The following is a 119931-nucleotide window of genomic DNA, read 5'->3' as shown; positions in this document are numbered from 1 at the left end:
TGGGGCGTGGCTTAAGGGCGAAGGGGCGTGACTTAAGGGGGCGTGGCTTGAGGGCGAAGGGGCGTGGCTTAAGGGGGAGTGGCTTTAAGGGGCGTGGCCTATGGGAGTGAAGCACCATTAGGAAGCATTATGGGCAGTGGGGGCACTGCTTAAGTGGAGGGGCGTGGCTTAAGGGCAAAGGGGCGTGACTTAAGGGGGCGTGGCTTAGAGGCGAAGGGCGTGGCTTTAAGGGGCGTGGCTTGATGGCGAAGGGGCGTGGCTTGAAGGGGGAGTGGTCTAAAGGGATGAAGCACCTTTAGGAAGCATTGAATGCAATGGGGGCACTGCTTAAGGGGAGGGGCGTGGCCTAAGGGGAAGGGGCGTGGCTCAAGCGCGAAGGGGCGTGACTTGAAGGGGGCGTGGTCTAAAAGGAAGGGGTGTGGCTTTAAGGGGGCGTGGCCTATGGGAGTGAAGCACCATTAGGAAGAATTATGGGCAGTGGGGACATTGCTTAAGGGGAGGGGCGTGGCCTCTGGGGAAGGGGCGTGGCTTAAAGGCGAAGGGGCGTGGCTTGAAGGGGGCGTGGCCTATGGGCATGAAGCACCATTAGGAAGCATTATGGGCAATGGGGGCACTGCTTAAGGGGAGGGGCGTGGCCTAATGGGAAGGGGCGTGGCTTAAGGGCCAAGGGGCGTGGCTTAAGGGGGCGTGGCCTACCTGGAGGAGGCAGCGCAGCGCCTCCTGCTGGACGGGCGGGTGCCGGCGGCAGGCACCCATGAGGGCCGTGAGGACCCCGTGGTGACCCCGGGCCAAGGGCTCGGCCAATGAGGGCCCGAGTTCCGAGAGCACCGCCTCCACCTGCGACGGGATTGGACGGGCCTGAGCCCCGCCCCTTTGGCCGCTTGGCCAATGAGGGGGGTGCCTGGGGGGGGCTCTATGGGGATCTGTGGGGGATCTATGGGGCTTTATGGGGCTCTATGGGGTCTCTATAGGGCACTTATGGGTCTCTATGGGACTCTATGGGGTCTCTATAGGGCACTTATGGGTCTCTATGGGGTTCCTATGGGTCTCTATAGACATGGACTCCATGGGACATGATGTCAACCCCCATTGGGGTCTCTCTATGGGGCACTTGTGGGTCATGTATGGATCCCTATGGAGCACTTATGGGTCCCTATGGAGCACTTATGGGTCCCTATGGGGCACTTAGGGGTTTCTATGGGTCACCATGAGTCACTTACGGATCTCTGTGGGTCCCTAAGGGTCACCTATGGGTATGTATGAGGCTCTTATGGGTCGCTGTGGGGCACTTATGGGTCTCTATGGGTCATGTATGGATCTCTATGGGTCCCTATGGGGCACTTATGGGTCTCTATGGGACTCTTATGGATCTCTATGGGTCTCTATGAGGCACTTATGGGTCTCTATGAGTGCCTATGGGCTACTTATGGGTCTCTATGGGTACCAATGGGTCCCTATGGGTCCCTATAGGGCACTTATGGGCCTCTATGGGGTCCATATAGGGTCTCTATGGGTCCCTATGGGTCATGTATGGATCTCTATGGGTCCCTACGGGGCACTTATGGGTCTCTATGGGGCACTTATGGGTCTCTATGAGTCCCTATGGGCTACTTATGGGTGTCTATGGGTACCAATGGGTCCCTATAGGGCACTTATGGGTCTCTATGGGTCGCTATAGGGCACTTATGGGCCTCTATGGGGTCCATACAGGCTCTCTATGGGTCGCTATGGGTCTCTATATGCTTCAGCCCCCCCCCCCACCTACCACGTCACCGGGGGCGTGGTCCAGCAGGCGCTGCAAGCCGTGATTGGCCACTCGGTGATTGGCCACGCCCCTCAGGCGGCCCCGCAGCTCCCATTGGAAGAGCTCCCGCAGAAGGGGCGGAGCCAGCACCGTCATGGCCGCCTCCAGCACCCGGCTGCGCTCGGGGTCCTCCAGCGCAGCCACCAGGCCGCTGGCCAATCAGCAACGAGAGGGGGGGGCGGGACCGGCCAATCAGAGGCCAGGCCCCCCCCCCGAGGTAACCAATGAGGAGAGGGGGATGCGAGACAGTGGGAAGGGTGAGTTTTGGGGCTAAAAAGGGCAATTTTGGGGCTGAAAGGGATAATTTTGGGGCTAAAAAGGGCAATTTTGGGGCTAAAAGGGATCATTTTGGGGCTAAAAAGGGCAATTTTGGGTCTAAAAGGGTCAATTTTGGGGCTAAAAGGGCCAATTTTGGGTCTAAAAGGGTCAATTTTGGGCCTAAAAGAGCCAATTTTGGGTCTAAAAGAGCCAATTTTGGGTCTAAAAGGGTCAATTTTGGGTCTAAAAGGGCCAATTTTGGGTCTAAAAGGGCCAATTTTGGGTCTAAAAGGGATCATTTTGGGGTTAAAAAGGGCAATTTTGGGTCTAAAAGGGATCATTTGGGGGCTAAAAAGGGCAATTTTGGGGCTAAAAGGGATCATTTTGGGTCTAAAAGGACCAATTTGGGGGCTAAAAGGGATAATTTAGGGGCTAAAAAGGGCAATTTTGGGTCTAAAAGGGATCATTTTGGGGCTAAAAAGGGCAATTTTGGGTCTAAAAGGGATCATTTTGGGTCTTAAAGGGCCAATTTTGGGGCTAAAAATGGCAATTTTGTGTCTAAAAGGGATCATTTTGGGTCTAAAAAGGGCAATTTTGAGTCTGAAAAGGGCAATTTTGGGTCTAAAAGGGATCATTTTGGGGCTAAAAAGGGCAATTTTGGGTCTAAAAGGGATCATTTGGGGGCTAAAAAGGGCTCATTTTGGGGCTAAAAGGGCCGATTTTAGGTCTTAAATGGCCAATTTTGGGTCTAAAAGGAATCATTTTGGGGCTAAAAGGGATAATTTTGGGGTTAAAAAGGGCAATTTTGGGGCTGAAAGGGATCATTTTGGGGCTAAAAAGGGCAATTTTGGGGTTAAAAGGGATCATTTTGGGGTTAAAAAGGGCAATTTTGGGTCTAAAATGGATCATTTTGGGGCTAAAAGGGATCATTTTGGGTCTAAAAGGGCCAATTTTGGGTCTAAAAAGGGCTCATTTTGGGTCTAAAAGGGCTCATTTTGGGTCTAAAAGGGCTCATTTTGGGGCTAAAAGGGCCGATTTTGGGTCTTAAAGGGCCAATTTTGGGTGTAAAAGGGCCAATTTTGGGCCTAAAAGAGCCAATTTTGGGTCTAAAAGAGCCAATTTTGGGTCTAAAAGGGCCAATTTTGGGTGTAAAAGGGCCAATTTTGGGCCTAAAAGAGCCAATTTTGGGTCTAAAAGAGCCAATTTTGGGTCTAAAAGGGTCAATTTTGGGTCTAAAAGAGCCAATTTTGGGTCTAAAAGTGTCAATTTTGGGTCTAAAAGGGTCAATTTTGGGTCTAAAAGGGCCAATTTTGGGTCTAAAAAGGTCAATTTTGGGTCTAAAAGAGCCAATTTTGGGTCTAAAAGTGTCAATTTTGGGCCTAAAAGAGCCAATTTTGTGTCTAAAAGGGTCAATTTTGGGTCTAAAAGCGCCAATTTTGGGTCTAAAAGAGCCAATTTTGGGTCTAAAAGGGTCAATTTTGGGTCTAAAAGGGCCAATTTTGGGTCTAAAAGGGTCAATTTTGGGTCTAAAATGGCCAATTTTGGGGCTAAAGGGGATCATTTTGGGGCTAAAAGGGCCGATTTTGGGTCTTAAAGAGCCAATTTTGGGGCTAAAAGGGATCATTTTGGGGTTAAAAAGGGCAATTTTGGGTCTAAAATGGATCATTTTGGGGCTAAAAGGGATCATTTTGGGGCTGAAAGGGATCATTTTGGGGCTAAAAAGGGCAATTTTGGGGCTAAAAGGGATCATTTTGGGTCTAAAAGGGCCAATTTTGGGTCTAAAAAGGGCTCATTTTGGGTCTAAAAGGGCTCATTTTGGGGCTAAAAGCGCCGATTTTGGGTCTTAAAGGGCCAATTTTGGGTCTAAAAGGGTCAATTTTGGGGCTAAAAGAGCAATTTTGGGTCTAAAAGGGCCAATTTTGGGCCTAAAAGAGCCAATTTTGGGTCTAAAAGGGTCAATTTTGGGTCTAAAAGGGCCAATTTTGGGGCTAAAAGGGCTCATTTTGGGTCTGAAAAGGGGTGGGAGCGAGGCACCAATGAGAGCGCAGGCGGGAAGCGGGCAGCAGCCAATGAAGGGGGAACTCACCCGGGGCCGGGGGCGAGCTGGCCAATGAGAGCGCGGCAGAGGCGGGCGCAGGCAGGCGATTGGCTGCGGTGCAGCACCTCGAGCGCCACCTGCAGGCAGAGGCTGGCGCAGGGCGGGGACAGGAGGGCTGGGGGGTTAATGAGGGGTAATTAACACTAATTAACATTAATTAACGCTAATTAAGGGTAATAAAGGCTAATTAAGAACTAAATGTAATTTGAGCTAATTAATATGCTAATTAAGCTCTATAAAAGGGGTAAATGAGGGACAATTAAAAGTAATTAAAACCGGAAGATGATTCAAACTAATTAATTAAATAAGATTAATTAGTAATGCTAATTAGCCTCTAAAATTAATAGTAATTAATGGACTAATAACGCTAAGTGAATAAAGTAATTAATAGATATTTTAATTAATATTTTAATTAATTTTGAGTTATTATTGGTGTAATTCAGTTTGTTAGTTGGCATAATTAAGAATAATAAACAGTAATTAAGAACTAAAGGTAATCAGGCATAATTAAAGGAGTAATTAAGCTAATTAGATGGGATAATAAAGGGAAATGGAATGGTAATTAAGAGACAAAGGTGATTAGCACTCATTAACACAATTTAATTAATTAATTAACTAATTATTACAATTAAATTAATTAAATCATGAGTAATTAAGTAGTAACTAATGGTAATTAAGGCCTAAAAGTAATTGAAAGGAAATAATAAAGTAATTAAGTTAATTAAACGGGTGATTAAGGGACTATTAACAGTTACTAAGAATTAAAAACAATTACAAGTAATTAATGGAGTATTAAGCTAATTAAATGGACTAATTATGAAGTAATTAAGAGCCAATAAAAATAATAGTAATTAATGGGGTAATTAAGTTATTAAATGGGATAACTAAGGAGAAATCAATGGTAATTAGGAGTTAAAGGCAATTAGAAGGTATTAATAAGGTGTAATTAAGTTAATTAAACAGGGTCATTAAGGGGTAGGGGTAATGAAGGGTGTACTTGGAGCACTTAAGGGCAATTAAGGGGGTAATTAGGGGTAAAAGTAATTAAGTGGACATAATTAAGAGCAATCAAAGAGAATAATATCTGAGAGCAATTAGGGACAATTAGAACACAATTAATTAGTGCTATAATTAAGACAATGAAAAATAATTAGCAAGGTAATAATGAGAAGTTTGGTAATTAGATGATTAATGTTATGCTAATTAGGGTCAATTCATCTAGGTAATTAAAATTAAGCAGGTGGGTAATTAAGGTTTTGGGGGCTAATTAATAGACATAATTAAGAATTAATTAAAGACTAAGAATTAAAGGTATTATGGGGTAATTAACAACACAATTAGCAGTAATTAAAGGTAATTAACAGTTAATTAAAGGCTTAACGTGATTAATTAAGGTTACAGATAATTAAGGGGTTAATTAAGAGCACTCAAAGACAACAACTAAGACTAATTAACACTAATTAAAACCTGAATAATTAAAGATGTAATGACATCTAATTAGGAATATAAAAATTAATTAACAACCTAATAATGAAAAGCTTGTTAATTAGATAATAATATGCTAATTAGGGTCAATTCATCTAGCTGATTAACTGCAATTAAAGCTGTAATTACACCTGATTAAGAAGATAAAAAATAATTAACAACCTAATAATAAAGAGTTTGTTAATTAGATAATAATACGCTAATTAGGGTCAATTCATCTAGATAATTAACTGCAATTAAGCAGTTGGGTAATTAGATTGGGGGGCTAATTAATAGAATTAAGTGCAATTAAAAACTATTTAAGAATTAATTAAAGGCATTGTGGGGTAATTAAGGACATAATTAGCACTAATTAAGAGTGATTAACAAGTAAAGGCTTAATTAGCATGTAATTAATTAGGGGTAATTAAGGGGTTAATTAAAAGCATTCAAAGACAACAACTAAGATCTGAGAATAGTTAACACTAATTCTAAGTAATTAAATCTATACATCTAATTAAGCCAATAATAATTAAACAACCTAATAATGAGGAGTTTGTTAATTAGATGATTAATAATATGCTCATTAGGGTCAATTCATCTAGGTAATTAACTGCAATTGAGCAGTTGGGTAATTAGGGTGTAATTTGGGCTAATCAAGATGAGTAATTAGGGGGTAATTAACAGTAATTCCACATTAATTAAAGGCATTATTTGGGATAATTAATGGGCTAATTAGGAGCAATTAATAGCCAATTAAAGGCTTAATTAGGTGGTAACTAATTAAACGACCTAGTAATGAGGAGTTTGTTAATTAGATGATTAATAATACGCTAATTAGGGTCAATTCATCTAGGTAATTAACTGCAATTAAGCAGTTGGGTAATTAGGTGTAATTCCGGATAATCAAGATGAATAATTAGGAGATAATTAACAATAATTCCACATTAATTAAAGGCATTATTTGGGATAATTAATGGGCTAATTAGGAGCAATTAATAGCTAATTAAAGGCTTAATTAGGAGGTAATTAATTAGTGTTAATTAAGAGCACACTCACAGTGCAGGTGCTTCTCAAAGGCCTCCGCCAGCTGCTCCAGCAGGGGGGGGAAGGAGGGCGGAAGCTCCGCCCCCCTTGCCTCTGGCCCCGCCCCATTGGCTGCAGGCTCCGCCCCTTTCTCCTTTGGCTCCGCCTCCTGGGCTGCAGGCCACGCCCCTCCAGGGGGGCGCGCTGGGGGGGGAGGGAGCCCCTTTAGCACCCCCATAGCCCCCTATAGCGCCCCATAGCCCCCTATAACCACCCCATAGCCCCCCTATAACCGCCCCATAGCCCCCTTATAACCACCCCATAGCCCCCTATAGCACCCCATAGCCCCCTATAACCGCCCCATAGCCCCCTTTAACTGCCCCATAGCCCCCTATAACCCCCCATAGCCCCCCTATAACTGCCCCATAGCCCCCCTATAACCGCCCCATAGCCCCCTATAGCACCCCATAGCCCCCTTTAACTGCCCCATAGCCCCCTATAACCACCCCATAGCCCCCCTTTAACCCCCCATAGCCCCCTATAGCACCCCCATAGCCCCCTATACCCCCCCCATAGCCCCCTATAGCACCCCCATAGCCCCCTATAACTGCCCCATAGCCCCCGTTTAACCGCCCCATAGCCCCCTATAGCACCCCCATAGCCCCCTATAACTGCCCCATAGCCCCCTTATAACCCCCCCATAGCCCCCTTTAACCGCCCCATAGCCCCCTATAGCACCCCCATAGCCCCCTATAGCACCCCCATAGCCCCCTATAACCCCCCCACAGACCCCCTTTAACCCCCCCATAGCCCCCTATAGCACCCCCATAGCCCCCTATAACCCCCCCATAGCCCCCTATAGCACCCCCATAGCCCCCTATAACCCCCCCATAGCCCCCCTTTAACCCCCCCATAGCCCCCTATAGCGCCCCATAGCCCCCCTTCAACCCCCCCATAGCCCCCTTTAACCCCCCTTGAACCCCCCATAGACCCCCTTTAACCCCCCCATAGCCCCCTTTAACCGCCCCATAGCCCCCTATAGCCCCCTATAGCACCCTATAGCCCCCTATAGCACCCTATAGCCCCCCCCATGCCTTTACCTGCCTCGGGGGCCCCCCCCAGCACCCGGAGCAGCGCCCGCAGCACGAAGCTACTTGGGGGGTGCCTGGCGATCGTCACCAGCTCCCCCCCCACGGCGCCCCCCAAGTGCCCTATAGCGGCCTCCACCTGCCCCATAGCGGCCTCCCCCTGCCCCATAGCGGCCTCCCCCTGCCCCATAGCGGCCAGCACACGGAGCAAGGCTGCTTCCAGCACCCGAGCACCCAAAGGGTGCCCCATAGGGCCCTGAAGCCCCCCTTGGATGAGGTGGGGCAGGAGCTGCCCCATAAGCGGCAATGGGGCCGTGGGGAGAAGGGCCTGGAGCAGGCGGGAGCCCCATGGGTCCAGGGCGAGGGCGGGGATGCTCCTGGAGGCCTCGTGGAGGACGTTTGGGGCGAAAAGAGCTGCGGAGAGAAGGGAAATGAGGCAAAAAAGGGGGAATTTCCCCCAAAAATGAGGGGGGAAAGGGGGGGAAGGGGTTCAAAAGGGGGAAGGAAGAGGGGAAAAGGGGGGGGATGGGGGAAAATGGGGACAAAAAGGGGGAAAATGGGGACAAAAAGAGGGAAAATGGGGCGAAAATGGGGCAAAATGGGGCCAAAAAGGGTGAAAATGGGGCCAAAATGGGGCAAAATGGGGCCAAAAAGGGTGAAAATGGGGCCAAAATTGGTCAAAATGGGGCCAAAAAGGTTGAAAATGGGGCCAAATGGGGCCAAATGGGGCCAAAAAGGGTGAAAATGGGGACAAATGGGGCCAAAAAGAGTGAAAATGGGGCCAAAATGGGGCAAAATGGGGCCAAAAAGGGTGAAAATGGGGCCAAATGGGGCCAAAAAGGGTGAAAATGGGGCGAAAATGGGGACAAAAAGGGTGAAAATGGGGCCAAATGGGACCAAGAAGCGTGAAAATGGGGCCAAAATGGGGCAAAATGGGGCCAAAATGGGGACAAAAAGGGTGAAAAAGGGGCCAAAATGGGGCAAAATGGGACCAAAAAGGGTGAAAATGGGGCTAAATGGGACCAAAAAGGGTGAAAATGGGGCCAAGAAGGGTGAAAAAGGGGCCAAAATTGGTCAAAATGGGGCCAAATAGGGCGAAAATGGGGCCAAAATGGGGCAAAATGGGGCCAAAAAGGGTGAAGATGGGGCCAAATGGGGACAAAAAGGGGGAAAATGGGGCGAAAATGGGGACAAAAAGGGTGAAAATGGGGCAAAAATGGGGACAAAAAGGGTGAAAATGGGGCCAAATGGGGCCAAAATGGGTGAACATGGGTCCAAAATGGGTCAAAATGGGGCAAAAAAGGGTGAAAATGGGGCCAAAATGGGGCAAAATGGGGCCAAAAAGGGTGAAAATGGGGCCAAAATGGGGCCAAAAAGGGTGAAAATGGGGCCAAATGGGGCAAATGGGGCAAAAAGGGGAGAAAATGGGACAGAAATGGGTCCAAATGGGGCCAAAAAGGGTGAAAATGGGGCCAAAATGGGTTGAAAAAGGGCTAAATGGGGCCAAAAAGGGTGAAAATGGGTCAAAAATGGGGCAAATGGGGCCAAGAAGGGTGAAAATGGGTCCAAAATGGACCCAAATGGGTGAAAATGGGGCCAAAATTGGTCAAAATGGGTCCAAAAAGGGTGAAAATGAGTCCAAATGGGGCCAAAAAGGGTGAAAATGAGTCCAAAATGGACACAAATGGATGAAAATGGGGCCAAATAGGGTGAAAATGGGGCCAAATGGGGCCAAAATGGGTGAATATGGGTAAAAAATGGGACAAAAAGGGTGAAAATGGGGCCAAAAAGGGTGAAAATGGGTCCAAATGGGGCCAAAAAGGGTGAAAATGGGGCCAAAAAGGGTGAAAATGGGGCCAAAGTGGGTCTAAATAAGAACCCCCAAACCCCATTAAGAACCCCCCAAACCGCCTTAAGAAACCCCAAAACCCCCTTAAGAAGCCCCAAAACCCCCTTAAGAACCCCAAAACCCCCTTAAGAACCCCCAAAACCCCCTTAAGAACCCCAAAACCCCCTTAAGAACCCCCAAAACCCCCTTAAGAACCCCCCAAAACCCCTTAAGAACCCCCAAAACCCCCTTAAGAACCCCCAAAACCCCCTTAAGAACCCCCAAACCCCCTTAAGAACCCCCAAAACCCCCTTAAGAACCCCAAAACCCTTTTAAGAACCCCCCAAAACCCCTTTAAGAACCCCAAAACCCCCTTAAGAACCCCCAAGCCCCCTTAAGAACCCCCAAAACCCCTTTAAGAACCCCCAAAACACCCTTAAGAACCCCAAAACCCCTTTAAGAAGCCCCAAAACCCCCTTAAGAACCCCAAAACCCCCTTAAGAACCCCAAAACCCCTTTAAGAACGCCCCAAAACCCACTTAAGAACCCCCCAAAACCCCCTTAAGAACCCCAAAACCCCCTTAAGAACCCCCAAAACCCCCTTAAGAACCCCCAAAACCCCCTTAAGAACCCCAAAACCCCCTTAAGAACCCCCCAAACCCCTTTAAGAACCACCAAAACCCCCTTAAGAACCCCAAAACCCCTTTAAGAACCCCCAAACCCTCTTAAGAACCCCAAACCCCCTTAAGAACCCCCCAAAACCCCTTTAAGAACCCCCAAAACCCCCTTAAGAGCCCCCAAACCCCCTTAAGAACCCCAAAACCCCCTTAAGAACCCCCAAAACCCCCTTTAGAACCCCCCAAACCCCTTTAAGAACCCCCAAAACCCCCTTAAGAAGCCCAAAACCCCCTTAAGAACCCCCAAACCCCCTTAAGAACCCCAAAACCCCCTTAAGAACCCCCAAAACCCCCTTAAGAACCCCCAAAACCCCTTTAAGAACCCCAAAACCCCGTTAAGAACCCCAAAACCCCCTTAAGAACCCCAAAACCCCCATAAGAACCCCCAAAACCCCCTTAAGAACCCCAAAACCCCCTTAAGAACCCCAAAACCCCCTTAAGAACCCCACAAAACCCCTTTAAGAACCCCAAAACCCCTTAAGAACATCCAAAACCCCCTTAAGAACCCCAAAACCCCCTTAAGAACCCCCAAAACCCCCTTAAGAACCCCCCAAAACCCCTTTAAGAACCCCAAAACCCCCTTAAGAACCCCAAAACCACCTTAAGAACCCCCCAAACCCCTTTAAGAACCCCAAAACCCCTTTAAGAACCCCCCAAAACCCCCTTAAGAACCCCCAAACCCCCTTAAGAACCCCAAAACCCCCTTAAGAACCCCCAAAACCCCCTTAAGAACCCAAAACCCCCTTAAGAACCCCCCAAACCCCCTTAAGAACCCCCAAAACCCCCTTAAGAACCCCCCAAACCCCCTTAAGAACCCCCAAAACCCCCTTAAGAACCCCAAAACCCCCTTAAGAACCCCCAAATCCCCTTAAGAACCCCACAAACCCCCTTAAGAACCCCCCAAACCCCGTTAAGAACCACCAAACCCCCTTAAGAACCCCCCAAACCCCCTTAAGAACCCCAAAACCCCTTTAAGAACCCCCCAAACCCCCTTAAGGACCCCCAAACCCTCTTAAGAACCCCCAAAAACCCTTTAAGAACCCCAAAACCCCATTAAGAACCCCCCAAACCCCCTTAAGAACCCCCCAAACCCCCTTAAGAACCCCCAAACCCCCTTAAGAACCCCCAAAACCCCGTTAAGAACCCCCAAAACCCCCTTAAGAACCCCAAAACCCCCTTAAGAACCCCCCAAACCGCCTTAAGAAGCCCCCAAACTCCGTTAAGAACCCCCAAAACCCCCTTAAGAACCCCCCAAAACCCCGTTAAGAACCCCCAAAACCCCGTTAAGAACCCCCAAAACCCCCTTAAGAACCCCCAAAACCCCTTTAAGAACCCCCCAAACCCCCTTAAGAACCCCCAAAACCCCGTTAAGAACCCCCAAAACCCCCTTAAGAACCCCAAAACCCCCTTAAGAACCCCAAAACCCCCTTAAGAACGCCCAAAACCCCCTTAAGAAGCCCCAAACCCCCTTAAGAACCCCCAAAACCCCCTTAAGAACCCCCCAAACCCTCTTAAGAACCCCAAAACCCCCTTAAGAACCCCAAAACCAACCCCCAAAACCCCCTTAAGAACCCCCCAAAACCCCCTTTAAGAACCCCAAAACCCCCTTTAGAACCCCCCAAACCCTTTAAGAACCCCCAAAACCCCCTTAAGAACCCCAAAAACCCCTTAAGAACCCCCCAAACCCCCTTAAGAACCCCCCAAACCCCCTTAAGAACCCCAAAACCCCTTTAAGAACCCCCAAAACCCCCTTAAGAACCCCCCAAACCCCGTTAACAACCCCAAAACCCCCTTAAGACCCCCCAAAACCCCCTTAAGAACCCCCCAAAACCCCTTTAAGAACCCCAAAACCCCGTTAAGAACCCCAAAACCCCCTTAAGAACCCCCAAACCCCCTTAAGAACCCCAAAACCCCCTTAAGAACCCCCAAAACCCCTTTAAGAACCCCAAAACCCCCTTAAGAACCCCAAAACCCCCTTAAGAACCCCCAAATCCCCTCAGGCTCCCCCCTCTCACCGAACTCCTCCGGACTCAGCCCCTCGTGCAGCGTCTCCAGGGCCCTTCGGAAGTAACCGGAGGTTTCGGGGTCCAAGCGGGCCCGAACCGGGGCTTTTAACCGGGTTTTCCCCCCGGTACCGAGCTCGGAGCGGCGGCTCCGCTTCACCGCCATGCTCTGAGGTAAAGCCCGCCTTTTTCCCACAATGCACCGCGGAAAGGGGGAAAATGGCGGCGGCGAGAAGGCCTCGGTGTATCCCAGCATGCACCGCGTTTCAATGCATTCCAATGGACGCCGTGCCTCGGTGTATCCCAGCATGCACCGCGCTCCCAAGTGATTCCAATGGAAGCCATACCTCGGTGTATCCCAGCATGCACCGCGCTCCAATGCATTGCAATGGAAGCCGTGCCTCGGTGTATCCCAGCATGCACCGCGCTCCAATGCATTGCAATGGAAGCCGTGCCCCGGTGTATCCCAGCATGCATCGCGTTTACATGTCTTCCAATGGAAGCCGTGCCTCGGTGTATCCCATCATGCACCGCGCTCAAGTCAATCCAATAGGGTTAAACCTCGGTGTATCCCATCATGCACCGCGCTCCCAATTGATTCCAATGAAAGCCATACCTCGGTGTATCCCAGCATGCACCGCGCTCCCAAGTGATTCCAATGGAAGCCATACCTCGGTGTATCCCAGCATGCACCGCGCTCCCCATTGATTCCAATGGAAGCCATACCTCGGTGTATCCCAACATGCACCGCGCTCCAATGCATTGCAATGGAAGCCGTGCCTCGGTGTATCCCAGCATGCATCGCGTTTACATGTATTCCAATGGAAGCCGTGCCTCGGTGTATCCCATCATGCACCGCGCTCAAGTCAATCCAATAGGGTTAAACCTCGGTGTATCCCATCATGCACCGCGCTCCCCATTGATCCCAATGGAAGCCGTGCCTCGGTGTATCCCATCATGCACCGCGCTCAGCGCATTCCAACGTGCTTAAACCTCTGTGTATCCCATCATGCACCGCGCTCCCATTGACTCCAATAGACCTATGCCTCGCTATATCCCATCACACCCCGCGCTCCCCATTGATTCCAATGAAAGCCATACCTCGGTTTATCCCATCATGCACCGTGCTCCCAATTGATTCCAATGGAAGCCATACCTCGGTGTATCCCATCATGCACCGCGCTCAATTCATTCCAACGTGCTTAAACCTCGGTGTATCCCATCACGCCCCGCGCTCCCCATTCACCCCAATGGAAGCCATACCTCGGTGTATCCCATCATGCCCCGCGCTCCCCATTGACCACAATGGAAGCCATACCTCAGTGTATCCCATCATGCACCGCGCTCAATTTATTCCAACGTGCTTAAACCTCGCTATATCCCATCACACCCCGCGCTCCCATTCACCCCAATGGAAGCCATACCACGGTGTATCCCATCATGCACCGCGCTCCCTATTGATCCCAATGTACGCCATACCTCGGTGTATCCCATCACGCCCCGCGCTCCCCATTCACCCCAATGGAAGCCATACCTCAGTGTATCCCATCACGCCCCGCGCTCCCCATTGATCCCAATGGAAGCCATACCTCGGTGTATCCCATCATGCACCGCGCTCCCTAGTGATTCCAATGGAAGTCGTACCTCAGTGTATCCCATCATGCACCGCGCTCAATTCATTCCAACGTGCTTAAACCTCGCTGTATCCCATCATGCACCGCGCTCTCTATTGATCCCAATGGAAGCCATACCTCGGTGTATCCCATCATGCACCACACTCCCTATTGATCCCAATGGAAGCCATACCTCGGTGTATCCCATCATGCACCACACTCCCCATTGATCCCAATGGAAGCCATACCTCGGTGTATCCCATCACGCCCCGCGCTCCCATTCACCCCAATGGAAGCCATACCTCGGTGTATCCCACAATACCCCGCGCTCCCATTAATCCCAATGAAAGCCATACCTCAGTGTATCCCATCATGCACCGCGCTCAATTCATTCCAACGTGCTTAAACCTCGCTGTATCCCATCATGCACCGCGCTCCTATGCATTCCAATACGGTTATACCTCGGTGTATCCCATAATGCACCGCGCTCAATTCATTCCAACGTGCTTAAACCTCGGTGTATCCCATCATGCACCGCGCTCCCATTCACCCCAATGGAAGCCATACCTCGGTGTATCCCACAATACCCCGCGCTCCCATTCACCCCAATGGCCCTCCCTACCTCTCTATATCCCATCCTGCCCCGCGCTCCCCCTCCCAGAAGCCTTTGCGGCCCCTCCCGGTTCTCTCGGACGCCTCCGGTCGCTCCCGTAAGAACCCGGAGGGGGGGGGGGGGGGGGGGGGGGGGAAAGGGGGGGAGGGGGGGGGTGGGGGAGGGGCCTCGGATGCTTCCCCTCCCCCCACCTCCTTCTCGTTCTTTCCAGCAGGATCTCGGGGCCCCCAACGGGAGCCATGGTGAGGGAGAAACCCCGCCCCCCAGCGCGGCCCCATAGAGACCCATAGGGACCCATAGGGAGCCATAGGGAGCCATTGAGACCCCATTGAGACCCATTGAGACCCATAGGGACACATAGGGACCCATAGAGACCCATAGGGACACATAGAGACCCATAGAGAACCCATAGAGACCCCATTGAGACCCATAGGGAGCCATTGAGACCCATAGAGACCCATAGGGACCCCATTGAGACCCATAGAGACCCATAGAGAGCCCATTGAGACCCATAGAGAGCCATAGAGACCCCATTGAGACCCATAGGGAGCCATTGAGAGCCATTGAGACCAATAGGGACACCATAGAGACCCATTGAACCCCATAGAGACCCATAAAGACCCATAGAGACCCATAGAGACCCATTGCCCCCCATTGTCCCCCCATTGCCCCCCATTGCCCCCATTGAACCCCATAGAGACCCATAGAGACCCATTGCCCCCCATTGTCCCCCCATTGCCCCCCATTGCCCCCATTGAACCCCATAGAGACCCATAGAGACCCATTGCCCCCCATTGTCCCCCCATTGACCCCCATTGCCCCCATTGAACCCCATAGGGACCCATAGAGACCCATTGACCCCCATTCCCCCCCATTGCCCCCATTGAACCCCATTGCCCCCACTGACCCCATAGAGCCCCATAGAGACCCATTGAGCCCCATTGCCCCCCCATTGAGCCCCATTGAGACCCATTGCCCCCATTGAACCCCATAGAGACCCATAGGGACCCATTGAACCCCACTGAGCCCCACTGAGACCCATTGCCCCCCATTGAGCCCCATTGAACCCCATAGACACCCATAGAGACCCATAGAGACCCATTGCCCCCCATTGAGACCCATAGAGACCCATAGAGCCCCATAGAGCCCCATAGAGCCCCCATAGAGCCCCATAGAGACCCCATAGAGACCCATAGAGACCCATAGAGACCCATAGACACCCATAGAGACCCCATACAGCCCCATAGAGAGCCCATAGAGACACATAGAGACCCCATAGAGACCCCATAGAGACCCATAGAGACCCATAGAGACCCATAGAGCCCCATAGAGACCCATGGAGACCCATAGAGACCCATAGAGACCCCATAGAGACCCCATAGAGCCCCATAGAGCCCCATAGAGACCCCATAGAGCCCCATAGAGCCCCATAGAGCCCCATAGACACCCATAGAGACCCATAGAGCCCCATAGAGACCCCATAGAACCCAATAGAGCCCCCATAGAGACCCATAGAGACCCATAGAGCCCCCATAGAGCCCCCATAGAGCCCCATAGAGACCCCATAGAGACCCCATAGAGCCCCATAGAGACCCCATAGAGACCCATAGAGACCCCATAGAGCCCCATAGAGCCCCCATAGAGACCCATAGAGCCCCATAGAGACCCCATAGAGCCCCATAGAGCCCCATAGAGCCCCATTGATCCCCATTGCCCCCCAGCACGGGCGCCTCAAGTCCCGCCCCCCGGATGTGGGGCGGCTCCGGCAGCGGGAGGAGCGGCTCCGCCAATACCGGGAGAGCATGCGGGAGCTGCGGGAAGGCGTGAGTCACGTGACCCCCAGCCCTGCCCCATAGATCCCTGTGACCCCCAACCCTGCCCCATAGATCCCTGTGAACCCCTGCCCCATAGATCCCTGTGACCCCCAGCCCTGCCCCATAGATCCCTGTGAACCCCTGCCCCATAGATCACAGTGACCCCCAGCCCTGCCCCATAGATCCCTGTGACCCCCACCCCTGCCCCATAGATCCCTATGAACCCCAGCCCCATAGATCACAGTGACCCCCAACTCTGCCCCATAGATCCCTATGAACCCCAGCCCCATAGATCACAGTGACCCCCAACCCTGCCCCATAGATCCCTATGAACCCCTGCCCCATAGATCCCTGTGACCCCCAACCCTGCCCCATAGATCCCTGTGACCCCCAGCCCTGCCCCATAGATCCCTGTGACCCCCAACCCTGCCCCATAGATCCCTGTGACCCCCAAACCTGCCCCATAGATCCCTGTGACCCCCAACCCTGCCCCATAGATCCCTGTGAACCCCTGCCCCATAGATCCCTGTGACCCCCAACCCTGCCCCATAGATCCCTGTGACCCCCAACCCTGCCCCATAGATCCCTGTGACCCCCAGCCCTGCCCCATAGATCCCTGTGACCCCCAACCCTGCCCCATAGATCCCTGTGACCCCCACCCCTGCCCCATAGATCCCTGTGAACCCCAACCCTGCCCCATAGATCCCTGTGACCCCCACCCCTGCCCCATAGATCCCTATGAACCCCAGCCCCATAGATCCCTGTGACCCCCAACCCTGCCCCATAGATCCCTGTGACCCCCAACCCTGCCCCATAGATCCCTGTGACCCCCAGCCCCATAGATCCCTATGAGCCCCAGCCCCATAGATCCCTGTGACCCCCAACCCTGCCCCATAGAGCCCTGTGAACCCCAACCCTGCCCCATAGATCCCTATGAACCCCAGCCCCATAGATCCTTGTGACCCCCAACCCTGCCCCATAGATCCCTGTGACCCCCAGCCCTGCCCCATAGATCCCTGTGACCCCCAACCCTGCCCCATAGATCCCTATGAACCCCAACCCTGCCCCATAGATCCCTGTGACCCCCAACCCAGCCCCATAGATCCCTGTGACCCCCAACCCTGCCCCATAGATCCCTGTGAACCCCAACCCTGCCCCATAGATCCCTGTGACCCCCACCCCTGCCCCATAGATCCCTATGAACCCCAGCCCCATAGATCACAGTGACCCCCAACTCTGCCCCATAGATCCCTATGAACCCCAGCCCCATAGCTCCCAATGCTCCCCAGCCCCATAGATCCCATTGACCCCTAAGCCCAGCCCCACGGCTCCCCATAGACGGGGGGCTCGGTGCTGGCCCTGACGGCCTCGGTGCTGGCGGCCAATCCGGACGTGGCCACGTGCTGGGGGTGGCGCCGGGAAGCGCTGCTATTGGAGCCCCCGGGGCAGTGGTGAGTAACGAGGCCTCCCATTGGCTGCGGAGGGCAATGGGGGGCAATGGGTTTATGGGTCCCTATGGGGCTCTGTGGGTCTCTATGGGGTCTCTATGGGTCCTTATAGGTCTGTATGGGCTCTCTATGGGTCTCAATGGGGTGTCTATGGGGTGTCTATGGGTCTCTATGGGTCCCTATGGGTCTGTATGGGGTCTCTATGGGTCTCTATGGGTCTCTATGGGGTCTCTGTGGGTCTCTATGGGGTCTCTATGGGTCTCTATGGGTCCTTATAGGTCTGTATGGGCTCTTTATGGGTCTCAGTGGGGTGTCTATGGGTCCCTATGGGTCTCTATGGGGTGTCTATGGGGTCTCTATGGGTCTCTATGAGGTCTCTATGGGTCTCTATGGGTCCCTATGGGTCTCTATGGGTCTCTATGGGGTCTCTATGGGTCCCTATGTGTCTCTATGGGTCCCTATGGGTCTGTATGGGGTCTCTATGGGTCCCTATGGGTCTCTATGGGTCTCTATGTGTCTCTATGGGTCCCTATGGGTCTGTATGGGGTCTCTATGGGTCCCTATGGGTCTCTATGGGGTCTCTATGGGTCCCTATGGGTCTCTATGGGGTGTCTATGGGTCTCTATGGGTCTCTATGGGTCTCTATGGGGTCCCTACGTGTCCCTATGTGTCTCTATGGGTCTCTATGGGGTCTCTATGTGTCTCTATGGGTCTCTATGGGGTGTCTATGGGGTCTCTATGTGTCCCTATGTGTCTCTATGTGTCTCTATGTGTCTCTATGGGTCTCTATGTGTCCCTATGTGTCTCTATGGGTCTCTATGGGGTGTCTATGGGGTCTCTATGTGTCTCTATGTGTCTCTATGTGTCTCTATGTGTCTCTATGTGTCTCTATGGGTCTCTATGTGTCTCTATGTGTCTCTATGGGTCTCTATGGGTCTCTATGGGGCAGGCTGGAGTCGGAGCTGACGTTCGTTGCGAGCTGCCTGGGGGTGAACCCCAAATCCTATGGGGCCTGGCACCACCGGGCCTGGGTCCTCCGCTGGGTCCTAGCGCCCGCCGGTCCCATTGAATCCAATGGGGAGCTCCGCTGGGTCCCTGCGCCCGCCGGTCCCATTGAATCCAATGGGGAGCTCCGCTGGGTCCCTGCGCCCGCCGGTCCCATTGAATCCAATGGGGAGCTCCGCTGGGTCCCTGCGCCCGCCGGTCCCATTGAAGGCAATGGGGAGCTCCGCTGGGTCCCTGCGCCCGCCGGTCCCATTGAATCCAATGGGGAGCTCCGCTGGGTCCCTGCGCCCGCCGGTCCCATTGAAGGCAATGGGGAGCTCCGCTGGGTCCCTGCGCCCGCCGGTCTCGATGCTGTTGCTGTAGCCGAGGGGGAGCGGCGCCTCTGCGAGCGCCTCCTGGAGGCCGATCCGAGGAACTGTGAGCTATGGGGGGGCTATGGGGTGGGAATGGGGTCCTATGGGGTGCAATGGGGTGGGAATGGGGTTCTATGGGGTGCAATGGGGTGGGAATGGGGTTCTATGGGGTGGGAATGGGGTTCTATGGGGTGCAATGGGGTGCAATGGGGTGGGAATGGGGTGGGAATGGGGTTCTATGGGGTGCTATGGGGTGGGAATGGGGTTCTATGGGGTAGGAATGGGGTTCTATGGGGTGGGAATGGGGTTCTATGGGGTGGGAATGGGGTTCTATGGGGTGGGAATGGGAGGCAATGGGGTGGGAATGGGGTTCTATGGGGTGGGAATTGGGTTCAATGGGGTGGGAATGGGGTGCAATGGGGTGGGAATGGGGTTCTATGGGGTGCAATGGGGTGGGAATGGGGTTCTATGGGGTGGGAATGGGGTGGGAATGGGGTTCTATGGGGTGGGAATGGGGTTCTATGGGGTGGGAATGGGGTCCTATGGGGTGCAATGGGGTGGGAATGGGGTTCTATGGGGTGGGAATGGGGTGGGAATGGGGTTCTATGGGGTGGGAATGGGGTTCTATGGGGTGGGAATGGGGTCCTATGGGGTGCAATGGGGTGCAATAGGGTGGGAATGGGGTTCTATGGGGTGCTATGGGGTGGGAATGGGGTCCTATGCGGTGCAATGGGGTGCAATGGGGTGGGAATGGGGTTCTATGGGGTGCTATGGGGTGGGAATGGGGTCCTATGGGGTGGGAATGGGGTCCTATGGGGTGCAATGGGGTGCAATGGGGTGGGAATGGGGTTCTATGGGGTGGGAATGGGGTGCAATGGGGTGGGAATGGGGTCCTATGGCGTGGGAATGGGGTTCTATGGGGTGGGAATGGGAGCCAATGGGGTCCTATGGGGTGCAATGGGGTGCAATGGGGTGGGTATGGGGTTCTATGGGGTGGGAATGGGGTTCTATGGGGTGAGAATGGGGTGCAATGGGGTGGGAATGGGGGTCTATGGGGTGGGAATGGAGGCAATGGGGTGGGAATGGGGTTCCATGGGGTGGGGAATGGGGTGCAATGGGGTGGGAATAGGGTTCTATGGGGTGCAATGGCCGGCTATGGGGTGGGAATGGGGTCCTATGGGGTGGGAATGGGATGGGAATGGGGTTCTATGGGGTGAGAATGGGAGGCAATGGGGTGGGAATGGGGTTCTATGGGGTGGGAATGGGGTTCTATGGGGTGGGAATGGGGTGCAATGGGGTGGGAATGGGGTTCTATGGGGTGGGAATGGGGTTCTATGGGGTGGGAATGGGGTGCAATGGGGTGGGAATGGGGTGCAATGGGGTGGGAATGGGGTGCAATGGGGTGGGAATGGGGTGGGAATGGGGTTCTATGGGGTGGGAATGGGGTGGGAATGGGGTTCTATGGGGTGGGAATGGGGTGCAATGGGGTGGGAATAGGGTTCTATGATGTGCAATGGCCGGCTATGGGGTGGGAATGGGATGGGAATGGGGTCCTATGGGGTGGGAATGGGGTTCTATGGGGTGCAATGGGGTGCAATGGGGTGGGAATGGGGTTCTATGGGGTGGGAATGGGGTTCTATGGGGTGGGAATGGGAGGCAATGGGGTGGGAATGGGGTTCTATGGGGTAGGAATGGGGTTCTATGGGGTGGGAATGGGAGGCAATGGGGTCCTATGGGGTGCAATGGGGTGCAATGGGGTGGGTATGGGGTTCTATGGGGTGGGAATGGGGTTCTATGGGGTGAGAATGGGGTGCAATGGGGTGGGAATGGGGGTCTATGGGGTGGGAATGGAGGCAATGGGGTGGGAATGGGGTTCAATGGGGTGGGAATGGGGTTCTATGGGGTGGGAATGGGGTTCTATGGGGTGTAATGGGGTGGGAATGGGGTTCTATGGGGTGCAATGGGGTGGGAATGGGGTCCAGTGGGATCCAATGGGATGCACTGGGATGGAGTGGGGTGAATTGGGCTCCATTGACCCCCATTGACCCCCATTGACCCCATTGCCCCCCATTGATCCCCATTGCCCCCCATTGACCCCCATTGACCCCCATTGCCCCCCATTGCCCCCCATTGATTCCATTGACCCCCATTGACTCCCATTGACCCCCATTGACCCCCATTGCCCCCCATTGACTCCCATTGACCCCCATTGACCCCCATTGACCCCCATTGACTCCCATTGACTCCCATTGACCCCCATTGACCCCCATTGCCCCCCATTGACTCCCATTGACCCCCATTGACCCCCATTGCCCCCCATTGACTCCCATTGACCCCCATTGACCCCCATTGCCCCCCATTGACCCCCATTGACCCCCATTGACCCCCATTGCCCCCATTGACTCCCATTGCCCCCCATTGCCCCCCATTGACCCCCATTGACCCCCATTGACCCCCATTGACTCCCATGCAGTCCACGCCTGGGAGCACCGTCGGGGGCTGCCCCACGGCGCTCTGGGCCCCGAGCTGGAGTTCAGCGAGCGCCTCCTGCGCCGCGACTTCTCCAACTTCTCGGCCTGGCACCAACGCCTGCGGCTCCTGCGCGGCGCCGGCGGCATCGACCCGGAGCGTCTGCGCCGCGGTGGGCACCCGTTGGCACCCGTTGGCACCCATTGACACCCATTGACTGCCATTGACTCCCATTGACGCCCATTGACTGCCATTGACTTCCATTGGCACCCATTGGCACCCATTGGCACCCATTGACTGCTATTGACTCCCATTGACATCCATTGACTGCCATTGGCACCCATTGAGTGCTGTTGACGCCCATTGACTGCCATTGGCACCCATTGACTGCCATTGACACCCGTTGACACCCATTGGCACCCATTGACTCCCACTGACACCCATTGAGTGCCATTGACTTCCATTGATACCCATTGACTGCCATTGGCACCCATTGACTCCCATTGAGTGCCGTTGACACCCATTGACTGCCATTGGCACCCGTTGGCACCCATTGACACCCATTGACTGCCATTGACGCCCATTGACGCCCATTGAGTGCCATTGATACCCATTGACACCCATTGACACCCATTGGCTCCCATTGACACCCATTGAGTGCCATTGACTTCCATTGATACCCATTGACTGCCATTGGCACCCATTGACTCCCATTGAGTGCCGTTGGCACCCATTGACTCCCATTGACTGCCATTGACACCCATTGACTCCCATTGACTGCCATTGACACCCATTGACTGCCGTTGGCACCCATTGGCACCCATTGACTTCCATTGGCACCCATTGACTCCCATTGAGTGCCGTTGACACCCATTTGCACCCATTGACTGCCGTTGACGCCCATTGAGTGCCATTGATTTCCATTGATATCCATTGAGTGCCATTGACTTCCATTGATACCCATTGACTGCCATTGGCACCCATTGATGCCCATTGAGTGCCGTTGACACCCATTGAGTGCCATTGACACCCATTGACTGCCATTGGCACCCATTGACTGCCATTGACACCCATTGAGTGCCATTGACACCCATTGACTTCCATTTGGCACCCATTGACTCCCATTGACACTCATTGACGCCCATTGACACCCATTGAGTGCCGTTGACGCCCGTTGACACCCATTGTTGCCCATTGCACCCATTGACTGCCATTGGCACCCGTTGACATCCATTGACTTCCATTGGTACCCATCAGCACCCATTGACTGCCGTTGACACCCATTGACTCCATTGACACCCCTTGACACCCATTGACACCCATTGACTGCCATTGGCACCCATTGAGTGCCATTGATTCCCATTGGCACCCATTGACATTTCCCCCTTTTTCCCCCTTTTTTCCCCATTTCCCCCTATTTTCCCCCCTATTTTCCCCCTATTTCCCCCCTTTTCCCCATTTCCCCCCTTTTCCCCCTTTCCCCCCATTTTTTGACCCATTTCCCCCATTTTTCCTATTTTCCCTATTTTCCCCCCTTTCCCCCACTTTTTCCCCATTTCCCCCACTATTTCCCCCCTTTTTCCCCCATTTCTCCCCTATTTCCCCAAAATTTTCCCCATTTCCCCCATTTTTCCTCATTTCCACATTTTTGCCCCATTTCCCCCATTTTTGCCCCATTTCCCCCCATTTCCCCATTTTTGCCCTATTTTTCCCCATTTCCTCCATTTTTTGACCCATTTCCCCCATTTTTCCCCCATTTTTCCCCCATTCCCCCATTTTTCCCCCATTTCCCCCCATTTTTCCCAATATTTTTCCCCATTTCCCCATTTTTGCCCCATTCCCCATTTTTTCCCCATTTCCCCCATTTTTTGACCCATTTTTTCTGATTTCCCCATTTGTTGCCCCATTTCCCCCATTTTGACCCTTTTCCCCATTTCCCCCCCATTTTTCGACCCATTTTTTCTCATTTCCCTCCCATTCTTCCCCCATTTCCGACCCATTTTTTACCCATTTTCCCCATTTTTTGCCCCATTTCCCCCATTTTTTCCCCATTTTTCCCCCATTTCCCCATTTTTCCACATTTCCCCCATTTTTTCCCCATTTTTCCCAATTTCCCCATTTTTTCCCCATTTTCCCATTTTTTCTTATTTCCCCATTTTCCCCCATTTCTCCCATTTTTTATTTCTTTGACCCGTTTTTCCCCATTTTTTTTCCCCATTTTTCCCCATTTTCCCCATTTCCCCCCATTTTTTCCCATTTTCCCCATTTTCCCCAATTTCCCCCATTTTTCCCCCATTTTTTCCCCATTTTCCCCCATTTTCCCCCATTTCCCCCAATTTCCCCATTTTCCCCATTCCCCCATTTTTTCCCCTATTTCCCACATTTCCCCCGTATTTTCCCCATTTTCCCCTAATTTTCCCATTTTTCCCCTATTTCTCCCCCCAATTTTCCCCATTTTTCTCCCCCATTTTCCCCCCCATTTTCCCCCCAATTTTCCCCATTTTTCCCCCATTTCTCCCCCCATTTCCCCCCATTTTCCCCCCATTTCCCCCCCCATCTCCCCCCCACCCATTTCCCCATTTTCCCCCATTTTCCCCCTTTTTTCCCGTTTTTCCCCATTTTCCCCCAATTTTTCCCCCATTTTTCCCCCATTTTCCCCATTTTGTACCCATTTTTCCCCCATTTTTTTTCCCTTCCTTTCCCCATTCCCATTTCCCCATTTCCCATTTCCCCATTTCCCCCATTTTTTCCCCATTTTTCCCATTTTTCCCCATTTCCCATTTCCATTTTCCCTCCATTTTTCCCCCATTTTCCCCATTTTCCCCATTTTTCCCCCATTTTTTCCCCCATTTTTCCCCCATTTTTCCCCCATTTTTCCCCCCATTTTCCCCCATTTTTCCCCATTTTCCTTTTCCCCATTTTTCCCCCATTTTTCCCCCATTTTTCCCCCATTTTCCCCCATTTCCCCATTTTTCCCCCATTTTCCCCCATTTTTCCCCCATTTTTCCCCCATTTTCCCCCATTTTCCCCCATTTTTCCCCCATTTTCCCCCATTTTCCCCCCATTTTTCCCCCATTTTTCCCCCATTTTTCCCCATTTTCCCCCATTTCCCCATTTTCCCCATTTTCCCCCATTTTCCCCCCATTTTCCCCCATTTTCCCCCCTTTTCCCCCATTTTCCCCCATTTCCCCCATTTTTCCCCATTTTTCCCCATTTTCCCCCCATTTCCCCCATTTTCCCCCATTCCAGAGCTGGAGCTGGTCCGGAACGCCGCCTTCACCGACCCCCATGACCAGAGCGCCTGGATCTACCTGCGCTGTGCCCTGTCCCAGGGTGAGCCCGCCCCCAAAACCCCATTGGTCCAGCCCAGACCCACCCCAAACCCCATTGGTCCAGCCCAGACCCACCCCAAACCCCATTGGTCCAGCCCAGACCCACCCCAAACCCCATTGGTCCAGCCCAGACCCACCCCAAACCCCATTGGTCCAGCCCAGACCCACCCCAAACCCCATTGGTCCAGCCCAGACCCACCCCAAACCCCATTGGTCCAGCCCAAACCCACCCCAAACCCCATTGGTCCACCCCAAACCGCCATTAAACCCCATTGGTCCAGCCCAAACCCACCCCAAACCCCATTGGTCCAGCCCAAACCCACCCCAAACCCCATTGGTGCAGCCCAAACCCCATTGGTCCAGCCCAAACCCACCCCAAACCCCATTGGTCCAGCCCAGACCCACCCCAAACCCCATTGGTCCAGCCCAAACCCACCCCAAACCCCATTGGTCCACCCCAAACCGCCATTAAACCCCATTGGTCCAGCCCAAACCCACCCCAAACCCCATTGGTCCAGCCCAAACCCACCCCAAACCCCATTGGTGCAGCCCAAACCCCATTGGTCCAGCCCAAACCCACCCCAAACCCCATTGGTCCAGCCCAGACCCACCCCAAACCCCATTGGTCCAGCCCAAACCCACCCCAAACCCCATTGGTCCACCCCAAACCGCCATTAAACCCCATTGGTCCAGCCCAAACCCACCCCAAACCCCATTGGTCCAGCCCAAACCCACCCCAAACCCCATTGGTGCAGCCCAAACCCCATTGGTCCAGCCCAAACCCACCCCAAACCCCATTGGTCCAGCCCAGACCCACCCCAAACCCCATTGGTCCAGCCCAAACCCACCCCAAACCCCATTGGTCCACCCCAAACCGCCATTAAACCCCATTGGTCCAGCCCAAACCCACCCCAAACCCCATTGGTCCAGCCCAAACTGCCATTAAACCCCATTGGGACCCCATTAACCCCCATTAGCACCCCATAGAACCCCATAGCCCCCCATTCCCACCCCATAGCACCCCTTTACCCCCCATTAAACCCCATTGGGACCCCATTAAACCCAATTAAGCCCCATTAGCACCCCATAGAAGCCCATTAAACCCCATAGAACCCCATTAAACCCCATTGGGACCCCATTATCACCCCATAGAACCCCCTTTTTAACCCCCCATCCCACCCCACAGCCTTGCCCCCCCCCCGCCTCCTCTCCCTATACCTCCATAGGGACGAGCCCACCTTGGCCATCACCTTCTCCAGCCCCATTGTGGTGAGTGGGGGGCCTCTGCCCCATAACCAACCCCCCCCCCCATTAAACCCCATAGGGACCCCATTAACCCCCATTAGCACCCCATAGAACCCCATTGGGACCCCATTGAACCCCATTGGGACCCCATTAAACCCCATTGGGAGCCCATTGAACCCCATTGGGACCCCATAGAACCCCCTTAGCACCCCATAGAACCCCATTGGGACCCCATTAAACCCCATTGGGACCCCATAGAACCCCCTTAGCACCCCATAGAACCCCATTGGGACCCCATCAACCCCCATTAGCACCCCATAGAACCCCATAGAACCCCATTAAACCCCATTGGGACCCCATTAACCCCCATTAGCAACCCATAGAACCCCATTGGGACCCCATTGAACCCCATTGGGACCCCATTAACCCCCATTCCCACCCCATAGAACCCCCTTTCCCCCCATTAAACCCCACTGGGACCCCATTAAACCCCATTGGGACCCCATTAAACCCCATTGGGACCCCATTAACCCCCATTAGCACCCCATAGAACCCCATTAAACCCCATTGGGACCCCATAGAACCCCCTTAGCACCCCATAGAACCCCATTGAGACCCCATTAAACCCCATTGGGACCCCATTAAACCCCTTTGGGACCCCATAGAACCCCCTTAGCACCCTATAGAACCCCATTGGGACCCCATTAAACCCCATTGGGACCCCATTAAACCCCATTGGGACCCCATAGCCCCCCTCAGCACCCCAGTAACCCCCATTAGCACCCCATAGAACCCCATTAGCACCCCATTAAACCCCATTGGGATTTCATAGAACCCCATTAGCACCCCATTAAACCCCATTAAACCCCATTGGGACCCCATAGAACCCCATTACCACCCCATAGAACCCTCTCAGCGCCCCATTAACCCCCATTAGCACCCCATAGAACCCCATAGAACCCCATTGGGACCCCATTAAACCCCATTGGGACCCCATAGAACCCCCTTAGCACCCCATAGAACCCCATTGGGACCCCATTAAACCCCATTCCCACCCCATAGAACCCCATTGGGACCCCATTAAACCCCATTGGGACCCCATTAAACCCCATTCCCACCCCATAGAACCCCATTGGGACCCCATTAAACCCCATTGGGACCCCATTAAACCCCATTCCCACCCCATAGAACCCCATTGGGACCCCATTAAACCCCATTGGGACCCCATTAAACCCCATTGGAACCCCATAGAACCCCCTTAGCACCCCATAGAACCCCATAGAACCCCATTAAACCCCATTGGGACCCCATTAAACCCCTTTGGGACCCCATAGAACCCCCTTAGCACCCCATAGAACCCCATTGGGACCCCATTAAACCCCATTGGGACCCCATAGAACCCCCTTAACACCCCATAGAACCCCATTGGGACCCCATAGAACCCCATTGGGACCCCATTAAACCCCATTGGGACCCCATTAAACGCCATTCCCACCCCATAAAACCCCATTGGGACCCCATTAAACCCCCTTGGGACCCCATTAAACCCCATTCCCACCCCATAGAACCCCATTGGGACCCCATTAAACCCCATTGGGACCCCATAGAACCCCATAGAACCCCATTGGGACCCCATTAAACCCCATTGGGACCCCATCAACCCCCATTAGCACCCCATAGAACCCCATAGAACCCTGTTGGGACCCCATTAAACCCCATTGGGACCCCATTAAACCCCATTCCCACCCCATAGAACCCCATTGGGACCCCATTAAACCCCATTGGGACCCCATTAAACCCCATTCCCACCCCATAGAACCCCCTTTCCCCCCATTAAACCCCACTGGGACCCCATTAAACCCCATTGGGACCCCATTAAACCCCATTGGGACCCCATTAACCCCCATTAGCACCCCATAGAACCCCATTAAACCCCATTGGGACCCCATAGAACCCCCTTAGCACCCCATAGAACCCCATTGAGACCCCATTAAACCCCATTGGGACCCCATTAAACCCCTTTGGGACCCCATAGAACCCCCTTAGCACCCTATAGAACCCCATTGGGACCCCATTAAACCCCATTGGGACCCCATTAAACCCCATTGGGACCCCATAGCCCCCCTCAGCACCCCAGTAACCCCCATTAGCACCCCATAGAACCCCATTAGCACCCCATTAAACCCCATTGGGATTTCATAGAACCCCATTAGCACCCCATTAAACCCCATTAAACCCCATTGGGACCCCATAGAACCCCATTACCACCCCATAGAACCCTCTCAGCGCCCCATTAACCCCCATTAGCACCCCATAGAACCCCATAGAACCCCATTGGGACCCCATTAAACCCCATTGGGACCCCATAGAACCCCCTTAGCACCCCATAGAACCCCATAGAACCCCATTAAACCCCATTGGGACCCCATTAAACCCCATTCCCACCCCATAGAACCCCATTGGGACCCCATTAAACCCCATTGGGACCCCATTGAACCCCATTGGGACCCCATTAACCGCCATTGGGACCCCATTAAACCCCATTGGGACCCCATTAACCCCCATTAGCACCCTATAGAACCCCATAGAACCCCATTGGGACCCCATTAAACCCCATTGGGACCCCATTAAACCCCATTGGGACCCCCTTAAACCCCATTCCCACCCCATAGAACCCCATTGGGACCCCATAAAACCCCATTCCCACCCCATAGAACCCCCTTAACACCCCATAGAACCCCATTGGGACCCCATAGAACCCCATTGGGACCCCATTAAACCCCATTGGGACCCCATAGGACCCCCTTAACACCCCATAGAACCCCATTGGGACCCCATTAAACCCCCTTGGGACCCCATTAACCCCCATTAGCACCCCATAGAACCCCATTGGGACCCCATTAACCCCCCTTAACACCCCATAGAACCCCATTGTGGTGAGTGGGGGGGTCCCCCTGCCCCATAACCCACCCCTATAGCCCCCATAGAGAGGTTAGGGGGTGTGCCCCACACATCCCTGCCCCATAGGCAGGTCCGGAGCTGGAAGTGAGCTTGGATGGAGCCCCCCCGATGGAAGGGAGCTGGCGTTCGGCTGAGGGGGGGGCGAGGAGCAGTAGGACCTGGGTATTATGGGATGGGAAAGGGGGGGGAATGGGGGTTTAATGGGGTTTAATGGGGTTTAATGGGGTTTAATGGGGTTAGAATGGGGTTTAATGGGGGGTAATGGGGTTTAATGGGGGGTAATGGGGTTTAATGGGGTTAGAATGGGGGGTAATGGGGTTTAATGGGGTTAGAATGGGGTTTAATGGGGGGTAATGGGGTTTAATGGGGTTAGAATGGGGTTTAATGGGGGGTAATGGGGTTTAATGGGGGTTTAATGGGGTTTAATGGGGTTAGAATGGGGGGTAATGGGGTTTAATGGGGTTATAATGGGGTTTAATGGGGTTATAATGGGGTTTAATGGGGTTAGAATGGGGTTTAATGGGGGGTAATGGGGTTTAATGGGGTTAGAATGGGGTTTAATGGGGGGTAATGGGGTTTAATGGGGGGTAATGGGGTTTAATGGGGTTAGAATGGGGTTTAATGGGGTCCCAATGGGGTTTAATGGGGGGTAAAGTGGTTATAATGGGGTTATAATGGGGTTTAATGGGGTTAGAATGGGGTTTAATGGGGTTATAATGTGGTTTAATGGGGTTTAATGGGGTTCCAATGGGGTTTAATGGGGGGTAAAGGGGTTATAATGGGGTTATAATGGGGTTTAATGCGGTTATAATGGGGTTTAATGGGGTTTAATGGGGTTAGAATGGGGGTAATGGGGTTTAATGGGGGGAAATGGGAGGTAATGGGGTTATAATGGGGTTTAATGGGGTTGTAATGGGGGATAATGGGGGGTAATGGGGTTATAATGGGGGGTAATGGGGTTTAATGGTGTTGTAATGGGGGGTAATGGGGTATAATGGGGTTCTAATGGGGGATAATGGGGTTATAATGGGGTTGTAATGGGGTTTAATGGGGTTATAATGGGGTTATAATGGGGATAATGGGGGGTAATGGGGTTATAATGGGGTTTAATGGGGTTGTAATGGGGGGCAATGGGGTTTAATGGGGGATAATGGGGGGTAATGGGGTTAGAATGGGGCTTAATAGGGTTATAATGGGGGTAATGGGGTTTAATGGGGTTATAATGGGGGTAATGGGGTTTAATGGGGTTATAATGGGTAATGGGGTTTAATGGGGTTATAATGGGGGTAATGGGGTTTAATGGGGTTATAATGGGGGTAATGGGGTTTAATGGGGGTTATTGAGGTTATAATGAGGGGTAATGGGGTTATAATGGGAGATAATGGGGGGTAATGGGGGGTAATGGGTTTATAATGGGGTTATAATGGGGGATAATGGGGGGTAATGGGGTTATAATGGGGTTAAATGGGGGATAATGGGGGGTAATGGGGTTTTAATGGGGTTATAATTGGGGTTAATGAGGTTATAATTGGGGATAATGGGGATAATGGGGTTTAATGGGGTAATGGGTTATAATGGGGTTTAATGGGTTATAATGGGGTTGAATGGGGTTCAATGGGGTCAGAATGGGGGGTAATGGGGGGTAATGGGGTTATAATGGGGTTCAATGGGGTTATGATGGGAGATAATGGGGTTATAATGGGGTTTAATGGGGGTTTTATGGTGTTATGGGGTGTAATGGGGGATAATGCGGTTTTAATAAGGTTTAATGGGGTTATACTGGGGTAGAATGGGGTTATATTGGGGTTCAATGGGGTTTAATGGGTTTATAATGGGGGATAATGGGGTTAGTATGGGGTTAGAATGGAGGATAATGGGGGGTAATGGGGTGTAATGGGGTTAGAATGGGGGTAATGGGGATAATGGGGGTTAATGAGGTTATAATGAGGGGTAATGCGGTTATAATGGGGGATAATGGGGGGTAATGGGGTTATAATGGGGGGTAATGGGGGATAATGGGGGATAATGGGGGGTAATGGGGGATAATGGGGGGTAATGGGGGATAGTGGGGGTTAATGGGGGTAATAGGGTTTAATGGGGTTTAATGGGGGGTAATGGGGTTATAATGGGGCTTAATGGGGTTGTAATGGGGGGTAATGGGGTTATGATGGGGGTTATGGGGTTATAATGGGGTGTAATGGGGTTAGAATGGGGGGTAATGAGGGGTAATGGGGGATAATGGGGTTATAATGGGGTTTAATGTGGGTTAATGAGGTTATATTGCGGGGTAATGGGGTTATAATGGGGGGTAATGGGGTTATAATGGGGTTTAATGAGGGTAATGGGGTTTAATGGGGTTATTATGGGGTTATAATTGGGGATAATGGGGAGTAATGGGGTTCAATGGGGTTATAATGGGGGTAATGGGGGATAATCGGGGGTAATGTGGTATAATGGGGTTATGGGGGATAATGGGGTTATAATTGGAAGTAAGGGGGGATAATGAGGGATAATGGGGTTTAATAGGGAGTAATGGTGTTATAATGGGGTTAAATGGGGGTTTAATGGGGTTTAATGGGGTTTAATGGGTGTTTTATGGGGTTATAATGGGGGTTAATGGGGTTATAATGGGGGTTCATAGGATTTAATGGGCATTAACAGGGTTTTAATGGGGGTTAATGGGGTCCTAATGGGGTTTAAAGGGGTTTATTGGGAGCTAATGGAGTTCTAATGGGGTTCAATGGGGGTTTAATGGGGTTTTAATGGTGTTTATTGGGGTCATAATGGAGTTAATGGGGTTCTATGGGGTTTCAATGGTGTTTCAATGGGGTTTCATTGGGTTTAATGGGGTTCAATGGGGTTTCAATGGGGTTCAATGGGGTTATAATGGGGTTCAATGGGGCTCAATGGGGCTATAATGGAGTTCAGTGTGGTTCAATGGGGTTTAATGGGGTTATAATGGGGTTCTATGGGGTTTCAATGGGGTTCAGTGGGGTTATAATGGGGTTCAATGGGGTTCAATGGGGCTCAATGGGGCTATAATGGAGTTCAACGGGGTTCAATGGGGTTTAATGGGGTTATAATGGGATTCTATGGGGTTTCAATGGGGTTCAATGGGGTTTAATGGGGTTATAATGGGGTTCAATGGGGTTCAATAGGGTTCAAAGGGGTTCAATGGGGTTATAATGGGGTTCAATGGGTTTCTATGGGGTTTCAATGGGGTTATAATGGGGTTCAATGGGTTTCAATGGGGTTTAATGGGGTTTCAATGGGGTTCAATGGGGTTTAATGGTGTTATAATGGGATTCAATGGGGTTCAATGGGGTTTAATGGGGTTTCAATGGGGTTCAATGGGGTTATAATGGGGTTCTATGGGGTTTCAATGGGGTTATAATGGGGCTCTATGGGGTTCAATGGGGTTCAATGGGGTTCAATGGGGTTATAATGGGGTTCAATGGGTTTCAATGGGGTTTAATGGGGTTTAATGGGGTTATAATGGGGTTCAATGGGGTTCAATGGGGTTATAATGGGGTTCAGTGGGTTTCAATGGGGTTTAATGGGTTATAATGGGGTTCAATGGGGTTCAGTGGGGTTCAATGGGGCTCAATGGGGGCATCCAAGGGGTCACGTGGCCTCCCCGAGGGGGCGGGGCTTCGGGGGGGGGGGCGGGGCTGACCACGTCCTCCCCTCTCATTGGCAGCTCCTGGACCTGCCCCCGGCCCCGCCCACCTCCGCCCTCCACGTCCGGGTCACGTGGGCGCCGGGCCCCGCCTCCGCCGAGCTCACCCTCCAATCAGGTGCGAGGCCACGCCCCCTTCCCCCCTTGTCCAATCACGTTAAGCTCCGCCCCCTTTAGGCTCCGCCCCCCATCACTTTAAGCTCCACCCCCTTCCCCTTCATCCAATCACGTTAAGCCCCGCCCCCTTTACGCTCCGCCCATTCCCCGACTTCGTCCAATCACTTTAAGCTCCGCCCCGTTGAAGCTCCGCCCCCTCCAATCCCGTTAAACCCCGCCCCTTCCCCTCTTCATCCAATCGCTTTAAGCCCCGCCCCTTTAAGCCCCGCCCCCTCCCCCGTCCTATCGCTTTAAGTCCCACCCCCTTTAAGCTCCGCCCATTCCCCACTTCATCCAATCGTTTTAAACTCCGCCCCCTTTAAGCTCCGCCCCTCCAATCCCGTTAACCCCCGCCCCTTTAAGCTCCGCCCCCTCCCCCCTTCGTCCAATCACGTTAAGCCCCGCCCCCTTTAAGCCCCGCCCCCTCGTCCAATCGTTTTAAGCCCCGCCCCCTTTAAGCTCCACCCCTTCTCCCTCATCCAATCGCGTTAAGCCCCGCCCCGTTTAAACCCCGCCTCTTCCCCTCTTTGTCCAATCGCTTTAAGCCCCACCCCCTTTAAGCTCCGCCCCATTCCCCCCTCGTCCAATCATTTTAAACCCCGCCCCATTAAGCTCCGCCCCTTCTCGCTCGTCCATTCACTTTAAACCCCACCCCTTACCCTCATCGTCCAATCGCTTTAAGCCCCGCCCCCTTTAAGCTCCCCCCATTACTTTAAGCCACGCCCCTTTAAGCCACACCCCCCTCATCCAATCGTTTTAAGACCCACCCCCTTTAAGCTCCACCCCTTCTCATCCAATCGCGTTAAGCCCCGCCCCCTTTAAACCCCGCCCCTTCCCCTCTTCGTCCAATCGCTTTACGCTCCGCCCCTTTAAGCTCCGCCCCCTCCTTCCATCCAATCACCTTAAGCCCCGCCTCCTTTAAGCTCCACCCCGTCCCCCTTCCCATCCAATCACGTTAAGCCCCGCCCCCTTTAAGCTCCGCCCCCTCTGCCCTAGGCGAGAAAGAGGCCTGGTGGCAGCAGCCAATCGCAGCGCGGGAGCTGTTCTGGTAAGCCCCGCCCCCCCTTACAACACCATATAAGGCAAAAAGGGGACGTGGTTTGAAGAGGCCACGCCCCCTTGTTCATGCCCATATATGGCAGGCCGGAAGTGGGCGTGGCCGAGGCGGGGCTGCTGCAGGAGCAGGCTCAATGGTGCCGGGAGCTGCGGGAGCTGGAGCCCCACAGCAGGGGTGAGGCCTATGGGGCGCCCCATAGATCCCTATGGGAGCCCCATTGATCCCTATGGGCGCCCCATAGATCCCTATGGGCGCCCCATTGATCCCTATGGGTGCCCCATTGATCCCTATGGGCGCCCCATAGATCCCTATGGGTGCCCCATTGATCCCTATGGGTGCCCCATTGATTCCTATGGGTGCCCCATAGATCCCTATGGGTGCCCCATTGATTCCTATGGGTGCCCCATTGATACCTATGGGAGACCCATAGATCCCTATGGGCGCCCCATTGATTCCTATGGGTGCCCCATAGATCCCTATGGGGGCCCCATTGATCCCTATGGGTGCCCCATTGATTCCTATGGGTGCCCCATTGATTCCTATGGGCGCCCCATAGATCCCTATGGGTGCCTCATTGATCCCTATGGGTGCCCCATTGATCCCTATGGGAGCCCCATTGATCCCTATGGGAGCCCCATTGATCCCTATGGGTGCCCCATTGATCCCTATGGGCGCCCCATTGATCCCTATGGGCGCCCCATTGATTCCTATGGGCGCCCCATAGATCCCTATGGGCGCCCCATAGATCCCTATGGGAGCCCCATTGATCCCTATGGGCGCCCCATTGATCCCTATGGGTGCCCCATTGACCCCTATGGGAGCCCTATAGATCCCTATGGGTGCCCCATTGATTCCTATGGGTGCCCCATTGATCCCTGTGGGTGCCCTGTAGATCCCTATGGGTGCCCCATTGATTCCTATGGGTGCCCCATTGATCCCTATGGGTGCCCCATTGATCCCTATGGGCGCCCCATTGATCCCTGTGGGCGCCCCATTGATCCCTATGGGAGCCCCATTGATCCCTATGGGTGCCCCATTGATCCCTATGGGTGCCCCATTGATTCCTATGGGTGCCCCATTGATCCCTATGGGCGCCCCATAGATCCCTATGGGAGCCCCATTGATTCCTATGGGTGCCCCATTGATCCCTATGGGTGCCCCATAGATCCCTATGGGAGCCCTATTGATCCCTATGGGTGCCCCATTGATCCCTATGGGTGCCCCATAGATCCCTATGGGAGCCCTATTGATCCCTATGGGTGCCCCATTGATCCCTATGGGAGCCCCATTGATCCCTATGGGTGCCCCATAGATCCCTATGGGTGCCCCATTGATCCCTATGGGTGCCCCATTGATCCCTATGGGAGCCCCATTGATCCCTATGGGTGCCCCATTGATCCCTATCGGCGCCCCATTGTTCCCTATGGGTGCCCCATAGATCCCTATGGGTGCCCCATTGATTCCTATGGGTGCCCCATAGATCCCTATGGGAGCCCCATTGATCCCTATGGGCGCCCCATAGATCCCTATGGGAGCCCCATTGATTCCTATGGGTGCCCCATTGATCCCTATGGGTGCCCCATAGATCCCTATGGGAGCCCTATTGATCCCTATGGATGCCCCATTGATCCCTATGGGTGCCCCATTGATCCCTATGGGCGCCCCATTGATCCCTATGGGAGCCCCATTGATCCCTATGGGCACCCCATTGATTCCTATGGGCGCCCCATTGATCCCTATGGGAGCCCCATTGATCCCTATGGGCGCCCCATAGATCCCTATGGGCGCCCCATAGATCCCTATGGGCGCCCCATAGATCCCTATGGGTGCCCCATTGATCCCTATGGGAGCCCCATTGATCCCTATGGGTGCCCTATAGATCCCTATGGGCGCCCCATAGATCCCTATGGGTGCCCCATTGATCCCTATGGGAGCCCCATTGATCCCTATGGGTGCCCCATTGATCCCTATGGGTGCCCCATTGATCCCTATGGGCGCCCCATTGATCCCTATGGGTGCCCCATAGATCCCTATGGGTGCCCTATAGATCCCTATGGATGCCCCATTGATCCCTATGGGAGCCCCATTGATCCCTATGGGTGCCCCATTGGTCCCTATCGGCGCCCCATTGTTCCCTATGGGTGCCCCATAGATTCCTATGGGTGCCCCATTGATTCCTATGGGTGCCCCATAGATCCCTATGGGTGCCCCATTGATCCCTATGGGAGCCCTATAGATCCCTATGGGTGCCCCATTGATTCCTATGGGTGCCCCATTGATCCCTGTGGGTGCCCTATAGATCCCTATGGGAGCCCCATTGATCCCTATGGGAGCCCTATAGATCCCTATGGGTGCCCCATTGATCCCTATGGGTGCCCCATTGATCCCTATGGGTGCCCTATAGATCCCTATGGGTGCCCCATAGATCCCTGTGGGTGCCCCATTGATTCCTATGGGTGCCCCATTGATCCCTATGGCGTGCCCCACTGATCCTATGGGGCACCCCACTGATCCTATGGGGCGCCCCACTGATTCTATGGGGACCCCATTGACCCCTATGGGGTGCCCCACTGATTCTATGGGGCGCCCCACTGATTCTATGGGGTGCCCCACTGGTTCTATGGGGCACCCGACTGATTCTATGGGGCGCCCCACTGATTCTATGGGGCACCCGACTGATTCTATGGGGCGCCCCACTGATTCTATGGGGACCCCATTGACCCCTATGGGGTGCCCCACTGATCCTATGGGGCGCCCCACTGATTCTATGGGGTGCCCCACTGGTTCTATGGGGCACCCGACTGATTCTATGGGGCGCCCCACTGATTCTATGGGGCACCCCACTGATTCTATGGGGCCCCCCACTGATCCTATGGGGCGCCCCACTGATTCTATGGGGCGCCCCACTGATCCTATGGGGCACCCCACTGATCCTATGGGGCGCCCCACTGATCCTATGGGGCGCCCCACTGATTCTATGGGGCGCCCCACTGATTCTATGGGGCGCCGCACTGATTCTATGGGGCGCCCCACTGATTCTATGGGGCACCCCACTGATCCTATGGGGCACCCCACTGATCCTATGGGGCCCCCCTCTAACCCCTATAGGGCACCCCACTGATTCTATGGGGCTCCCCACTGACCCCTATGGGGCACCCCACTGATCCTATGGGGCGCCCCACTGATCCTACGGGGCGCCCCACTGATCCTACGGGGCGCCCCACTGATCCTACGGGGCGCCCCACTGATCCTACGGGGCGCCCCACTGATTCTATGGGGCGCCCCACTGATTCTATGGGGCGCCCCACTGATCCTATGGGGCGCCCCACTGATCCTATGGGGCCCCCCTCTAACCCCTATAGGGCACCCCACTGATTCTATGGGGCTCCCCACTGACCCCTATGGCGCACCCCACTGATCCTATGGGGCGCCCCACTGATCCTATGGGGCACCCCACTGATTCTATGGGGCACCCCACTGATTCTATGGGGCCCCCCACTGATCCTATGGGGCGCCCCACTGATTCTATGGGGCACCCCACTGATCCTATGGGGCCCCCCACTGATTCTATGGGGCGCCCCACTGATTCTATGGGGCGCCCCACTGTTCCTATGGGGCCCCCCTCTAACCCCTATAGGGCACCCCACTGATTCTATGGGGCTCCCCACTGACCCCTATGGCGCACCCCACTGATCCTATGGGGCGCCCCACTGATCCTATGGGGCACCCCACTGATTCTATGGGGCACCCCACTGATTCTATGGGGCCCCCCACTGATCCTATGGGGCGCCCCACTGATCCTATGGGGCCCCCCACTGATCCTATGGGGTGCCCCACTGATCCTATGGGGCGCCCCACTGATTCTATGGGGCGCCCCACTGATTCTATGGGGCGCCCCACTGATTCTATGGGGCGCCCCACTGATCCTATGGGGCACCCGACTGATTCTATGGGGCACCCCACTGATCCTATGGGGCCCCCCACTGATTCTATGGGGCGCCCCACTGATTCTATGGGGCGCCCCACTGATTCTATGGGGCGCCCCACTGATCCTATGGGGCTCCCCACTGACCCCTATGGTGCACCCCACTGATCCTATGGGGCACCCCACTGATCCTATGGGGCGCCCCACTGATCCTATGGGGCACCCGACTGATTCTATGGGGCACCCCACTGATCCTATGGGGCGCCCCACTGATTCTATGGGGCGCCCCATAGGCTGCCTTCTGGCCCTGGCGCTGCTGCTCTGGGCCCTGGAGCCGCTGGAGCACGAGGAGGAGGCGCGGAGCTGCCTGAAGGAGCTGCAGGTGGGACCAGTATAAACCAGTATGGACCAGTATAGACCAGTATGGACCAGTATGGACCAGTATAGACCAGTATGGACCAGTATGGACCAGTATAGACCAGTATAGACCAGTATGGACCAGTATGGACCAGTATAGACCAGTATGGACCAGTATGGACCAGTATAGACCAGTATAGACCAGTATAGACCAGTATAAACCAGTATAGACCAGTATGGACCAGTATGGACCAGTATAGACCAGTATAGACCAGTATAGACCAGTATAAACCAGTATAGACCAGTATGGACCAGTATGGACCAGTATAGACCAGTATAGACCAGTATGGACCAGTATGGACCAGTATAGACCAGTATAGACCAGTATGGACCAGTATGGACCAGTATAGACCAGTATGGACCAGTATGGACCAGTATGGACCAGTATAGACCAGTATAGACCAGTATGGACCAGTATGGATCAGTATAGACCAGTATGGACCAGTATGGACCAGTATGGACCAGTATAAACCAGTATGGACCAGTATGGACCAGTATGGACCAGTATAGACCAGTATGGACCAGTATAGACCAGTATGGACCAGTATGGACCAGTATGGACCAGTATAGACCAGTATGGACCAGTATAGACCAGTATAGACCAGTATGGACCAGTATGGACCAGTATGGACCAGTATGGACCAGTATAGACCAGTATGGACCAGTATGGACCAGTATGGACCAGTATAGACCAGTATGGACCAGTATAGACCAGTATAGACCAGTATGGACCAGTATGGACCAGTATGGACCAGTATAGACCAGTATGGACCAGTATGGACCAGTATGGACCAGTATGGACCAGTATAAACCAGTATAGACCAGTATGGACCAGTATGGACCAGTATGGACCAGTATAGACCAGTATAACCCAGTCCACCCCGGTCCATAGAGCCCTATGGCCCCCATTACCCCCCCCATAGTCTCTAACGGGAGGAGGAGGAGGGGGGGCGTGGCCTGACGTGGCTCCGCCCCCCCCATTGCCCTTATAAGGCAGCGGACCCGCTGAGGCGGGGCTTCGTCAGCGATGCCGCGTCCCGATTGGAGGTGGCGGCGGCGCTGCTGCGCAGGGGGGCGGGGCCTGACGGGGAGCTCCGCCTCCGAGGGAAGGTGGGCGGGGCTTAAGGGGTGGGAGGGGCTTAAAGGGGGGGAGTGGGAGGGGCTTAAAGGGGTTAAAGGGGACCGGGCTTAAGGCATGGGATGGGGGTGAAGGGGAGGGGCTTAAAGGGGTGGGAGGGGCTTAAAGGGGTGGGAGGGGCTTGAAGGGGTGGGAGGGGCTTAAAGGGAGAGGGGTTTAAAGGGGGCGGGGCTTAGGTGGGAGGGATTTGAAGGGGAGGGGCTTCAAGGGGCGGGGCTTGGGGTGGGAGGGGGTTAAAAGGGGAGGGGCTTGAAGGGGTGGGAGGGGCTTAAAGGGTGGGAGGGGTTTGAAGGGGTGGGAGGGGCTTTAAGGGGCGGGGTTTGGGGTGGGAGGGGCCTAAAGGGAGAGGGGTTTAAAGGGGGCGGGGCTTAGGTGGGAGGGAATTGAAGGGGCGGGGCTTGGGGTGGGAGTGGCTTAAAGGGGGCGGACCTTGGGTGGGAGGGGGTTAAAAGGGGAGGGGCTTGAAGGGGTGGGAGGGGCTTAAAGGGTGGGAGGGGTTTAAAAGGGGAGGGGATTAAAGGAGATGGGAGGGGCTTGAAGGGGTGGGAGGGGCTTAAAGGGAGTTGGATTTAAAGGGGCGGGGCTTAGGTGGGAGGGGATTTGAAGGGGAGGGGCTTAAAGGGTGGGAGGGGCTTAGATGGGGAGTGGCTTAGAGGGGAGGGGTTGGGGTGGGAGGGGCTTAAAGGGGGCAGGGCTTAATGCATGGGTAGAGCTTAAAGGGGGCGGAGCTTGGGGTGGGCGGGGCTTAGAGGGTGGGAGGGGCTTAAATGGGGCGGAGCTTGGGGTGGGGGCTTAAAGGGGGCGGGGCTTAGTGTATGAATGGAGATTTGAGGGGCGGAGCTTGGGGTGGGAGGGGCTTAAAGGGGGCGGGGCTTAATGCATGGATAGAGCTTAAAGGGGCGGAGCTTGCGGTGGGCGGGGCTTAAATGGGGCGGAGCTTGGGGTGGGCGGGGCTTAAAGGGGGCAGGGCTTAATGCATGGGTAGAGCTTAAAGGGGCGGAGCTTGCGGTGGGCGGGGCTTAAAGGGGGCGGAGCTTGGGGTGGGCGGGGCTTAGAGGTGGGAGGGGCTTAAAGGGGGCGGGGCTTAATGCATGGGTAGAGCTTAAAGGGGGCGGAGCTTGGGGTAGGCGGGGCTTAAAGGGTGGGAGGGGCTTAAATGGGGCGGAGCTTGAGGTGGGGGCTTAAAGGGGGCGGGGCTTAATGCGTGGGTAGAGGTTAAAGGGGCGGGGCTTGAGGTGGGAGGGCTTGAAGGGGGTGGGGCTTGGGGTGGGAGGGGCTTAAAGGGGGCAGGGCTTAATGCATGGATAGAGCTTAAAGGGGGCGGAGCTTGGGGGTGGGCGGGGCTTAGAGGTGGGAGGGGCTTAAAGGGGGCGGTGCTTAATGCATGGAGAGAGCTTTAAGGGGCGGAGCTTGGGGTAGGCGGGGCTTAAAGGGTGGGAGGGGCTTAAATGGGGCGGAGCTTGGGGTGGGAGGGGCTTAAAGGGGGCAGGGCTTAATGCATGGATAGAGCTTAAAGGGGGCGGAGCTTGGGGTGGGCGGGGCTTAGAGATGGGAGGGGCTTAAAGGGGGTGGGGCTTAATGCATGGGTAGAGCTTAAAGGGGCGGAGCTTGGGGGTGGGAGGGGCCTAAAGGGGCGGGGCTTAGTGTATGGGAGGGGCTTATGGGGTGGGAGGGCTTAAAGGGGCGGAGCTTGGGGTGGGAGGGGCTTTAAAAGAGGGGGTGAAGGGGATAAAGGGGGGGGGGGGCGTGGCTTGAGTTGGCTCCGCCCCCTGCAGGCGCTGACGTCACTTCCGCTGCTGGAGCACCTGACCCTGGTGCCCCACCTGGACCTGGCCCACAACGGCCTCGGGGGGCTCCCGGCAGCCATGGGGGCCCTGCGGCGCCTCAAGGTGGGGATCTATGGGGTGGCTATGGGGCGCTATGGGGCGCTATGGGGTGGCTATGGGGCTCTATGGGGTGTCTATGGGGCGCTATGGGGTGGCTATGGGGTGCTATGGGGTGGCTATGGGGCTCTATGGAGCGCTATGGGGGTCTATGGGGCTCTATAGGGGTCTATGGGGTGTCTATGGGGGGATATGGGGTGGCTATGGGGGTCTATGGGGCTCTATGGGGGTCTATGGGGCTCTATAGAGGTCTAGGGGGGGGTCTATGGGGTGCTATGCGGTGGCTATGGGGGTCTATGGGGCTCTATAGGGGTCTATGGGGCGCTATGGGGGGATATGGGGTGTCTATGGGGCGCTATGGGGTGGCTATGGGGGTCTATGGGGCTCTATAGGGGTCTATGGGGTGTCTATGGGGCGCTATGGGGTGCTATGGGGGGTCTATGGGGCGCTATGGGGGGATATGGGGTGGCTATGGGGGTCTGTAGGGGTCTATGGGGTGTCTATGGGGCACTATGGGGTGGCTATGGGGTGGCTATGGAGGTCTATGGGGCTCTATAGGGGTCTATGGGGTGTCTATGGGGCACTATGGGGGGATATGGGGTGGCTATGGGGGGTCTATGGGGCGCTATGGGGGGATATGGGGTGGCTATGGGGGTCTATAGGGGTCTATGGGGTGTCTATGGGGTGCTATGGGGTGGCTATGGGGGTCTATGGGGCTCTATAGGGGTCTATGGGGTGGCTATGGGGGGATATGGGGTGGCTATGGGGGGTCTATGGGGCGCTATGGGGGGATATGGGGTGGCTATGGGGGTCTATAGGGGTCTATGGGGTGTCTATGGGGTGCTATGGGGTGGCTATGGGGGTCTATGGGGCTCTATAGGGGTCTATGGGGTGGCTATGGGGCTCTATAGGGGTCTATGGGGTGGCTATGGGGCTCTATAGGGGTCTATGGGGTGGCTATGGGGGTCTATGGGTGGCTATGGGGTGCTATGGGGGGGATATGGGGTGGCTATGGGGCTCTATGGGGTGGCTGTGGGTTGCTATGGGGGTCTATGGGGGGGATATGGGGGGCTATGGGGCGCTATGGGGTGTCTATGGGGGTCTATGGGGTGTCTATGGGGTCGCTGTGGGGTGCTATGGGGGGTCTATGGGGGTCTATGGGGGGATATGGGGGGTCTATGGGGTGGCTATGGGGCGCTATGGGGGGTCTATGGGGGGATATGGGGTGGCTATGGGGCACTATGGCGGTCTATGGGGGGATATGGGGTGGCTATGGGGCACTATGGGGCTCTATGGGGTGGCTGTGGGGCACTATGGGGCTCTATGGGGTGGCTGTGGGGTGCTATGGGGGGTCTATGGGGTGGCTATGGGGTGTCTATGGGGCGCTATGGGGTGGCTATGGGGGGTCTATGCGGCGCTATGGGGGTCTATGGGGCTCTATAGGGGTCTATGGGGTGTCTATGGGGCGCTATGGGGTGCTATGGGGGGTCTATGGAGGGATATAGGGTGGCTATGGAGCTCTATGGGGCACTATGGGGTGGCTGTGGGGTGCTATGGGGGGCCTATGGGGGGGATATGGGGTGGCTATGGGGCACTTTGGGGGTCTATGGGGTGTCTATGGGGTCGCTGTGGGGTGCTATGGGGGGTCTATGGGGGTATATGGGGTGGCTATGGGGGTCTATGGGGTGCCTATAGAGTGGCTATGGGGGGCTATGGGGCTCTGGGGCTCTATGGGGTGGCTGTGGGGTGCTATGGGGTGTCTATGGGGGTATATTGGGGGATATGGGGGGTTATAGGGCTCTATAGGGGTCTATGGGGTGCTATGGGGTGGCTATGGGGGGTCTGTGGGGGGCTATGGGGCGCTATGGGGGGATATGGGGGGATATGGCGTGTCTATGGGGGTATATGGGGGTTCTATGGGGCGCTATGGGGTGGCTGTGGGGGGATATGGGGTGGCTATGGGGGGATATGGGGGGCTCCCGGTATCCATGGGGGCCCTGAGGCGCCTCAAGGTGGGGATCTGTGGGGCGCTATGGGGGGATATGGGGATCTATGGGGTGTCTATGGGGGTCTTTGGGGGTCTATGGGGGGGCTGTGTGGTGTCTATGGGGATCTATAGGGATCTATGGGGGGGTCTATGGGACTCTATGGGGGGCTATGGGGGGATATGGGGGCTCTATGGGGGTGCTATGGGGGGTCTGTGAGGGGCTATGGGGCTCTATGGGGTCTCTCTGGGGGTCTGTGGGGAGCTATGGGCTCTCTATGGGTCTCTGTGGGGTTTCTATGGGGGTCTATGGGGTCTCTATGGGGTTTCTATGGGGTCTCTGTGGGTCCCTATGGGTCTCTATGGGGTCTCTATGGGTCTCTATGGGGTCTCTATGGGGTCTCTATGAGGTCCCTATGAGTCCCTATGGATCCCCATGGGTCTCTATGGGTCCCTATGGGTCTCTATGGGTCTCTATGGGTCTCTATGGGGTCTCTATGAGTCCCCATGGGTCTCTATGGATCCCTATGGGTCTCTATGGCTCTCAATGTGTCTCTATGGGTCCCTATGGGTCCCTATGGGTCTCTATGTGTCCCTATGGATCCCTATGGGTCTCTATGGGTCCCTGGCCCCATTGCAGGTGCTGGACCTGGCCCACAACCGGCTCCGGAGCCTTCAGGGCTTCCCCCCCCTGCCTTGGCTGGAGGAGCTGGGGCTGGAGGGGAACCGTAGGTTATGGGGCAGCTATGGGGTGGTTATGGGGTGGTTATGGGTCGCTATGAGGTGTCTATGGGGCGCTATGGGGTGGTTATGGGGCGCTATGGGGGGGCTAGGGGTCGCTATGGGGTGGTTATGGGGCGCTATGGGGTGGTTATGGGGCGCTATGGGGGGGCTAGGGGTCGCTATGGGGTGGTTATGGGGCGCTATGGGGGGGCTAGGGGTCGCTATGGGGTGGTTATGGGGCGCTATGGGGTGGTTATGGGGCGCTATGGGGTGGTTATGGGGCGCTATGGGGGGGCTAGGGGTCGCTATGGGGTGGTTATGGGGCGCTATGGGGTGGTTATGGGGCGCTATGGGGGGCTAGGGGGCGCTATGGGGGTGCTAGGGGGCGCTATGGGGTGGTTATGGGGTGGTTATGGGGCGCTATGGGGGGGCTAGGGGGCGCTATGGGGTGGTTATGGGGCGCTATGGGGGGGCTAGGGGGCGCTATGGGGTGGTTATGGGGTGGTTATGGGGCGCTATGGGGGGGCTAGGGGGCGCTATGGGGTGCTATGGGGTGGCTATGGGGTGCTATGGGGTGGATATGGGGCGCTATGTGGTGCTATGGGGCGCTATGGGGCACTATGGGGTGGATATGGGGCGGCTATGGGGAGGCTATGGGGCGGCTATGGGGTGCTATGGGGGGGCTATGGGGCGCTATGGGGCTCTATGGGGCGCTATGTGGTGCTATGGAGCACTATGGGGTGGATATGGGGCAGCTATGGGGTGCTATGGGGGGGCTATGGGGCGGCTATGGGGCGCTATGTGGTGCTATGGGGTGGTTATGGGGCGCTATGTGGCGCTATGGGGTGGATATGGGGCGGCTGTGGGGCTCTATGGGGTGGATATGGGGTGGCTATGGGGCGGCTATGGGGCGGGTATGGGGCGCTATGTGGTGCTATGGGGTGGCTATGGGGCGCTATGGGGCACTATGGGGTGGCTATGGGGCGCTATGGGGCGGCTATGGGGCGCTATGGGGCGCTATGGGGCGCTATGGGGTTTAATGGGGTTCCAATGGCTCTCAATGGCGCCCTCCGAAGGGGGCGTGTCCTTTCCCCGCTGACCCCGCCCCTTTCCCCCCCCCAGCCCTCGGCCACGCCTCCGCCCTCTCGCCATTGGCCGCCTGCCCGCGCCTCGCTCGCCTCCGATTGGCCGGCACCCCGCTCGCCTCCGCCCCCGGCGCCGCCCACCACGTGGGGCTCCTCCTGCCCGCCGTTGACGTCAGCTGGGGCTGAGCTTGGCCACGCCCCCTCCACCCTTTGGCCACGCCCCCTCCCCTTGTCTTAAAGGGGCCGCAGCGAATTAAAGTGGTGGCCAATGGGGCCCAATGCATCTCAATGGGGCTCAATGGGGTTCAATGGGGCTCAATGGGGCTCAGTGGGGTTCAATGGGGCTCTATGGGTCGCAATGGGTCGCAGTGGGGCTCAATGGGGCTCAATGGGTCGCAATGGGGCTCAATGGGTCTCTATGGGTCTCAATGGGGCCCAATGCATCTCAATGGGGCTCAATGGGTCGCAATGGGGCTCAATGGGGCTCAATGGGTCGCAATGGGGCTCAATGCGTCTCAATGGGGCCCAGTGCATCTCAATGGGGCTCAATGGGTCGCAATGGGGTTCAATGCATCTCAATGGGGCTCAGTGGGTCGCAATGGGGCTCAATGGGTCGCAATGGGGCCCAATGCATCTCAATGGGGCTCAATGGGGCTCAATGGGTCGCAATGGGGCTCAATGGGTCTCTATGGGGCTCAATGGGGTTCAATGCATCTCAATGGGTCGCAATGGGGCTCAGTGGGTCGCAATGGGGCTCAATGGGGCTCAATGGGTTGCAATGGGTCGCAATGGGGCTCAATGGGTCGCAATGGGGCTCAGTGGGTTGCAATGGGGCTCAGTGGGTCGCAATGGGGCCCAATGCATCTCAGTGGGGTTCAATGGGTCTCAATGGGTCTCTATGGGTCTCAGTGGGTCTCAATGGGTCGCAATGGGGCTCAGTGGGTCGCAATGGGTCTCAGTGGGTCGCAATGAGGCTCAATGGGGCTCAATGGGTCCCTATGGGTCTCAGTGGGTCCCAGTGGGTCCCAATGGGTCCACATGGGTCTGAGTGGGTCCAAATGGGGCTCAATGGGTCGCAATGGGGCTCAATGGGTCGCAATGGGGCTCAGTGGGTCACAATGGGTCGCAATGGGTCTCTATGGGGCTCAATGGGGTTCAATGCATCTCAATGGGGCTGAATGGGGCTCAGTGGGTCGCAATGGGGCTCAATGGGGCTCAATGGGTTGCAATGGGTCGCAATGGGGCTCAATGGGTCGCAATGGGGCTCAGTGGGTTGCAATGGGGCTCAGTGGGTCGCAATGGGGCCCAATGCATCTCAGTGGGGTTCAATGGGTCTCAATGGGTCTCTATGGGTCTCAGTGGGTCTCAATGGGTTGCAGTGGGGCTCAGTGGGTCGCAATGGGTCTCAGTGGGTCGCAATGAGGCTCAATGGGGCTCAATGGGTCCCTATGGGTCTCAGTGGGTCCCAGTGGGTCCCAATGGGTCCACATGGGTCTGAGTGGGTCCAAATGGGTCTCAGTGGGTCGCAATGGGGCTCAATGGGGCTCAATGGGTCCCTATGGGTCTCAGTGGGTCCCAATGGGTCCAAATGGGTCTCAATGGGTCTCAATGGGGTTCAATGGGGCTCAATGGGGTTCAATGGGGCTCAATGGGTCCCAGTGCATCCCAATGGATCCCAGTTCATCCCAGTGCTCCCAGTTCCCATTCACCCCAATGGGTCCCATTCATCCCAATGGGTCCCATTCATCCCAATGGATCCCATTCATCCCAATGGATCCCAGTGCATCCCAGTGCTCCCAGTTCCCATTCATCCCAATGGATCCCATTCATCCCAATGGATCCCATTCATCCCAGTGCTCCCAGTTCCCATTCATCCCAATGGGTCCCATTCACCCCAATGGGTCCCATTCATCCCAATGGATCCCATTCATCCCAATGGGTCCCAGTTCATCCCAGTGCTCCCAGTTCCCATTCATCCCAATGGATCCCATTCATCCCAATGGATCCCATTCATCCCAATGGGTCCCAGTGCTCCCAGTTCCCATTCATCCCAATGGGTCCCATTCACCCCAATGGGTCCCATTCATCCCAATGGATCCCATTCATCCCAATGGGTCCCAGTTCATCCCAGTGCTCCCAGTTCCCATTCATCCCAATGGGTCCCATTCATCCCAATGGATCCCATTCATCCCAGTGCTCCCAGTTCCCATTCATCCCAATGGATCCCATTCATCCCAGTGCTCCCAGTTCATCCCAGTGCTCCCAGTTCCCATTCATCCCAATGGATCCCATTCATCCCAATGGATCCCAGTTCATCCCAGTGCTCCCAGTTCCCATTCATCCCAATGGGTCCCATTCATCCCAATGGATCCCAGTTCATCCCAGTGCTCCCAGTTCCCATTCATCCCAATGGGTCCCATTCATCCCAATGGATCCCATTCATCCCAGTGCTCCCAGTTCATCCCAGTGCTCCCAGTTCCCATTCATCCCAATGGATCCCAGTTCATCCCAGTGCTCCCAGTTCCCATTCATCCCAATGGATCCCAGTTCATCCCAGTGCTCCCAGTTCCCATTCATCCCAATGGATCCCAGTTCATCCCAGTGCTCCCAGTTCCCATTCATCCCAATGGATCCCATTCATCCCAATGGATCCCATTCATCCCAGTGCTCCCAGTTCATCCCAGTGCTCCCAGTTCCCATTCATCCCAATGGATCCCATTCATCCCAATGGATCCCAGTTCATCCCAATGGATCCCAGTTCATCCCAGTGCTCCCAGTTCCCATTCACCCCAATGGATCCCATTCATCCCAATGGATCCCAGTTCATCCCAGTGCTCCCAGTTCCCATTCATCCCAATGGGTCCCATTCATCCCAATGGATCCCAGTTCATCCCAGTGCTCCCAGTTCCCATTCATCCCAATGGATCCCATTCATCCCAATGGATCCCAGTGCATCCCAGTGCTCCCAGTTCCCATTCATCCCAATGGATCCCATTCATCCCAATGGATCCCAGTGCTCCCAGTTCCCATTCATCCCAATGGATCCCATTCATCCCAATGGATCCCATTCATCCCAATGGATCCCAGTGCATCCCAGTGCTCCCAGTTCCCATTCATCCCAATGGATCCCATTCATCCCAATGGATTCCATTCATCCCAATGGATCCCATTCATCCCAATGGGTCCCATTCATCCCAATGGATCCCATTCATCCCAGTGCTCCCAGTTCATCCCAGTGCTCCCAGTTCCCATTCATCCCAATGGATCCCATTCATCCCAATGGGTCCCAGTTCATCCCAGTGCTCCCAGTTCCCATTCATCCCAATGGATCCCATTCATCCCAATGGGTCCCATTCATCCCAATGGATCCCATTCATCCCAGTGCTCCCAGTTCATCCCAGTGCTCCCAGTTCCCATTCATCCCAATGGATCCCATTCATCCCAATGGGTCCCAGTTCATCCCAGTGCTCCCAGTTCCCATTCATCCCAATGGGTCCCATTCATCCCAATGGGTCCCAGTGCATCCCAGTGCTCCCAATTCATCCCAGTGCTCCCAGTTCCCATTCATCCCAATGGATCCCATTCATCCCAATGGGTCCCAGTGCATCCCAGTGCTCCCAATTCATCCCAGTGCTCCCAGTTCCCATTCATCCCAATGGGTCCCATTCATCCCAATGGATCCCAGTTCATCCCAGTGCTCCCAGTTCATCCCAGTGCTCCCAGTTCCCATTCATCCCAATGGATCCCATTCATCCCAATGGGTCCCATTCATCCCAATGGATCCCAGTTCATCTCAGTGCTCCCAGTTCATCCCAGTGCTCCCAGTTCCCATTCATCCCAATGGATCCCATTCATCCCAATGGATCCCAGTTCATCCCAGTGCTCCCAGTTCCCATTCATCCCAATGGATCCCATTCATCCCAATGGGTCCCATTCATCCCAGTGCTCCCAGTTCATCCCAGTGCTCCCAGTTCCCATTCATCCCAATGGATCCCATTCATCCCAGTGCTCCCAGTTCATCCCAGTGCTCCCAGTTCCCATTCATCCCAATGGATCCCATTCATCCCAATGGATTCCATTCATCCCAATGGATCCCATTCATCCCAATGGGTCCCATTCATCCCAATGGATCCCATTCATCCCAGTGCTCCCAGTTCATCCCAGTGCTCCCAGTTCCCATTCATCCCAATGGATCCCATTCATCCCAATGGATCCCAGTTCATCCCAGTGCTCCCAGTTCCCATTCATCCCAATGGATCCCATTCATCCCAATGGATCCCATTCATCCCAATGGGTCCCATTCATCCCAATGGATCCCATTCATCCCAATGGATCCCAGTGCATCCCAGTGCTCCCAGTTCATCCCAGTGCTCCCAGTTCCCATTCATCCCAATGGGTCCCATTCATCCCAATGGGTCCCAGTTCATCCCAGTGCTCCCAGTTCCCATTCATCCCAATGGGTCCCATTCATCCCAATGGATCCCAGTTCATCCCAGTGCTCCCAGTTCCCATTCATCCCAATGGATCCCATTCATCCCAATGGATCCCAGTTCCCATTCATCCCAATGGATCCCATTCATCCCAATGGATCCCATTCATCCCAATGGGTCCCATTCATCCCAATGGATCCCAGTTCATCCCAATGGATCCCATTCATCCCAATGGATCCCATTCATCCCAATGGATCCCAGTTCCCATTCATCCCAATGGATCCCATTCATCCCAATGGATCCCATTCATCCCAATGGATCCCATTCATCCCAATGGATCCCATTCATCCCATTCCCCCCTCCCCTTCCCTCTTGCATCATCCGGACGCATCCATTTCAACACCGTGGGGCGGGACCTATGGGGCTGGATTGCGCCATCTGCCCCACTGCCAAATAGTGAGCCATAGCCCGCAATGGGGCTCGCCCCGCCGTGCCCTCCCTTGCCAAATAGGGAGCCATAGCCCGCAATGGGGCTCGCCCCGCCGTGCCCTCCCTTGCCAAATAGGGAGCCATAGCCCGCAATGGGGCTCGCCCCGCCGTGCCCTCCCTTGCCAAATAGGGAGCCATAGCCCGCAATGGGGCTCGCCCCGCCGTGCCCTCCCTTGCCAAATAGTGAGCCATAGCCCGCAATGGGGCTCGCCCCGCCGTGCCCTCCCTTGCCAAATAGTGAGCCATTGACCGCAATGGGGCTTGCCCGGCCCTGCCCTCTCTTGCCAAATAGGGAGCCGCCCTGGGAGTGCCGCCGCTGCTTAATAGGGAGCCAGGGCCAAGCCCCATTCCCCGGCCCCCTTGCTAAATAGGGAGCCGCCCTTGACCCGGGTTTGCTGCCTTGGGGGGGGGGGGGTGCCACATAGTGAGCCATGGGGCTAGGCATTAGGACCCCTCTGCCACATAGTGAGCCATGGGGCTAGGCATTAGGACCCCCTTGCCACATAGTGAGCCATGGGGCTAGGCATTAGGACCCCTCTGCCACATAGTGAGCCATGGGGCTAGGCACTAGGACCCCTCTGCCACATAGTGAGCCATGGGGCTAGGCATTGAGACCCCTCTGCCACATAGTGAGCCATGGGGCTAGGCATTAGGACCCCCTTGCCACATAGTGAGCCATGGGGCTAGGCATTGAGACCCCCCTGCCACATAGTGAGCCATGGGGCTAGGCATTGAGACCCCTCTGCCACATAGTGAGCCATGGGGCTAGGCATTAGGACCCCCTTGCCACATAGTGAGCCATGGGGCTAGGCATTGAGACCCCCCTGCCACATAGTGAGCCATAGGGCTAGGCATTAGGACCCCTCTGCCACATAGTGAGCCATGGGGCTAGGCATTAGGACCCCCCTGCCACATAGTGAGCCATGGGGCTAGGCATTGAGACCCCCCTGCCACATAGTGAGCCATGGGGCTAGGCATTAGGACCCCCTTGCCACATAGTGAGCCATGGGGCTAGGCATTAGGACCCCTCTGCCACATAGTGAGCCATGGGGCTAGGCATTGAGACCCCTCTGCCACATAGTGAGCCATAGGGCTAGGCATTGAGACCCCCCTGCCACATTGTGAGCCAATCACCTAAAGCATAGAACACCCCTGCCATATAGTGAGCCATCACCTTAAGCATACGACCCTCCTGCCACATAGTGAGCCAATCACCTTAAGCATAGGACCCCCCCCTGCCACATAGTGAGCCAATCACCTTAAGCATACGACCCCCCCCGCCACATAGTGAGCCATTCACCTTAAGCATAGGACCCCCCTGCCACATAGTGAGCCATTCACCTTAAGCATAGGACCCCCCCCTGCCACATAGTGAGCTAAAGCATAGAACACCCCTGCCACATAGTGAGCCATTCACCTAAAGCATAGGACCCCCCTGCCACATAGTGAGCCATTCACCTTAAGCATAGGACCCCCCTGCCACATAGTGAGCCATCACCTATAGCATCAGACCCCCCTGCCACATAGTGAGCCATCACCTTAAGCATAGGACCCCCCCTGCCACATAGTGAGCCATTGAGCTAAAGCATTGGACACCCCTGCCACATAGTGAGCTATTACCCCCTGCCATATAGTGAGCCATTGCCACACCCCATAGGCTCCCCCCTGCCACATAGTGAGCTATTGCAGCCTCTGACACATGCTGAACCATTGCGCCACCCCATACCCCCGTTGCCACATAGTGAGCCAGGCCGCGCCCCTTACGCCTCCCCTGCCACATAGTGAGCCACAGCCCAGTCATTACCCCCGCTGCCACATAGTGAGCCATTTACTTAAAGCATAGGACCCCTTCTGCCACATAGTGATCCACTAGATCATTCATTACCCCCCCTGCCACATAGTGAGCCATAGCCCGACCTCACCCCCCCGTTGCCACATAGTGATCCATTACCCCATTCATTACCCCTCTTGCCACATAGTGATCCATTGCCCCACCCCATTCCCCCCCCATTGCCACATAGTGAGCTAAGGACCCCCCTGCCACATAGTGAGCCATTACCCCACCCCTTATCCCCCCGTTGCCACATAGTGATCCATTACCCCATTCATTACCCCCCATTGCCACATAGTGATCCATTGTCCCACCCCTTATCCCCCCATTGCCACATAGTGATCTACAGACCCCCTGCCACATAGTGAGCCATTACCCCACCCCTTATCCCCCCATTGCCACATAGTGATCCATCCCCATTCATTCCCCCCATTGCCACATAGTGATCCATTCCCCCCCCATTGCCACATAGTGAGCTAAGGACCCCCTGCCACATAGTGAGCCATTACCCCACCCCTTATCCCCCCCGTTGCCACATAGTGATCCATCCCCATTCATTCCCCCCATTGCCACATAGTGATCCATTCCCCCACCCCATTCCCCCCCCCATTGCCACATAGTGAGCTAAGGACCCCCTGCCACATAGTGAGCCATTACCCCACCCCTTATCCCCCCATTGCCACATAGTGATCCATTACCCCATTCATTCCCCCCCATTGCCACATAGTGATCCATTGCCCCACCCCATTCCCCCCCATTGCCACATAGTGATCTACGGACCCCCTGCCACATAGTGAGCCATTACCCCACCCCTTATCCCCCCCATTGCCACATAGTGATCCATCCCCATTCATTCCCCCCCATTGCCACATAGTGATCCATTACCCCACCCCATTCCCCCCCCATTGCCACATAGTGATCCATTACCCCACCCCATTCCCCCCCCATTGCCACATAGTGATCCATCCCCATTCATTCCCCCCATTGCCACATAGTGATCCATTACCCCACCCCTTATCCCCCCATTGCCACATAGTGATCCATTACCCCATTCATTCCCCCCATTGCCACATAGTGATCCATTACCCCGCCCCATTCCCCCCCCCCCCGTTGCCACATAGTGAGCCAAGGTGGGGCCCGCAGGTGTGGAGCAACCAATGGGGGGCGTGGCCTAAGGAGGAAGGGGGCGTGGTCACCGCTGGCCCCGCCCCCCCCCCCCCCCCCCATCGCTCTGCCCTAGACCCGCGGCTACTGGGAGCAACTGGGAGCAACTGGGAGGTACTGGGAGCAATGGGGCGCTATGGGGGCTCTATGGGGCGCTATGGGGGCTCTATGGGGTCTCTATGGGGCTCTATGGGGTCTCTATGGGGCGCTATGGGGCTGGGAGGACTGGGGGAACTGGTTGTACTGGGAGCGGCGGCGCCGGCCGGGCGGGGACTGGGAGGCGATGGGGGGGGGGAATAGGGGGCAATGGGGGCCATACTGGTCTATACTGGTCCATATGGGTCCATACTGGTCTATACTGGTCCATATGGGTCCATACTGGTCTATACTGGTCTATACTGGTCCATATGGGTCCATACTGGTCTATACTGGTCCATACTGGTCTCCTGTTGGTGCTTATGGGTCCATACTGGTCTATACTGGTCTATATGGGTCCATACTGGTCTATACTGGTCCATATGGGTCCATACTGGTCCATACTGGTCTATACTGGTCCATAAGGGTCCATACTGGTCTATACTGGTCCATACTGGTCCATACTGGTCCATACTGGTCTCCTGTTGGTGCTTATGGGTCCATACTGGTCTATACTGGTCTATATGGGTCCATACTGGTCTATACTGGTCTATATGGGTCCATACTGGTCTATACTGGTCTATATGGGTCCATACTGGTCTATACTGGTCCATATGGGTCCATACTGGTCCATACTGGTCTATATGGGTCCATACTGGTCTCTGATTGGTGCTTATGGGTCCATACTGGTCTATACTGGTCCATATGGGTCCATACTGGTCTATACTGGTCCATATGGGTCCATACTGGTCTCTGATTGGTGCTTATGGGTCCATACTGGTCTATACTGGTCCATACTGGTCTCCTATTGGTGCCTATGGGTCCATATTGGTCCATACTGGTCTCTGATTGGTGCTTATGGGTCCATACTGGTCCATACTGGTCTCTGATTGGTGCTTATGGGTCCATATGGGTCCATACTGGTCTATACTGGTCCATACTGGTCCATACTGGTCCATATGGGTCCATACTGGTCTCCTATTGGTGCTTATGGGTCCATACTGGTCCATACTGGTCTCTGATTGGGTCATATTGGCCTTTATGGCGTCATACAGCCACACAGAGCCCCATAGACACCCCATAGAGCCCCATAGACACCCCATAGAGCCCCATACACCCCCATAGTGACCCCATAGAGCCCCACAGACACCCCATAGACCCCACTAGAGACCCCATAGACACCCCATAGAGACCCCATAGAGCCCCATAGACACCCCATAGAGACCCCATAGAGCCCCATAGAGACCCCATAGAGACCCCACAGACCCCCCACTGACCCCCATAGAGCCACCAGAGCCCCATAGAGCCCCACAGACCCCCATAGAGACCCCACAGACACCCCATAGAGCCCCATAAACCCCCATAGAAACCCCATAGAGAACCCAAAGACCCCCACAAAGACCCCATAGACCCACATAGATCCCCATAGACGTCCATAGAGACCCCATAGACACCCATATCCCCCCCATAGAAACCCCATAGAGCCCCATAGAACCCCCATAGACCCCCACAGAAACCCCACAGACCCCCACAGAGACCCCAAAGACCCCCATAGAGCCCCACAGAGCCCCACGGAAACCCCATAGAGCCCCCATAGAGCCCCATAGCACCCCACAGAGGCCCCATAGCACCCCACAGAGCCCCATAGACCCCCATAGAAACCCCATAGACCCCCATAGAAACCCCATAGACCCCCATAGAGAGCCCATAGATACCCCACAGAGCCCCAAAGAGCCCCACAGAGGCCCCAGAGAGCTCCACAGAGGCCCCATAGCACCCCATAGATCCCCATAGAAACCCCATAGACGTCCATAGAGCCCCACAGACCCCCATAGAGACCCCATAGAAACCCCACAGAGCCCCACAGAGACCCCAAAGACCCCCATAGGCCCCCTTTGAAACCCCATAGAGACCCATAGACCCCCCATAGAGCCCCATAGAAACCGCAAAGACCCCCATAGAGCCCCCATATCCGCCCATAGAGCCCCACAGAGGCCCCATAGCACCCCATAGAGCCCCATAGAAACCCCACAGACCCCCCATAGACCCCCATAAACCCCACAGAGCCACACAGAGACCCCATAGACCCCCTTAGACCCCCATAGAGACCCTATAGAGCCCCATAGAACCCCAACAGACCCCATAGAAACCCCACAGACCTCCATATCCCCCCCATAGAGCCCCAAAGACCCCCATAAAGACCCCCACAGATCCCCATAAGACCCCACAGAGCCGCCATAGAGACCCCATAGAGCCCCACAGAACCCCAACAGGCCCCACAGACCCCCCATAGACCCCCATAGACCCCCACAGATCCCCCATAGACCCCCATAGAGACCCCAGAAACCCCCTATAGCCCCCCCCAGAAACCCCATAGAGCCCCCATGGACCCCTATAGCCCCCCCAAGACCCCCACAGAGCCCCATACACCCCCATAGAGACCCCATAGACCTCCACAGACCCCCCAGACCCCACATATCCCCCCACAGACCCCCATAGAGACCCCAAAGACCCCCATAGAGACCCCATATCCCCCCCATAGCGAACCCATAGACCCCCATATCCCCCATATCCCCCCCAGCCCCCCATAGAGACCCCATATCCCCCCCATAGCCCCCCATAGACTCCCATAGAGACGCCACAGACCCCCACAGACACCCCACAGACCCCCATATCCCCCCCATACACCCCCATAGACCCCCCATAGACCCCCATAGAGCCCCCATAGAGCCCATAGACCCCCATAGAAACCCCACAGACCCCCATAGAGACCCCATAGAGCCCCGCAGACCCCCATATCCCCCCATAGATCCCTATAGACCCCCACAGACACCCCATAGACCCCCATATCCCCCCCATAGACCCCCATAAACACCCCATAGACCCCCACAGACCCCCATAGAGACCCCATAGAGCCCCATAGACCCCCATATCCCCCCCATAGACCCCCACAGCCACCGCATAGACCCCCATAGAGCGCCACAGACCCCCCATAGACCCTCATAGAGACCCCATAGAGCCCCGCAGACCCCCATAGCCCCCCCATAGACCCCCACAGACCCCCCATAGACCCCCACAGCCCCCCATAGACCCCCCACAGACCCCCACAGACCCCCATAGAGACCCCATAGACCCTCATAGACCCCCACAGCCCCCCACAGACCCCCATAGAGCCCCATAGACCCCCATAGAGACCCCATAGAGCCCCGCAGACCCCCATAGCCCCCCCATAGACCCCCATAGAGCCCCACAGACCCCCCATAGACCCCCATATCCCCCCCACAGACCCCCATAGACACCCCGTAGACCCCCATAGACCCCCATAGAGACCCCATAGAGCCCCGCAGACCCCCATAGCCCCCCAGAGACCCCCACAGACCCCCACAGCCCCCCATAGACCCCCACAGACCCCCATATCCCCCCCATAGACCCCCACAGACCCCCATAGAGCCCCACAGACCCCCCATAGAACCCCATATCCCCCCACAGACCCCCATAGACACCCCATAGATCCCCATAGACCCCCATAGAGACCCCATAGACCCCCACAGACCCCCCATATCCCCCATAGAGACCCCATTTCCCCCTTTACCTCTCTCTGTTCCTTCCCTCCCTCAGCTCAATGGCGGCCTCCGACCCCGGCGGGACCCAGGCCGCTGGGCCGCCGCCAGCCTCCGAGCTCGGGAGGCCCCGGAGGCGGGGCCCAGGCCCCGGGGCAGCCTCTGGCGCCGCCTGTGCCGCTGCTGCGGGCCCTGCTGCGGCCGCTCCTCCGCGGGGCCCTGGGAGCCCGACTCACGCGAGGCCCCGGCTCGGCGCGGCCTGCAGGCCCCGCGGCCTGGTCAGTGCGCGTTGGGAGTAGTCAAGCCTCAGGGCCATAGGAGCTGTTGGGGCCTAGGAGGGGGGCGTTGGGAGTAGTGAAGCCTGCGGGACCTTTTCGGGGGGGGGGGGGGGGGGGGGGGCATCCCATAATACCCATCCCAAGTCCCACTTTTAGACATGAATTCTCACTTTTTAGCCCCAAATTCCCAATTTTAAGCCCCAAATTCTCACATTTTAGCCCCAAATTCTCACTTTTTAGCCCCAAATTCCCACTTTTTGGCCCCAAATTCTCACTTTCTAGCCCCAAATTCTCACTTTTAAGCCCCAAATTCTCACTTTTTAGCCCCAAATTCTCACTTTTTAGCCCCAAATTCCCACTTTTTGGCCCCAAATTCACACTTTCTAGCCCCAAATTCTCACTTTTTAGCCCCAAATTCCCCCTTTTTATCCCCAAATTCCCGCTTTCTTGACACAAAATTCACATTTTTGGACCCAAATTTCCCCTTTTTGGACCAAATTCCCACTTTTTGCTCAAAATTCCCATTTTTGGCCCCAAATTCCTCCTTTCCCCCGGAATTTCCACCTTTTTTTGCCCCAAATTCACCCTTTTTGGCCCCAAATTCCTCTTTTTGACCCAATTTCCCCCTTTTTGGCCTCAAATTTCCCCTTTCTGACCCAAATTCCCACTTTTTTTTTCTCAAAATTCCCATTTTTGCAGCCAAATTTCTCCTTTTTGGCCCCAAATTCCCACTTTTTAGCCCCAAATTCCCACTTTTTTTGCCCCAAATTCCCCCTTTTTAGCCCCAAATTCCCACTTTTTGTCCCAAATTCTCCATTTTTGACCCAAATTCCCTCTTTCAGACCCAAAATTCCCACTTTTTGGCCCAAATTTCCCATGTTTTGGAGCCAAATTTCTCCTTTTTGGCCCCAAATTCCCGCTTTCTTGGCCCAAAATTCCCATTTTTGGCCCCCAAATTTCCCCTTTTTCCCCAAATTCCCACTTTTTTTTTTGTCCCAAATTCCTCCCTTTTTGCCCCAAATTCCCACCATTTATTTTGCCCCAAATTCCCATTTCTGGACACAAATTTCTCCTTTTTGGCCCCAAATTCCCCCTTTTTGACCCCAAATTTCCACTTTTTTGCCCAAATTCCCACTTTTTGGACCCAAATTCCCACTTCTGGCCCCAAATTTCCCCTTTTTTGCCCAAATTTCTCCTTTTTAGCCCCAAATTCCCACTTTCTTGACCCAAAATTCCCCTTTTTGGCCCAAAATTTCCCCTTTTTGGACCAAATTTCCACTTTTTTTTGCCCCAAATTCCCATTTCTGGACACAAATTTCTCCTTTTTAGCCCCAAATTCCCCCTTTTTGACCCCAAACTCCCTCTTTCTGACCCAAATTCCCACCTTTTTGGCCCAAATTTCCCATTTTTTGAAGCCAAATTTCTAGTTTTTGGCCCCAAAATTCCATTCCCCCCCCCCCCAATTCCCCTTTCTGGCCCCATATTTCCCCTTTTGGGCTCCAAATACCCACTTTTTGGCCCCAAATTCCCCCTTTTGGCCCCAAATTCCCCCTTTTTTGCCCCAAATTCCCATTTCTGGACACAAATTCCTCCCTTTTGGCCCCAAATTCCCCCTTTTTCCCCAAATTCCCACTTTTTTTGCCCCAAATTCCCCCTTTTGGGCCCAAAATTCCCCCTTTGGACCCAAATTCCCTCTTTGGGCCCCAAATTCCCCCTTTTTTCCCCCAAATTCCTCTTTTTTGCCCCTAATTCCTACCTTTTAACCTGAATTCCCTCTTTTTTGCCCCAAATTCCCCCTCTTTGGACCCAAATTCCCCCTTTTTTGGCTCCAAATTTCCCCTTTTGGGCCCCAAATTCCCACTTTTTGGACCCAAATTCCCACTTTTTGGCCCCAAATTACCCTCTTGCCCCAAATTCCCCTTTTTGACCCCAAATTCCTCCGTTTTGGCCCCAGATTCCTTTTTTTGGCCCCAAATTTCCCCTTTTTATCTCCAAATTCCCCTTTTTGGACCCAAAATTCCCACTTTTTTGCCCCAAATTCCTCCTTTTTCACCCCAAATTCCCACTTTTTTGCCCCAAATTCCTCCTTTTTCACCCCAAATTCCCACTTTTTTGCCCCAAATTCCTCCTTTTTCACCCCAAATTCCCACTTTTTTGCCCAAATTCCCACTTTTTGGCCCCAAATTCCCTCTTTATGGCCCTAAATTCCCACTTTATGGCCCCAAATTCCCTTTTTTTGGCACCAAATTCCTGCCTTTTTGGCACCAAAATTCCATTTTTTTCCCCCAAATTCCCATTTTTGGCCCCATATTTCACCTTTTTGGCTCCAAATTCCCACTTTTTGCCCCAAATTCCCCTTTTTTGGCCCCAAATTCCCTCTTTTGGACCCAAATTCCCCCTTTTTAGCCCCATTTACATTCTTCTTGGACCATTTTTGCCCATTTTGGGCCCATTTATGCGATTTTAGGTCCATTTTGATCCATTTTGAGTCCATTTTTGTCCGTTTTGGGTCCATTCCCCTCCATTTTGGGTCCATTTATGGCCATTTTGGGTCAATTTTCATCCATTTTGGGTCCATTTATGTCCATTTTAGGTCCATTCCCATCCATTTTGGGTCCATTTATGTCCATTTTCCGACCATTTATGTCCATTTTGGGTTCATTCCCATCCATTTTTTTGTCCGTTTCCATCCATTTTGGGTCAATTTTCATCCATTTTGGGTCCATTTATGTCCATTTATGTCCATTTATGTCCATTTTTTGTCCATTTATGTTCATTTTGGGTCCATTCATGTCCATTTTTTGTCCATTTATGTCCATTTTGGGTCCATTCTCATCGATTTTTTGTCCATTTATGTCCATTTTGGGTCCATTTATGTCCATTTTGGGTCCATTCTCATCCATTTTGGGTCCATTCTCATCCATTTTGGGTCTATTCTCATCCATTTTTTGTCCATTTCTGTCCATTTTGGGTCCATTTCCATCCATTTTTCATCCATTTTGGGTCCATTTATGTCCATTTTGGGTCCATTCCCATCCATTTTTTGTCCATTTCCATCCATTTTGGGTCCATTCATGTCCATTTTTCATCCATTTCTGTCCATTTTGGGTCCATTTTCATCCATTTTTTGTCCATTTCCATCCATTTTAGGTCATTTTATGTCCATTTAGGGTCCATTTATGTCCATTTTGGGTCCATTCCCATCCATTTTTCATCCATTTATGTCCATTTTTTGTCCATTTCCATCCATTTTGGGTCCATTTCCATCCATTTTAGGTCATTTTATGTCCATTTAGGGTCCATTTATGTCCATTTTGGGTCCATTCCCATCCATTTTTCATCCATTTTTGTCCATTTTGGGTCCATTTACGTCCATTTAGGGTCCATTTATGTCCATTTTGGGTCCATTTATGTCCATTTTTCGTCCATTTTTCGTCCATTTTGGGTCCATTTATGTCTATTTTGGGTCCATTCCCATCCATTTTGGGTCCATTTTTGTCCATTTTGGGTCCATTTTCATCCATTTTGGGTCCATTTATGTCCATTTTGGGTCCATTCTTATCCGTTTTGGGTCCATTCCCATCCATTTTTCATCCATTTATGTCCATTTTGGGTCCATTTCTGTCCATTTTGGGTTCATTTTTGTCCATTTTGGGTCCATTTCCATCCATTTTTCATCCATTTTGGGTCCATTTCTGTCCATTTCGGGTCCATTTCCATCCATTCTGGGTCCCTTCCCCCCCATCCATTCCCCCCCCCTCTGACCCCTCTGACCCCGCTGACCCCTCCTCCCCCTCCAATCCCCTCAGGGCAGCTGGTGCCGCGGGGCCTCGCCATTGGCTGCCCGCGGGACCCCCTTTTAGGTCCATTTCAGTCCATTTTGGGCACATTTATGTCCATTTTTCGTCCATTTATGTCCATTTTCGGTACATTTATGTCCATTTTGGGTCCATTCCCATCCATTTAGGGTCCATTTATGTCCATTTTGGGTCCATTCCCATCCATTTTTCATCCATTTACGTCCATTTTGGGTCCATTTCCATCCATTTTGGGTCCATTTTTGTCCATTTTGGGTCCATTCCCATCCATTTTGGGTCCATTCCCATCCATTTTAGGTCCTTTTATGTCCATTTCGGGTCCATTCCCATCCATTTTTTGTCCATTTCCATCCATTTTGGGTCCATTCATGTCCATTTTTCATCCATTTCTGTCCATTTTGGGTCCATTTTCATCCATTTTGGGTCCATTTTCATCCATTTTGGGTCCATTTTCATCCATTTTGGGTCCATTTTTGTCCATTTTGGCTCCATTCATGTCCATTTTGGGTCCATTTTTGTCCATTTTGGGTCCATTTTCATCCATTTTGGGTCCATTTTTGTCCATTTTGGCTCCATTCATGTCCATTTTGGGTCCATTTTTGTCCATTTTGGGTCCATTTTCATCCATTTTGGGTCCATTTTCATCCATTTTGGGTCCATTTTTGTCCATTTTGGCTCCATTCATGTCCATTTTGGGTCCATTTTTGTCCATTTTGGGTCCATTTTCATCCATTTTGGGTCCATTTTTGTCCATTTTGGCTCCATTTATGTCCATTTTGGGTCCATTTATGTCCATTTTGGGTCCATTCCCATCCATTTTTCATCCATTTATGTCCATTTTGGGTCCATTTATGTCCATTTTGGGTGCATTTATGTCCATTTTGGGTCCATTCCCATCCATTTTGGGTCCATTTATGTCCATTTCGGGTCCATTCCCATCCATTTTTCGTCCATTTCCATCCATTTTGGGTCCATTCATGTCCATTTTTCATCCATTTCTGTCCATTTTGGGTCCATTTTCATCCATTTTGGGTCCATTTTCATCCATTTTGGGTCCATTTTTGTCCATTTTGGGTCCATTTTCATCCATTTTGGGTCCATTTTTGTCCATTTTGGCTCCATTTATGTCCATTTTGGGTCCATTTATGTCCATTTTGGGTCCATTCCCATCCATTTTTCATCCATTTATGTCCATTTTGGGTCCATTTATGTCCATTTTGGGTGCATTTATGTCCATTTTGGGTCCATTCCCATCCATTTTGGGTCCATTTATGTCCATTTCGGGTCCATTCCCATCCATTTTTCGTCCATTTCCATCCATTTTGGGTCCATTCATGTCCATTTTTCATCCATTTCTGTCCATTTTGGGTCCATTTTCATCCATTTTGGGTCCATTTCTGTCCATTTTGGGTCCATTTCCATCCATTTTTCATCCATTTTGGGTCCATTCATGTCCATTTTGGGTCCATTTCTGTCCATTTCGGGTCCATTCCCATCCATTCTGGGTCCCTTCCCCCCCATCCATCCCCCCGCCCTCTGACCCCGCTGACCCCTCCTCCCCCTCCAATCCCCTCAGGGCAGCTGGTGCCGCGGGGCCTCGCCATTGGCTGCCCGCGGGACCCCCTTTTAGGTCCATTTCAGTCCATTTTGGGCACATTTATGTCCATTTTTCGTCCATTTATGTCCATTTTCGGTACATTTATGTCCATTTTGGGTCCATTCCCATCCATTTAGGGTCCATTTATGTCCATTTTGGGTCCATTCCCATCCATTTTTCATCCATTTATGTCCATTTTGGGTCCATTTCCATCCATTTTGGGTCCATTTTTGTCCATTTTGGGTCCATTCCCATCCATTTTGGGTCCATTCCCATCCATTTTAGGTCCTTTTATGTCCATTTCGGGTCCATTCCCATCCATTTTTCGTCCATTTCCATCCATTTTGGGTCCATTCATGTCCATTTTTCATCCATTTCTGTCCATTTTGGGTCCATTTTCATCCATTTTGGGTCCATTTTCATCCATTTTGGGTCCATTTTTGTCCATTTTGGCTCCATTCATGTCCATTTTGGGTCCATTTCTGTCCATTTTGGGTCCATTTCCATCCATTTTTCATCCATTTTGGGTCCATTTCTGTCCATTTCGGGTCCATTTCCATCCATTCTGGGTCCCTTCCCCCCCATCCATCCCCCCGCCCTCTGACCCCGCTGACCCCTCCTCCCCCTCCAATCCCCTCAGGGCAGCTGGTGCCGCGGGGCCTCGCCATTGGCTGCCCGCGGGACGCCGCCGCCCACCACACGGCCGACTTCCGGGCGCCGGTGCCGGTGCTGCGGCGGGGGCAGGGCTTCGCCGTGCGCCTCCTCCTGCCCCGCCCCCTCGACCGCGACCGCGACGGCCTCTGCCTGGAGCTCACCTTGGGTATGGGGGGGGAAAAGAGGTGGGGGAGGGGGGGAAATGCCTTTTTCCCGGCATTTCCCGGCATTTCCCGGCATTTCCCGGCATTTCCATGCTCTTTTCGAGTTTTCCCGCCTTTTTTGCGTCATTTCCCCGCCTTTTTCACGGTTTCCCGCCTTTTTCCCAGCCGTTTCCCGCCTTTTTTGCCATAAGTTTCCTGCACTTTTTTGCTTTTTCCCGCCTGTTTCCCATCGGTTTCCCGCCCTTTCTTAGCTTTTTCCTGCCTGTTTCCCTTATTTTCCCGCCCTTTTAACGTTTTCCCGCCTGTTTCCCATCATTTTCCCGCCCTTTTAACCTTTTCCCACCGGTTTCCCATATTTTTCCCACCCTTTCTTAGCTTTTTCCCGCCTGTTTCTCATCGTTTTCCCGCCCTTTTAACCTTTTCCCGCCTGTTTCCCATCGTTTTCCCACCCTTTTAACCTTTTCCCGCCTGTTTCCCATATTTTTCCCGCCCTTTTTGACGTTTTCCCATATTTTTTTTCCATCATGTTCCCACCCTTTCTTAGCTTTTCCCCACCTTTTTAACCTTTTCCCGCCTTTTTCCCATAAGTTTCCTGCACTTTTAGCTTTTTCCCGCCTGTTTCCCATCGGTTTCCCGCCCTTTCAACCTTTTCCCGCCTTTTTCCCATAAGTTTCCTGCACTTTTTGCTTTTTCCCGCCTGTTTCCCATCGTTTTCCCGCCCTTTTAACCTGTTCCCGCCCTTTTCCCATCACATTCCCGCCTTTTCTTAGCTTTTTCCTGCCTGTTTCCCATCATTTTCCCGCCTTTTAACCTTTTCCCGCCGGTTTCCCATATTTTTCCCACCCTTTCTTAGCTTTTTCCCGCCTGTTTCCCATATTTTTCCCGCCCTTTTAACGTTTTCCCGCTTTTTTCCATCATGTTCCCACCCTTTCTTAGCTTTTTCCCACCTTTTTCCCATAAGTTTCCTGCACTTTTAGCTTTTTCCCGCCTGTTTCCCATCGTTTTCCCGCCCTTTCAACCTTTTCCCGCCTTTTTGCATTAAGTTTCCTGCACTTTTTGCTTTTTCCCGCCTGTTTCCCATCATTTTCCCGCCCTTTTAACCTTTTCCCGCCTGTTTCCCATATTTTTCCCGCCCTTTCTTAGCTTTTTCCCGCCTCTTTCCCATATTTTTCCCACCATTTTAACGTTTTCCCGCCTTTTTTCCATCATGTTCCCACCCTTTCTTTGCTTTTTCCCGCCCTTTCAACCTTTTCCCGCCTTTTTCCCATAAGTTTCCTGCACTTTTAGCTTTTTCCCGCCTGTTTCCCATCGTTTTCCCACCCTTTCTTACCTTTTTCCCGCCTGTTTCCCATCTTTTTCCCGCCCTTTTAACCTTTTCCCGCCTGTTTCCCATCATTTTCCCACCCTTTTAACCTGTTCCCGCCCTTTTCCCATCGTTTTCCCGCCCTTTCTTAGCTTTTTCCTGCCTGTTTCCCTTATTTTCCCGCTTTTAACCTTTTCCCGCCTGTTTCCCATCGTTTTCCCGCCCTTTTAACGTTTTCCCGCCTGTTTCCCATCATTTTCCCGCCCTTTTAACCTTTTCCCGCCTGTTTCCCATCTTTTTCCCGCCCTTTCTTAGCTTTTTCCCGCCTGTTTCCCATATTTTTCCCACCCTTTTAACGTTTTCCCGCTTTTTTTCCTTCATGTTCCCACCCTTTCTTAGCTTTTCCCCACCTTTTTAACCTTTTCCCAGCTTTTTGCCATAAGTTTCCTGCACTTTTTGCTTTTTCCCGCCTGTTTCCCATCGTTATCCCGCCCTTTTAACGTTTTCCCGCCTGTTTCCCATCTTTTTCCCATCCTTTTAACCTTTTCCCGCCTGTTTCCCATCTTTTTCCCGCCCTTTCTTAGCTTTTTCCTGCCTGTTTCCCATATTTTTCCCACCCTTTTAATGTTTTCCCGCCTTTTTCCCATCATGTTCCCGCCCTTTCTTAACTTTTTCACGCCTGTTTCCCATCATTTTCCCGCCCTTTTAATGTTTTCCCGCCTTTTTCCCATCGTTTTCCCGCCCTTGTAATGTTTTCCCGCCTTTTTGATGTCGTTTTCCCGCCCTTTTAACCTTTTCCCGCCTGTTTCCCATCATTTCCCTGCCCTTTCAACGTTTTCCCGCCTTTTCCCAGCACGTTCCCGCCCTTTCTTAGCTTTTTCTCACCTTTTCCACACCCTTTTAAATTTTTCCCGCCATTTTCGCGTCATTTCCCCACTCTTTTTAATGATTTCCCGCCTTTTTCCCATCACATTCCCGCCCTTTCTTTGCTTTTTCCCACCTGTTTCCCATCATTTTCCCGCCCTTTCTTAGCTTTTTCCCGCCTGTTTTCCATAATTTTCCCGCCCTTTCTTAGCTTTTTCCCGCCTGTTTCCCATCATTTTACCGCTCTTTTAATGCTTTCCCACCTTTTTTCCCATCTTTTCCCCGCCCTTTTCTTCCTTTTCCCCGCCCTTTTTGACGTTTTCCCGCTTCTTTTTTTTACCTTTTTTCCCTCCTTTTTTGCATCATTCCCCGCCTTTTTAACATTTTCCCGCCTTTTCCCCATCATTTTCCCGCTCTTTTAATGCTTCCCCGCCTTCTCCTCACCATTTCCCCGCCTTTTTAACATTTTCCCGCCTTTTCCCCATCATTTTCCCGCTCTTTTAATGCTTTCCCGCCTTCTCCTCACCATTTCCCCGCCTTTTTAACATTTTCCCGCCTTTTCCTCATCATTTTCCCGCTCTTTTAATGCTTTCCCGCCTTCTCCCCATCTTTTCCCCGCCCTTTTGACATTTCCCCGCCCTTTCTGTCATTTCCCCGCCCCTTTTGTCATTTCCCCGCCCTTTTTGTCATTTCCCCGCCCTTTCTGTCGTTTCCCCGCCTTTTTTTGGTCGTTTTCCCGCGTTTTTTCCCTGTTTTTTTTTGACGTTTTTCCCGCCTTTTCCTCCCTCCGTCCCCTCCCCCCCCCTTTTTTTTTTCCCGCCGCCATGACGTCACGCCGCAGGCCCCACCCCCCAGGTGGCCAAGGGCACTCACGTCCTCATCCCATTGGGCGAGAGCTCGGCCACCGGTTGGACGGCGGAGGAGGAGGAGGGGGAGGAGGAGGAGGGGGCGGAGCCAAGCGGAGGCCACGCCCTCCGCCTCCGCGTCACGGCCCCGCCCCACGCCCCCATTGGCCGCTACCGGCTGAGCGTGCGCACGCGCACCCAGGAGGGCGGGGAGTACGCGGCGCCCTTCGACGAGCGCAATGACGTCATCATCCTCTTCAACCCCTGGTGCCCCGGTGAGAGACCGCTTCTTGGGGCGAAAAAGGGCATTTTTGGGCAAAAAAAAGGGGCTTTTTGGGTGAAAAAAGGGCGTTTTTGGGCAAAAAAGGGAGGATTTGGGAAAAAAAAGGGGCATTTTGGGGGGAAAAAGGGCTTTTTTGGGCAAAAAAGGAAAGGGCTTTTTTTGGCAAAAAAGGGCTTTTTGGGTGAAAAAAAAGGGCATTTTTGGGTAAAAAAGGGCATTTTTGGGTAAAAAAGGGCATTTTGGGGCAAAAAAAGGCTTTTTGGGTGAAAAAAGGGCGTTTTGGGGCAAAAAAGGGCCATTTTTGGGGCAAAAAAGGTGTTTTTGGGTGAAAAAAGGGCAGATTTGGGAAAAAAAAGGGGCATTTTGGGGGGAAAAAGGGCTTTTTTGGGCAAAAAAGGAGAGGGCTTTTTTTGGCAAAAAAGGGCTTTTTGGGTGAAAAAAAGGGCATTTTTGGGTAAAAAAGGGCATTTTTGGGCAAAAAAAGGCTTTTTGGGTGAAAAAAGGGCGGTTTTGGGCAAAAAAGGGCCATTTTTGGGGAAAAAAGGTCTTTTTGGGTGAAAAAAGGGCGGATTTGGGAAGAAAAAAAGGGGCATTTTTGGGGAAAAAGGGCTTTTTGGGTGAAAAAAAGGCAGATTTGGGCAAAAAAAGGGGCATTTTGGGGCAAAAAAAGGGCTTTTTGGGTGAAAAAAGGGCAGATTTGGGCAAAAAAGGGGCATTTTTTGGGGAAAAAGGGTGTTTTTGGGCAAAAAAGGGCTTTTGGGGTGAAAAAAAGGGCTTTTTGGGGCAAAAAAGGGCTTTTTGGGTGAAAAAAGGGCAGATTTGGGAAAAAAAGGGGCATTTTTGGAGGGAAAAAGGGCAGATTTGGGCAAAAAGGGGCTTTTTTTGGGGAAAAAGGGCGTTTTTGGGTGAAAAAAAGGGCATTTTTGGGTAAAAAAGGGCATTTTTGGGCAAAAAAAGGCTTTTTGGGTGAAAAAAGGGCGTTTTTGGGCAAAAAAGGGCCATTTTTGGGCAAAAAAGGTCTTTTTGGGTGAAAAAAGGTCGGATTTGGGCAAAAAAAGGGGCATTTTTGGGGGAAAAGGGCTTTTTGGGTGAAAAAAAAGGGCGTTTTGGGGCAAAAAAGGGCCATTTTTGGGCAAAAAAGGTCTTTTTGGTGAAAAAAGGGCGGATTTGGGCAAAAAAAGGGGCATTTTGGGGGGGGAAAGGGGCATTTTTTGGGGGAAAAGGGATTTTTGGGTGATAAAAGGGCAGATTTGGGCAAAAAAAGAGGGCTTTTTTTTTGGGAAAAGGCAGATTTGGGAAAAAAAAGCTTTTTGGGTGAAAAAAGGGCATTTTTGGGTGAAAAAAGGGCATTTTTGAGCAAAAAAGGGCTTTTTGGGTGAAAAAAGGGCAGATTTGGGCAAAAAAGGGGCATTTTGGGGTGAAAAAGGGTTTTTGGGTGAAAAAAGGTCGGATTTGGGAAAAAAAAGGGGCATTTTTGGGGGAAAAGGGCTTTTTGGGTGAAAAAAAGGGCGTTTTTGGGGAAAAAAGGGCTTTTTGGGTGAAAAAAGGCTTTTTGGGTGAAAAAAGGGCGTTTTTGGGCAAAAAAGGGCCATTTTTGGGGAAAAAAGGTCTTTTTGGGTGAAAAAAGGGCGGATTTGGGCAAAAAAAAGGGGCGTTTTTGGGCGAAAAAAGGGCGTTTTTGGGCAAAAAGGGCGTTTTTGGGCAAAAAAAGCATTTTTGGGTAAAAAAGGGCATTTTTGGGCAAAAAAAGGCTTTTTGGGTGAAAAAAGGGAGGATTTGGGAAAAAAAAGTGGCATTTTGGGGGGAAAAAGGGCTTTTTTGGGCAAAAAAGGAAAGGGCTTTTTTTGGCAAAAAAGGGCTTTTTGGGTGAAAAAAAAGGGCATTTTTGGGTAAAAAAGGGCATTTTTGGGTAAAAAAGGGCATTTTTGGGCAAAAAAAGGCTTTTTGGGTGAAAAAAGGGCGTTTTTGGGCAAAAAAGGGCCATTTTTGGGGCAAAAAAGGTCTTTTTGGGTGAAAAAAGGGCAGATTTGGGCAAAAAAAAGGGCATTTTTTGGGGAAAAGGGGCATTTATTTGGGGAAAAGGGGTTTTTGGGTGAAAAAAGGGCAGATTTGGGCAAAAAAAGGGGCATTTTGGGGGGAAAAGGGCGTTTTGGGGCAAAAAAAGGGGCTTTTTGGGTGAAAAAGGGCAGATTTGGGCAAAAAAGGGGCATTTTGGGGGGGAAAAGGGCAGATTTGGGCAAAAAAAGGGGCATTTTGGGTGAAAAAGGGCATTTTTGGGCAAAAAAGGGCTTTTTGGGTGAAAAAAGGGCAGATTTGGGAAAAAAAAGCTTTTTGGGTGAGAAAAGGGCATTTTTGAGCAAAAAAGGGCTTTTGGGGTGAAAAAAGGGCAGATTTGGGCAAAAAAAGGGGCATTTTGGGGCAAAAAAAGGGCTTTTTGGGTGAAAAAGGGGCAGATTTGGGCAAAAAAGGGGCATTTTTTGGGGAAAAAGGGTGTTTTTGGGCAAAAAAGGGCTTTTGGGGTGAAAAAAAGGCAGATTTGGGGAAAAAAGGGGCATTTTTGGAGGGAAAAAAGGGCAGATTTGGGCAAAAAAGGGGCATTTTTGGGGGAAAAGGGCATTTTTGGGGTGAAAAAGGGCAGTTTGGAGCAAAAAGGAGGCTTTGGGGTCTCTATGACTCTCTATGGGCTTTCTATGGGCCTCTATAGGTCTCTATAGGTCTCTATGGGTGTCTATGGGTCTCTATGGGGTGTCTATGGGTCTCTATGGGTTCCTATAGAGTCTCTATGGGTCCCTATGGGGTCTCTATGGGGTCTCTGTGGGTCTCTATGGATCTCTTGTGGTCCCTATGGGTCTCTATGGAGTCCCTCTAGGTCTCTATGTGTCCCTATAGGTCCCTATGGGTCTCTATGGGTCCCTATGGGTCTCTATGGGTCCCTATGGGGTCTCTGTCTGTTGATATAGGTCCCTATGAGACCCTATGGGGTCTCTATGGGGTCCCTATAGGTCCCTATTGGTCTCTATGGGGTCTCTATGGTTCCCTATGGGTCTCTATGGGGTCTCTATGGTTCCCTATGTGTCCCTATGGTTCCCTATGGGTCTCAATGAGCCCCCTATGGGTCCGTCCCCCCCCCCCCCAGAGGACTCGGTGTTCATGGAGCCCACGTCGGACCTGGCCGAGTACGTCCTCAACGAGAGCGGGCGCATCTTCTACGGCACCGAGGACCAGATCGTCGAGCGCTCCTGGAACTACGGGCAGGTAAAAAAAAAAACCCACCAAAAACACCCAAAAACGCCCTTTTTCCACCCAAAAAACGCCCTCAACGCCGCGGGCACACCGAGACGAGCCGAACGCACCCAAAAACGTGCCGTTTCCACCCGAAATGGGGGTGGAAATGGGGGTGGGAAGGGGACAACCCCATATTGATGTGGTACGGGGTCTACGAGTGATGGAGATGCTGTAAGTGGTCAAAAGGACCCAAAATCGTTGGGTTTTGACCCAAAATGGAGGTGGAAAATGTCATAATAGGGTTGGAGACTCCATAAATGGTCAAAAGGACCCAAAATCGTTGGGTTTTGACCCAAAAATTGAGGTTGAAAACGTCATAATGGGGTTGGAGACTCCATAAATGGTCAAAAGGACCCAAAATCGTTGGGTTTTGACCCAAAATCGAGGTGGAAATGGGGGTTGGAAGGGGACACCCCATATTGATGTGGTATGGGGTCTACGAGTGATGGAGATGCTGTAAGTGGTCAAAAGGACCCAAAATCGTTGGGTTTTGACCCAAAATCGTTGGGTTTTGACCCAAAATTGAGGTGGAAAATGTCATAATGGGGTTGGAAACCTCAAAAGTGGTCAAAAAGAGCCAAAATCGTTGGGTTTTGGCCCAAAAATTGAGGTGGAAAACATCATAATGGGGTTGGGGACCTCAAAAGTGGTCAAGAAGACCCAAAATCGTTGGGTTTTGACCCAAAATCGTTGGGTTTCAACCCAAAAATGGAGGTGGAAAACGTCATAATGGGGTTGGAAACCTCAAAAGTGGTCAAAAAGAGCCAAAATCGTTGGGTTTTGACCCAAAATTGAGGTGGAAAATGTCATAATGGGGTTGGGAACCTCAAAAGTGGTCAAAAAGAGCCAAAATCGTTGGGTTTTGACCCAAAAATTGAGGTGGAAAACATCATAATGGGGTTGGGGACCTCAAAAGTGGTCAAAAAGAGCCAAAATCGTTGGGTTTTGACCCAAAATCGTTGGGTTTTGACCCAAAAATGGAGGTGGAAAACATCATAATGGGGTTGGGGGCCTCAAAAGTGGTCAAGAAGACCCAAAATCGTTGGGTTTTGACCCAAAATCGTTGGGTTTCAACCCAAAAATGGAGGTGGAAAATGTCATAATGGGGTTGGAAACCTCAAAAGTGGTCAAGAGGACCCAAAATCGTTGGGTTTTGACCCAAAATCGAGGTGGAAAACATCATAATGGGGTTGGAAACCTCAAAAATGGTCAAAAAGAGCCAAAATCGTTGGGTTTTGACCCAAAATCGTTGGGTTTCAACCCAAAAATTGAGGTGGAAAACATCATAATGGGGTTGGGGACCTCAAAAGTGGTCAAGAAGACCCAAAATCGTTGGGTTTTGACCCAAAATCGTTGGGTTTCAACCCAAAAATGGAGGTGGAAAATGTCATAATGGGGTTGGAAACCTCAAAAGTGGTCAAGAGGACCCAAAATCGTTGGGTTTCAACCCAAAAATCGAGGTGGAAAATGTCATAATGGGGTTGGGGACCTCAAAAGTGGTCAAAAAGAGCCAAAATCGTTGGGTTTTGACCCAAAATCGTTGGGTTTCAACCCAAAAATGGAGGTGGAAAATGTCATAATGGGGTTGGAAACCTCAAAAGTGGTCAAAAAGAGCCAAAATCGTTGGGTTTTGACCCAAAATCGTTGGATTTTGACCCAAAATCAAGGTGGAAAACATCATAATGGGGTTGGAAACCTCAAAAGTGGTCAAAAAGAGCCAAAATCGTTGGGTTTTGACCCAAAATTGAGGTGGAAAATGTCATAATGGGGTTGGAAACCTCAAAAGTGGTCAAAAAGAGCCAAAATCGTTGGGTTTTGACCCAAAATTGAGGTGGAAAATGTCATAATGGGGTTGGGGACCTCAAAAGTGGTCAAAAAGAGCCAAAATCGTTGGGTTTTGACCCAAAATCGAGGTGGAAATGGGGGTTGGAAGGGGACACCCCATATTGATGTGGTACGGGGTCTACGAGTGATGGAGATGCTGTAAGTGGTCAAAAGGACCCAAAATCGTTGGGTTTTGACCCAAAATCGAGGTGGAAAACATCATAATGGGGTTGGAGACTCCATAAATGGTCAAAAGGACCCAAAATCGTTGGGTTTTGACCCAAAATTAGGGTTGAAAACGTCATAATGGGGTTGGAGACTCCATAAATGGTCAAAAGGACCCAAAATCGTTGGGTTTTGACCCAAAATTGAGGTGGAAAATGTCATAATGGGGTTGGAGACTCCATAAATGGTCAAAAGGACCCAAAATCGTTGGGTTTTGACCCAAAAATTGAGGTGGCAAACATCATAATGGGGTTGGGGACCTCAAAAGTGGTCAAGAAGACCCAAAATCGTTGGGTTTTGACCCAAAATCGTTGGGTTTCAACCCAAAAATGGAGGTGGAAAACATCATAATGGGGTTGGAGACTCCATAAATGGTCGAAAGGACCCAAAATCGTTGGGTTTTGACCCAAAAATTGAGGTGGAAAACATCATAATGGGGTTGGGGACCTCAAAAGTGGTCAAGAAGACCCAAAATCGTTGGGTTTTGACCCAAAATCGTTGGGTTTCAACCCAAAAATGGAGGTGGAAAATGTCATAATGGGGTTGGAAACCTCAAAAGTGGTCAAAAAGAGCCAAAATCGTTGGGTTTTGACCCAAAAATTGAGGTGGAAAACATCATAATGGGGTTGGGGACCTCAAAAGTGGTCAAGAAGACCCAAAATCGTTGGGTTTTGACCCAAAATCGAGGTGGAAAACATCATAATGGGGTTGGAGACTCCATAAATGGTCAAAAGGACCCAAAATCGTTGGGTTTTGACCCAAAATGGAGGTGGAAATGGGGGTTGGAAGGGGACACCCCATATTGATGTGGTACGGGGTCTACGAGTGATGGAGATGCTGTAAGTGGTCAAAAGGACCCAAAATCGTTGGGTTTTGACCCAAAATCGAGGTGGAAAATGTCATAATAGGGTTGGAGACTCCATAAATGGTCAAAAGGACCCAAAATCGTTGGGTTTTGACTCAAAATTAGGGTTGAAAACGTCATAATGGGGTTGGAGACTCCATAAATGGTCAAAAGGATCCAAAATCGTTGGGTTTTGACCCAAAATTGGGGTGGGTCTGACCCCAATGATGTGGGTCTGCCCCATTGATGTGGGTCTGATCCCATTGATTTGGGTCTGGCCCCATTGATGTGGGTCTGATCCCATTGATGTCTATCAGGCCCATTGATGTGGGTCTACCCCATTGATGTGGGTCTGCCCCATTGATGCGGATCTGATCCCATTGATGTGGGTCTGATCCCATTGATTTGGGTCCGGCCCCATTGATGTGAGTCTGATCCCATTGATGTGGGTCTGATCCCATTGATGTGGGTCTGCCCCATTGATGTGGGTCTGCCCCATTGTTGTGGGTCTGATCCCAATGATGTGGGTCTGATCCCATTGATGTGGGTCTGATCCCATTGATGTGGGTCTGATCCCAATGATGTGGGTCTGATCCCATTGATGTGGGTCTGATCCCATTGATGTGGGTCCGATCCCATTGTTGTGGGTCTGGCCCCATTGATGTGGGTCCGGCCCCATTGATGTGGGTCTGCCCCATTGATTTGGGTCTGGCCCCATTGATGTGAGTCTGATCCCATTGATGTGGGTCCGGCCCCATTGATGTGAGTCTGATCCCATTGATGTGGGTCTGCCCCATTGATGTGGGTCTGATCCCATTGATGTGGGTCTGCCCCATTGATGTGGGTCTGATCCCATTGATGTGGGTCTACCCCATTGATGTGGGTCTGATCCCATTGATGTGAGTCTGATCCCATTGATGTGGGTCTGATCCCATTGATGTGGGTCTGCCCCATTGTTGTGGGTCTGGCCCCATTGATGTCTGTCAGCCCCATTGATGTGGGTCTGATCCCATTGATGTGGGTCTGATCCCATTGATGTGGGTCTGATCCCCATTGATGTGGGTCTGATCCCATTGATGTGGGTCTGATCCCATTGTTGTGGGTCTGATCCCATTGATGTGGGTCTGATCCCATTGATGTGGGTCTGCCCCATTGATGTGAGTCTGATCCCATTGATGTGGGTCTGATCCCATTGATGTGGGTCTGCCCCATTGATGTGGGTCCGCCCCATTGATGTGGGTCTGATCCCATTGATGTGGGTCCGGCCCCATTGATGTGAGTCTGATCCCATTGATGTGGGTCTGCCCCATTGATGTGGGTCTGATCCCATTGATGTGGGTCTGCCCCATTGATGTGGGTCTGATCCCATTGATGTGGGTCTACCCCATTGATGTGGGTCTGATCCCATTGATGTGGGTCTGCCCCATTGTTGTGGGTCTGCCCCATTGATGTGGGTCTGATCCCATTGATGTGGGTCTGATCCCATTGATGTGGGTCTGCCCCATTGTTGTGGGTCTGCCCCATTGATGTGGGTCTGATCCCATTGATGTGGGTCTGATCCCATTGATGTGGGTCTGATCCCCATTGATGTGGGTCTGGCCCCATTGATGTGAGTCTGATCCCATTGATGTGGGTCTGATCCAATTGATGTGGGTCTGGCCCCATTGATGTCTGTCAGCCCCATTGATGTGGGTCTACGCCATTGATGTGGGTCTGCCCCATTGATTTGGGTCTGGCCCCATTGATGTGGGTCTACGCCATTGATGTGGGTCTGACCCCATTGACATGGGTCTGACTGCTTTGCTATGGCGCTGCCCCATTGATGTGGGGCTGCCCCATTGCTGTGGGTCCGACCCCATTACTATGGGGCTGCCCAATTGCTATGGGGCTGCCCCATGGCCATGGGGTTGCCCCATTGCTGTGTCTCTGCCCCATTGCTGTGGGTCTGCCCCATTGCTGTGGGTCCGCCCCATTGCTATGGGTCCGCCCCATTGCTGTGTCTCTGCCCCATTGCTATGGGTCCGCCCCATTGCTGTGTCTCTGCCCCATTGCTATGGGTCCGCCCCATTGCCGTGTCTCTGCCCCATTGCTATGGGTCCGCCCCATTGCTATGGGTCCACCCCATTGCTGTGTCTCTGCCCCATTGCTATGGGTCCACCCCATTGCTATGGGTCCGCCCCATTGCTATGGGTCTGCCCCATTGCTATGGGTCCACCCCATTGCTGTGTCTCTGCCCCATTGCTATGGGTCCGCCCCATTGCCGTGTCTCTGCCCCATTGCTAGGGGTCCGCCCCATTGCTATGGGTCCACCCCATTGCTGTGTCTCTGCCCCATTGCTATGGGTCCGCCCCATTGCCGTGTCTCTGCCCCATTGCTATGGGTCCGCCCCATTGCCGTGTCTCTGCCCCATTGCTATGGGTCTGCCCCATTGCCGTGTCTCTGCCCCATTGCTATGGGTCCACCCCATTGCTATGGGTCCGCCCCATTGCCGTGTCTCTGCCCCATTGCTATGGGTCCACCCCATTGCTATGGGTCTGCCCCATTGCCATGTCTCTGCCCCATTGCTATGGGTCCGTCCCATTGCTGTCTCTGCCCCATTGCTATGGGTCCGTCCCATTGCCGTGTCTCTGCCCCATTGCTATGGGTCCGCCCCATTGCTGTGTCTCTGCCCCATTGCTATGGGTCTGCCCCATTGCCGTGTCTCTGCCCCATTGCTATGGGTCCGCCCCATTGCCGTGTCTCTGCCCCATTGCTAGGGGTCCGCCCCATTGCTATGGGTCCACCCCATTGCTGTGTCTCTGCCCCATTGCTATGGGTCCGCCCCATTGCCGTGTCTCTGCCCCATTGCTATGGGTCTGCCCCATTGCCGTGTCTCTGCCCCATTGCTATGGGTCCACCCCATTGCTATGGGTCCACCCCATTGCTGTGTCTCTGCCCCATTGCTATGGGTCTGCCCCATTGCCGTGTCTCTGCCCCATTGCTATGGGTCCACCCCATTGCTATGGGTCCGCCCCATTGCTATGGGTCCACCCCATTGCTATGGGTCCGCCCCATTGCTATGGGTCCACCCCATTGCTATGGGTCCACCCCATTGCTGTGTCTCTGCCCCATTGCTGTGGGTCCACCCCATTGCTATGGGTCCACCCCATTGCTATGGGTCCGCCCCATTGCTATGGGTCCACCCCATTGCTATGGGTCCACCCCATTGCCGTGTCTCTGCCCCATTGCTATGGGTCCACCCCATTGCTATGGGTCCGCCCCATTGCCGTGTCTCTGCCCCATTGCTATGGGTCCACCCCATTGCTATGGGTCCGCCCCATTGCCGTGTCTCTGCCCCATTGCTATGGGTCCACCCCATTGCTATGGGTCCACCCCATTGCTATGGGTCCGCCCCATTGCCGTGTCTCTGCCCCATTGCTATGGGTCTGCCCCATTGCCGTGTCTCTGCCCCATTGCTATGGGTCCGCCCCATTGCTATGGGTCTGCCCCATTGCCGTGTCTCTGCCCCATTGCTATGGGTCCACCCCATTGCTATGGGTCCGCCCCATTGCCGTGTCTCTGCCCCATTGCTATGGGTCCGCCCCATTGCCGTGTCTCTGCCCCATTGCTATGGGTCCACCCCATTGCTATGGGTCCGCCCCATTGCCGTGTCTCTGCCCCATTGCTATGGGTCCACCCCATTGCTATGGGTCCGCCCCATTGCCGTGTCTCTGCCCCATTGCTATGGGTCCACCCCATTGCTATGGGTCCGCCCCATTGCCGTGTCTCTGCCCCATTGCTATGGGTCCACCCCATTGCTATGGGTCTGCCCCATTGCCGTGTCTCTTCCCCATTGCTATGGGTCCACCCCATTGCTATGGGTCCACCCCATTGCTGTGTCTCTGCCCCATTGCTATGGGTCCACCCCATTGCTATGGGTCCACCCCATTGCTATGGCTCCACCCCATTGCTATGGGTCCACCCCATTGCTATGGGTCTGCCCCATTGCCGTGTCTCTGCCCCATTGCTATGGGTCCACCCCATTGCTATGGGTCCACCCCATTGCTATGGGTCCGCCCCATTGCCGTGTCTCTGCCCCATTGCTATGGGTCCACCCCATTGCTATGGGTCCACCCCATTGCTATGGGTCCGCCCCATTGCTATGGGTCTGCCCCATTGCCGTGTCTCTGCCCCATTGCTATGGGTCCGCCCCATTGCTATGGGTCCGCCCCATTGCCGTGTCTCTGCCCCATTGCTATGGGTCCGCCCCATTGCTATGGGTCTGCCCCATTGCCGTGTCTCTGCCCCATTGCTATGGGTCCGCCCCATTGCTATGGGTCTGCCCCATTGCCGTGTCTCTGCCCCATTGCTATGGGTCCGCCCCATTGCTATGGGTCCGCCCCATTGCCGTGTCTCTGCCCCATTGCTATGGGTCCGCCCCATTGCTATGGGTCTGCCCCATTGCCGTGTCTCTGCCCCATTGCTATGGGTCCGCCCCATTGCTATGGGTCCGCCCCATTGCCGTGTCTCTGCCCCAGTTCGATCAGGGGGTGCTCGACGCCTGCCTCTTCATCCTGGACCGCCGAGGGATGCCCCACAGCGCCCGGGGGGACCCAGTGATGGTGGCCAGGGTGGTGTCGGCCATGGTGGGTCCCTATGGGGCGGGGCTATGGGGCGGGGTGGGGTCCTATGGGGCTGGATGGGTCCCTATGGGGCAGGGAGGGCTCCTATGGGGCGGGATGGGTCCCTATGGGGCGGGCCTATGGGGCAGGGTGGGCTCCTATGGGGCTGCATGGGGTCCTATGGGGCGGGATTGGGTCTTAATGATGGGTTCCTATGGGGCGGGATGGGGTCCTATGGGGCAGGATGGGCTCCTATGGGGCTGGATGGGTTCCTATGGGGCAGGGTGGGCTCCTATGGGGCAGGATGGGGTCTTAATGATGGGTTCCTATGGGGCTGGATTGGGTCCTATGGGGCTGGATGGGTTCCTATGGGGCTGGATGGGGTCCTATGGGGCTGGATGGGTTCCTATGGGGCAGGATGGGGTCTTAATAATGGGTTCCTATGGGGCTGCAATGGGTCCTATGGGGCAGGGTGGGCTCCTGTGGGGCTGCATGGGGTCCTATGGGGCAGGATGGGGTCGATGGGCTCCTATGGGGCTGCAATGGGTCCTATGGGGCGGGATGGGGTCTTAATGATGGGATCCTATGGGGCTGGATTGGGTCCTATGGGGCAGGGTGGGCTCCTATGGGGCTGCAGTGGGTCCTATGGGGTGGGATGGGTTCATATGGGGCGGGGTGGGCTCCTATGGGGTGGGATGGGGTCCTATGGGGCAGGGTGGGGTCTTAATGATGGGTTCCTATGGGGCTGGATGGGGTCCTATGGGGCTGGATGGGGTCTTAATGATGGGTTCCTATGGAGCGGGATGGGGTCCTATGGGGCTGGATGGGCTCCTATGGGGCTGCAGTGGGTCCTATGGGGCTGCAGTGGGTCCTATGGGGCGGGATGGGGTCCTATGGGGCAGGATGGGGTCCTATGGGGTGGGATGGGGTCCTATGGGGTGGGATGGGGTCCTATGAAGCAGAATGGGGTCTTAATGATGGGTTCCTATGGGGCTGGATGGGCTCCTATGGGGCTGGATGGGGTCCTATGGGGCAGGACGGGGTCTTAATGATGGGATCCTATGGGGCTGGATTGGGTCCTATGGGGCTGGATGGGTTCCTATGGGGCAGGACGGGGTCTTAATGATGGGATCCTATGGGGCTGGATTGGGTCCTATGGGGCTGGATGGGCTCCTATGGGGCTGGATGGGCTCCTATGGGGCTGCAGTGGGTCCTATGGGGCTGCAGTGGGTCCTATGGGGCAGGGTGGGCTCCTATGGGGTGGAATGGGTTCCTATGGGGCGGGGTGGGCTCCTATGGGGCAGGGTGGGGTCTTAATGATGGGTTCCTATGGGGCTGGATGGGTTGCTATGGGGCTGGATGGGTTCCTATGGGGCAGGATGGGGTCTTAATGATGGGTTCCTATGGGGCGGGATGGGGTCCTATGGGGCTGCAATGGGTTCCTATGGGGCTGGATGGGTTCCTATGGGGCAGGATGGGGTCTTAATGATGGGATCCTATGGGGCTGGATTGGGTCCTATGGGGCTGCATGGGTTCCTATGGGGCAGGATGGGGTCTTAATGATGGGTTCCTATGGGGCTGGATGGGTCCCTAATGGGCGAGGCTATGGGGCGGGGTGGGCTCCTATGGGGCTGCAGTGGGTCCTATGGGGCAGGGTGGGCTCCTATGGGGTGGAATGGGGTCCTATGGGGCTGGATGGGTTCCTATGGGGCAGGATGGGGTCTTAATGATGGGATCCTATGGGGCTGAATGGGGTCCTATGGGGCAGGATGGGGTCCTATGGGGTGGGCCTATGGGGCTGGATGGGGTCCTATGGGGCGGGATGGGTTCCTATGGGGCTGGATGGGGTCCTATGGGGCTGGATGGGGTCCTATGGGGCTGCATGGGTTTCTATGGGGCTGCATGGGTTTCTATGGGGCGGGATGGGGTCCTATGGGGCGGGATGGGGTCTCCATGGGGTTGGGCACCCATTGTCCCCCATTATCCCCCATTGGCCCCATTAGCACCCATTGTCACCCATTAGCACCCTATAGCACCCATTGGTCCCCATTGGCCCCATTAGCACCCATTGGCCCCTTTCCCACCCTATAGCACCCATTACCGCCCCACAGCACCCATAGCACCCATAGCAGTCTGTAGCACCCATTCCCACCCCATAGCACCCATTACCACCCTATAGCACCTTACAGCACCCATAGCAGTCTATAGCACCCATTGCCACCCCATAGCACCCCATAACACCCTATAGCACCCATAGCGCCCCATAGCACCCTATAGCACCCATTCCCACCCCATAGCACCCTATAGCACCCATAGCACCCATTACCACCCCATAGCACCCTATAGCACCCCTTGCATTCTACAGCACTCATTATCATCCTATAGCATCCATTACTACCCATAGCACTCTATAGCACCCATAGCACCCTATAGCACCCTATAGCACCCTATAGCACCCATAGCACCCAATAGCACCCATAGCACCCATTCCCACCCCATAGCACACAATAGCACCCATAGCACCCTATAGCACTCATTCCCATCCCATAGCATCCATTACTCCCCATAGCATCCGATATCAGCCATAGCACTCTCTAGCACCCAATAGCACCTAATGGCACCCATAGCACCCTATAGCACCCAATAGCACCCATAGCACCCATTCCCACCCCATAGCACCCAATAGCACCCATAGCACCCTATAGCCCTCATTCCCATCCCATAGCATCCATTACTCCCCATAGCATCCGATATCACCCATAGCACTCTCTAGCACCCAATAGCACCCTATAGCACCCAATAGCACCCATAGCACCCATTCCCACCCCATAGCACCCAATAGCACCCATAGCACCCTATAGCACCCATTCTCATCCCATAGCATCCATTACTCCCCATAGCATCCGATATCACCCATAGCACTCTATAGCACCCAATAGCACCCTATAGCACCCCATAGCACCCTATAGCACCCATAGCACCCTATAGCACCCACTAGCACCCATAGCACCCATTCCCACCCCATAGCACCCTATAGCACCCATAGCACCCTATAGCCCTCATTCCCATCCCATAGCATCCATTACTCCCCATAGCATCCGATATCACCCATAGCACTCTCTAGCACCCAATAGCACCCTATAGCACCCACTAGCACCCATAGCGGCACCCCTGGCACCCATAGGTGAACTCTCTGGACGACAACGGGGTGCTGGTGGGGAACTGGACGGGGCGCTACGAGCAGGGCACCAACCCGCACTCATTAGCATCCTATAGCATCCATTACTACCCATAGCACTCTATAGCACCCATAGCATCCTATAGCACCCTATAGCACCCTATAGCACCCATAGCACCCAATAGCACCCAATAGCACCCATAGCACCCATTCCCACCCCATAGCACCCAATAGCACCCATAGCACCCTATAGCCCTCATTCTCATCCCATAGCATCCATTACTCCCCATAGCATCCGATATCACCCATAGCACTCTCTAGCACCCATAGCACCCTATAGCACCCACTAGCACCCATAGCGGCACCCCTGGCACCCATAGATGAACTCTCTGGACGACAACGGGGTGCTGGTGGGGAACTGGACGGGGCGCTACGAGCAGGGCACCAACCCGCACTCATTAGCATCCTATAGCATCCATTACTACCCATAGCACTCTATAGCACCCATAGCACTCTATAGCACCCATAGCAGTCTGTAGCACCCATAGCAACCTATAGCACCCAATAGCACCCATAGCACCCATTCCCACCCCATAGCACCCAATAGCACCCATAGCACCCTATAGCACTCATTCCCATCCCATAGCATCCATTACTCCCCATAGCATCTGATATCAGCCATAGCACTCTATAGCACCCATAGCACCCTATAGCACCCAATAGCACCCATAGCGGCACCCCTGGCACCCATAGGTGAACTCTCTGGACGACAACGGGGTGCTGGTGGGGAACTGGACGGGGCGCTACGAGCAGGGCACCAACCCGCACTCATTAGCATCCTATAGCATCCATTACTACCCATAGCACTCTATAGCACCCATAGCACCCTATAGCACCCCATAGCACCCTATAGCACCCATAGCACCCAATAGCACCCATAGCACCCATTCCCACCCCATAGCACTCTATAGCACCCATAGCACCCTATAGCACTCATTCCCATCCCATAGCATCCATTACTCCCCATAGCATCCGATATCACCCATAGCACTCTGTAGCACCCCATAGCACCCTATAGCACCCATAGCACCCAATAGCACCCATAGCACCCATAGCACCCATTCCCACCCCATAGCACCCAATAGCACCCATAGCACCCTATAGCACTCATTCCCATCCCATAGCATCCATTACTCCCCATAGCATCCGATATCACCCATAGCACTCTATAGCACCCATAGCACCCTATAGCACCCTATAGCACCCAATAGCACCCATAGCACCCATTCCCACCCCATAGCACCCAATAGCACCCATAGCACCCTATAGCACTCATTCCCATCCCATAGCATCCATTACTCCCCATAGCATCCGATATCAGCCATAGCACTCTCTAGCACCCAATAGCACCCTATAGCACCCACTAGCACCCATAGCGGCACCCCTGGCACCCATAGGTGAACTCTCTGGACGACAACGGGGTGCTGGTGGGGAACTGGACGGGGCGCTACGAGCAGGGCACCAACCCGCACTCATTAGCATCCTATAGCATCCATTACTACCCATAGCACTCTATAGCACCCATAGCACCCTATAGCACCCCATAGCACCCTATAGCACCCATAGCACCCAATAGCACCCATAGCACCCATTCCCACCCCATAGCACTCTATAGCACCCATAGCACCCTATAGCACTCATTCCCATCCCATAGCATCCATTACTCCCCATAGCATCCGATATCACCCATAGCACTCTGTAGCACCCCATAGCACCCTATAGCACCCATAGCACCCAATAGCACCCATAGCACCCATAGCACCCATTCCCACCCCATAGCACCCAATAGCACCCATAGCACCCTATAGCACTCATTCCCATCCCATAGCATCCATTACTCCCCATAGCATCCGATATCACCCATAGCACTCTATAGCACCCATAGCACCCTATAGCACCCTATAGCACCCAATAGCACCCATAGCACCCATTCCCACCCCATAGCACCCAATAGCACCCATAGCACCCTATAGCACTCATTCCCATCCCATAGCATCCATTACTCCCCATAGCATCCGATATCAGCCATAGCACTCTCTAGCACCCAATAGCACCCTATAGCACCCACTAGCACCCATAGCGGCACCCCTGGCACCCATAGGTGAACTCTCTGGACGACAACGGGGTGCTGGTGGGGAACTGGACGGGGCGCTACGAGCAGGGCACCAACCCGCACTCATTAGCATCCTATAGCATCCATTACTACCCATAGCACTCTATAGCACCCATAGCACCCTATAGCACCCAATAGCACCCATAGCACCCATTCCCACCCCATAGCACCCAATAGCACCCATAGCACCCTATAGCCCTCATTCCCATCCCATAGCATCCATTACTCCCCATAGCATCCGATATCACCCATAGCACTCTCTAGCAGACAATAGCACCCTATAGCACCCACTAGCACCCATAGCGGCACCCCTGGCACCCATAGGTGAACTCTCTGGACGACAACGGGGTGCTGGTGGGGAACTGGACGGGGCGCTACGAGCAGGGCACCAACCCGCACTCATTAGCATCCTATAGCATCCATTACTACCCATAGCACTCTATAGCACCCATAGCACCCTATATCACCCTATAGCACCCAATAGCACCCATAGCACCCATTCCCACCCCATAGCACCCTATAGCACCCATAGCACCCTATAGCACTCATTCCCATCCTATAGCATCCATTACTCCCCATAGCACTCTATAGCACCCATAGCACCCTATATCACCCTATAGCACCCAATAGCACCCATAGCACCCTATAGCACCCAATAGCACCCATAGCACCCATTCCCACCCCATAGCACCCAATAGCACCCATAGCACCCTATAGCACTCATTCCCATCCCATAGCATCCATTACTCCCCATAGCATCCGATATCACCCATAGCACTCTCTAGCACCCAATAGCACCCTATAGCACCCACTAGCACCCATAGCGGCACCCCTGGCACCCATAGGTGAACTCTCTGGACGACAACGGGGTGCTGGTGGGGAACTGGACGGGGCGCTATGAGCAGGGCACCAACCCGCACTCATTAGCATCCTATAGCATCCATTACTACCCATAGCACTCTATAGCACCCATAGCACCCTATAGCACCCAATAGCACCCATAGCACCCATTCCCACCCCATAGCACCCTATAGCACCCATAGCACCCTATAGCCCTCATTCCCATCCTATAGCATCCATTACTCCCCATAGCACTCTATAGCACCCATAGCACCCTATAGCACCCAATAGCACCCATAGCACCCATTCCCACCCCATAGCACCCTATAGCACCCATAGCACCCTATAGCCCTCATTCCCATCCCATAGCATCCATTACTCCCCATAGCATCCGATATCAGCCATAGCACTCTCTAGCACCCAATAGCACCCTATAGCACCCACTAGCACCCATAGCGGCACCCCTGGCACCCATAGGTGAACTCTCTGGACGACAACGGGGTGCTGGTGGGGAACTGGACGGGGCGCTACGAGCAGGGCACCAACCCGCACTCATTAGCATCCTATAGCATCCATTACTACGCATAGCACTCTATAGCACCCATAGCACCCAATAGCACCCATAGCACCCTATAGCACCCATAGCACCCATTCCCACCCCATAGCACCCAATAGCACCCCTAGCACCCTATAGCCCTCATTCCCATCCCATAGCATCCATTACTCCCCATAGCATCCGATATCAGCCATAGCACTCTCTAGCACCCAATAGCACCCTATAGCACCCACTAGCACCCATAGCGGCACCCCTGGCACCCATAGGTGAACTCTCTGGACGACAACGGGGTGCTGGTGGGGAACTGGACGGGGCGCTACGAGCAGGGCACCAACCCGCACTCATTAGCATCCTATAGCATCCATTACTACCCATAGCACTCTATAGCACCCATAGCACCCTATAGCACCCAATAGCACCCAATAGCACCCATAGCACCCATTCCCACCCCATAGCACCCAATAGCACCCATAGCACCCTATAGCACTCATTCCCATCCCATAGCATCCATTACTCCCCATAGCATCCGATATCACCCATAGCACTCTCTAGCAGCCAATAGCACCCTATAGCACCCATAGCACCCTATAGCACCCAATAGCACCCATAGCACCCATTCCCACCCCATAGCACCCTATAGCACCCCTAGCACCCTATAGCCCTCATTCCCATCCCATAGCATCCATTACTCCCCATAGCATCCGATATCACCCATAGCACTCTCTAGCACCCAATAGCACCCTATAGCACCCATAGCACCCTATAGCACCCAATAGCACCCATAGCACCCATTCCCACCCCATAGCACCCTATAGCACCCATAGCACCCTATAGCCCTCATTCCCATCCCATAGCATCCATTACTCCCCATAGCATCCGATATCACCCATAGCACTCTCTAGCACCCAATAGCACCCTATAGCACCCACTAGCACCCATAGCGGCACCCCTGGCACCCATAGGTGAACTCTCTGGACGACAACGGGGTGCTGGTGGGGAACTGGACGGGGCGCTACGAGCAGGGCACCAACCCGCACTCATTAGCATCCTATAGCATCCATTACTACCCAGAGCACTCTATAGCACCCCATAGCACCCTATAGCACCCATAGCACCCTATAGCACCCATAGCACCCATAGCACCCATTACCATCCTATAGCACCCAATAGCACCCATAGCACCCTATAGCACTCATTCCCATCCCATAGCATCCATTACTCCCCATAGCATCCGATATCACCCATAGCACTCTCTAGCACCCAATAGCACCCTATAGCACCCATAGCACCCTATAGCACCCAATAGCACCCATAGCACCCATTCCCACCCCATAGCACCCTATAGCACCCATAGCACCCTATAGCCCTCATTCCCATCCCATAGCATCCATTACTCCCCATAGCATCCGATATCAGCCATAGCACTCTCTAGCAGCCAATAGCACCCTATAGCACCCAATAGCACCCATAGCGGCACCCCTGGCACCCATAGGTGAACTCTCTGGACGACAACGGGGTGCTGGTGGGGAACTGGACGGGGCGCTACGAGCAGGGCACCAACCCGCACTCATTAGCATCCTATAGCATCCATTACTACCCATAGCACTCTATAGCACCCATAGCACCCTATAGCACCCCATAGCACCCTATAGCACCCAATAGCACCCATAGCACCCATTCCCACCCCATAGCACCCAATAGCACCCCTAGCACCCTATAGCCCTCATTCCCATCCCATAGCATCCATTACTCCCCATAGCATCTGATATCACCCATAGCACTCTATAGCACCCAATAGCACCCAATGGCACCCATAGCACCCTATAGCACCCAATAGCACCCATAGCACCCATTCCCACCCCATAGCACCCAATAGCACCCATAGCACCCTATAGCACTCATTCCCATCCCATAGCATCCATTACTCCCCATAGCATCCGATATCGCCCATAGCACTCTCTAGCACCCAATAGCACCCTATAGCACCCATTCCCACCCCATAGCACCCAATAGCACCCATAGCACCCTATAGCACTCATTCCCATCCCATAGCACCCAATAGCACCCATAGCACCCTATAGCCCTCATTCCCATCCCATAGCATCCATTACTCCCCATAGCATCCGATATCAGCCATAGCACTCTCTAGCAGCCAATAGCACCCTATAGCACCCAATAGCACCCATAGCACCCATTCCCACCCCATAGCACCCAATAGCACCCATAGCACCCTATAGCACTCATTCCCATCCCATAGCATCCATTACTCCCCATAGCATCCGATATCACCCATAGCACTCTGTAGCACCCCATAGCACCCTATAGCACCCATAGCACCCAATAGCACCCATAGCACCCATAGCACCCATTCCCACCCCATAGCACCCAATAGCACCCATAGCACCCTATAGCACTCATTCCCATCCCATAGCATCCATTACTCCCCATAGCATCCGATATCACCCATAGCACTCTCTAGCACCCAATAGCACCCTATAGCACCCAATAGCACCCATAGCACCCATTCCCACCCCATAGCACCCTATAGCACCCATAGCACCCTATAGCACTCATTCCCATCCCATAGCATCCATTACTCCCCATAGCATCCGATATCACCCATAGCACTCTCTAGCAGCCAATAGCACCCAATAGCACCCAATAGCACCCATAGCACCCATTCCCACCCCATAGCACCCAATAGCACCCATAGCACCCTATAGCACTCATTCCCATCCCATAGCATCCATTACTCCCCATAGCATCCGATATCACCCATAGCACTCTCTAGCACCCAATAGCACCCAATGGCACCCATAGCACCCTATAGCACCCAATAGCACCCATAGCACCCATTCCCACCCCATAGCACCCAATAGCACCCATAGCACCCTATAGCCCTCATTCCCATCCCATAGCATCCATTACTCCCCATAGCATCCAATATCACCCATAGCACTCTATAGCACCCATAGCACCCTATAGCACCCACTAGCACCCATAGCGGCACCCCTGGCACCCATAGGTGAACTCTCTGGACGACAACGGGGTGCTGGTGGGGAACTGGACGGGGCGCTACGAGCAGGGCACCAACCCGCACTCATTAGCATCCTATAGCATCCATTACTACCCATAGCACTCTATAGCACCCATAGCACCCTATAGCACCCTATAGCACCCTATAGCACCCATAGCACCCTATAGCACCCAATAGCACCCATAGCACCCATTCCCACCCCATAGCACCCAATAGCACCCATAGCACCCTATAGCCCTCATTCCCATCCCATAGCATCCATTACTCCCCATAGCATCCGATATCACCCATAGCACTCTCTAGCACCCAATAGCACCCTATAGCACCCAATAGCACCCATAGCGGCACCCCTGGCACCCATAGGTGAACTCTCTGGACGACAACGGGGTGCTGGTGGGGAACTGGACGGGGCGCTACGAGCAGGGCACCAACCCGCACTCATTAGCATCCTATAGCATCCATTACTCCCCATAGCACTCTATAGCACCCATAGCACCCTATAGCACCCTATAGCACCCAATAGCACCCATAGCACCAGTTCCCACCCCATAGCACCCTATAGCACCCATAGCACCCTATAGCACTCATTCCCATCCCATAGCATCCATTACTCCCCATAGCATCCGATATCACCCATAGCATCCTATAGCACTCTATAGCACCCATAGCACCCATAGCACCCTATAGCACCCAATAGCACCCATAGCACCCATTCCCACCCAATAGCACCCATAGCACCCTATAGCACTCATTCCCATCCCATAGCATCCATTACTCCCCATAGCATCCGATATCAGCCATAGCACTCTCTAGCACCCAATAGCACCCTATAGCACCCAATAGCACCCATAGCACCCATTCCCACCCCATAGCACCCAATAGCACCCATAGCACCCTATAGCACTCATTCCCATCCCATAGCATCCATTACTCCCCATAGCATCCGATATCAGCCATAGCACTCTCTAGCACCCAATAGCACCCTATAGCACCCAATAGCACCCATAGCACCCATTCCCACCCCATAGCACCCAATAGCACCCATAGCACCCTATAGCACTCATTCCCATCCCATAGCATCCATTACTCCCCATAGCATCCGATATCAGCCATAGCACTCTCTAGCAGCCAATAGCACCCTATAGCACCCAATAGCACCCATAGCACCCATTCCCACCCCATAGCACCCAATAGCACCCATAGCACCCTATAGCACTCATTCCCATCCCATAGCATCCATTACTCCCCATAGCATCCGATATCACCCATAGCACTCTGTAGCACCCCATAGCACCCTATAGCACCCATAGCACCCAATAGCACCCATAGCACCCATAGCACCCATTCCCACCCCATAGCACCCAATAGCACCCATAGCACCCTATAGCACTCATTCCCATCCCATAGCATCCATTACTCCCCATAGCATCCGATATCACCCATAGCACTCTCTAGCACCCAATAGCACCCTATAGCACCCAATAGCACCCATAGCACCCATTCCCACCCCATAGCACCCTATAGCACCCATAGCACCCTATAGCACTCATTCCCATCCCATAGCATCCATTACTCCCCATAGCATCCGATATCACCCATAGCACTCTCTAGCAGCCAATAGCACCCAATAGCACCCAATAGCACCCATAGCACCCATTCCCACCCCATAGCACCCAATAGCACCCATAGCACCCTATAGCACTCATTCCCATCCCATAGCATCCATTACTCCCCATAGCATCCGATATCACCCATAGCACTCTCTAGCACCCAATAGCACCCAATGGCACCCATAGCACCCTATAGCACCCAATAGCACCCATAGCACCCATTCCCACCCCATAGCACCCAATAGCACCCATAGCACCCTATAGCCCTCATTCCCATCCCATAGCATCCATTACTCCCCATAGCATCCAATATCACCCATAGCACTCTATAGCACCCATAGCACCCTATAGCACCCACTAGCACCCATAGCGGCACCCCTGGCACCCATAGGTGAACTCTCTGGACGACAACGGGGTGCTGGTGGGGAACTGGACGGGGCGCTACGAGCAGGGCACCAACCCGCACTCATTAGCATCCTATAGCATCCATTACTCCCCATAGCACTCTATAGCACCCATAGCACCCTATAGCACCCTATAGCACCCTATAGCACCCAATAGCACCCATAGCACCCATTCCCACCCCATAGCACCCTATAGCACCCATAGCACCCTATAGCACTCATTCCCATCCTATAGCATCCATTACTACCCATAGCACTCTATAGCACCCATAGCACCCTATAGCACCCAATAGCACCCTATAGCACCCTATAGCACCCAATAGCACCCATAGCACCCATTCCCACCCCATAGCACCCAATAGCACCCATAGCACCCTATAGCACTCATTCCCATCCCATAGCATCCATTACTCCCCATAGCATCCGATATCACCCATAGCACTCTGTAGCACCCCATAGCACCCTATAGCACCCATAGCACCCAATAGCACCCATAGCACCCATAGCACCCATTCCCACCCCATAGCACCCTATAGCACCCATAGCACCCTATAGCACTCATTCCCATCCCATAGCATCCATTACTCCCCATAGCATCCGATATCACCCATAGCACTCTCTAGCACCCAATAGCACCCTATAGCACCCAATAGCACCCATAGCACCCATTCCCACCCCATAGCACCCTATAGCACCCATAGCACCCTATAGCACTCATTCCCATCCCATAGCATCCATTACTCCCCATAGCATCCGATATCACCCATAGCACTCTCTAGCAGCCAATAGCACCCAATAGCACCCAATAGCACCCATAGCACCCATTCCCACCCCATAGCACCCAATAGCACCCATAGCACCCTATAGCACTCATTCCCATCCCATAGCATCCATTACTCCCCATAGCATCCGATATCACCCATAGCACTCTCTAGCACCCAATAGCACCCAATGGCACCCATAGCACCCTATAGCACCCAATAGCACCCATAGCACCCATTCCCACCCCATAGCACCCAATAGCACCCATAGCACCCTATAGCCCTCATTCCCATCCCATAGCATCCATTACTCCCCATAGCATCCAATATCACCCATAGCACTCTATAGCACCCATAGCACCCTATAGCACCCACTAGCACCCATAGCGGCACCCCTGGCACCCATAGGTGAACTCTCTGGACGACAACGGGGTGCTGGTGGGGAACTGGACGGGGCGCTACGAGCAGGGCACCAACCCGCACTCATTAGCATCCTATAGCATCCATTACTCCCCATAGCACTCTATAGCACCCATAGCACCCTATAGCACCCTATAGCACCCTATAGCACCCAATAGCACCCATAGCACCCATTCCCACCCCATAGCACCCTATAGCACCCATAGCACCCTATAGCACTCATTCCCATCCTATAGCATCCATTACTACCCATAGCACTCTATAGCACCCATAGCACCCTATAGCACCCAATAGCACCCTATAGCACCCTATAGCACCCAATAGCACCCATAGCACCCATTCCCACCCCATAGCACCCAATAGCACCCATAGCACCCTATAGCCCTCATTCCCATCCCATAGCATCCATTACTCCCCATAGCATCCGATATCACCCATAGCACTCTCTAGCACCCCATAGCACCCTATAGCACCCACTAGCACCCATAGCGGCACCCCTGGCACCCATAGGTGAACTCTCTGGACGACAACGGGGTGCTGGTGGGGAACTGGACGGGGCGCTACGAGCAGGGCACCAACCCGCACTCATTAGCATCCTATAGCATCCATTACTACCCATAGCACTCTATAGCACCCATAGCACCCTATAGCACCCAATAGCACCCATAGCACCCATTCCCACCCCATAGCACCCAATAGCACCCATAGCACCCTATAGCCCTCATTCCCATCCCATAGCATCCATTACTCCCCATAGCATCCGATATCACCCATAGCACTCTCTAGCACCCACTAGCACCCTATAGCACCCATAGCACCCATAGCGGCACCCCTGGCACCCATAGGTGAACTCTCTGGACGACAACGGGGTGCTGGTGGGGAACTGGACGGGGCGCTACGAGCAGGGCACCAACCCGCACTCATTAGCATCCTATAGCATCCATTACTACCCATAGCACTCTATAGCACCCATAGCACCCAATAGCACCCCATAGCACCCTATAGCACCCAATAGCACCCAAAGCACCCATTCCCACCCCATAGCACCCTATAGCACCCATAGCACCCTATAGCCCTCATTCCCATCCCATAGCATCCATTACTCCCCATAGCATCCGATATCAGCCATAGCACTCTCTAGCACCCAATAGCACCCAATAGCACCCAATAGCACCCATAGCACCCATTCCCACCCCATAGCACCCAATAGCACCCATAGCACCCTATAGCCCTCATTCCCATCCCATAGCATCCATTACTCCCCATAGCATCCGATATCACCCATAGCACTCTCTAGCACCCAATAGCACCCTATAGCACCCACTAGCACCCATAGCGGCACCCCTGGCACCCATAGGTGAACTCTCTGGACGACAACGGGGTGCTGGTGGGGAACTGGACGGGGCGCTACGAGCAGGGCACCAACCCGCACTCATTAGCATCCTATAGCATCCATTACTACCCATAGCACTCTATAGCACCCATAGCACCCTATAGCACCCATAGCACCCAATAGCACCCATAGCACCCATTCCCATTCCATAGCACCCTATAGCACCCATAGCACCCTATAGCCCTCATTCCCATCCCATAGCATCCATTACTCCCCATAGCATCCGATATCAGCCATAGCACTCTCTAGCACCCAATAGCACCCTATAGCACCCACTAGCACCCATAGCGGCACCCCTGGCACCCATAGGTGAACTCTCTGGACGACAACGGGGTGCTGGTGGGGAACTGGACGGGGCGCTACGAGCAGGGCACCAACCCGCACTCATTAGCATCCTATAGCATCCATTACTACCCATAGCACTCTATAGCACCCATAGCACCCTATAGCACCCTATAGCACCCAATAGCACCCATAGCACCCTATAGCACCCAATAGCACCCATAGCACCCATTCCCACCCCATAGCACCCTATAGCACCCATAGCACCCTATAGCCCTCATTCCCATCCCATAGCATCCATTACTCCCCATAGCATCCGATATCAGCCATAGCACTCTCTAGCACCCAATAGCACCCTATAGCACCCACTAGCACCCATAGCGGCACCCCTGGCACCCATAGGTGAACTCTCTGGACGACAACGGGGTGCTGGTGGGGAACTGGACGGGGCGCTACGAGCAGGGCACCAACCCGCACTCATTAGCATCCTATAGCATCCATTACTACCCATAGCACTCTATAGCACCCATAGCACCCTATAGCACCCCATAGCACCCTATAGCACCCAATAGCACCCATAGCACCCATTCCCACCCCGTAGCACCCAATAGCACCCATAGCACCCTATAGCCCTCATTCCCATCCCATAGCATCCATTACTCCCCATAGCATCCGATATCACCCATAGCACTCTCTAGCAGCCAATAGCACCCTATAGCACCCACTAGCACCCATAGCGGCACCCCTGGCACCCATAGGTGAACTCTCTGGACGACAACGGGGTGCTGGTGGGGAACTGGACGGGGCGCTACGAGCAGGGCACCAACCCGCACTCATTAGCATCCTATAGCATCCATTACTCCCCATAGCACTCTATAGCACCCATAGCACCCTATATCACCCTATAGCACCCAATAGCACCCATAGCACCCATTCCCACCCCATAGCACCCAATAGCACCCATAGCACCCTATAGCACTCATTCCCATCCCATAGCATCCATTACTCCCCATAGCATCCGATATCACCCATAGCACTCTCTAGCACCCAATAGCACCCTATAGCACCCACTAGCACCCATAGCGGCACCCCTGGCACCCATAGGTGAACTCTCTGGACGACAACGGGGTGCTGGTGGGGAACTGGACGGGGCGCTACGAGCAGGGCACCAACCCGCACTCATTAGCATCCTATAGCATCCATTACTACCCATAGCACTCTATAGCACCCATAGCATCCTATAGCACCCCATAGCACCCTATAGCACCCAATAGCACCCATAGCACCCATTCCCACCCCATAGCACCCTATAGCACCCATAGCACCCTATAGCACTCATTCCCATCCTATAGCATCCATTACTCCCCATAGCACTCTATAGCACCCATAGCACCCTATATCACCCTATAGCACCCAATAGCACCCATAGCACCCTATAGCACCCAATAGCACCCATAGCACCCATTCCCACCCCATAGCACCCAATAGCACCCATAGCACCCTATAGCCCTCATTCCCACCCCATAGCATCCATTACTCCCCATAGCATCCGATATCACCCATAGCACTCTCTAGCACCCAATAGCACCCTATAGCACCCAATAGCACCCATAGCGGCACCCCTGGCACCCATAGGTGAACTCTCTGGACGACAACGGGGTGCTGGTGGGGAACTGGACGGGGCGCTACGAGCAGGGCACCAACCCGCACTCATTAGCATCCTATAGCATCCATTACTACCCATAGCACTCTATAGCACCCATAGCACCCTATATCACCCTATAGCACCCAATAGCACCCATAGCACCCTATAGCACCCAATAGCACCCATAGCACCCTATAGCACCCAATAGCACCCATAGCACCCATTCCCACCCCATAGCACCCTATAGCACCCCTAGCATTCTGTAGCACTCATTAGCATCCTATAGCATCCATTACTACCCATAGCACTCTATAGCACCCATAGCATCCTATAGCACCCTATAGCACCCTATAGCACCCATAGCACCCTATAGCACCCAATAGCACCCATAGCACCCATTCCCACCCCATAGCACCCTATAGCACCCCTAGCATTCTGTAGCACTCATTAGCATCCTATAGCATCCATTACTACCCATAGCACTCTATAGCACCCATAGCATCCTATAGCACCCTATAGCACCCTATAGCACCCATAGCACCCTATAGCACCCAATAGCACCCATAGCACCCATTCCCACCCCATAGCACCCTATAGCACCCCTAGCACCCTATAGCACTCATTCCCATCCCATAGCATCCATTACTCCCCATAGCATCTGATATCACCCATAGCACTCTCTAGCACCCAATAGCACCCTATAGCACCCACTAGCACCCATAGCGGCACCCCTGGCACCCATAGGTGAACTCTCTGGACGACAACGGGGTGCTGGTGGGGAACTGGACGGGGCGCTACGAGCAGGGCACCAACCCGCACTCATTAGCATCCTATAGCATCCATTACTACCCATAGCACTCTATAGCACCCATAGCACCCTATAGCACCCATAGCACCCTATAGCACCCAATAGCACCCAAAGCACCCATTCCCACCCCATAGCACCCTATAGCACCCCTAGCACCCTATAGCCCTCATTCCCATCCCATAGCATCCATTACTCCCCATAGCATCCGATATCAGCCATAGCACTCTCTAGCACCCATAGCACCCTATAGCACCCAATAGCACCCATAGCACCCATTCCCACCCAATAGCACCCATAGCACCCTATAGCCCTCATTCCCATCCCATAGCATCCATTACTCCCCATAGCATCCGATATCAGCCATAGCACTCTCTAGCACCCAATAGCACCCAATAGCACCCAATAGCACCCATAGCGGCACCCCTGGCACCCATAGGTGAACTCTCTGGACGACAACGGGGTGCTGGTGGGGAACTGGACGGGGCGCTACGAGCAGGGCACCAACCCGCACTCATTAGCATCCTATAGCATCCATTACTCCCCATAGCACTCTATAGCACCCATAGCATCCTATAGCACCCCATAGCACCCTATAGCACCCAATAGCACCCATAGCACCCATTCCCACCCCATAGCACCCAATAGCACCCATAGCACCCTATAGCCGTCATTCCCATCCCATAGCATCCATTACTCCCCATAGCATCCGATATCAGCCATAGCACTCTATAGCACCCAATAGCACCCTATAGCACCCAATAGCACCCATAGCACCCATTCCCACCCCATAGCACCCAATAGCACCCATAGCACCCTATAGCCCTCATTCCCATCCCATAGCATCCATTACTCCCCATAGCATCCGATATCACCCATAGCACTCTCTAGCAGCCAATAGCACCCTATAGCACCCACTAGCACCCATAGCGGCACCCCTGGCACCCATAGGTGAACTCTCTGGACGACAACGGGGTGCTGGTGGGGAACTGGACGGGGCGCTACGAGCAGGGCACCAACCCGCACTCATTAGCATCCTATAGCATCCATTACTACCCATAGCACTCTATAGCACCCATAGCACCCTATAGCACCCAATAGCACCCAATAGCACCCATAGCACCCATTCCCACCCCATAGCACCCAATAGCACCCATAGCACCCTATAGCACTCATTCCCATCCCATAGCATCCATTACTCCCCATAGCATCCGATATCACCCATAGCACTCTCTAGCAGCCAATAGCACCCTATAGCACCCATAGCACCCTATAGCACCCAATAGCACCCATAGCACCCATTCCCACCCCATAGCACCCTATAGCACCCCTAGCACCCTATAGCCCTCATTCCCATCCCATAGCATCCATTACTCCCCATAGCATCCGATATCACCCATAGCACTCTCTAGCACCCAATAGCACCCTATAGCACCCACTAGCACCCATAGCGGCACCCCTGGCACCCATAGGTGAACTCTCTGGACGACAACGGGGTGCTGGTGGGGAACTGGACGGGGCGCTACGAGCAGGGCACCAACCCGCACTCATTAGCATCCTATAGCATCCATTACTACCCATAGCACTCTATAGCACCCCTAGCACCCTATAGCACCCCTAGCACCCTATAGCATCCAATAGCACCCATAGCACCCATTCCCACCCCATAGCACCCAATAGCACCCCTAGCACCCTATAGCACTCATTCCCATCCCATAGCATCCATTACTCCCCATAGCATCCGATATCACCCATAGCACTCTGTAGCACCCCATAGCACCCTATAGCACCCATAGCACCCAATAGCACCCATAGCACCCATAGCACCCATTCCCACCCCATAGCACCCAATAGCACCCATAGCACCCTATAGCACTCATTCCCATCCCATAGCATCCATTACTCCCCATAGCATCCGATATCACCCATAGCACTCTATAGCACCCATAGCACCCTATAGCACCCTATAGCACCCAATAGCACCCATAGCACCCATTCCCACCCCATAGCACCCAATAGCACCCCTAGCACCCTATAGCCCTCATTCCCATCCCATAGCATCCATTACTCCCCATAGCATCCGATATCACCCATAGCACTCTCTAGCACCCAATAGCACCCTATAGCACCCACTAGCACCCATAGCGGCACCCCTGGCACCCATAGGTGAACTCTCTGGACGACAACGGGGTGCTGGTGGGGAACTGGACGGGGCGCTACGAGCAGGGCACCAACCCGCACTCATTAGCATCCTATAGCATCCATTACTACCCATAGCACTCTATAGCACCCATAGCACCCTATAGCACCCAATAGCACCCAATAGCACCCATAGCACCCATTCCCACCCCATAGCACCCAATAGCACCCATAGCACCCTATAGCACTCATTCCCATCCCATAGCATCCATTACTCCCCATAGCATCCGATATCACCCATAGCACTCTCTAGCAGCCAATAGCACCCTATAGCACCCATAGCACCCTATAGCACCCAATAGCACCCATAGCACCCATTCCCACCCCATAGCACCCTATAGCACCCCTAGCACCCTATAGCCCTCATTCCCATCCCATAGCATCCATTACTCCCCATAGCATCCGATATCACCCATAGCACTCTCTAGCACCCAATAGCACCCTATAGCACCCACTAGCACCCATAGCGGCACCCCTGGCACCCATAGGTGAACTCTCTGGACGACAACGGGGTGCTGGTGGGGAACTGGACGGGGCGCTACGAGCAGGGCACCAACCCGTCGGCATGGGCGGGCTCGGTGCAGATCCTACGGGGTTTCCTCAGCACCGGGGCGCCCGTGCGCTACGGGCAGTGCTGGGTGTTCGCGGGGGTCGTCACCACTGGTATGTACTGGTTTGTACTGGTTTATACTGGTTTATACTGGGTTATACTGGTTTATACTGGTTTATACTGGGTTATACTGGGTTATACTGGTTTATACTGGTTTGGACTGGGTTATACTGGGTTATACTGGTTTATACTGGTTTGTACTGGTTTATACTGGTTTATACTGGTTTGGACTGGTTTGGACTGGTTTATACTGGTTTATACTGGTTTATACTGGGATGGGTTGGTTTGGGTTGGTTTGGGTTGGTTTGGGTTGGTTTTGGGACTGGTTTGGGTTGGTTTCGGGACTGGTTTATACTGGTTTATACTGGTTTATACTGGTTTATACTGGTTTGAACTGGTTTATACTGGTTTATACTGGTTTATACTGGTTTATACTGGGATGGACTGGTTTGGGTTGGTTTGGGTTGGTTTGGGTTGGTTTGGACTGGTTTGGACTGGAATGGACTGGGATGGACTGGGATGGACTGGTTTGGACTGGTTTGGACTGGTTTGGACTGGTTTGGGTTGGTTTCGGGACTGGGATGGACTGGTTTATACTGGTTTATACTGGTTTATACTGGTTTGGACTGGTTTGGACTGGTTTGGACTGGTTTGAGTTGGTTTGGGTTGGTTTGGGTTGGTTTGGGTTGGTTTTGGGACTGGGATGGACTGGTTTATACTGGTTTATACTGGTTTATACTGGTTTATACTGGTTTATACTGGTTTATACTGGTTTGGGTTGGTTTGGGTTGGTTTGGGTTGGTTTGGGTTGGTTTGGGTTGGTTTGGGTTGGTTTCGGGACTGGTTTGGGTTGGTTTCGGGACTGGTTTATACTGGTTTATACTGGGATGGACTGGTTTGGTTTGGTTTGGACTGGTTTATACTGGTTTGGGTTGGTTTGGACTGGTTTGGGTTGGTTTGGGTTGGTTTGGGTTGGTTTCGGGACTGGTTTGGGTTGGTTTCGGGACTGGGATGGACTGGTTTATACTGGTTTATACTGGTTTGGACTGGTTTATACTGGTTTATACTGGTTTATACTGGTTTATACTGGGTTATACTGGTCTATGGGCGTGTATTGGCCTATATTGGGTTGGAACGGGTTATACGGGGTTGCGATGCGTTACAATGGGGTTTAATGGGTTTTAATGGGTTATACTGGTTTATAATGGGTTATACTGGGTTATACTGGTTTATACTGGTTTATACTGGTTTATACTGGGTTATACTGGTTTATACTGGGTTATACTGGTTTATACTGGTTTATACTGGTCTATTGGGCTATATTGGGTTGGAATTGGGTTGCGATGCGTTACAATGGGGTTTAATGGGTTTTAATGGGTTATACTGGTTTATAATGGGTTATACTGGGTTATACTGGTTTATACTGGTTTATACTGGTTTATACTGGTTTATACTGGTTTATACTGGTCCCGGCAGTGCTGCGGTGCCTGGGGCTGCCCACGCGGACGGTGACCAACTACAACTCGGCGCACGACACCGACGTCTCCCTCACCACCGACATCTACCTGGACGAGAGCATGAAGCCCATGGAGCGCCTCAACACCGACTCCGTTTGGTACTGGTTTATACTGGTTTATACTGGTTTATACTGGTTTATACTGGTTTATACTGGTTTGGGGGTTTGGGGGGGTTTTGGGGTGTTTTTGGGGGGATTTATGGGGTTTATGGGGGTTAGGAAGGCCATGGAGTGAATGAGAAGTGATTTGGGGTGGTACTGGGTTATACTGGGTTATACTGGTTTATACTGGTTTATACTGGTTTATACTGGTTTGGGGGTTTGGGGTGTTTTTGGGGGGATTTATGGGGTTTATGGGGGTTAGGAAGGCAATGGAGTGAATGAGAAGTGATTTGGGTTGGTACTGGGTTATACTGGGTTATACTGGTTTATACTGGTTTATACTGGTTTGGGGGTTTTTTTGGGTGTTTTGGGGGGATTTATGGGGTTTATGGGGGTTAGGAAGGCCATGGAGTGAATGAGAAGTGATTTGGGGTGGTACTGGGTTATACTGGTTTATACTGGTTTATACTGGTTTATACTGGTTTGGGGGTTTGGGGTGTTTTTAGGGGGATTTATGGGGTTTATGGGGGTCAGGAAGGCCATGGAGTGAATGAGAAGTGATTTGGGGTGGTACTGGGTTATACTGGTTTATACTGGTTTATACTGGTTTATACTGGTTTGGGGTTTTTTGGGTGTTTTTGGGGGGATTTATGGGGTTTATGGGGGTCAGGAAGGCCATGGAGTGAATGAGAAGTGATTTGGGGTGGTACTGGGTTATACTGGTTTATACTGGTTTATACTGGTTTATACTGGTTTATACTGGTTTAGGGTTTTTTGGGTGTTTTGGGGTGTTTTTGGGGGGATTTAGGGGGTTTATGGGGGTCAGGAAGGCCCTGGAGTGAATGAGAAGTGATTTGGGGTGGTACTGGTTTATACTGGTTTATACTGGTTTATACTGGTTTGGGGTTTTGGGGTGGTTTAGAGTGGTTTAGAGTGCTTTAGCGTGGTTTACGCTGATCATACTGGTCCGTACCGGTTGCTACTGGTCCATACTGGTCCATACTGGTTTATACTGGTCCATACTGGTCCATACTGGTCCATACTGGTTTATACTGGTCCATACTGGTCCTGCAGGAACTTCCACGTGTGGAACGACTGCTGGATGAAGAGGCCCGACCTCCCCGCAGGCCACGATGGGTGGCAAGTGGTGGATGCCACCCCCCAGGAGACCAGCAGTGGTATATACTGGTTTATACTGGTCCATACTGGTTTATACTGGTTTATACTGGTTATAATGGGTTATAGGGGGGTATAATGGGGTTTAATGGGGTATAATGGGGTATAATGGGAGTATAATGGGGTTTAATGGGTTATACTGGTCCATACTGGTTTATACTGGTCCATACTGGTTTATACTGGTTATACTGGTTATAATGGGTTATAGGGGGGTATAATGGGGTTTAATGGGGTATAATGGGAGTATAATGGGGTTTAATGGGTTATACTGGTCCATACTGGTCCATACTGGTTTATTCTGGTTAGAATGGGTTCTAGTGGGGTATATTGGGTTCTACCGGTCCATACTGGTTTATACTGGTCCATACTGGTTTATACTGGTCTATATCTATACTGGTCCCTACTGGTTTATTCTGGTTAGAATGGGTTCTATAGGGGTATATTGGGTTCTACGGGTCCATACTGGTTTATACTGGTCCATACTGGTTTATACTGGTCTATATCTATACTGGTCCCTACTGGTTTATTCTGGTTAGAATGGGTTCTATAGGGGTATATTGGGTTCTACTGGTCCATACTGGTCTATACTGGTCCATACTGGTTTATACTGGTCCATACTGGTCTATACTGGTCCATACTGGTTTATACTGGTCCATACTGGTTTGTACTGGTCTATATCTATACTGGTCCCTACTGGTTTATTCTGGTTAGAATGGGTTCCATTGGGGTATATTGGGTTCTACGGGTCCATACTGGTCTATACTGGTCCATACTGGTCCATACTGGTCCATACTGGTTTATACTGGTCTATACCTATACTGGTCCCTACTGGTTTATTCTGGTTAGAATGGGTTCTATAGGGGTATATTGGGTTCTACTGGTCCATACTGGTTTATACTGGTCCATACTGGTCCATACTGGTCCATACTGGTTTATACTGGTCTATACCTATACTGGTCCCTACTGGTTTATTCTGGTTAGAATGGGTTCTATAGGGGTATATTGGGTTCTACTGGTCCATACTGGTCCATACTGGTCCATACTGGTTTATACTGGTCTATACCTATACTGGTCCCTACTGGTTTATTCTGGTTAGAATGGGTTCTATAGGGGTATATTGGGTTCTACTGGTCCATACTGGTCTATACTGGTCCATACTGGTCCATACTGGTCCATACTGGTTTATACTGGTTTATACCTATACTGGTCCCTACTGGTTTATTCTGGTTAGAATGGGTTCTATAGGGGTATATTGGGTTCTACTGGTCCATACTGGTCTATACTGGTCCATACTGGTCCATACTGGTCCATACTGGTTTATACTGGTCTATACCTATACTGGTCCCTACTGGTTTATTCTGGTTAGAATGGGTTCTATAGGGGTATATTGGGTTCTACTGGTCCATACTGGTCCATACTGGTTTATACTGGTCCATACTGGTTTATACTGGTCCATACTGGTTTATACTGGTTTATACTGGTCCATACTGGTTTATACTGGTTTATACTGGTTTATACTGGTCCATACTGGTTTATACTGGTCCATACTGGTTTATACTGGTCCATACTGGTTTATACTGGTGCCTTTAGGGCTGTTCTGCTGCGGGCCCTGCTCCGTGGAGGCGGTGAAGAATGGGGAGGTCTTCCTCAAGTACGACACCCCCTTCGTGTTCGCTGAGGTATGGCTAATTTATGCTAATGAGGGGGTTATTAATGCTAATGAGGGGGGTATTAATGCTAATGAGGGGGGAATTCATGCTAATGAGGGGGTATGATGGTTATAAAGGGGTTATAAAGGGGTTACAATGGGGTTATAAGGGGTTATAAAGGGGTTATTAATTGATGCTAATGAGGGGTAATTAATGCTAATGAAGGGTGATTGAGGCTAATGGGGGTAATTAATGCTAATGAGGGGTAATTAATGCTAATGAGGGGCTATAATGGTTATAATGGGTTAAAATAGGGTTATAATGGGTTATTAATTGACGCTAATGCGGAATAATCAGTGCTAATGAGGGGTAACTGATGCTAATGAGGGGGGAACTAGCGCTAATTAATGCTAATGAGGGGTAATCAGTGCTAATGAGGGGGAATTAATGCCAATGATGGTTATAATGGGTTATTAATTGATGCTAATGAGGAGGTAATTAGCGCTACTTTATGCTAATGAGGAGGTAATTAATGCTAATGAGGGGGAATTAATGCTAATGAGGGGGTATGATGGTTATAAATGGGTTATAATAGGCTTGTAATGGGTTATTAATTGATGCTAATGAGGAATAATCAGTGCTAATGAGAGTTAACTGATGCGAATGAGGTAGTAATTAGCGCTAATTAATGCTAATGAGGGTAATCAGTGCTAATGAGGGGGAATTAATGCTATTGAGGGGTATAATGGTTATAAATGGGTTATTAATTGATGCTAATGAGGAGGTAATTAGCGCTACTTTATGCTAATGAGGTAATGCTAATGAGGGGAATTAATGCTAATGAGGGGTATGATGGTTATAATGGGTTATTAATTGATGCTAATGAGGAATAGTCAGTGCTAATGAGGGGTAACTGATGCTAATGAGGGGGGAACTAGTGGTGATTAATGCAAATGAAGGGTAATCAATGCTAATGAGGGGGAATTAATGCTAATGAGGGAGTATAATAGTTCTAATGGGTTATAAAGGGGTTATAATGGGTTATTAATGCTAATGAGGGTAATTAATACTAATGACGGGGAATTAATGTTAGAGGGGGATCCTATTAACGCTCATTTATTAGCGCCAATTGTCCATAATTAACGGTAATTAACACCAATTAACGCTATTTGGGATAATTAGCGCCCAATTAATTAAGTCATCGGATGTCATTAACCCTCATTAATTAGAGCTTAATTATGCTAATGGGCGATAATTAAGTCTAAATAGCACCCTGTTAATTAGGTCAAAAGATTTACTAGCAGCTAATTAACGCCAATTAACGCTAATTATCGCTAACAACCCTACGTTAATAGCAACAACGTCTATGGGGACCCTATTAACTTCCATTTCTTAGCCGCTAATGACCCATAATTAACGCTAATGAGAACCAATTAAGGATAATTAGCGCTAATTAAGTCTAAATAGCGCCCATTAATAAGGTCAAAAGGTTTGCTATCATTAACTAACAGCCAATTAACGCTAATTAACGCTAATTAACGCCAACTAACCTATGATAAGGTCTATGGGGACCGCAGTAACGCTCATTCCTTAGCGCTAATTACCCATCGTTAACGAAAACGAGAGCTAATTAACGCTAATTAGCCATAATTGGTGCTAATTAGCGCACACTTAATTAGGCGAGAGCTAATTAACGCTAATTAAGGCTATTGACCGCTCATTAACACCAATTATCTCTATCGACCCTTGGTTGATAGCAGCAAGGTCTACGGGGACCATGGTAACGCTCATTCCTTAGCGTGAATTACCCATCGTTAATGCTAATGAGAGCTAATTAACGCTAATTAGCGCTAATTAGCTCCCACTTAATTTGGTGCGAGCTAATTAACGCTAATTAAGGCTACTGACCCCTCATTAACACTAATTATGTCTATCGACCCTAGGTTGATAGCAACAAGGTCTACGGGGACCCTGTTAACGCTCATTCCTTCGCGCAAATTACCCATCGTTAATGCTAATGAGATCCAATTAACGCTAATTAATGCTAATTAGCGCTAATTAGGGCCCACTTAATTAGGTGAACAGCGACAAGGTGTACTGGCAGCGCCAGCCCAACGGCACCTTCACCGTGGTGCACGTGGAGGAAGGCGCCATCGGGCGCCGCATCAGCACCGTGGGGCCGGGCTCGGGGGCGCGCCTCGACATCACCCACCTCTACAAGCACCCCGAGGGTAGCCAATGGGGAGAGGGGGAGAGGGGGCGGCGGCCAATGGGGAGACGGGGGAGAGGGGAGGGGGGGCGGCGGCCAATGGGGTTGGCTCAAACGGCGTGCGTTGACGCCCATTGGCTCCCGTTGACCCCCATTGACCCACATTGACCCCCATTGACTTCCATTGACCCCAATGACTCCCATTGACCCACATTGACTCTTGTTGACCCCCATTGAGACCCACTGACTGCTATTGACCCCGTTGACTCCCATTGACCCCCATTGACTGCCTTTGGCCCCTGTTGACCCCCATTGACACCCTTGGCTCCCCATAGGATCCCATGACCCCCATTGAATCCCGTTGACCCCCATTGGCTCCCATTGATCCCCATAGCCGGTATTGACCCCAATGACTCCAATTGCCCCCCATTGATACCGATGATTCCCATTGACCCCCATTGACTCCCATTGACCCCTTTACTCCCACTGCCTCCCATTGACCCCCATTGACTCCCATTGACCCCCATTGACTCCCATTGACCCCCAATGACTCCCATTGACCCCAATGACCCCCATTGACTCCCATTGACCCCAATGAATCTCATTGTCCCCAATGACTCCCATTGCCCCCTGACATCCATTGACCGCAATGACTCCCATTGACTCCCACTGACCCCATTGATCCCATTGACCCCTATTGACTCCCATTGACTCCCATTGACCCCCAATGACTCCCATTGACCCCAATGACCCCCATTGACCACAATGACTCCCATTGCCCCATTGACTCCCATTGACCCTCGACATCCATTGATCCCAATGACTCCCATTGACCCCAATAACCCCATTGACTCCCATTGACCCCAATGACTCCCATTGACCCCAATAACCCCATTGACTTCCATTGACCCCAATGACTCCCATTCCCCCCCACTGCCCCCCATCGACCCCCTTTCCCCCCCAGGCTCAGCCGAGGAACGCCGCGCCGTCTCCACCGCCACCGCGCACGGCTCCCGGCCCCACCGCGCCGGCCCCGATGGGGCTGGCAGTGGGGCCGGCAGCGGGGGGGAGGTGTCGCTGTGGGTCACGGCCGAGGAGGCGGTGGCCGGGGCCACGCTGGAGCTGCGGGCGCGGGCCCGCAACGAGGGGGCGGAGCCTCGGACCCTACGGCTCCGCCTGGCGCTCGCCGGCGTCACCTACACCGGCGTGACCGCGGCCGCCTTCCGGAACGAGCAGCACCAGCGCGTCATCCCGCCCCAGCAGGGTAAGGGGGGGGCAATGGGGGGTGATGGAGTCAAGGGGAGTCAATGGGGGGCAATGGGGGTCAATGGGGGTCAATGGGGGCAATGGGGGGGTGATGGGAGTCAATGGGGCTCAATGGGAGTCAATGGGAGTCAATGGGAGGCAATGGGGGTAATGGGAGTCAATGGGGGTCAGTGGGGGGTAATGGGAGTCAATGGGGGTCAATGGGAGTCAATGGGGTCAATGGGAGTCAATGGGAGTCAATGGGGGCAATGGGAGTCAATGGGAGTCAGTGGGAGCCAATGGGGGCAATGGGAGTCAATGGGAGTCAGTGGGAGCCAATGGGGGCAATGGGAGGCAATAGAAGTCAATGGGATCAATGGGAGTCAATGGGAGGCAATGGGATCAATAGGGGTCAATGGGAGTCAATGGGGGTCAATGGGAGTCAATGGTTTTCAATGGGTGTCAGTGGGGCTCAATGGAAGTCAATGGGAGTGAATGGTTTTCAAAGGGGCTCAATGGGGCTCAATGGGTGTCAATGGGGCTCAGTGGTTTTCAATGGGTGTCAATGGGATCAATGGGTGTCAATGGGTGTCAAGGGGGCTCAATGGGTGTCAATGGGGCTCAATGGGTCTCAATGGGTCTCAATGGAAGTCAATGGGTGTCAATGGGGATCAATGGGTGTCAATGGGGCTCAATGGAAGTCAATGGGAGTCAATGGTTTTCAATGGGGCTCAATGGGGTTCAATGGGTGTCAATGGGGCTCAGTGGGTGTCAATGGGAGTCAGTGGGATCAATGGGGTCAATAGGTGTCAATGGGGCTCAATGGAAGTCAATGGGAGTCAATGGTTTTCAATGGGTGTCAATGGGGCTCAATGGGGGTCAATGGGTTTCAATGGGTGTCAATGGGAGTCAATGGGGGTCAATGGGGCTCAATGGCTGTCTGTGGGGCTCAATGGAATTCAATGGGTGTCAACGGGGCTCAATGGGAGTCAATGGGTGTCAATGGGGCTCAATGGGTGTCAATGGGGCTCAATGGGTGTCAATGGAAGTCAATGGGTGTCAATGGGTGTCAATGGGAGTCAATGGTTTTCAATGGGTGTCAATGGGTTTCAATGGGTGTCAATGGGGCTCAATGGGTTTCAGTGGGGCTCAATGGGTATCAATGGGCTCAATGGGGCTCAATGGGAGTCAATGGAAGTCAATGGGTGTCAATGGGGCTCAATGGGTGTCAATGGATGTCAATGGGTGTCAATGGGTTTCAATGGGTGTCAATGGGTGTCAGTGGGGCTCAATGGAAGTCAATGGGGATCAATGGGTGTCAATGGGTGTCAATGGGGCTCAATGGGTGTCAATGGGTGTCAATGGGGCTCAATGGGGGTCAATGGGTTTCAATGGGTGTCAATGGGAGTCAATGGGGGTCAATGGGGATCAATGGGTGTCAATGGGGCTCAATGGAATTCAATGGGTGTCAACGGGGCTCAATGGGAGTCAATGGGTGTCAATGGGGCTCAATGGGGCTCAATGGGTGTCAATGGGGCTCAATGGGTGTCAATGGAAGTCAATGGGTGTCAATGGGTGTCAATGGGAGTCAATGGGTTTCAATGGGTGTCAATGGGGCTCAATGGGTTTCAATGGGGCTCAGTGGGTATCAATGGGGTCAATGGGGCTCAATGGGAGTCAATGGAAGTCAATGGGTGTCAATGGGGCTCAATGGGTGTCAATGGAAGTCAATGGATGTCAATGGGTGTCAATGGGTTTCAATGGGTGTCAATGGGTGTCAGTGGGGCTCAATGGAAGTCAATGGGGATCAATGGGTGTCAATGGGTGTCAATGGGGCTCAATGGGTGTCAATGGGTGTCAATGGGGCTCAATGGGGGTCAATGGGTTTCAATGGGTGTCAATGGGAGTCAATGGGGGTCAATGGGGATCAATGGGTGTCAATGGGGCTCAATGGAATTCAATGGGTGTCAACGGGGCTCAATGGGAGTCAATGGGTGTCAATGGGGCTCAATGGGTGTCAATGGGGCTCAATGGGTGTCAATGGAAGTCAATGGGGCTCAATGGGTGTCAATGGAAGTCAATGGGTGTCAATGGGAGTCAATGGTTTTCAATGGGTGTCAATGGGTTTCGATGGGTGTCAATGGGGCTCAATGGGTTTCAATGGGGCTCAATGGGGCTCAATGGGAGTCAATGGAAGTCAATGGGTGTCAATGGGGCTCAATGGGTGTCAATGGGAGTCAATGGGTGTCAATGGGGCTCAATGGGTTTCAATGGGTGTCAATGGGAGTCAATGGGGGTCAATGGGGATCAATGGGTGTCAATGGGGCTCAATGGAATTCAATGGGTGTCAACGGGGCTCAATGGGAGTCAATGGGTGTCAATGGGGCTCAATGGGTGTCAATGGGGCTCAATGGGTGTCAATGGAAGTCAATGGGTGTCAATGGGTGTCAATGGGAGTCAATGGTTTTCAATGGGTGTCAATGGAAGTCAATGGGTGTCAATGGGGCTCAATGGGTTTCAATGGGTGTCAATGGGGATCAATGGAAGTCAATGGGTGTCAATGGGGCTCAATGGGTGTCAATGGGGCTCAATGGGTGTCAATGGAAGTCAATGGGTGTCAATGGGGTTCAATGGGTGTCAATGGGTGTCAATGGGGCTCAATGGGTGTCAATGGGTGTCAGTGGGGCTCAATGGAAGTCAATGGGGCTCAATGGTTTTCAATGGGGCTCAATGGAAATCAATGGATGCCAATGGGGCTGCCCCACTGCCGCCCCCCAGAGGAGCTGATCTCCATGGCCGTGCCCTATGGGGAGTACTCGGGGCACGTGGGGGCGGGGCAGGGGCTGCACCTCACGGCCGCCGGCGCCGTGGACGAGACCGGGCAGGTCCTGGCCAAGGAGCTGAGGGTGCGGCTGCACGTCCCGGAGCTGGGCCTCACGGTACTGACCCATAGAGACCCATAGAGACCCATAGGGACACATAGGGACACATAGAGACCCATAGAGACCCATAGAGACACATAGGGACACATAGGGACCCATAGAGACCCATAGAGACCCATAGAGACACATAGGGACACATAGGGACCCATAGAGACCCATAGAGACCCATAGAGACCCATAGGGACCCATAGGGACCCATAGGGACACATAGAGACACATAGAGACACATAGGGACACATAGAGACCCATAGAGACACATAGGGACCCATAGGGACACATAGAGACCCATAGGGACACATAGAGACACATAGAGACCCATAGGGACACATAGAGACCCATAGAGACACATAGGGACCCATAGGGACACATAGAGACCCATAGGGACCCATAGGGACACATAGAGACCCATAGGGACACATAGGGACACATAGGGACACATAGAGACCCATAGGGACACATAGGGACACATAGGGACACATAGGGACACATAGAGACCCATAGAGACCCATAGGGACACATAGGGACCATAGAGACCCATAGAGATCCATAGAGACACATAGGGACCCATAGGGACACATAGAGACACATAGAGACCCATAGAGACACATAGAGACCCATAGGGACCCATAGAGACACATAGAGACCCATAGGGACACATAGAGACACATAGAGACCCATAGGGACACATAGGGACACATAGGGACACATAGGGACACATAGAGACCCATAGAGACCCATAGGGACACATAGGGACCCATAGAGACCCATAGAGATCCATAGAGACACATAGGGACCCATAGGGACACATAGAGACACATAGAGACCCATAGAGACACATAAAGACCCATAGGGACACATAGAGACACATAGAGACACATAGGGACACATAGGGACACATAGGGACCCCATAGGGACCCCATAGGGACACATAGAGACCCATAGAGACACATAGAGACACATAGAGACACATAGGGACCCCATAGGGACCCATAGGGACACATAGGGACCCATAGGGACACATAGAGACCCCCATAGAGACCCATAGGGACCCCCATAGAGACACATAGAGACCCATAGGACCCATAGAGACACATAGGGACCCATAGGGACACATAGAGACACATAGAGACCCATAGGGTCACATAGGGACCCATAGAGACCCATAGGGACCCATAGTGACCCATAGAGACACATAGGGACCCATAGAGCCTGACCCACAGCGACCCATAGTGACCCACAGAGACCCACAGCGACCCATAGGGACACATAGAGAGACCCACAGTGACCCACAGCAACCATAGAGAGACCCATAGGGACCCACAGGGACCCATAGGGACACACAGAGACCCACAGAGAACCACAGAGAGACCATAGGGACCCATAGAGACCATAGAACCTGACCCATAGAGAGTGGACCCGTTGAGCCTGCCCCATAGAGCCCGGGCCATAGTTCTGCCCCATAGCACCCGGACCCATAGAGACCACACCCATACAGCCTGCCCCATAGAGCACTGCCCCATAGATTCTGCCCCATAGCACCTGGACCCATAGAGCCTGCCCCATAGGGACCTGCCCCATAGCACCTGGACCCACAGTGTCTGCCCCATAGAGCCCAGACCCATAGAGCCAGCCCCATAGTGCCGGACCCTAGAGCACTGACCCATAGAGCCCCATAGTGCCTGCCCCATAGCGCCAGGCCCATAGAGCCTGCCCCATAGAGCCCGGACCCATAGCGCCAGACCCATAGACAGCTGACCCATAGAGGGTGGACCCATAGAGAGCAGACCCATAGTGCCCAGAACCATAAAAACCGGACCCATAGAGCACTGACCCATAGAACCCTGCCCCATAGATTCTGCCCCATAGCACCTGGACCCATAGATCCTGCCCAAAGAGACCTGCCCCCATAGAGCCGGACCCATAGAATCCTGCCTCATAGAGCACTGACCCATAGATTCTGCCCCATAGCACCCAGACCCATAGAGCCTGCCCCATAGAGCCCGGACCCATATAGCCCAGACCCATAGAGCCCCAGACCCATAGAGCCTGGAACCATAGAGCCCGGACCCATAGAGCCCAGCCCCATAGAGACTGGACCCATAGATACCTGCCCCATAGCACCAGACCCATAGAGCCAGACCCATAGAGCCAGACCCATAGAGGCCGGACCCATAGAGCCCTGCCCCATAGAGCCTGCCCCAGTGACCTGCCCCATAGAGACTGGACCCATACAGTCCCAACCCATAGAGCCCTGCCCCATAGATAGAGCCTGCCCCATAGCGCCCTGCCCCATACAGCCGAGCCCCATCCACCCCATCCCCACAGATCCCATTCCCTATGGGTCCCATTCCCCATCCATCCCCATTCCCTATGGGTCCTAACCCCATGGATCCCAGCCCCACAGCTCCCATTCCCCATCCATCCCCATTCTCTGTGGGTCCCAGCCCCATGGATCCCATCCCCTATGGCTCCCACCCGCTGTGGGTCCCTGCCCCACAGCTCCCCCCCCATTCCCTATGGGTCCCTATTCCCCATCCAGCCCCATTCCCTATGGGTCCCACCCCACTCCTATGGGTCCCAGCCCCACAGCTTCCACCCCCACAGCTCCCACCCCATTCTCTGTGGATCCCAGCCCCATGCCTCCCACCCCCTATGGGTCCCTGCCCCACTGATCCCATTCCCTATGGGTCCCATTCCCCATCCATCCCCATTCCCTATGGGTCCCAGCCCCACAACTCCCACCCCACTCCCTATAGCTTCCACCCCATTTCCTATGGGTCCCATTCCCTATCCATCCCCATCCCCCACAGCTCCCATTCCCTATGGCTCCCCCCCCACTCCCTATGGGTCTCATTCCGCATCCCCCCCCACTCCCTATGGGTCCCATTCCCCATCCCCCCCACACCCTATGGGTCCCATTCCCCATCCCCCCCCACTCCCTATGGGTCCCATTCCCCATCCCCCCCACTCCCTATGGGTCCCATTCCCCATCCCCCCCCACTCCCTATGGGTCCCATTTCCCATCCCCCCCCACTCCCTATGGGTCCCATTTCCCATCCCCCCCCATTCCCTATGGGTCCCATTTCCCATCCCCCCCCACTCCCTATGGGTCCCATTCCCCATCCCCCCCCATTCCCTATGGGTCCCATTCCCATCCCCCCCCACTCCCTATGGGTCCCATTCCCCATCCCCCCCCACTCCCTATGGGTCCCATTCCCCATCCCCCCCCATTTCCTATGGGTCCCATTTCCCATCCCCCCCCATTTCCTAGGGTCCCACCCCCCCACAGTCCACCCCCCCTGCTGTGGGCTCCCCTCTTCCCTGATCCCCTCCCCCCCCTCCCCCCCAGCCCTCCCCCTCCCCCCCGATCCCCTCCCCACTCCCCCTCCCCCCTCCCCGCTGACCCCTCTGCCCCCTCTCCCCTCCCCCCCTTCCCTCTTTCCCCTCCCCCCTGACCCCTCCCCTCCCCCCATCCCCTTGACCCCTCCCCCCTCCCCTCCCCCCCTTGACCCCTCTCCCCTCCCCCCTCCACCCCCGATTCCCTCCCCCCCTGACCTCTCTCCCCCCCTCCCCCCCCTCTGACCCCTCCCCTCTCCCCTCCACCCTTTGACCCCTCCCTCCCCCCTCCCCTTCCCCCTGACCCCTCCCCCTCTGATCCCCTCCCCGCTCCCCCCTCTCCCCCCTCCCCTCCCCCTCCCTCCCCCTCCCCCTCCCCCCTGACCCCTCCCCCTCCCCTGACCCCTCTCCCCCCTCCCCTCCCCCCCCTGACCCCTCTCCACCCTCCCTCCCCCCCTGACCTCTTTCCCCTCCCCCTCCCCCCTCCGACCCCTCCCCTCTCCCCTCCCCCTCTGATCCCCTCCCCCCCTCCACTGACCCCTCCCCCTCCCCCCCCTCCCCTCCCCCCCTGACCCCTCTCCCCCCCTCCCCTCCCCCTCGCTCCCCCTCTGATCCCTTCCCTCCCCCCCCTTGACCCCTCTCCCCCTCCCCTCCCCCCCTTGACCCCTCTCCCCTCCCCCCTGACCTCCTCTCCCCCCCTCCCCCCCTCCCCTCTGACCCCTCCCCTCCCCCCCTTCCCCTGATCCCTTCCCCCCCTCCCCTCTCCCCTCCCCCCCTCCCCCTCTCCCCCCTCCCCTCCCCCTCCCTCCCCCTCTGATCCCCTCCCCCTCTCCCCCCTCCCCTCCCCCCCTTGACCCCTCTCCCCTCCCCCTCCCCCTCCCCTGACCCCTCCCCCCTCCCTCCCCCTCTGACCCCACCTCCCCTCCTGACCCCTGACCCCTGACCCCTGACCCCTGACCCCTGACCCCTGACCCCAGCTCCTGGCCGAGGCCGTTGTGGGTCAGGAGGCTCCGGTCCAGGCCCTTTTCCGGAACCCGCTGCCGCGGGCGCTGACGGGAACCGCGCTGCGCATGGAGGGGGCGGGGCTGGCGTGCCCCAAACCGCTGCAGCTGGGGTGAGGGGGACTATGGGGGGGAGCTATGGGGCGGAGCTATGGGGCGGAGCTATGGGGGGGAGCTATGGGGCGGAGCTATGGGGGGAGCTATGGGGGGGAGCTATGGGGGGGAGCTATGGGGCGGAGCTATGGGGCTGGGGGGGCTATGGGGCGGAGCTATGGGGCTGGGGGGAGCTATGGAGCGGAGCTATGGGGCGGAGCTATGGGGCTGGGGGGAGCTATGGGGCGGAGCTATGGGGCGGAGCTATGGGGCTGGGGGGAGCTATGGGGCGGAGCTATGGGGCTGGGGGGAGCTATGGAGCGGAGCTATGGGGCGGAGCTATGGGGCTGGGGGGGCGCTATGGGGCGGAGCTATGGGGGGGAGCTATGGGGCTGGGGGGGAGCTATGGGGGGATCTATGGGGGGGAGCTATGGGGCTGGGGGGGCGCTATGGGGCGGAGCTATGGGGGGAGCTATGGGGCTGGGGGGGAGCTATGGGGGGATCTATGGGGGGGAGCTATGGGGCGGAGCTATGGGGTGGAGCGCTATGGGGCTGGGGGGGAGCTATGGGGCGGAGCTATGGGGGGGAGCTATGGGCGGAGCTATGGGGCGGAGCTATGGGGGGATCTATGGGGGGGCTATGGGGTGGAGCTATGGGGCGGAGCTATGGGGGGGAGCTATGGGGCGGAGCTATGGGGCGGAGCTATGGGGGGATCTATGGGGGGGGCTATGGGGTGGAGCTATGGGGCGGAGCTATGGGGGGGAGCTATGGGGCGGAGCCATGGGGGGGAGCTATGGGGCGGAGCTATGGGGCGGAGCTATGGGGGGGAGCTATGGGGGGGAGCTATGGGGCGGAGCTATGGGGCGGAGCTATGGGGTGGAGCTATGGGGGGAGCTATGGGGCGGAGCTATGGGGCGGAGCTATGGGGCGGAGCTATGGGGGGGAGCTATGGGGGGGAGCTATGGGGCGGAGCTATGGGGCGGAGCTATGGGGCGGAGCTATGGGGGGAGCTATGGGGGGAGCTATGGGGGGGAGCTATGGGGCGGAGCTATGGGGAGCTATGGGGTGGAGCTATGGGGCGGAGCTAGGGGTGGAGCTATGGGGCGGAGCTATGGGGGGGAGCTATGGGGGGGAGCTATGGGGCGGAGCTATGGGGCGGAGCTATGGGCGGAGCTATGGGGGGGAGCTATGGGGGGGAGCTATGGGGCGGAGCTATGGGGCGGAGCTATGGGCGGAGCTATGGGGGGGAGCTATGGGGCGGAGCTATGGGGCGGAGCTATGGGCGGAGCTATGGGGGGGAGCTATGGGGCGGAGCTATGGGGTGGAGCTATGGGGGCTGGGGGGAGCTATGGGGCGGAGCTATGGGGCGGAGCTATGGGCGGAGCTATGGGGGGGAGCTATGGGGCGGAGCTATGGGGCGGAGCTATGGGCGGAGCTATGGGGGGGAGCTATGGGGGGAGCTATGGGGCGGAGCTATGGGGTGGAGCTATGGGGCTGGGGGGAGCTATGGGGCGGAGCTATGGGGCGGAGCTATGGGGGGGGCTATGGGGGGGAGCTATGGGGCGGAGCTATGGGGCGGAGCTATGGGGGGATCTATGGGGGGGGCTATGGGGCGGAGCTATGGGGCTGGGGGGGAGCTATGGGGCTGGGGGGGCGCTATGGGGCGGAGCTATGGGGGGGAGCTATGGGGCGGAGCTATGGGGCGGAGCTATGGGCGGAGCTATGGGGGGAGCTATGGGGGGGAGCTATGGGGGGAGCTATGGGGCGGAGCTATGGGCGGAGCTATGGGGCTGGGGGGGAGCTATGGGGCAGAGCTATGGTGGGGAGCGCTATGGGGCTGGGGCGGAGCTATGGGGGGAGCTATGGGGCACAGCTATGGGGTGGAGCGCTATGGGCCTGGGGGGGAGCTATGGGGGGAGCTATGGAGCGGATCGCTATGGGGCTGGGGGGAGCTATGGGGCGGAGCTATGGGGGGGGAGCTATGGGGGAGCTAAGAGGGGAGCCATGGGGGGGGTGCTATGGGGCAGGAGATATAGGGGGGATGTAAGGGGGGAGGTATGGGGGGATCTATGGGGGGGAGCTATGGGGCAGAGATGGGGGTGGATCTATGGGGGGGAGCTATGGGGCAGAGATGGGGGCGGATCTATGGGGGGGAGCTATGGGGATTGGGTTGGGAATGGGGGGGGGGGGGAGTGATTCTGGCTTTATGGGACCCCATACTGCCCTATAGAGACCCCATAGCGCCCTAGAGACACCCCATAGTGCCCCATAGCGCCCTATAGAGACCCAATAGCGCCCTAGAGGCACCCCGTAGATACCCCATAGAGCCCCATAGATCCCCATAGAGCCTTCATAGACACCCATAGAGACCCCCATAGACCCCCACAGAGACCCCATAGACACCCCATAGAGACCACATAGACCCCCCATAGCCCCCCATAGTGCCCCATATCCCCCCCATAGACCCCCATAGAGACCTATAGAGACCCCATAGAGACCCATAGAGACCCATAGAGACCCCATAGAGACCTCATAGACCCCCCCTAGACCCCCATATCCCCCCCATATCCCCCCCATAGACCCCCATAGAGATGCCATGGAGACCTATAGAGACCCCATAGCCCCCCATAGAGCCCCATAGAGACCCCATAGACCTCCATAGAGACCCATAGACCCCCATAGACCCCCATATCCCCCCCATAGACCCCCATAGAGACCCCATAGAGCCCCCATAGCCCCCCATATCCCCCCCATAGACCCCCATATCCCCCCATAGACCCCCCCATAGACCCCCATAGAGACCCCATAGACCCCCATAGACCCCCATAGAGCCCCATATCCCCCCCATAGACCCCCATAGACCCCCCATAGACCCCCATAGACACCCATAGACCCCCCATAGACCCCCATAGAGCCCCATAGACCCCCATATCCCCCCATAGAGCCCCATAGACACCCCATAGAGCCCCATAGACCCCCATATCCCCCCATAGACCCCCATAGACACCCCATAGACCCCCATAGACCCCCATAGACACCCCATAGAGACCCCATAGACCCCCATAGACCCCCCATGGACCCCCATATCCCCCCATAGACCCCCCCATAGACCCCCATATCCCCCCATAGACCCCCATAGACCCCCATAGACCCCCCATAGAGCCCCATAGACCCCCCATAGACCCCCATAGACCCCCCATAGACCCCCATAGACCCCCATATCCCCCCCATAGAGACCCCATAGACCCCCCATAGACCCCCATAGACCCCCATATCCCCCCATAGACCCCCATAGACCCCCCATAGACCCCCCATAGACCCCCATAGACCCCCCATAGACCCCCATAGACCCCCATATCCCCCCATAGACCCCCATAGACCCCCCATAGACCCCCCATAGACCCCCCATAGACCCCCATATCCCCCCATAGACCCCCATAGACCCCCATAGACCCCCCATATCCCCCCATAGACCCCCATAGACACCCATAGACCCCCATATTCCCCCATAGACCCCCATAGACCCCCCATATCCCCCCATAGACCCCCATAGACCCCCCATAGACCCCCATAGAACCACATAGACCCCCATAGACCCCCATAGAGCCCCATAGACACCCCATAGAGCCCATAGACCCCCCATAGACACCCCATAGACCCCCATAGACACCCATATCCCCCCCATAGACCCCCATATCCCCCCCATAGACCCCCATATCCCCCCCATAGACCCCCATAGCCCCCCATAGACCCCCATAGACCCCCATAGAGACCCCATAGACCCCCATAGACCCCCATAGACCCCCCATAGACCCCCATAGACCCCCATATCCCCCCCATAGAGCCCCATATCCCCCCCATAGAGACCCCATAGACCCCCATAGACCCCCCATAGACCCCCCATAGAGACCCCATAGACCCCCATAGACCCCCATAGACCCCCCATGGACACCCATATCCCCCCATAGACCCCCCATAGACCCCCATAGACCCCCATAGACCCCCCATAGACCCCCATAGACCCCCATATCCCCCCCATAGACCCCCATAGACCCCCATAGACCCCCATATCCCCCCATAGACCCCCATAGACCCCCATAGACCCCCATAGACCCCCAGAGACACCCCATAGACCCCCATAGACACCCATAGACCCCCCATAGACCCCCATAGACACCCCATAGACCCCCATATCCCCCCCATAGACACCCCATAGACCCCCCATAGACCCCCATAGACCCCCCATAGACCCCCATAGCCCCCCATAGACCCCCATAGACCCCCTTATCCCCCATAGACCCCCATATCCCCCCCATAGACCCCCCATAGACCCCCATAGACCCCCCATAGACCCCCATAGACCCCCCATAGAGACCCCATAGACCCCCATAGACCCCCATAGACCCCCCATGGACCCCCATATCCCCCCATAGACCCCCCATAGACCCCCATAGACCCCCATAGACACCCCATAGACCCCCATAGAGCCCCCATATCCCCCCATAGACCCCCCATAGACCCCCATAGACCCCCCATAGAGCCCCATAGACCCCCATAGACCCCCATATCCCCCCCATAGACCCCCATAGAGCCCCATAGACCCCCATAGACCCCCATAGACCCCCATAGACACCCCATAGAGCCCCATAGAGAGGGCTCCATAGCCCCATAGAGAGCCTCCATAGACCCCCATAGAGACCCCTTAGACCCCCATAGAGACCCATAGACCCCCATAGAGACTGCATAGACCCCCGTAGAGCCCCATAGACCCCCATATCCCCCCCATAGACCCCTCATAGCCCCCCATAGACCCCCCATAGACCCCCATATCCCCCCATATTCCCCCCATAGACCCCCATAGACCCCTCATAGCCCCCCATAGGCCCCCATAGACCCCCATAGAGCCCCATAGAGCCCCCATAGAGCCCCATAGACCCCCATAGACCCCCCATAGAGACCCCATAGACCCCCATAGACCCCCCATAGACCCCCCATAGACCCCCATAGACCCCCATAGAGACCCCATAGACCCCCATAGACCCCCATAGAGACCCCATAGACCCCCATAGACCCCCATAGACCCCCATAGACCCCCCATAGAGACCCCATAGACCCCCATAGACCCCCATAGAGACCCCATAGACCCCCCATAGACCCCCATAGACACCCCATAGACCCCCATAGCCCCCCCATAGCCCCCCCATAGACCCCCATAGACCCCCCATATCCCCCCATAGACCCCCCATAGACCGCCATAGAGACCCCATAGACCCCCATAGACCCCCCCATAGACCCCCATAGACCCCCATAGACCCCCATAGACCCCCATATCCCCCCCATAGACCCCCATAGACCCCCCATAGACCCCCATAGACACCCCATAGACCCCCATAGCCCCCCCATAGCCCCCCATAGACCCCCATAGACCCCCCATATCCCCCCATAGACCCCCATAGACCCCCATAGAGACCCATAGACCCCCCATAGCTGCCCCACGGCTCCCATCCCCCCATAGGACGGTGGGGGCGGGGCAGTCGGTCCGCCTTACCCAGGCCGTGCTCCCGCTCCGCGCCGGGCCCCGCCTCCTCGTGGCCACGTTGGAGAGCGCGGAGCTGGCGCCGCTGCACGGGAGGCTCCCATTGGACGTGCGCGAGGCGGGGGCGGGGCTTCGGAGGGGGGAGGGGGAGGGGGGGAGGGGAGGGGGGGGGGGGAGGAGGAGGAGGAGGAGGGGGAGGAGGGGAGGGGGGGGGAGGGGAGTACGGGGGGGTGAGGGGGGCATGGGGGGCAATGGGGGGCAATGGGGGTCAATGGGGTCAATGGGAATCAATGGGGGTCAATGGAATCAATGGGGATCAATGGGGGTCAATGGGAGTCAATGGAACCAATGGGAGTCAATGGGGGGTCAGTGGGGGTTAATAGAATCAATGGGGGGTCAATGGGGGTCAATGGGGTCAATGGAACCAATGGGAGTCAATGGGGGTCAATGGAGGTCAATGGGAGTCAATGGGGGTCAATGGAACCAATGGGAGTCAATGGGGGTCAATGGGAATCAATGGGGGTCAATGGGGGTCAATGGAACCAATGGGAGTCAATGGGGGTCATTGGAGGTCAATGGGAGTCAATGGGGGTCAATGGAACCAATGGGGGTCAATGGAATCAGTGGGAGTCAATGGGGGTCAATGGAACCAATGGGGGTCAATGGGGGTTAATGGGAGTCAATGGAATCAATGGGAGTCAATGGGGGTCAATGGAACCAATGGGGGTCAATGGGGATCAACAGGGGGCAATGGGGGGCAATGGAGTCAATGGGGGGCGATGGAGTCAATGGGGGTTAATGGGGGTCAATGGAATCAATGGGGCTCAATGGAGTCAATGGGGGTCAATGGGAGTCGGGCAATGGGGGCAATGGGGGCCAATGGGAGTCAATGGTGGCTCAATGGAGTCAATGGGGGTCGATGGGGATCAATGGCGTCAATGGGGGTCAATGGGGGTCAATGGAGTCAATGGGGGTCAATGGGAGTCAATGGGGGTCAATGGGGGTCAATGGGGATCAATGGAGTCAATGGGAGTCAGTGGGGGTCAATGGAGTCAATGGGGGGCAATGGAGTCAATGGGTGTCGATGGGAATCAATGGGGCTCAATGGAATCAATGGGAGTCAATGGGGGTCAATGGGGTCAATGGGGTCAATGGGGGTCACTGGGGGTCAATGGGGGGTGATGGGGGGCGATGGGGGTCACTGGGTTACGGTCCCATAGGGATCAATGGGGCCGCTGTCAACCCCTCCCCCCCTCTGTGTTTTAATCCCATTCCCCCCCCCCCCGTGGGAACGTTCTCGTGACGTCATCCATTAAAGCTCTGTGATGAAAGCGACACCCGCGTGACGTCACCCGCCGGCGAGCCAACGGGAGGGGTGGGGCGGGGTGAAGTGACGTCACTACGGAGGGCGGGGAAAAGGGGGGCGCGGCCTCGCTGACGTCACCGCGCGCGGGAAAATCCGGGCGGGGAAAAAGGCCGGGTCGAGCGATGACGTCACAAAAAGGGCGGGGAAAGAAAGGCGGGAGGAAAGGGGGGGCGTGGCGGCGCTGACGTCACCCCGGCAGAGGGCGGGAAACGAGGGAGGGGCGGGGCGAGGAGGGGGCGTGGCTTCGCGGGATGCGCAATGACGTCACCTAAAGGCGGGGGGGGCGTGGCGGCGTTGACGTCACCCGCGCAGAGGGCGGGAAACGAGGGAGGGGCGGGGCGAGGAGGGGGCGTGGCTTCGCGGGATGCGCAATGACGTCACCTAAAGGCGGGGGGGGCGTGGCGGCGCTGACGTCACCTCGGCAGAGCGCGGGAAACGACGGAGGGGAGGGGCGAGGAGGGGGCGTGGCCGTCGTGGGCCGCGCGGCCGGGATGACGTCACGTAAGA

General features: G+C 53.9%; 3 protein-coding genes and 1 long non-coding RNA gene across 4 annotated transcripts; 3 read left to right on the top strand and 1 right to left on the bottom strand.

Annotated features, from left to right (window-relative positions):
* Positions 1–21630: 21630 nt before the first annotated feature.
* On the top strand, positions 21631–29224 carry LOC133264129 (uncharacterized). The gene is made up of 4 exons (XR_009741606.1): positions 21631–21733; positions 24811–24894; positions 26080–26162; positions 29166–29224. It is a non-coding gene; the product is annotated as an uncharacterized LOC133264129 (long non-coding RNA).
* Positions 29225–31522: 2298 nt separating this feature from the next.
* On the top strand, positions 31523–45332 carry LOC133264127 (geranylgeranyl transferase type-2 subunit alpha-like). The gene is made up of 9 exons (XM_061444053.1): positions 31523–31539; positions 32721–32896; positions 33931–33982; positions 34077–34165; positions 38210–38298; positions 39327–39443; positions 41247–41360; positions 43979–44066; positions 45184–45332. Exons 1-9 carry the CDS (start codon positions 31523–31525, stop codon positions 45330–45332), a joined length of 891 nt encoding a protein of 296 aa, XP_061300037.1.
* Positions 45333–51825: 6493 nt separating this feature from the next.
* On the bottom strand, positions 51826–56079 carry LOC133264126 (shematrin-like protein 2; the record flags this gene model as incomplete). Its single annotated transcript, XM_061444052.1, is given in 5 exon segments — positions 51826–51874; positions 55424–55545; positions 55606–55732; positions 55783–56003; positions 56005–56079. Coding segments are annotated over 5 exon segments (594 nt in total), but the record flags the coding sequence as incomplete, so codon positions are not given.
* A 764-nt stretch (positions 56080–56843) lies between these two features.
* Positions 56844–112546, top strand: LOC133264128 (protein-glutamine gamma-glutamyltransferase K-like; the record flags this gene model as incomplete). The annotated part of the gene is made up of 13 exons (XM_061444054.1): positions 56844–57033; positions 63089–63268; positions 66275–66553; positions 69698–69816; positions 77257–77364; positions 97132–97306; positions 98730–98868; positions 99946–100049; positions 101638–101726; positions 103774–103927; positions 104870–105169; positions 107929–108089; positions 112406–112546. Coding segments are annotated over 13 exons (2139 nt in total), but the record flags the coding sequence as incomplete, so codon positions are not given.
* Positions 112547–119931: the final 7385 nt, after the last annotated feature.

This window comes from Pezoporus flaviventris, unplaced genomic scaffold (assembly GCF_033815535.1).
Source record: "Pezoporus flaviventris isolate CSIRO_AGI_PZ_B2104156 unplaced genomic scaffold, CSIRO_AGI_Pfla_v1 ptg000637l, whole genome shotgun sequence".
In the NCBI taxonomy this organism is placed as follows: Eukaryota; Metazoa; Chordata; class Aves; order Psittaciformes; family Psittacidae; genus Pezoporus; species Pezoporus flaviventris.
The sequence above is the reverse complement of the archived record's forward strand: the minus strand, read 5'-3'. Positions and strand labels throughout refer to the sequence as shown.

What these genes read in the sequence shown, in the direction of transcription:
- LOC133264127 (XM_061444053.1), top strand. An exon ending in GCTGGAGCCCCACAGCAGGG is followed by an intron (nt 34,166 to 38,209) that starts GTGAGGCCTATG and finishes GGCGCCCCATAG; the next exon opens with GCTGCCTTCTGGCCCTGGCG. An exon ending in GCTGGGGCTGGAGGGGAACC is followed by an intron (nt 44,067 to 45,183) that starts GTAGGTTATGGG and finishes TCCCCCCCCCAG; the next exon opens with CCCTCGGCCACGCCTCCGCC.